General features: G+C 50.5%; 3 protein-coding genes and 1 long non-coding RNA gene across 8 annotated transcripts; 2 read left to right on the forward strand and 2 right to left on the reverse strand.

Moving 5' to 3' along the window:
* Positions 1–6,514: 6,514 nt before the first annotated feature.
* Grap (GRB2-related adaptor protein) lies at positions 6,515–59,616 on the forward strand. 3 transcript variants are annotated; one of them, XM_063269509.1, is made up of 7 exons: positions 6,515–6,659; positions 9,261–9,385; positions 40,424–40,616; positions 47,908–48,005; positions 50,917–51,039; positions 56,553–56,790; positions 58,613–59,616. In XM_063269509.1, the coding sequence occupies exons 3-7, from the start codon at positions 40,539–40,541 to the stop codon at positions 58,796–58,798; spliced, it is 723 nt and encodes a 240-aa protein (XP_063125579.1). In that variant the 5' UTR covers positions 6,515–6,659; positions 9,261–9,385; positions 40,424–40,538; the 3' UTR covers positions 58,799–59,616. The 3 variants fall into 3 exon arrangements, with proteins under 3 accessions (XP_063125579.1, XP_038942395.1, NP_001020920.1); XM_039086467.2 differs by having other exon boundaries at positions 6,518–6,659; positions 56,622–56,790; NM_001025749.1 differs by lacking the exons at positions 6,515–6,659; positions 9,261–9,385 and having other exon boundaries at positions 40,475–40,616; positions 56,622–56,790.
* Positions 13,427–18,155, reverse strand: LOC134480802 (uncharacterized). 3 transcript variants are annotated; one of them, XR_010055650.1, is made up of 3 exons: positions 17,440–18,146; positions 17,150–17,324; positions 13,427–13,631 (listed from the first exon to the last, which is right to left on the reverse strand). It is a non-coding gene; the product is annotated as an uncharacterized LOC134480802 (long non-coding RNA). The 3 variants fall into 3 exon arrangements; XR_010055648.1 differs by having other exon boundaries at positions 17,150–18,155; XR_010055649.1 differs by lacking the exon at positions 13,427–13,631 and adding an exon at positions 15,723–16,079 and having other exon boundaries at positions 17,150–18,155.
* A 2-nt stretch (positions 59,617–59,618) lies between the features above and the next one.
* Positions 59,619–106,552, reverse strand: Slc5a10 (solute carrier family 5 member 10). The gene is made up of 15 exons (NM_001107007.2): positions 106,409–106,552; positions 101,900–101,971; positions 101,416–101,520; positions 101,012–101,071; positions 100,769–100,873; positions 95,218–95,323; positions 94,899–94,979; positions 93,436–93,641; positions 90,735–90,870; positions 65,148–65,255; positions 62,991–63,141; positions 60,670–60,838; positions 60,368–60,583; positions 60,061–60,118; positions 59,619–59,949 (listed from the first exon to the last, which is right to left on the reverse strand). The coding sequence occupies exons 1-15, from the start codon at positions 106,517–106,519 to the stop codon at positions 59,843–59,845; spliced, it is 1,791 nt and encodes a 596-aa protein (NP_001100477.1). The 5' UTR covers positions 106,520–106,552; the 3' UTR covers positions 59,619–59,842.
* Fam83g (family with sequence similarity 83, member G) lies at positions 71,075–95,591 on the forward strand. The gene is made up of 5 exons (XM_039087606.2): positions 71,075–71,612; positions 81,914–82,081; positions 88,205–88,329; positions 88,955–90,218; positions 93,006–95,591. Exons 1-5 carry the CDS (start codon positions 71,088–71,090, stop codon positions 93,366–93,368), a joined length of 2,445 nt encoding a protein of 814 aa, XP_038943534.1. The 5' UTR covers positions 71,075–71,087; the 3' UTR covers positions 93,369–95,591.
* Positions 106,553–117,173: the final 10,621 nt, after the last annotated feature.

The following is a 117,173-nucleotide window of genomic DNA, read 5'->3' on the forward strand; positions in this document are numbered from 1 at the left end:
ATTGGACTTGAGGCCCACTCCACAAGGTGGAACCCGTAGGTGACATTGCTAAAGTAGCCAAGAACCTGAGATTAGATAAATCACAGGCCCAGAGGAAAACCCAATACAATAGGTTCCTGCTAAAGGATCTGTCTTAGTCAGGGTTTCTACTGCTGTGATGAAACACCATGACCAAAAGCAAGTTGGGGAGGAAAGGGTTTATTTGGCTTACACTTCACTGAAGGATGTCAGGACAGGAACTCACACAGGGCAGGCACCTGGAGGCAGGAGCTGATGCAGAGGCCATTCAGGAGTTCTGTTTACTGGCTTGCTTCTCATGGCTTGCTGAGCCTGCTCTCTTATAGAACTCAGAACCACCACCAGCCCAGGGATGACCCCACCTACAATGTACTGTGCCCTCCCTTCTTGATAACTAATTAAGAAAATGCCTTGCAGCTAGCTGGATCTTACAGAGGCATTTTCTCATTTGAAGTCCCCCCCCCTTTCAGATAACTCTAGCTTGTGTCAAGTCGAGGGAAAGGACAGGAACGGAGGAATACAATGGATCCTAATGACATACTCCTACACCTACAGTTCAGTTCCTCACCCAGCCCTCATCAGAGAAGCTTCTGGCAGTAGATGGGAACTAACACAGAGAGCCATGAGGAGACAGGATACAGAGACGGAGAGATTTTGGAGCATTCAGTCCTAAACGGGATGTGCTCTCAAACCTTTCCCCCGAGGCTTAAGGGACCTTGCAAAAGATGTGGGAAGATTCTAAGAGCCAGAAGAGGTAGAAGACCAAGGACACGGTGTTATCCAGATGTGACAGGACTGACACACTGGAGCTCACACAGAACTCTGACACAGGAAATCAAGAAGGAAGGGGAACTGCCCCAAGGAGGAAAAGGTCACCAGGCCATCAAATTCCTAGAATAGAGCAGTGGGCCTTTGTGTAAACACAGGGTGGTGTGATTGAAACAAAAAAGACGGAGAGAAAAAAAAATTCACATTCTTTGTTCTAAACACCAAGTTTTATAATACTTGACAGAAAAGACTCATATGTAATTTTTTTTCCTATAGGGATGCAAGATAGAGGTCATCTTGTCCACCAGGCTCGCTTGCTGCTTGCTAACCCAGATTAGGTCATGGCACACACACCCCCTTTTATTTATTTATTTATTTATTTTTTTGCAAAAAGAAATGCCTCATCAGGTTAATTTTGGGTGCTTCTTCGCATGACATCAAGAGCGTTCTTTTCCAACCATGAGATGGGAGAGCATCATGGGGGACAGCATGGGGACAGCATAGGGACAGCATGTCACAGCAGCAGCAGCAGCCTGACTGGGCCATGAGGTGGGGGAGCAGCATAGACACATAAGAAAGTCAGCTTAGAGGGGTTGGGGGTTTAGCTCAGTGGTAGAGCGCTTGCCTAGCCAGCGCAAGGCCCTGGGTTCGGTCCCCAGCTCGAAAAAAGAAAAAAAAAAAAGTCAGCTTAGGGTGGCCAGGTAGCAGTGGCCCGAGGCTCTTGCCACCAAGCTTGGTGACCTAAGTTTGAATTCAGGCATCCACATGGTGCAATGAGAACTGACTCCTTCGAGTGGTCCCTTGACCTCCACGCATGTCCCACGGTGTGGGCACATACATACCCAAACACATACATACCATTTACACACACACACACACACACACACACACACACGCACGCACGCACGCACGCACGCACGCATGCACGCACAAGTAAAATGTTAATTTAAAGGTAAGAATGCTAGCTTAAAATGAAAGGGTAAAAGAGCTGCCAGGATGCTGCAGAGGGAAGAGCTGAGGGGAGAGCGTGTGTGAGCGCGAGCCAGTCAGGGAGATAGAAGCTTCTAGACAGAGCGAGTGAGGAGCAGAATCTACCCGGGGCGAGGAGCCTGGTCCTAGCTCAAAACCAACGCTGGAGTGGGCAGTGGGCAGTAGAGATAAAGAAGCACGTTTGTTAACAAATTCTACTTGCATTCTTGGGAGGTGATCAGGACCAGAGCAGCAGCTTTGCCTAAAGGGACAGACTTATCTAGCCTTAAAGCACATCCCATAGACCTCCTGAGGTCTCCTCATCCTGTGCCCACTGCTCACCTACACCTTTCTCTCTGGGTTTCAGCCTGGCAGCCCCTAATTTCCCTGCCCAATTCCTCCCTTCTTTTTCTTGTGACCTGGGACAAGTCATTGCCTCTTTCTGAACTCATTTCTGCTCCTGTAAGTGGAGAATATCTGTCCGACAACTGTTTCCGGAGTGACTGCTATGAGCTGCTTTGTCCCCACCTAATATCTGACTCGGATGCTACAGGCCACAAGTAAGTGCGTAGGACCAGGTCATGGCCCCGGGCAAGCAGTGGGGGCGTGACAGACTGCAGGAGGGCTCTGGAGAGGTAAGGACATCAGCCTCCTGCCTATGGTGGGGACACCTTGTACAGTGCTGTGCAGAGCTACCCCCTTCCCCTGTGAGGCTTGGCTCCTTTGAGGTTTCCCTTCTTCCTTTGGCTTTGGAGGTCGGGTGTAACCAACCCTTTCAGGCTGCCTGTCCACACTAACTCTGGAGTGGCTTCAGCCACTCTTGAGGCTCTTAAAAGAATTGCTGAGATTCCTGCCACGTCATTCCCAGACCTCTTGTCCCCCATTCCACTCCTGCCATTGCCATTCTGGAAACTAGCTCCCTCCCTGCTTTCCTCTCACCCTTTAGAGAGTGTCACCACAGTAGGCTTGTCAGCACAAAACTCCACTAGCCAATCGCCATCACTGTTTCTGGGTGCAAAACCATTTCCCTCTGTAACTTCCCCAGCCGTACATCTGGCTACTGCAGACCGGAGCCTGGGTCCTGCTCCTTCTAGCTGCCTCCACCTTCACTCTGCTCTCCTGCCCTTCTCTGCCCACTAGAGGACCGTGACAGGAGCCTGGTTGTGAACCCTTTTCCTGCTCAGGACAAGGTCTCTGCCCACAGCCACAGCCACTTTTTTTTTTTTTCCTTTTTTTTCCCGGAGCTGGGGACCGAACCCAGGGCCTTGCGCTTACTAGGCAAGCGCTCTACCACTGAGCTAAATCCCCAACTCCCACAGCCACTTTTAGAGGTTGATCAGGTTTACCCAGCCTAATGCTTCTGGAATGTACAAGGTCTTTCTAATGTTGTTGTTGTTTTGATGTTGTTGTTGTTGTTTGTTGTTTTTCTGAGAAAGGGCCTTGCTATGCAGCCTCCTGCCTCAGTTTTCCTCTGTGCTGGGATTACAGGCATGTGGAGGCACACTTAGCAACCAGGCCCTGCTTTAAGCAAAAGAATACAACCGGAAGAATACAAAACAAGACAAGCTGCCAAGAAGGTGAGGTCAGAGGGGAAGCCAGAGGGGAAGACAATCTAAGCCACTGCAATGAAAAGAGTGTGTAGACATCAGCAGCCAGGCTCCATGGGACATTCCTGAAATCCTACACTCCTGTAGCCTGGAGGCCCAGATGAGGGTTACCAGTTCCAGGGCAGCATGGGCAGTCAGAACCTGCCCTTACCCCTCCTCAAAAGGCTCACAGGTATTCAGGATGTGCCACAAAAATAAAATGTAAGTCAAAACAGACTTGCCTGTCTTATGTAATCACTTGGCAAATGGCTTGGCAGTGGTGAGGGAAATCCACTCTTTAGGGCCTCATAGCCAGCCCACAGGAGTGTGTGAGCACGGGCATCAAGTGATTTGCTAGAACGTTCCCCACTGTTGATAATAGCTCCAAAGTGGTACATGATGAAAGAAAGCAGAGCCTCTGACCTATCCTCCTGTCTCCTACCTCCTCCTGGCTGAGAATGCTGCCCATGTGGAGTCAGCTGGCCTCTGTGCTTCAGTTTTTTCTGCTGTTGGTGAGGAATGAGTTACCAGGCCTGAAACATGCATCTAGAAGTTCTCAGTGAACCTGAGCTGTGATCACTGCCTCTAGATAGTTCCCTTCTCTCAAAGAAGGTTCATCACAAACAGACCTTGACACAGGAATTCGGGTGCAAGGAAGGTTTTTTTTTTTTCTTTTCTTTTCTTTTTTTTCGGAGTTGGGGACTGAACCCAGGGCCTTGCGCTTGCTAGGCAAGCGCTCTACCACTGAGCTAAATCCCCAACCCGCAAGGAAGGTTTTTTGTTTTTGTTTTTGTTTTTTGTGTTTTTGTTTTTTTTTTTCAGAAGTGACCCTAGGAAACCAGTGGAGACCAAGGAATGGGCTGCAGACAGGCAGAAGGGGGCTGAACACCCAGGAGGAACTAGTCTGCTATCAGCCTGGCATCGAAACACTGGAGATCAACACTCAGGAACTGCCCCTAGCACAAGAGTGTGTGACTCCCCCCAACCCCCAATTTTTGCTTTTTATCTGGGCTGAGTCCTACTACTCTGCAGAGGAAACTGTGTGCCAAATGTTACAAAGCAGAACCAAGCAGGACCGGGGAACTCAAGTTGAGTTAGGAAACCACGAATAGTTTGTTTTTGTTTGTTTAATGAGTAGGAACATTCCAGACATTTGCTACATAGTTACATTAAGGAACTATTCATTGTTAGTGTGAAAATAAGTTTAACCGAGTTCCTGTGCTTTTGAAGTGGGAGTGGATAAGAAACACTCGTTAGCTACTGGCTAGAAGCTCTGCTCTGGCTGGGATCTGGGAGCCTCAGACCCCACATGGGTGTTTCTGCCTTATACATTGGACGTGCTCCCAAAGTGGCATCTCTTTCCAGCAGCTGCTGATTCTCTTGGGGGTTTTTGTTTGTGGTTGTTTTGTTATTGTTTATTTTTAGATAGGTTTTCCTGTATCCCAGGCTGGTCTCACTATCACTATGTGGCCCAGGATGAAATCCTGGCCCACCTTGCCTCTACTGACCGGCTGTGAATGTGTCTGCTGACGTGCCTGACTCTCTTGAGGCACTGATAGGTTCTTATTGCTCTAAACAGCCACAAGTACAGCGGGCTGAGATTCTAGGAGCAGTATACTTAGTTTCCCTTCCTGTGGAATCTGGACCTGGAATGTCTCCCGAAGCCCATGTGTGAAAGGTCCCCAGACTATAGTGCTATTGGGAAGTTTGGAAGTGGGCCCATTAAAAGAAAGTTAGGTCATTGAGGCCACACCCTTGAAGAGAATATTAGAGCTGCAGTCCTCTCCTGGGGTGTTTCCTGGCTGCCACGAGATTAAGTTTTATCCACCACACCTTTGGCTGTGATGTACAATGCTAGTTACGACAGGTCCTTTGAGACTGTGAGTCAAAATTAACCTTTCCTCTTTTTAAGTTGATTTTCTCAGGTTATTTTGTCACAGTGACCAAAAGCTAACAGACTTACTAATGCAGGGATAGTGTTCATGTGTATGCATGGAGGGGGAGGGGATACTGATAGTGCCATCTTGAGAGTGGCTGGAGTATAATGAGAAAGCAGTTCTGTTTTATTTGAGGGGTCACTGGGGCACTGGGGATGAGGCCAAAGGTCCCATGTGGTACAAAGTACATGCTCTATCTACCACTTGGCATATGCTGACCTGGCATTTTCTTCCAAATGTTCCTTCAGTCTGTTAGTTACATCATGGTGTGAGGACAACTTTAATTTTCTCTCAAACCCTGCATTGTCTCCTACAGATTCTGTCCCCGTGAACTGTGAAACTAATGTACTGGAGAGAGAGACTCTCAGTATAGCCCTGGCTGACCTTGAACTTGCATCAGTCTTCCTGCCACGGCTGTCTAGGTGATGGGGTTACAGGTGTTCAAGACTAAATTTCATTAAATTAGCAATTTTTGAACATGTGCAGAAGTATAAAGTATGAGTTCCTACCATACAGCCACAAGCATGTTTATTACTTTGTTATAATTATGTCTTTTATCTATCCATCTATCCATCTATCTATCCATCCATCTACCTACCTACCTATCTATTTTTTTTTAATGTGGAACTCTGCATTTTATTTATTTTTTTTGTAGTTACATTTATTTATTTATTTATTTATTTTTAATTTATTTAATACTTAATAATAATTCTTTGGTTTCCGGGCAAACATCCCCCTCCCCCCTCCCCTTCCTTATGGGTGTTCCCCTCCCAACCCTCCCCCCATTGCCGCCCTCCCCACAACAGTCTAGTTCACTGGGGGTTCAGTCTTAGCAGGACCCAGGGCTTCCCCTTCCACTGGTGCTCTTACTAATATTCATTGCTACCTATGAGGTCAGAGTCCAGGGTCAGTCCATGCATAGTCTTTCTACCTATCTATTTTTAAGGCAGGGTCTCATTATGTAGCTCTGGCCTATAAATCACTTTGTGGAGCAGGCTGTCTGGGAGCTCAGAAAAAGCTGCCTCTAGTTTCCCAGCTCTGATATTAAAGCCACAGACCACCATGCACAACTACATCTGCTTACTTTTCAATGCTAGAATGGGGGGGGGGGAGAAGGAGAGGAGGGGGGAGGAGGAGGAGGGGGAGGAGAAGGAGAGGAGGGGGAGGAGGACAGGAGAGGGGTGGAGGAGGGGAGAGGAGGAGGAGAGGAGGAGGAGGAAGAGGAGGAAGAGGAGGAAGAGGAGGAGGAGGAGGAGGAGGAGAAGGAGAAGAAGAAGAAGAAGAAGAAGAAGAAGAAGAAGAAGAAGAAGAAGAAGAAGAAGAAGAAGAAGAAGAAGAAGAAGAAGAAGAAGAAGAAGAAGGTGGTATTGTAAAACTAAGGGTATGTAGGGTATATGGTCTGAGTTTTTGTTTCATTTTTTATGTATCTCTTGTTTTGTTCTGAACACAATCTCTCTCACTTTGGGGCCATTGGTTTCTTCATGAGCATCTAAATTAGAACCGATATGCTGAAAAACTGCCGTCTTTGGTTGGAGTGCAGTTCAGTGACAGAGGGTTGACCCCCAAATGAAATCAAACCTGCTGTCCGATTGTTTGCCCATCTCCTTTCTTCGACTCTGAGGCCGGGCTCCTCAGCCTTTGGCTTTGTTCTTGTTGGCAGTACTTATTTGTATTGTTACCTCAGTGAACCTGACCCTTCGGAGCTCTTTTTTAAAAATAGATACATACGCACTTTATTTTAAATCAGATAATGGAAGAACAATTTACGAGTTCCGGGGGTGGTAAATTCTCGAGCGCAGAAAAAGCAAGACAGAGGCGCCCCCAGCTGGCCGCTCCTGGCCAACTGCCTTCGCGACCGCGCCCTACGGTGCTGGGGGCTGAGATGGGGGAGGACTGGGGAGAGGTGGGGGCGTCTAGAGAGCTGTGAGGCTGAGATGCTGCGGGGACAGTGGCTAGGGGATTGGGGAACCGGGAACTGGGGAACTAGGGAGCAGAGGGACTAGGAGTGTTGGCCAACTGTAGGGCTGGGGAACTGGGGGGCTGGGGAGGCTGGGGCGGCAAACGCTGGGACCTGGGTCTGAGTGGGTGCTGGTTCCGCAGAGCTTGGGGGCTAGGTCTGAGAGGAAAACTGGGGAACTTGGAGACTGGGTCTCCGGGAGTTTGGGGTTTTGTGGACTGGAGAGCTGGGGTCTGCACCCTTCCCCACCCTGCCTACAGCTAGCACACACTACTGCACAAACTCTGCCTGGGTGGTCAGATGCCTGAGTTGGGCTGGGTTTTGGTTTGAGCATCCAGAACCGCGGCGGGAGGGAGGCCTGGAGTTGCCTAAGGTACCTGCCGCAAGAGGGCAGAAGGGCGGTGGTGCTGTGTGCACGTCGCTAGGAAAGTGCTCGTCCTCGCGCACGCTGCTTTCCTCTGCGCTCCTGCAGAGTCAGACAGTCCGCTGTGATAGAGTGAGGCGCACCCTGGCCGCCTAGTTCTTGAGCCTGTGAAAGGATCGGGCTCTCTACTTAGTGAAAGGAACTTAAGGAAGTTTTATTTAGCTGGTGCCTAATGAGGGTGGTATGATGCCTCATGAGGTGGTAGGATAGTAAGGAATAAACTGATTAGAAGAAGGGTTAGAAAGACAAGAAAATCAAAGGGCAAAGAGAAAGCGGTGTGTTGGAAGTTGTCTAACGTTTGTACAGTCTTGAGTTCCATTCCATAGACAGAATTAGAAAGAGCTTTTCTTTCTTTCTTTTAAGATTTATTTATTATATAAAAGTACACTGTAGCTGTTTTCAGACACACCAGAAGAGGGCATCAGATTCCATTACAGGTGGTTGTGAGCCACATTTGGTTGCTGGGATTTGAACTCAGGTCCTCTGGAAGAGCAGTCAATGCTCTTAACCGCTGAGCCATCTCTCTTTTCTTTTTTAAGTGCACTTAGATAAAAAAAATCTAGGCTAGAAAGATGACTTAGTGAGAGAATGGATTCTGGAATTGTCTTCTGACCTGCGTAAGTGCATTGTGGCAGAGAGGGTGCCCCTGCCCCCTCTCTCGCGCGCGCATGCACAGACAGACAGACAGACAGACAGACAGACAATAGATAGAATGGGAAAGCCAGGCATGGTGGTACATGTCTTCCATCCCAACATTCAGGGAACTGAGACAGTCAGAACTCGCCAGCCTGGCCTACATACAAAGAGTGACCCTGTCTCAAACAAACAAGCAAGCAAGCAAGCAAACAAACAAACAGAAATAATATGGAGAAAAAAAACCATCAGTCCTCACCCTCAACAAGAGGTTCTAGCTTCTGCACTTGCAGACTTTCTCAAAGCACATGCACACATGCACATATGCACAAATATTTGCTCTAAAAATTTAAGGGTGTAAGAATTGTCACATAACTTTATTAAAATTGTTTAATAAATGGTGTGTGTGTGTGTGTGTGTGTGTGTATGTGGAGGACAGAGGTCAAAGAGTGTTTTCCTTGGACACTCTCCACCTTATTGTTTTTTTCAAGATTTATTTTTAATTATGTGTGTTTTAGTTTGATTTCTGTCACTATGATGAAACACCAAGGCCAAAAGCAACTTGAGGAGGAAAGGGTTTATTTGACTCACACTTGAATGCATCATTAATTCAGAGCAGGCGTTTAAGGTGGAAACCAGGAGACAGGAGCTGAGGCAGAGACCAAGAAGGAGAGCTGCTTACTGGATTGTTCTCCATGGCTTTCTTTTGCCCCCTGTGACTACTAGCCTGGGGCTAGCACTGCTCATAGTGGCCTGGGCCCTCCCACATCAATCATTAATTAAGAATATGCCCCCACAGACATTCCTACAGGCCAGTCTGATAGACATATTTTCTCAGTTGGGGTTCCCTCTTCACAGATGACTCTAGCTTGTCACAGAAAAACTCAGCAGCACAATGTATGTGAGTGTGTGTCTGTATGTGGGTATGCAACTGATCTTTTAAAATAAGTTTGTTTGTTTTAAAACAGGGGCTGGAGATATGGCTAAGTGATTGAGAGGTCCTAAGTTCTTGCACCCACATCGTGGCTTATAACCACCTGTAACTCCAGTTTCAAGGGGACCAGTACCCTCTTCTGGCTTTTTTAAGCACCAGGTATGTTTGTGGCACACATATATACTTTCAAGCAAACACTTATATGCATAAAACAATCTAAGATCTAAAAAAAAGTAATAATAAGAACAATGACAAAATCTAAGACCTGGAAAGACAGTTGACTTGGTAAAGTGGTTGCTTCAGAAGTGTGAGGACATTGTGTGTGGACCCCAAGCAAAAGCCCAGGGTGCTGGAGGGATGGCTGAGCATTTGCTGTTCTTACAGAGGACCCAAGTTCAGCTCCCAGCATCCACACGGCAACTCCCAAGTGTTCATAACTCCATCCCTAGGGGATCCAATGCCTCTTCTGACCTGCATGGGCTCCTACATGCACATGGTGGACATACAGACACATAAAACAAAATAAATAAATGTATTTTTAAAAAAAATGTCCAGAGTGGTGGTTTGTGTCTGTAACCTCAGAGCTGGAAGGGGCAAAGAGCCCAAGTACTTGCTGGACGGCTGGTCTAGTGGAAACAGAAAGCCCCAGATTCAACAGGCAATCTTGTCTCACAAAATAAGGCAGAGAGTTACAGAGGAAGACACTGGGCTTTCACTTCTGGCTTCTGGGGGTGCGTGTTCTTCTATACATACATGTACACACACATATCACACACATACATACACACGTACGAGGAGTCTCTATGACCTTCGTGTGCAGCAAAGTGACAAGCTACAGGAGGTAAGAAGGCAGTCTGGCACCACATAACTCAGTAGCCAGTGTTGGCTCAAACTTCAGGAGTCTGACGCCGATTGTGTTGTTTTTTTTTTTTCTTTTTTCTTTTTTTTTGGAGCTGGGGACTGAACCCAGGGCCTTGTGCTTGCTAGGCAAGCGCTCTACCACTGAGCTAGATCCCCAACCCCGATTGTGTTGCTTTTAAAACAGAATCTCAAACATTCGACTTACAAATGGAAAACTCAGGAGCCAAATGCTGTGGTGAAAGCCTGCTAGCTCAGAGAGGCAGAGAAAGCATTGAGCTGACCTTCCTACTCCACTGCCGTCCCAGAAGGAAAAAACTCCTTCTCCTTCTCCACACTGTCTCAAATATTCTTCAACTCAGAGGCCCTCCTTTATACATAAGTTTATGTATAAACAAGAATAGAAAACTGTCCTTTTGAGGAACTCTTTCCTGGGTTTGCTTATGTTCACTCCCTGTCAACTGGTTGCTGCTTCTGCCTCTCGACCTATCCTTGTATTTAGTTAGCTCTTGTCTACAGAAAGGTCTTGGGTTAAAAGTGTGTGCTAGGGCTGAGCCGCACCACAACAAGAAACAGGTTTTTTCCAGCTCACAGTCTCCAGGTTCACAATGTGATTAAATATTCTGAAACAGAATAGTTTATTTTAGGCACATTTCAGCAGAGCACAATCTTGTGAAAACTATTCTTTTGATGATTAATTCAATTAGACCTGTCCAACAAAGTATCCCTAAGTTTCTCTGGGAAACAGGGTAAGCTAAATGTAGAGGGAACTACATTGAAACTCTTTGTAAAGTGTGTGTGGTACCTTTCATAAGTACAGGTTCTTTATATTGACTGAGAAAAGCAAGCTTATGAGGTGGGGGAGAGGGGTAAGTGGAGGATCTGGTACTGGAAAGTCTCCAGCTACATAGATCGAGTGCTCAAAAGTTATCAGGCTAAAAAGCATGTCCTCTCCAGCCTTCTGGGTGGAAAATGGGTTTTGTATCTCTTCCTTTGAAGGAGCAACCCTGTGTACTTAACACTCCAGGTTCCCCTAGTGTATGTCTATAAGCACAAAGACCTTTGTGCCCCTCTCCCCACAAAATCTAAAACTCTTAGAAAACAACAGAAAAAAAAACTCACAGAAATTTCCAAACCAGATTTTTTTTTCTTATTATATGGTAACAATTGATACTAGGGAAAGAGAGGCCTTGTGAGCCCTGCCTCCCAGGAGAGGCTGTCATTTGGCCTGATTTCCTGTTGGTCTCACAGCTGTTCTGCTTCAGTGTGGTGTTGTGATCCTGTCAAGCCTGGAGGAAAGAGCTCTAGTAAATGTTTATATGTGCTGTGAGTGACTGTCCTCTGAGCCAAGCAGCCACCATCCTGAGGTGCTCAGCTGTGTCCCTTTGGGAAAGGATTGTCTCAGCTGGGTTTGGTGACTACTACATCCTCTCTTGACGGGATGGAAGTGTCACAAACCCCTCACCTGAGTATCCAGCAACTCCCTAACACCTCTTGTATGTAACTCAATTGCACATCGCCTCAGGGAGGGGTTAGTGTATACAGGCTGTGGAAACTCTAGGAGAAGTGGGTCTCGTCTATGTAGATAAAGGGAGATCTCATCCCTGCTGAGTAAGGCTTCTCATGTGTGGCCTTTGCGGGGTGCAGCTCCCACACCCTTGTAAATAACCCTTCACCTATGCTCTGTAAGGGACCCCAATAATCTCATTGGTTCTCGAGAGTGAACTCTGATGGAATCAGTCGTCCCTCAGATTGTCTTAGGAGAAGGGGTTTATGTCTTCCACTGGAAAAGAATTTAGCAATAATCTGTAATTGTTAAATAAAGTTATGGTTTATAGTAGACTTCTTCCCTGCAGTACAGTCTGTGGGTGCAGAGGGACAGGTCTCCACCACTGCAATAGCCCACAGAGCAATTCTATTGCCTTAGAAGTCAATGCCTGCTCCTCCCTCCCTCTAGCTTCTGGTGATCACTGATCTTTTTAAAAAAATAGGCATATTCCTATTTTTATTTGAAACACAGAAATTGTGTATACTTCTGAGGAGTTGTGTGACATTTAATGCGTGTTCACATGTGAGTATGGATCAGACGATCGCTGATCTTGTTACCATCCGTGGATGCTCATCTTTTCCAGAATATTCTGTTGTTGGAATCATGTGTTAACAGCCTTTCAGGACCGTTTCTTTCATGTGTTGATACATGTATCGGTTTCCTTATGTCTGTCTCCTCCTGGTGGAGGACATGGCTGGCTCCCTTTCTCTTTCGCACTGAATAATTCCTATTGTTTGGCTGTACCAGATTTTTACTTGTGCTGTTCCCAAGGGACATCTTGGTCGTTTCCCCGTTTGGCAAATGTGGACATAGCTTCTGTAAACATCCATGTTGCAGGTTCTCATGTGGGCAAACATTTTCAGTGTGGACATACATTTTCAGCTCATTTGGGCGGATACCAAGGGCTGGGCTTGCTGGGCCATATGGTAAGGGTGTGTTGAGTTCTGTGAGGATCTGCCTGACTTAGTGTGGACTGCCATAGCAAACCCACTGGGCAGGTTAAACAACAGACACTGTTTTCTCACAGTTCTAGGTTCTAGCTTTCTAAAGCCAAGGGACTAGCAAAGCAGGTTTCATGCTAATTCTTTTCTTTCAGCTTAGAGATGACTGCCTGATCCACTCATCCTCCCATGGAAGAGAGAAAGGAAGGGAGGCACAGGGAAAGGGGTGGGAAGGGGAGGGAGGAGAGATGGTCTGATTGATCCTGTGACTTTGTTTTACCTTAACTGACCCCTTAAAGTCTCTCCAAAAGAGGGAGAGGGAAGAGCTTCAGCATGCTAATCTGAAGGACACAGAAACGTTCTGTCTAGCTGTGTGAAACTGTCCTCCAAAGTGGTTGCACCATCTCGCAGTCACAGCTCCAACAAAGACTTCTGGGGTCCTGGGGTTCCGTGCTCCATGTCCTCCTCAGCACTGGGGTCAGTGCTCTGTCTTGGGTTTCAGGTCTCCTCCATCTCCTCTTCTGTTTGTTTGTTTGCCTGAAATTCTAAGTTAATGCATTCTTATTTTCTTGTATCGTTTTTGCTAGGCTTAGCATTTTGCCCCAGGACCTCTGCAGTTGGGAGGGTTGGGAATAGAAGATAGCCCACAGGGGAGGGTGTGGAGTAGAAACTACGCAAAGCAGAGGTCACCCACTCAGGAATGCTTCTTTTTGCTGTTCTTGTTGTTTTGAGTTTCACATGGCTAGCATGGTACTTGTTATCTAGACCAGGCTAGCCCGGAACTCAGAGATCTACCTACCTCTACCTTCAGAAGGCTGGGATTGAAAGCAGATCCCAAGATAACCTGTTAATGTATTTTTTTAAAGATTTTTATTTATTTTACGTATGTGAATACACTGTAGAGTGAGTACGCTGTAGTTGTCTTCTTCACACACCAGAAGAGGGCATCAGATTCCATTATAGATGGTTGTGAGCCACCATGTGGTTGCTGGGAATTGAACTCAGGACCTCTGGAAGAGCAGTCGGAGGTCTTAACAACTGAGCCATCTCTCCAGCCCTGTTATTAATGTATTTTTTAAAGATATTTTGTTTTCAGTATGCATGTGTGTATATATACATATACACATACACATACATATACACATACACATCATATACATACACATATACATATACACACATACACACAGACATACATACACTACATATACATATACACATACACATATACACACACACATAGACATATACATACACTACATATACATATACATACACATACAAACACATATATGAATACACACACACACATATATGAATGCTGGTACCCACAGAGGCCAGTAGAGGGCACCAAATCCCCTGGATGGTTATGAGCCTGCCAGTATAGCGGCTTCGAACCCAACTCAGATTCTTTGCAAGAACTGCTGAGCCATGTCTCTAGCCCACAGTGAACCTTTTTAAATGACTGCAGTCCAGAACGTTTGTTTTACCTAGCTTCACTCAGCTGCTAACAGCTATGGATAGGGTGGTGGGGCTCAAACATAGGGGCGCTCACTCCTTCGCTTAGTTTAACTTGGGCTGGTCTGCACAGCCAGATTTGAATAGTCTCGCAGACTGGTGTAAGACAACAGGATCGTACTTTCCTGGTAGGTCATCTATGACCTTGCTCTGTCAAGTTTAAGAACATCACAACAGTGGACAAGCACTGTCTTAGTCAGGGTTTCTACTGCTGCGATAGAACACCATGACTGGAAAACAAGTTGGAGAGAAAAGGGTTTATTTGGCTTCCTCGTCGTCACTGTTCGTTACTGAAGGAAGTCAGGACAGGAACTCAAACATGGCAGGGACCCGGAGGCTGGAGCTGATGCAGAGGCCATGTAGAAGGGCTGCTTACTGACTTGCTCCTCGTGGCTTGCTCAGCCTGCTTTCTTACAGGACTCTCTCAGCCCAGAGATGCCATCAAAAGTGGCATTTTCTCTCTTTCTGTTTTAGAATTATTACTTATTTTATGTATATTGGTACACTATAGCTGTTTTTAGACACACCAGAAGAGGGCTTCGGATCCCATTACAGATGATTGTGAAACAGTATGTGGCTGCTGGGAATTGAACTCAGGACCTCTGGAACAAAGCAGTCAGTGTTCTTAACCACTTATCCATCTCTCTAGCTCCATGAAGACATTTTCTTCCTTTTTTTAAAAAAAAGTATTTATTTATTTATTTATTTATTTATTTACTTAATTATTATATATAAGTACACTGTAGCTGTCTTCTGACACAGCAGAAGAGGGCATCAGATCCCATTACAGATGGTTGCCAGCCACCATGTGGTTGCTGGGATTTGAACGCAGGACCTCTGGAAGAGCAATCAGTGCTCTCAGCCACTGAGCCACCTCTCCAACCTGACATTTTCTTAATTAAGGTTCCCTTGCTGGAGAGATGGCTTAGTGGTTAAGAGCACTGACTGCTCTTCCAGAGGTCCTGACCATCTATAATGAGATCTGATGCCTTCTGCTGGTGTCTCTGAAGGCAGCTACAGTGTACTTATATATAATAAATAAATAAATCTTTTTAAAAGAAATTAAGGTTCCCTCCTCTCAAGCGACTTTAGCTCATGTGAAGTTGACCTAAAACTAGCATGTACATCCATATGGCAGTGCCCAGCTCTGTTCCAGGTATCACTGAAGTCATGCTCCTGGCCTGGCCCATGTGAAGGGCTATATTTTTTGTATTATTTGAAGCTGCCCCTTGTGCCAGATGAACCCCCAAAAGCACCAGGCTTCCAGTGTGGAGCCCGGGATTAATGTGACTACCCCTGGCTTCTGCTGTACACCTCTATGTGGGCATCAGATTTCAGGATCAAGAGGTGTCTGTGGCATTGGAAAGGAAGCCACCCCAGCTGCCCTGACGCTACTGCAAAATTTAAATTAATACTTTCCCCTTTTTTGGACAGGGTCTGGTTATGTAGCCCAGGATGGTCTCAAACTCATGATTCCCCTGCCTCAGCCTTCCAGGTTCTATGACTCTAAGCACCCACCACCACAACTGGCTATTCGGCTGTCTTTAGCTTATGGGGTCCAGTGTGACACTAGTACTCACATTCTGGGCCACAAACAGTAATTCAGCCTACTGAGTTACCATTTCGCAAATAAAGGAATTAAAATGAATTTATTTCATGGAAATTAAGAAAATGAAAATAAAACAGAATAAATCCTAGGCTTTAGATTCCGTTTCACTGTGCCGCCATAAGATGTGGTCTGAGTGAGGACATTCTCCAGAGGCTCCTGTATCTAAGCACACGCTCCCCAGGCAGCGGAACTTTTGAGGGATGTGGCCCTGTTGGAGGAAGCGTGTCGCCAGAGGCACACCTTGCGAGTTTGAAGATCCCCACCATTTCTCGTTGCTCTAACTGCTTCATGCTTGTGGGTCAAGCTGTGAGCTCTCAGGATCCTTGCTCCAGTCCCCGTGCCTGCCTGCCACTGCGATGGTGATGGACACGTCTCTCTCTGGAACCAGAAGCCCCAACAAACCCTTCCTTTTATAAGATGCTTGGTCACAGTGCTTTATTACAACAATTGGAACATGGCCAACACAGGCAGCAGAGATGGCTCAGCGGTTAAGAGCACTGGCTGCCCTTCTAAAGGGACCTGAGTTCAATTCCCAGTACCCACATGGCAGCCCTCGTTTGTGACTCCAGTTCCAGAGGGTCTGGCATCCATGTACAGACATGCAGAACACCAGTACACACGACAGTAAATAAGTGTTTTAAAAAAGAAGAAAGAAAAGTAACTGATTCAATTCTTTAAGTGAAAAACATGTTTTGGATTTCTATTGTTTTAACCACAGGTAGCCTGCTAAGGACTTGTGTTTCCTGGGCCTCCCTCTTCTCCTCTGCTGGTTAGCCAATCATGTCAGATTATGAACTCCAGTTCCTGTCGATTCCATGAGTTACAGTCACCGCCTACCTCAGGAGTAAAAGAGCCATGTTGCCCCCCATTGCTGCTAAGCTGACTTAGGCCCTGACACACTCATTTTGCAAAAAGCACATTACCTTGCCAAGATATTTTTGCTGTTTTCATGTGTTCCTTTGTTTGGCATGGAGATTACTTCTAATACTTGGGAGCTGTGTGTTACAGCACAAGCTTGCACGTCTGGCCACGGAGAGGAAGAGCCAAGAGAATCAGTGGGCTCTGGGCCAGCTTGAACTGTATGAGACCCTGTTTCAAATAAACAGGCAAACGAAGCAGGCAGAATTGGGTGACTTTACAGAATCCCTGTCCGGCTGAGACACACTGAGGGGAAACTCAGCAACTCCTTGAAGTGTTTTGTTTTTTTGAAAACTGTTTCAAATTTAGATAATTATCATGACCACAAAGAATAACAAAACAACAACAACAAAACAAAAACAAAAACCAGGACTGGCTTTTTACACGGTCTTTACAAATTTAGAGGTCTTTCACTTTGGTAATACTACATAACGGCCCCACTGTGTTCTGTGTTGAGTTTTGGAGTGATTTTCCGTGAGTTCAGTACTCGCCCCCAGTCCTGTTAACACGTTTCTGACTTTATGGCTTACCTGCTTTTTCAAGGAGGTCTGGGGATAGACTTCATCCTGATGATGGCCCTCACAGGACAGCAGGGAAGTAGAAATAGTCGACTGTAGCAAAGGAGCGGCCATCAGCTTGGCCACCACTAGAGGGCGCGCTTGCATGAGACATAAGCTTCAATCGCCTGGGCACCCGCACGGACAGCTGTAATTCAAGAATAATAGCTGTAATACGTAAGGAAAGGCTCCGTGACACCTGCCATCACCGACTATGCTAAGAGAGAAGCTGGCTGTAAGATAAAAGGGAGGCTCTGTGGTACCCTCCGTTAGGAACCACGGTGAAGTGGACATTTCTGGTTTCTTTGGAGACTCAGTTGTGTCACGTGATGTTTTTCCCGGAAACTGTCTTAGGAGAGGATGTTTTGCCGACAGCAGACACATGGTGCTTTTCTGGAAGCGGCCTGGGAAAAGGGCATGGGATGCTTTGCTAGAGGGGATGCTTGAGAGAACACGTAATGTTTGGACAGGGTATAAGGATAACCCGACAGACAGTGGACGAGGCTGCAGCTCACCCTGCCACTCTTCGCTGGTCTTCAATAACAACACTGCGGTGTTGGTTCACCTTGCCTGCCTTCTTTGCTGATCATCACTAATCACAACTTCGTAGAGAGAACCTGCCAAAGAACTTCTTGTGATATTGCAGGGGCTTCTGACCTCTTCCAGGGACTCAGGCCGATTGGCAGAGCCCCGAGTTTTCTTCTGGATGAACTGCCATTCACTGTGACAGGTGTTTGAGAGTGGATTGAGCTGCTGCTGCTGATTCCTGTGAACTCAACTGCTGATATCCCGACAAAGAGATTGTAATCTCCCCCAAAGAACTATTTCTAAATAGGCCCACATTCCCCTTTGCCCTATAAACCTCTCCTTTCTACTAACTCTAGTGGGAGGTGGGCTAGAAGGGAGGTTAAAGCTTTTAAGAATCCTTATTAAAGTGGATTTTGAAAAATATCAGTTTATACCGTGATAAAAGATTAACTATAAGATGTTAGGGAAGCCTGTGTGATACACACTGATTACCAACTATGATAAAAGAGCAAAGAGCTGTAAGATATAAGGGGGCACACTATGGTACCCTCCCATGGTAAACTATGATAATATGGTAACTGAGAAGACCTGGGCAGGTGGTGTGCTCCTTTAATCCCAGCGCGGGCAGGCAGAGGCAGGTGGACCTCTGTGAGTTCAAGGCCAGCCTGACCTACACAGTGAATTCTAAGATAGCCAGGGCAACACAGAGAGAAAGAAAAAAAGCTGGGTGAGGGGTGCTTCCTGGAGGCCAAGGTAGAGGCAGGTGGATTTCTACAAGTTTGTGGCCAGTCAGGGATATTAGGGGTCTACATAGTGAGAGTCTGTCTAAGAAAGGGGGTAGGCTGGGCACAGTGGCACACATCTTTAACCTGAGAACTTAGAAGGCAGAGGCAGGTAGATCTCTGTGAGTTTGAGGTTAGCCTGGTCCATAAAAAGAAGAGCTTCAGGATAACCAGGGCTATGTAGAGAGACTGTGTCTCAAATCATCATCAACAACAAAATAATAATAATAATAATAATAATAATAATAATAATAATAATAATAATACAAAAATGTAAGCAAACTCTGTGGTAATTTCCCCCTCTTCCTGCCTCCTAGGCCCTGTGACCTTGTTCTATGTGAACAAACACATGTTCACACCAAACAACAACAGACGACCACACGTACAAACAACTCACCCAAGTGCAGCTTGGTGAATTATTGAATTTAATTGGGGCTGCTTCCAGTGGCGTGGGCAAGGAGTAACTCACAGAAGTGTAGGTGGCTTATGGGCAGCTACACCATTGAAGAAAAATCTCTCAACAACTGTTAACCACTTTTATAATCCTTGGGGAGGGTTGGAGTGGGACGTTACGAGCCCCTCCCACATCCATGATAGGAAATTAATGTGCCCAGTCTTGTGCAGGTCTGTGGGTAGTCACTACTGTTGACAGTCGCTGGGGATAAACACTGACTTCCGGTGATAAATGTTTGATGCCCGAGGGCTTAGATGGCTCCACCTTACAGCTCCACTGCCTGCAACGTGCTTTTTTCTTTTTGGCCTTTTCCGCTCCGCATATGAAGCTCTCTTCGGCAGGTATCTCACGACTCTGACGTCTTCAGTAACCCAGGGGGCTTCAGTGCAATTCAAACTTTACTTCTACGGCTTCTTGAAACGATCTCTCAGGGCCTCCATGCGCGTACTCCGTTGACACACGCTTGGCCTCTGAGGCTCCTCTGAAATTGTGGCAGCGGAAGATGCCTCAGCCAGTTTACTCCGGTATCCTTCGTGAAGCTAACACCGGAAGCGCATTGCCAAGTTCAGATGCGGGCTTAGTATAGAGCCCGCTTTCGGATCTTGCTCGTAGCAGCTTTCGTTTGTCGCTGCTTTTTAGAACCAGGAAATTCTTCCGTCTGAAACTCTCATGAGTTGGAAGCTTAGCTGGACGGAGTCCTCCCCAACAGCACCCTTCCTGTGTTTCTGTTGAAGACAGGTCATTTCTTAATCTTTTCATCTGTTCAGTGTATGCCATGATTCCAACATTCCATTTCCTGGTGCTCTTTTTACCCTTCAAACTGTACATTTTGTATTTCTTTCTGCCCCATTTGCCCTTTTTTTCCGTAAGAGTGCTCAAACTCCTCTCTGACTGATTCAACCTGGCTTCTCTCTCAGCCTCTGAATTGCTCTGCTTGGCCTCAGACTAACTCTGGAAATCTGTTCTAATCTTCTGGGTCCTTCTCTTTCTCTGGCTCGTTCTGTCTTCACCTGTGTCTAGCTTGTTCTCTCTTCAACCTGTCTCTGGACAACTCTCCTGATAAAACTTCCTCCTCTTTTCTTTCTCTCTGTGCCACTTTCCCTTTAGTAGCCTCTTCTTCCTCTCTCTCTTCTCCTAAGAGTTGGGCATATCCTATTCTGCCAAATTTTTCTCTGAGTCATCACTTTGTCTGACACTGAGACATCACTTTCAAACATGGGTGCTTCCTTCTACAAACTAACTTTACCTTCTTTGTTTGGAATGAAAGGTGTGTACTTAAGGGCATGTCTGTATTCCAGCCAGAGGGATTAAAGGTGTATACTAAGGGCTAAGCCATACCACACTAGAAACAGTTTTTTTTTTCAGTAAATAGCCTTTTCAGGGTTCACGGTGTGATCAGATATCCTGCAACACCCACCGCCACAGTGGGTATTATGCGATCTATTTGATGGCAGCAGGTTGGAGGGCATGGTGGGTATAAAGGAGGAAATTTGGAGAGAAAGAAACTCTGCCTGGCTCCAGCACTGGCCTCCCACTTAGCAGGTAAATTGGACACACAGAAATGGAGGCGTTGTTAGTCTGCTGGTTTTTACATCTAAGGGCCAAAAGGACAAGAAGACCCGGATTACACCAGCAATACAGAGCCATTTGTGGGACCCTGAAACCTGGAACCCATGGGAGGAGTCAGGTAGCAATGAGGGGGGTGGTGGAGAATGATCTAGAAGCAAAACAAGATACCCCATGAGTTCAACTTCAGATAGACAGAAGGAGAAGATCCAAGAACCAGCATGCAGACAGGGTCTTAGCACTGGTCTAGTGTGAGCGTCCATGGTAATCAGAGAACACTCAACACTGGGATTGCTGGAATTAGGGAAAGGCTTTAAACAATTGATGAAAGACTCTCTCACGGCCTGGCCTGTGAGGTTACGGGATGCAGGGACAGACAGGATCGGTATGAGAGCTGCAGAAGCAGAGGAACGGAAGGTCATAGCCTCACATCCCTCCTTGGGACCCATAAGAGGGAGCTGCATAGCCTGAGGCGTACAAGGAACCACTCCCTGATGGACTGTCTCTTACAGAGCCATTAGAGGTCGACAAGCAGCTAAGGTCCCCATAGGTATCAGGGGCTGGAGGGCAATGGCAGAGGGACAGGACTACAGAGGGAACGAGGTATGATGCCCTGTCACAGGGCCGAGAGGATGGCGCTCACCAGAGACTAAGGAAGACGTGATCAGCCAGGCCCTGGAGACAGGCGTGGAGTTTTAGGAGCTTTGTGGAGCCCTTTGGTGGAGCAGGAAAGGCTTTGGAGGGCTAAGTGGCCTAGAGCAGCATGGAAAGAGTGCAGGTAAAGCGTGAGAACCACCTAGAGACAGGAGAAATGAAAAGCAGAGAAAGAGGTTTGTTTGGATTATTCAAAGGCAGTGTGGCAAGATTTGTGTCAAGCCCAAATTCCTAAGGGGGGAAAAAGTGGCAGAAACCCAGAATCTGTGTTGATGAACTCCTGGAAGGTGTTCAAACCAGAAGAACACTTCACAGAAGGCATGCACAACAAACTAGCGTGGGTACAGAAGAGCAAGCCTGGCCCAGGAGCAGGCAATCACCCTCCAGCCAGAGAAGACTACCTTTCTCTCCTGTAAAAGGATATAGGAAATGGTTTGCCCAGCCAGGACCTCTCCTAGCAGCAAGGCGTGTGGGGTGGAGAGGGAACACCTGTATCGACAGCCAAGCCTGAGCCTCTCTGACCCAGGGAACCAGTCTGAGCAGCAGGTGTAGCAGGGGACAGCCAATCTCATTTGCCATTACCCCTGAGTCTGACTGAGCTCTCTGAGAGTCCCACCAAGTTCACAAGGGTGGAGAAAAAAAGGGAGGTCCACATGGGTGTGGAAGTGCAACCACTCAGAGAGCGTGCCTGAGGGTTGTGGAGGCTAAGCCAGTGCCTCCTGTCCATGCTATGGCACCCAACATGGCTCTGTGGAGGGCAGAGCTGATGCCAGTGGATAAAGTCTGCCTAGCTGTTAGACTTTGCTTATGTTTGATTTAGTGTCTCCTTAGTGAACGTCTGTGATCGCCTGACACGGCTTAAAGCAGGTGACAACCGACTTTCACGTGCTTCACCAGGGTTGTCTCCACAGTCTCACTACTCATTATGGGATGGTGGGTCGGGATCGGATCACTGGTCTGCCCATCCTGTGTAGAAAGGTTTTATTGCATAAAGACAGCACAAGGCTAACCTTGAGTGTTTTGCAGATTTGTAGACTCATTTAAGAGGCATGTGAGTGTACCTGAAGAAGCCAGCATGGGACATTAGTTCACAATGGGAGTAAAGACCAGGTGCTCCTGTGGAATTCTCGGGAGCTTTATGGTTGGGTAAGGCACAGTGATAGGGGTAAGTTTGCAAAGCTCCATGCCTGTAAATGCTAAAGAATACACACCCAGAAGTCGCAAGGTGGTCAATTGGGAATGCCGGTGTTAAGAACAGGTAACCTCTCTAGGAGTTGTTGGCCACAGAGGCCCTAGGAGCCCTAAAACACAAAGGCTATCGCCACAGTGGGCTCCATTCCAGATGTGAATGGTAACATCCTATTGCTGAAAAGGCTTTACATTTTGGCTGCTGACTTGGAGAGATAAAGCTAGGCCTGGGTCCAAAGTCTCCCCTCCCTGAAGTGCCAGAAGTTGCAGCTAAGAATGTTCGGGAGAATTAAGCCCCAAAGTCCTACTCAGCAGTGGATCCCACATGCTTCACGATGGAAACGTCAGACAAGATGGGTCGGCTAGTGCAACAGCAGACACGTGGTTATAGACAGACCCAACGTTCTGAATAGACTGGGAACTTGGACAACCGTGGGCTCCAGTGTTTTGTAGTAGGAGAAATACCAATGATTCCCCCAACCACCATGGTCTGGAGACAGGGGAGTGGATAGAAAGGCAAAGGGGAAATCTTGTCAGTCATCTATGTCCCCCCATCCATGGCTTAGGGACCCCTGTAGAAGATGGGGCTAGAAAGAACGTGGCAGCTGTGAGTGGCTGACCTCCAAGTCAAGAAACGATCATTTGGATGAGTTCGGCTATGACCTCTTGCAAAGGTCATTCCATCGGGTCTGGTTGACTGCTTACACTCTCTCATGGAGGGATGGGGGGGTCCCAAGACCCTCATCTGAGTATCCAGCAGTCACTTATCACCTGTTGTATATTATTCTGTCTCAATTTCAAGTGGCCTGGGGCTGGGAGGTGGGGACAAGGACCGATGGGAGCAGGGCTCTATCTATGTGACTATGGGGAAGCCTTCATCCTGGAAGGTAAAAGCTTTCCAGATGTGGCCTTGGGAGAGAGAAATTCTCACATCTGGTAGGTAAACCCTCACCTGTGTTCTATAAGGAAGCCCAATAATCCCATTGGTTCCCCAGAGTGAACCTTGGGGAACTCCTGTTTGCCTTGGACCTCGGGAGGAGGTGGAGGTGGCCCGCAGCCCCTGGGAAGGAACTGAAGTGACAGCCGCTGGCTTGGAGGTTCCCACTCATACTCAGCTGGGCCCATTGCTCTCAGGTCTCTGGTAAGGGGCTGCAAGGTAATGGCAGGTGCCCTCGGTGAAGCAAACTGCTCACCTCATGACCAGAGACAAACAGGCAAGAAGACACAAGAATCCTATTACTACCTTGACAACATGTTCCAAACATTCCCCCAGGCCCCACCCCTAAAGATGCCATCGCCTCTTAGTAATGCCTTAAGTGGGTTAAGGTTTTTAACCACAGGGCCTTTGGAGACCCCCACCCCCATGCCCCTCTCCCCAGGGTTTCTCTGTATATTTCTGGCTTATCTCGAACTCAGAGATCTACCTGCTTCTACCTCCTGAGTGCCGGAGTTAAAGGTGTGTGACACCACTGACTAGCTCCCTTGGGGATCTTCCTACTACCAGATTCTAGGAGGTTCCTTCATGGTCAGGAACCTGTGTGCTACTGTGGTACTTGGGTGGCATTCTGGTTACAACTAAGGCTCCTGGCTCCAATCTTACAAGCCAGACAGTGACAATCGCACAGGCTTACCTGGGCATGACTTGAGGGCAGCTGCCCTCGGCACATGGCCCCACAAGTCGGGGCTTTGTGTGTCCTTTCCCCGGGCCAATGTCAAAGACCTTGTGGCCACACAGCCGCTTCTATGTCCTTTGCATGAGAGCAGCAGTTTCCTTTGTCTTTCTCTTCTTCAGGCACCTCCACTGGTGGTATCTTGTTACGAAGGAGGGGAAAAACCCTATAAACACATTCTCGACTCTGACTCAGAACCCAGGGTGTTGCCAGTCTGAGTGCCCTACCTATATCTGCGTGCATAAAGACAGTAGGGATGGGTCGCTTTGCCAACTTGACACAACCTAGAATCACCTGGGAAGAGTCTCAGTGTGGGATTGTTTATGTCGGGTTGGTTTGTGGTCAAGTCTTAAATGAGGTGGGAAGAGCCAGCCCATTGTCGGTGGCACCATTCTCTAGGCAGGGAGTCTCACAAAAGTGTAAAACCGAGCTTGTCATAAGAAAGCCTGAAAACAAGCATTCATAAGTTACTTTTCTCTGTGCTCTTGACCGTGGATGTGATATGGTGGCTATCTCAAGCAACGATTAAGCTGCAAACCATTGGTTGTTGGTTTTGTTTTGTTTTGTTTTGTTTTCTTTTTTCTTTTTTTTTCCGGAGCTGGGGACCGAACCCAGGGCCTTGCGCTTGCTAGGCAAGCGCTCTACCACTGAGCTAAATCCCCAGCCCCTGTTTTGTTTTTGAGGACTGGGTTTCTCTGTAGCTGTGGCTGTCCTGGAACTTGTTCTGTAGACCTGGTTGACCTTGAATTTATGGAGATCTGTCTCTCCACTGCTGGAATTAAAGGTGTGCATCATAACTGCCTGGGTGTAAACTGGAATTGTGAGTTACAACAACAACCCCCTTCTCCACTCAGCTGGTTTTTGTCAGGGTATTTTTTTTTTTAATCACAGCAAGAGAAATAGAACTACGATACTTTCTAATTAGCCTTTAATGGGGCTCCTCCCACTGTGACATACCCTTGGGACTGCTGTTTCTCTCTCTTTTTTTTTTTTTTTTTTTTTGAGCTGAGGACCAAACCCAGGGCCTTGTGCTTGCTAGGTAAGCGCTCTACCACTGAGCTAAATCCCCAACCTGCTGTTTCTCTTGACTCTCCACATGCCCCATTGCATGAAGGAAACAGGAAGGGGGCAGTGACACTTTCTCTAGTTTTAGCTTCTTGCCTATGCTGTGGCTGGAGTGACTGGAGGCTTTACTACTTGTGGCTCATTGCTTTGATTGGCTATTCCAGTACCTGTGCTCTCCAAGCTCATATGAGTTCCTGACCCTAACATTCCAGGTCCACTAACTGGGGCCCAACTATTCAAATATATGAGCCTAGAAGGTTCATTCTGGTTCAAACTACCACATGGACATTAGGTGTGGGGCTAGATTCTCAGCTCACTTCCTGACCCAGACTTGGAATATTCTCTAACCATGGATGGTGACTGGTATTTGACCCGAAAATCTCAGTGAGTTCTCTGCTTCGGGTGATGGCTGGATGGAGCTGCCCTTTAAACTTTTTCACTTTTAATCATGTATGTGCACACATGTGCATGCATGTGCATGTGTGGAGGCCTGAGGACAACCACCTCTGCCTCCTGAATGTTAGGATTAAAGGAGTGCACCAAATTTAATAATTTATTTTATTTGAGATAAGATCCCACCATGTAACTCAGGCTGGCCTGGAGCTTACTCTGTAGACTAAGTTAAGAGAAATCAAGCTGGAACTGGTACTGTATGTCTAGCAGAGTCAACCCTGCCTCCTCCTCCAGCCTCTAGTCATTCCTGAATTCCTCCACTCTCCCACTGCCTCTGGCTTCCAGGCAGAGCATCTGGCTCTAGTCATCTCTGTTTTTGTCCTGAGTCCTGTATCTTACAGAGGTCTTCCTGTCTCTCTGTCCCCAGTGCTGGGATTAAAGGCATTAGTCATCATACCCAGCTGTTTAGAGAGTTTGTAAGAATCAATCTCTCTCTCTCTCTCTCTCTCTCTCTCTCTCTCTCTCTCTCTCGCTCTCTCTCTCTCTCTCTCTCTCTTCCCTTTCACCCTCCCTCTCCCCCTCTCCCTCTCTCCCTCCCTCCCTCCCCCCTCCCTTTCTCCCTCCCTCCCTCCCTCCTTTTCTCCCTTCCTCCTTCTAATAAATGAGATCCTAGGTGGTTTCAGAGTTGCACTGAACAGAAACGCAGGCTGATAAAAATCAAACCACAGGCATAAGAACTAAAGGACTGCTTAGCGAACTAGTTCCAAGGGAGTGAAGATGTGTGTTTGACTATAAACAAAGTTTGTAATTTCATTTGCAAAAGTTTCAGAAAGCTACAGGCTTCCCAATTAAGAAAAGAATGAAGTTTCGGTCCCCAGCTCCGAAAAAAAGAACCAAAAAAAAAAAAAAAAAAAAAAAAAAAAAAGAAAGAAAAGAATGAAGTTAACTCAAAGATCTAACACGCTTTCGCTGAATTATGTTTCATTGCTATTCAAGATACTTATTTGAATATCTCTATAATAAGAGAATATTGTTTCTCTGGGCAATCTTCATGCCAAATTTTGTCAATGGCGATAAATTTTTGATTCTCAGAGGCAAGAGTCACAGGTGAGAAGCTCCTTTTCCTTCCATTTTCTCTTTGGTTTTTGTCGGGCTAGAGGTCTGTTGGTTTCCTCTGAGACTTCCTAGCCTTGGCCTTCTGGTGCCGGGCGTCACTCTAGGAGGAAGCTCTGACACAGGACAGACAGGAGCCAGATGCTCTGGTTGGAGGCCGGAGGTGGTGGGAGAGCTGAGGAATTCAGGAGTGGCCAGGGACTGGAGAAGGAAGCAGGGCTGAATCTGTTAGACAGATCAACATCACCACTACCTTGACTTTCCAGAGAGACAACCTGGGCTCCAGAGCGCAGAGCACAGCTTGTGCTGTGGTAAGTCACTGTGCTATTGCAAAAATCAGAGGAAGCCAGACGCCCTGAGTCAGCACTGGCTGTGTGAGAAGAGCATCATGAGGATGAAGTCAGACCAAGAAAACTCACCCACCTTCCATTCCAGTAGAAGCCCGGCTGGCCCACGGGGAAGCAGGCTGTGATTTCAATGAGGTCGGAAGCTCTACAGTCACTAGACTAAACGATGACCTGTGTAGAGGCCATGCTATGAGCTTTCAGCATCCAGATTGGCAAAAGCATGGGATCATTCTGCAGAGTCCCTCCCAAGAACCACAAAGGAGATCAGGGATAAGTCAGAGGTGGTGGTGGGGTGGTGACAGAGAGACACAAACATTTTTTTATTGTATGTATACATGACAGGTGTGTGAGTGGAGGTGCATGAGTGTCATAGCGTGTATGTGGAGATCAGAGGACAATATCAGAGGACAATGCCCATGGGGTCTGTGGATGGAGCTCAGCTTACCCAGACTTATGCAGCAATAGCTTTTACTGCCGAGCCATCTTACCAGACCAGAGGTTTGTATGTGTGTGAGTGTATGTGAGTGTGTGTGTGTGTGTGTGTGTGTGTGTACACGTGCATGCACACATTTGAGTGTGGGTGTGCATATTCGTATATACGTGTTTGTGCATGCAAGTATTCATGAGCATACACGTGGAGGCTAGAGGTGGAAGCCTGGTGTTTTCCTCAATGTCTTTCATCTTGCTTCTGGAGGAAAGTAGATAATTACTTGTCTCACTGAGGCAATAAACTACCAATAAAATCGACGAGTGGAGGGTTGAATTTTGCTCAGTTCCAGAGAATACTGTCCATCATGCTGGGATGGTTTGGCAGCTGGAAGGGAGGGAGCTGATCATGTCCCATCCACGGTGAGGAAGTGGAGCATGTGGAATGCTGGGCTGGGTGTCAGCTCCCTTTTCTGTTTCATTTGGCTCAGCAGTTATGGTGAATTTCCCCATCTGTTGGAAGTTAAATCTTGGGATCCAAGGACTCCACTGATGCCGCAACATGTGGGCAAAGTGAGAGCAAGATGATGAGTTAGCTTTTATGATTAAAAAAGAAAAAAAGGTGCGCTGCTTTGTTAAGTAGCAAGGACACCAGACAGGAAATGTGTTAGCTTTTTCTTTCTTTCTTTCTTTCTTTCTTTCTTTCTTTCTTTCTTTCTTTCTTTTTTTTCGGAGCTGGGGACCGAACCCAGGGCCTTGCCCTTGCTAGGCAAGCGCTCTACCACTGAGCTAAATCCCCAACCCCAATGTGCTAGATTTTTATCCTTGAGAATACAGTGTCTTCCTCACTGGCTGGGGTCTGACCTCATGGTGTTTGGAGGTTGGGTAATTTTAAAAAAGTGGTGCTAAGAAAATGAAGGAACTTGGGGAAAGGGTCCCCCATCCTGGCCTATCAAGTTTTCAGAATGCCATAAGACTTTCATGTAAACAAGGTTTTACAAGAAGGAGGAGTCATATTGTGAAGCTTCCATTCCAGATCAATCCTTTGATAGAAAAAGACTTGGACTCCTTCCAGCTATTTCCCTAACTACCTCAATAAACCCAACCTAGAAAATCCCTCACCGTAGCCTACAGACTATCACAAAGGTTACTGGACATCTTGTCTAGTAGACAGTATAGCTAGCTATCACAACCTGAGTTCAACGGTTCATTTAGACTGACTAGCCAGCAGCTCCTCCTGTCTCTCCCTCCTGGGCACTGGGACTACAGGTGTGTGCCTCTTTGTCCAATGTTTCTATGTGGGCTCTGGGAGTAGATCTTGGGTCCTCTTGCTTGTGCAGTAAGCACTTTAGTGATTGGACCATCTCACAGCCCAGAGACTTCTTAGCCTGAGTTATATGTGCTAAACTCTGTGTGAACTGTTCTGTATAAGCAGTAAACAAACAAACAAAAGACTAAACCTTGCATCACCCGAGGTCCACTTCTGGCAGGCAACGTGAGGCCCTCTGTGGATCTGCTCCCCACCGAAACTGGGGAGAAGCAGAGAAAACCTTTAAAGTTTTAGGGAGCTGTCATCATCGTGAATGGAGAAATGAAGACCCCAGGACATTCCAACCAGACCAACTCACGGCATGTTTACAATGGCTTAAGGAAAAGAAAAGCATTGACACTTAAATCACCTTAAACATTTACATTAGTGGACAGTTAGGCAAAACCCTCCAACTCATTCTATCACTCTTTTGTAATGGAGTGACTCTGTTGAGACACTGACAACAAAGCACACTGTGGAGTGGGCAGTCTCACCTTCCTGACTGTGGGCTGACTGGGAGCAGCTCCCAATGCTCTTTGGGCATCAAGTCTCCAGCCCAGAAAGAACCCAAAGCTAAAACTCAAAGTGCAGTTTCTACTGCAAAGGTGTCCTCTCACATAGTGTAAAGTTGAAAAACCCATGAAAATCATTCTAAGTCCAGAACCATCTGCATTCAAGGGGCTGGGGATGTGCTCAACAATAGAGCACTTGCCTAGCCTGTATGAAGTGAGGAGGAGGAGGAGGAAGAGGGAGAGGAGGAAGAGGAGGAAGAGGAGGAGGAGGAAGAGGAGGAAGAGGAGGAGGAGGAGGAGGAGGAGGAGCAGCCAAGCATGGACCTCAGACACTCTTCCTTCAGAGAAGGCAGGTTTTTCTGACTCATTTGTAGAGTAGCTTATGACTCAGAGCATTCTAGAAATGGCAGTTAGTGGGGGCTTAACAGCTGCTCGTAGTCAGGGAAAGAGACAGGGAACCCTGCCAAAATCACCTTCATCCGGGGCCTCTGTGAGTCTAGCCAAAGCTGTGCCTGCTGAGGAATTAATAATCCGCTCCGTAAATAAGAAAACAATAATAGCAAGTACCGGGGGAGACAAAGCAAGCCTAGAATTATTGTTCCCAACTAAAATGCTCTAAAGCACAGAACCCAACACAACAGGAAAGCCTGGGCCAAACACAGACAGCAGGAACTGTCCACGACGTGGATCAAATGCTGGACTTTTCAGGGACAGAGCCTTAAGTAGCCATTGCCCTGTGCATGTCACCAGAACGAAAGGGTTCTTTAACAAAGCATACATAAGTAAAGGAGCATTTGAAGACAGCATCGGGTCACGTGGAGAACATCAGTAAATGGGGAGAAAAGAACCAAGCGGAGATGAAAGAGAAAGTGCAACTGAAATGAAAACTTGACTTGGGGCTTGTGAGTAGGCTTGGATAAGCAGAAGGGAGAGCGTGTGAGTCTAAGCACAGAGAGTCAAAAGCAGTGGTGCATGCTGGGAGTCCTATAGACAGGACAACTGTCATGTATGTGTGTGTGTGTGTGTGTGTGTGTGTGTGTGTGTATATATATATATATATATATGCACATATATGTATACACACACATATGGAGAGAGACAGAGACAGACAGAGACAGAGAGACAGAGAGTCAGAGACCAATAGGGAGACACATACAGAGAGAATACAAGCTAAGAACAGACAATGAATGAGCAGAAATGCAGACAGCTTCAGACAAACATGGGCACCATTTAAGGTGCCATCTATTATCCCATCCCTAATTAGCTTATCAGATGAAAGGGTGGAGAAAGGAGAAGGGGAAGTAATCAATAAGTAATGACAGCAAACGTCTCGAATGTACTGGAGGAGCAGTAACCTCTACATTCAGGTGAGGACAGAGTCTGAGAGCAACGCAAACTACAAAGAGAGGGGTTGGGGATTTAGCTCAGTGGTAGAGCGCTTGCCTAGGAAGCGCAAGGCCCTGGGTTCGGTCCCCAGCTCTGAAAAAAAGAAAAAAGAAAAAAGAGAGAGAAAAAAAACTACAAAGAGAGGGGATGGCCAAAATGCTGAAAGTCAGAGGAGAAAGAGAGAGAGAGAGAGAGAGAGAGAGAGAGAGAGAGAGAGAGAGAGAGAGTCCTTACTTACAGGGAGCCCCGTAGACTCATCCCTGACTGTCAGCACCAATCCAGGGGACAGAAAGATGGCACGGGTGAGTGCTCAGTGGGGACAGCTGGGAACCCTACATCTAGCACAACTGTCGCTCCAAAATGAAGGTGAAATAAAGATGTGCCCAGATGAATGTTTGTACTGAGTACAGCTGGTCTGTAGGGAACATTGGAGAAGTGCTTCAGGAGAGAAGCCAGTGACCCCGGATAGCAATCTTAACTCAGGCAGACAGATACTGATAGAGATAGAGAGACACAAAGCTGAAAGACACTGGTATGGGTAATTATAAACGATGGTCGATGTGGTAGTTTGAATGAGAATGGCCCCCGAAGGCTCATATATTTGAATGCTCGTTCTCAGTTGATGTTTGGGAAGGTGTGGTTTTATTGGAGGTGAGTCACTGAGGGTGGGCTTTGAGGTTTCAAAAGACCATTTCCAGTGTCTGTCTGTCTGTCTGTCTGTCTGTCTCTCTCTTTCTCTCTCTCTCTCTCTCTCACACACACACACACACACACACACACACACGTGGATCATGATGTGAGCTTCCAGCTGTCCCTGCCCCCATGCCTTTGCTCCACCATCATGGACTCTAACCCTCTAAAACCATAAGCCCAAATCAAATGCTTTCTTTTATAAGTTATCTTGCTGATGGTGTTTTATCACAGGAATAGAAAAGTAACTAATACAGAAGTACATTTTTTTCTCCTGTCCTTTACTCACATATATTCACACACACATGGTTGGACCTTAAACATACGGAACCCTAATACATTTGTCAATGTCAGCACCAAGGGGGCTGGTAGGAGGAAGTCCACATAGAGCTAAAGCAATAAGGAGAGGTGAGCTGCATAGCACTGTAGCTGTGGTGTGACATTAGTAGAAATAATACGCACAAAACACCCACACAAAGGAAAGGGAGTGTTATTAAATATTTATATCTATTGGTTTCACTGGTTGCAAAGAAACAAATCAGAAGCCCATTCAGGTAAGTTAAAGTGTAGGAGCAAGTCCAGTATGGTGGTGCGCTCCTTCAGTCCCAGCCCTTCGGAGGCAGAGGCAGGCAGATCTCTGTGAGTTCCAGGCCAGCCTGGTCTACATAGTGAATTCCAGACTAGCCAGGGATGCAGAGTGAAACCCTGTCAGGCGGTGGTGCATGCCTGAGGTTAGGTCCCAGCTACTCGGGAGGCTGAGACAGGAGGATCACCTGAGTTTAGGAGTTCTGGGCCATAGTATGCTATGCCTCTCAGGTGTCCTCACTAAGTTTGGCATTAATATGGTGACCTCCTGGGAGTGGGGGACCACCAGGCTGCCTAAGGAGGGGTGAACCGGCCCAGGCCGGAAATGGAGCAGGTCAAAAAAAAAAAAAAGAAAGAAAGAAAGGAAAAAAGAAAAAGAAAAAGAAAAAGAAAAAAGAAAAGAAAGAAAAACCAGAAGGAGAGGCAGTGAGATGGCTCAACAGGTTAAGGTGGCTTGCTGTCAAGTCTGACAACCTGAGACCAATGTAGTGAAAGGAGAAAACCAACTTGTCCTCTGACTCTGTATATGTGTGTGTGTGTGTGTGTGTGTGTGTGTGTGTGTGTGTGTGTAGATTTATGTATGTGTCTTTGTGTGAATGTGTGTGTATGTGCATGTGTGTGTGACTTCTGCATGTGTGTATGTGTATGTGTGTGTGTATGACTTATGCATGTGTCTTTGTGTGAATGTGTGTTATGTGCATGTGGGTGTGTGATTTATGTGTGCATGTGTGTCTGTGTATGTGTGTATGTCTGTGTGTACGAATTAAAATCTTACATTGTTTACATTAGTCAAAAGGAAGCCATAAAGAATAGTGGAGAGGCAAACATTGAGCCATCTTGGAGACCAAGTAAAGTTATTTGATATAACTCAGTTATATCAAATATGTGAGTGGTCGTTTGGTGTGGGTCTCACGCTGCAGTTCAGGCTTATCTGGAACACATGATCCTCCTGCCTCAGTATTCTGAGGGCTGCACAGCACCACACCCAGTTGTATAACATTAAATGTTAATGGACCAAGTATTGTATTCCATCAAAAAGATACAAACAAAACCCAGCAGCATATGAAAAAGGCTTTTACAGTATCAACAAGAAGGTTTTCTCCCAGGAACGCAAGGTTGGTTCATCATATGAAGTTCATTTAACAGATTGTATCAGTACAGTATAAAGGGAAGGTTGGCTGAGTCACAGAGACACTGTAAACTAGGGAAGCCTATATTCTTTGAGAAAGGTTTTTTCAAACGATGAAAAGGGCTGGTGGGATGGTTCAGCAGGGGAAGACATCAGCTGTCAGGCATGATGGTCAGAGCATTTACAGAAAGCCCAGAGCTAGCATCCTGTGTAGTAAAAGAAGGGATCTTTTTCTACAAGTCCAGGAACAAAGTCTCTTCTTACCATTTCAACTCAGCTTTGTGCTGGAGGGTCTAGCCAGGGCAATCAAACATGAGAAATAAATAATTTCAGGAACACCTAAGAAAAGGTAAAATTATCTCTATTCATAGAGGTTATTCTCTTATATCTAGAAAACCCTGGGAAGTTCGGCACATATATGGGGACTGAAGAGTGCAAGGCCATTCGGCAAGGTCACAGGTTGCGGGATCAACGTACAGAAGCCAAACTTATTTCTACACACCGACAATGAGTAATCTGAACGGCCCAGTAAGAGCATTCTATTTGTAATGGTGAGGATAAAATATTTATGAATACATCTAGCAAGCGAAACACAAAAATTAAACTCTAAGACCTACAAAAAGTGTTAAAATTCAAGAAGGCTGTTACGGGGCAAACATCCCGCAGACAAGAAGACTTTCGGGGAGGTGAGCGCCTCACAGGATGGTGTGCTCCCCAGACTCATGTCCGTCTTTGAGGAAGTTGGCAGTTGGTTTTAAAACCCTAATGAATTAGGGGCCAGAGAGAGAGCCCAGTCAGTGATATGTTCATAGCACAGGCAGGGGACCCATGTAAAGAGCTGGGCATGGGTAGGGTGTGCTTGTAAGCCCAGTGCTGGGGAAGTGGAGACGGGAAGACGTCAGTCAGAATAGCCACAACAGTGAGGTGCAATTTAGGAAGACATTCCTTTCCTGGGTTTTAAAAGTAACTCCAAAACCACTGAGATACCAGCACAGAACACACATGGATCAATACGGAGCAAAGTGGGAGTTGCTATGGCTGGACTTAGAGCATCTCCTAAGGTCTTGTGTCTTGAAGACTTTGATGTAGCCCACAGTATTATATGAGGTAGAAGGAAATTATGTTAATGGAGACATCCCCCATTCTTAAATCCACTTTAAAACCTTTGGGGGGTGGCTCAAAAGATGGTTAAGAACTGGACAGTGCTCTTTTTTTTTTTTTTCTCTTTTCTTTTTTTTGGAGCTGGGGACCGAACCCAGGGCCTTGTGCTTGCTAGGCAAGTGCTCTACCACTGAGCTAAATCCCCAACCCCTGGACAGTGCTCTTGAAGAGAAACTCAGTTCTGTTCCTAGCATCTATAATTCCAGCTCCAGGAGATCCAACTCATTCTTTTGCATTCCAAGGGCACCTGCATTCATGTATACACACACACACACACACACACACACACTTACACACACACATACACACACACTTTAAAAATACATAAACAATTAAAATGGAACAAAATCCTTTTCCTGGGCCAGGGAGATGAGATGGCTCAGTGGTAAAAGGGCTTGCAGCACAAGTCTGATGACCTGAACTTGTGTAAAAGTCAGGTATGGTTTTCTGTGTCTATAAATCCTGCATTCCTGTGGAGATAAGAAGCAGAGTTAGACACCCTTAACCCCTAATACCTGCAGGGGTTGGTGGGCCAGCCAGTCTGGAACACATAGAGCATCCAACTGCAAAAGACAAGAGAGATTGCACTTCAAACTAGGTAGGTCAACACCTGAGATTGTTCTTTGATCTCCACATGTGTGCTGTGGCACATCTGTGCCCTCACACATGAGGACACACACACACACACACACGTAAAACACCAACAAACCCTTTTTTTATTTTTTTTCTTTTATTTTTTTTCTTTTTTTTTTTTTTTTCGGAGCTGGGGACCGAACCCAGGGCCTTGTGCTTGCTAGGCAAGCGCTCTACCACTGAGCTAAATCCCCAACCCCAAACCCTTTTTTTAAAAAAAAAAAGATTTATTTTATATATATGAGTACACTGCAGCTGTCTTCAGACACACCAGAAGAGGACATCAGATCCCATTAGAGACGGTTGTGAACCATCATGTGGTTGCTGGGATTTGAACTCAGCATCTTCGGAAGAGCAGTCAGTGCTCTTACCCACTGAGCCATTGCTCCAACCCCCAACAAACCCTTCTTGAACCATGGCTCTGCTTCACACTGGCTGGTCCTGAAACCCTTTCTGGTGTGCAGTTGAACTCCAGCTCCCCTTGAGGGGAGGCCTCTGACAGGCTCCTCAGGCTGCCGAGGTAGCCATGTGGAACTGTGTCTCTGACTCCAGCTGTTGCCGACATGCCTGACTTCTTGCCTCAGTCAATGAATTCAGAGGTGCGGGCGCACACCTCTGGTCCCAGCACTTGGGAGGTGGATCTTTGTGAGTTTGAGGCTACAAAGGCAGAGCATGTTCCAGGGTGGCCAAAGCTACACAGAGAATCCCCTACAGTGGGTGGGGGGCACTTCAGAGACAAGCAAAGTAGAAGCTTATCACAGATAAGGTATATGCCCAAAGCGGGTGTGCAGTCTTTCCAGGATCAAGAGGCCTCGGAATTCTAGATAGCTCACATGATAGATAAACTTACATGGAAGGAGGGGTATGTGTGATTTAAGGTGGGGAACTCCAAGAATTGGTAGGGTTTTCCCCCAATGGGGTTTACTTTCTATTTCTATTCCTACATGGGGTTTTCCAGATGCTTCATGGGTAAGATGTGTGCTGGGAGCAGGGGGTTTTTGTTGTTTTACTGTGATCTTTTGGAGACAGGGTTTCAAATAGTCTAGGCTGACCTTGAACTTGCTGCATAGTTAAGATTGGCCTCGAATTTCTGGTCCCCATGCAGCCGCCACCTCCTATTCCCGGGATTACAGGCTTGTACTGTGATGCCTGCTTCTTTTGTTTAGTTTTTTTTTTTTTTTTTTTTTTTTTTTTTTTTTTTTTTTTTTGTTGAGACACTCTGTAGTCTCAGCCAGCCCTTGAACTCAACAGTGACGATCCTCTTGCTTCAGCCTCCTGAGTGCTTACCACAGGGTGTGGCGAGGGTGGGCAGGAGATTTTGCAAGGCTAAAGACAGGGATGGTATTAAAATGAGGCAAAGCGCAGTCAGTTGCCAGAGGCCATGTGCGCCTGAGCCGGCTCCGTGGTTACATCACCGTGGTAGCTCCCTTTCTGTCTGTGGACTTGTCTAGCCAAGCTTGTGCGTCACAAGTGCCTTATTTCATGGTTCCAGTAAGGAAGCTGGTAGTTCTGGCCCCCTTCTTCTGCCTCTCGGTGGTGGTCGTGGGGAGCAGGGTGGGTCAGGGGGCGGTGCTACTTGCTAAGTTGCCTGGCAAGCAGAGGGTAGATTTAGGGCTCTCTCGTGCAGGTACACAGGTGTTTTGGGCCTCCTCATGGTCATGCATCCTTTTGTTATATTCTGGAAAGAACATTTTGAGTTGTGACATCACAGGGCCACTGGCTGGACTAGTCGGCTTCTGCATATATCCATTCTCAATAAGGTGGTGCCAAACTGTCCTGGAGTAGATACTGGGGTATTTTCTGATGGATACGTTAAACAGTTTGCCTTTAAGGAACTGATGCACAGGCCCCAGTCAATTTCATGAAGATCTGAATCGTCCTAGCGGTAGGGGGCAAAACTTAAACCCAGTATGTCACAGAAAGGTGCTAACCTGAGGTTTCAGGGCAAAAACCTGGACTTCAGGCAGCCTCAACAAATCAGGCTTGGCCACCTGGTACTAATATGACAAGGGGGGGGCACAGTGAAAAATAGAGACTTTTCACACTGTAGTCACTTTTGAAAGAGGAGATAAAGAGTCCAGTGGCCTTGTCTGTTTTCAGGAGGCTAAACAGAGGAAGCAAGGGGGTAGGAAACAAAACCCATGCTTCCTCATGCAGTCCTGGCAAGGTGTGCTTTGTCTGACCGTACGTGTAGCTCTGGTTCTGCCAAGCAGTCCAAGAAGTCTTTATTATTGTTCAAGGGGATGGTCATGCATGGTGGATAACTACCCTCCCTTAGGGTCTGTCCTATGGACTTATGGGAGGATATTCATTAATCAGTCCAGATGCTCGAGGAATCCAAGATGACTGTGAGGAAGAGGCTCAGGAGGAATTGAGAGACAGTAGGAAACAGAGCTCAGGGCTGGTGAGTGGATCGGGCCGGTAGCTACTTCTTCACCAGCTGCTGATGGCCATCCCTTTTCAAGGCTGTGCAAATCAAAGGGTTCTACAGGATCTCTGAGAGTTGAGCCAGCATTCCCCCTCTCGGGAAGAGCCGATGCTATGCTCACACGTTGCCTTAGCCAAGTGCAGTTAGTAGCCTAGGGTCCCCCGACTTCTGCAGGAGACGCATTCTCCATATCAGATTGGGGCGGTGAGTGTCAACCCCCAGCTATTTTGTTCGGAGGCTAGAAAGCCACGGCTGACAGTGAAGCAGAAAGAGGCAGGTTAACTTCCTGTCGCCATGAGTCTGTGGCTTGTGGGCAAGGGCATCGGTCCTGAGGAGGCTGGATGGGTCACTTGGGCCTCAAGAAGCAGACCATCACTCCATGCTGTCCCCATCGTGTGTGTGTGTGTGTGTGTGTGTGTGTGTATGTGTGTGTGTGTGAGAGAGAGAGAGAGAGAGAGAGGGGGAGAGAGAGAGAGAGGGAGAGAGAGAGAGAGAGAGAGAGAGAGAGAGAGAGAGAGAGAGAGTAGGTTGTTATTCTCACATTTTCATAAACCCTCAGAATATGAGCTGTAAGAATGAGCCAGGCCATGCTCACCTGCTCGCCTGTGCCCACTGGTCCCATTTGTGGCTTTCCAGTTGTCACCTGCAGCTATGCTGTTAGACACAGAAATGTATACAGGAGCCATGTGTAAAACGGCTTGTTCAACAAATGTCACTGGCAAAACTAGATGTCTACCTTTATTAAACAAAATCAGATCCATATATTCCACCCCACATAAGATCAATTTAACCTGGATCAAAGACCTTGATTTAAAACCAAAACCACTGAAACTTCTGCGAAAAAACGTCAAGGTCTACATGTAAGTAAGAACTGGATGAGGGGCAGGATGGCGTGGTGCACACCTTCAATCCCAGCACTCAAGGGAGGCAGAGGCAAGGGAATCTCTGAGTTCAAGGCCAGCCTGGTCTACATAGTGAGTTCCAGGACAGTCAGGGCTACACAGAGAAATCCTGTCTAGAAAAGAACAAACAAATAAAAAATTGTTCAACATCTGTAACTATCAGAGAAATGAATCCTGAAACTACTTTGCTATCTTACCTTACCCTATTCAGAGTGGTCATCACTGAGGAAGCAGACAGCACATGCTGGCAAGATGTGGATGAAAAGGGACTGCTTATTCACTGCTGGTGGGAGAATGAACTGGGGCTGTCACTAAAGAAACCAACACGGTGGTTTCACAGTGAAGATCAGAACCACTGTATGATGCAGCCGTAATGCCCTAGGGCACGTACCCAAAGGACTGTAGCCTACCTCAGAGATGTCGTCCATCCACGCTCATTGCTGCTTTAGCACAATGGCTGGGAAACAAAGTCTGCCTAGATGTTCATATCGAATCAGTCTAAATGTCCGACAAATGTCAAATGATGCCCAGGTCATGACAGTGTGGCACATACGCAGTGGAAATCTGTTCATCTTCAAAGAAAACTGAAAACATCAAATGAGGTGGCCCAAGCTTGGAAAGGAGAAGCTTCATGTTCTCTCTCGTATGTGGATTATAGTTTATAAAGAATGCATGTACCAAATGAGGGGAAATTTAGGTAAAGCCTAAAACACTACAAAGGAGGCTGAGAGAGAGTGAAAAGAGGTTCTGAGGAAGAGAGGGGTTCACATGTAACATGAAATCAGGAAGGAGGGGTTGGGGAGGGGGTGGAAATAAAGGGGGAGGAGAATTATTAATAATGCATTTATTCAACAATGTCAGTCTGATATACCTAGTTGTTCGTATTCTAATTTTTTTAAATTAATTAAATTTTAGACTGGAATGCTCTTTAAAAATATAAAAGCATGGCTGGGCATAATGGAACACAGCTTTAATCCCAGCACTCTAGAGGCAGAGGCAGGTGGATCTCTGTGAGACTAGCCTGGTCTACACAGCGGGTTCTAAGACAGTCAGGGACACACAGAGAAATGCCTTTAAAAATCACATGCAGACAGACAGACACACACACAAACAAACATACATATGTGTATTTATATATACATGTTTGTTTTTATTTATATATATTATGTATTAAAAGTCTGCCTTTCCTCTCTTAAGATTTATGTGTGTGTTTATGAATGTTTTGACTACATGTATGTCTGTGCACATACATGTGTTTTTGATGCTCACAGGAGCCAAAAGAGGGGGACAGAGCCTCTAAAACTGGAGTTTACAGATGACTGCTGTCTGCACCAATGTCACAGCCCTTAACGATCCCATGATTTAGTTGTGATTCCATCAGACCATAAACTACAGATAGCTCAGGTGGTTCCCAATGTTTAAAGCAGAACTGGGGCCTTACAAGTGAGGTTTTGATAGGTGAGTAGGAGCTTCCTGGGCAAGCAGGAAAGGGTGGTGTGCCCACCACAGGGGGCAGAGCCTGGTGAAGTACCCAAGAGGGTACTTGAGGGAGCTGTGTGGAGCAGGTGAGAGGAGATGGTTGGAAGGGTCTTGAACGTGGGCTGGAATTTGGGTTTGAGGTGGTGGGTGCTTAGGAATCTCTATAAGTGCCAGTAGTGTCCTGGTTAGATTTTTTTTTCAACTTGACACAAGCCAGGATCATCTGGAAGGAGGCAACTTCAGTTAAGAATTGGCCTGTAGGGCTGGGGATTTAGCTCAGTGGTAGAGCGCTTACCTAGGAAGCGCAAGGCCCTGGGTTCGGTCCCCAGCTCCGGAAAAAAAAAAAAAAAAAAAAAAAAAAAAGAAAGAATTGGCCTGTAGACAAGCTTGGTGGGGGGGGGGGCGTTTTCCTGATTAATGATTGGTAAGGTGTGGAAGAGTCTAGTTCTCCATGGGTAGTTCCACCCTTGGGCAGGTGGTTCTGGGTGTATAAGAGAGTAGGCTGAGTAAGCCATGGAAGCAAGCCAGTAAACTGTTTCTCTGTGGTCTCTGCTTCAGCCCCTGCCTCCAGGTTTTTACCTTGGCTTTCCTGATAGACTATACCCTACTTTCCTCCCAAGTTGCTGTTGGTCTTGGTGTTTTTCACAGCAATAGAAACCCTATTTAAGACAAATAAGAAATGTAGAGGCCGAGAGACAGAGGCCAAGCACGAGCCGGCTCTGCATCATCCAGTAATGGGGGCACTGGGACTCCCCCACAGCCAAAGTGGGTTTGTGAGCACACCGCTCTCTGAGCTAAGACAAGAGTGACATGTCTTTGCTTCCTGTTTCTCCCCCATCACGGGCAGTTTCCGGCTGCAGCTTCAAAAGAACAAATACTCAAAACAAAGGAAGTGGTCCTCAACTGCAGGAAGCAGGAAGCTGTAGCTGCTGGGTCCTCGGCTGAAGCCCAGGGGCAGTGGGATGGAGTCCGTGGCCCTCTACAACTTCCAGGCCACCGAGAGTGATGAGCTGGCCTTCAACAAGGGGGACACGCTTAAGGTATAGAGGGCTGGAGCTGGGCTGAGTGGGCCAACGGGGTTGGCAAGGTTGGTACCAGTGCCCCAGATAGTCCTGGTGGCTCGGGCTGTGAGGGACAGGCTCAGGCTAGCTGCCTCTGCCCTCTTCACTTTCCTCATATAGGAAATTGGAATAGTGTTTATTAGTGATCCTTCCTCTGGGGTCACTGTGAGAGTTTGAGGCAGCCGCCACAGGGCCTGGCGGGAGTTGCTTCAGTCCCACACTTTTCTAGTTTTGTTTTTTCAATAAGAAGTTTAAAAGACAAATTTTGAGATTAGTAATAGAATGAGAGCTAAGGGGAGGGGGAGAGAAAGAGAGGGGAAGTCTTAAATAAGCAGACATCCTAATCTAATTGGGCTGAAATAGCTGGGATTAAGCAATATGGAGGGGAAGGGGAAATAGAACGATACACTTCATTGGCTCTCACCTGGGCCACTCTGAATCACGGTGGTGGCCTTCCAAGTCATTAGATACACAGAATGTGGGAAACTTAAAGTTTGCATATGACAAGAGAACCCAGGGGCCGCAGTAAAGGTTTGGAGAGTGGCCATGCTGAATCATGGGCACTGGGATGCTAATAGCTCATCCTGTGCCTTCCACTGCCCTTCTAATGACCCCCCTCCCCTGGAGCAATAGGCACAGGGCTAGGTGTCGACTACCCTGAGCCCTGGCCCCAAGACTCAAGCATGGAGACAGACTCTTTAGAGCCATCCTGTGCATGGGTCCCAGGCTCAGAGTGGAGTTCTTGGGTGTGGAAGACCACTACCTGGTTGAGGGAGGCTCAGGAAGGTGTCTGTCTGTGTGTAGTGTAGCGTGAGCCAACCTCCATTGCTTTAACTCTTGGGCCTGTCTTTGTTCAGTCCCTTGGGTGTCTAAAGCTCTAAGCTGGGGTTCAAAGGTTGGTATGGATCTAAAGCAGTCGCATACCTTTGTATACTCCTTTCTCTGAGCTAAGGTGCTGGTACTTATGTTTACCTAAGCTGTTGGCTCTGGGTCCTGTGCACACTCAATCAGTTTGTCTTCAGAAAGGCCTGGGGTGGGAGACTCTGTCCAGATCCAAGTTTAGTTCGGAGGCCTCAGCTACTCTGGAGATCGGTATGGGGTATATGTTTCACACACACTTGAGGTCAGAGGGTAGCTAGCCCACAAGAAGTAGGGATGCCGTGTGGAAGATTCTGGCCTGAGCTCATAGGGACCAGTGAGGTCCCTGGGGTACCTAGCGTGCAGAGTGATAGTGTCCCCCTTCACAACCTCCCAACAAGCAGGGAATCACTTTGCCAAGAGTCTACTGAGAAAGAGGTCCATCTGCGCATCAGAAATTGTGACAGTGGGGACTTGAAAGCACAAGGTAGGAGCAGCTTGCATAGTCGGCTTCCAGCGAGGGAGTGGAAGGAACGAAAAAGAGGCTCATGTCAGGCTCAGGGGGTTATGGGTAGTTGGCAGACCTTGGGAAGCAGCTTCCCCCTTCATTCCTTTGATAGGCACCAGGCTTAGCCAAGCTTCATACCAGAGCATGGGTAGCGAGGCAGGAGGCAGAGGGTTGGGAGGGCTGCTTGTAGGTGAGGAAGTCGGGGCACTTCTCAAAAGAGGTGTGGAAACCTGGGGACTGAAAGAGCAGCTTGTGCAGCCTGTGCAAAGAACCTAGGGGAGAGGGAGCCCAGAGTCTGGGGGAGAGGGCTGGGGGAGAGGGAACACTGAGTCCACAGCCTGGGGGAAAGGGAGCACTGATCCCAGAGCCTCGGGGAGAGGGAACACTGAGCCCAGAGCCTCGGGGAGAGGGAACACCAAGCCCAGAGCCTGGGGGAGAAGGAGCACTGAGTCCAGAAACAGATCTCCCAAACGCTTCTCAAAGCAGGACCTTGACCTGTTTGAAGAGTTTGACTAAAGTGTGCGAGGAAAGAGAGGAGTCTGGGCCTATTGGATGAGCAGAAGAGACCTGAAAGTAACTCAGACTAAGAAAAACTTCCTAACCTAAATGACAATAATATGAAAAGAACTCTTTTTGTCTTGTTTTGTTTTGTTTGGCTTGGTTTTTTGACACAGGGTTTCTCCACGTAGCCCTGGCTGTCCTGGAACTCACTATGTTTAGACCAAGCTGGCCTTGAACTCAGAGATCTTCCTGCCTCTGCCTCCCAAATGCTGGGATTAAAGGCACTTGCCACTATTCCTGGCTTTAAATGGCTTCTAGATTACACACACACACACACACACACACACACACACACACACACACACACGGAAAAACAGACAAGAGACATAAACAGAAACTTGCTAGAGACAATGTGAATGGGTCCCTGCCCAGATGTATCAACAACAGTGTGAGACTGATGTCTGCTGCCCACGCTGTGTGATTTCATTGCATTTTATTTTAAATAATTTATTATTTTGAGGTGGAAATTGCACAATGTAGCCCTGGCTGGCTCTCCCTCTCTCACGCTGTACCCAACTGTGTTCACCACTGTATCCAGCGCTACTTTACTTTAAAAACAACTTGCTTTTGAGAACAACAACAAAACCTCCAAGGTTACTGAGTGTGGAGAGGTTTGTGCCTTCTTGTTTGGGTGGCAGGCGGGTGAAGTGCCATAATGATCTAGGTCAGTGGCTCTCAGCCTTCCTGATGCTGCGACCCTTTATACAGTTTCTCACGTTGTGGTAACCCCCAACCATAGAATTATTTTCATAATTGCTACTTCATAACAGTAATTTTGCTACTGTTGAAAATTGTAATATAAATATCTGTTTTCCAATGGTCTTTGGTGAACTTGTAAAAGGGTCGTTGGGCCCCCAAAGGGGTTGCAGGTTGTGAACCATTGCTCTAGATGAATATCTTTTTTTTTTGGTTCTTTTTTTTTTTTTTTTTTTTTTTTGGTTCTTTTTTTCGGAGCTGGGGACTGAACCCAGGGCCTGGCGCTTCCTAGGCAAGCGCTCTACCACTGAGCTAAATCCCCAATCCCTCTAGATGAATATCTTAAAAACATAAAAAGCTTTAAATATTTGCAGTAGGAGCCAAGTGGTGGTGGCATGTGTCTTGAATTCCAGCACTTGAGAGGCAGGGGCAGGCAGAACTCTGTGAGTTTGAGGCCAGCCCGGTCTACATCGCAAGTTCCATGATAGTCAGGACTACACATAGAGAAATTGTGTCTTGAAGAAAAACAATTTTAATTTTTGCATTAGGCCGGATAACATGTCCCTGTAGCCCCAGAACTCCTGATGTTGAAGCGATTGCCTGGATAGCATTGGAAAGTGAATGAATGAAAAACAATCGGTTGTATGAAACTCCCTTTATAACCAGACAGACTTTCTTCCACCAGCCAGGACTCCGAAGCATCTAACAGCAGGTCCCAGGTCCAGGTCTAGACTCCAGCTAACCCTGAGAAAGCAAACAGCCAGGCAGACGGATTGCCACCTCTATGCAGCTGGCGTTCTGGCGGTGCACACAGCACAAATTAGGTACAGAAGTGAACCTGAGTGGGCGTGGTGGGACAGCCATGATCACCGTACCGAGGAGGCTGAGTATGCAGACCTACTACTCTGTGGAGGGACTCAGCACCAGCTGGGTGGGGGTGGGGCTGAAGCCCATTGTCCCCATCCCAGAGCACCTGAAATCGCATACAAAACTGTCAGGGCTGTCCACACAAAAATCACATTCTTTTTATTTGCATGTTTCTTTCTCTTTGTAAAATTATACTTTGTGGTGTGTGTGTGTGTGTGTGTGTGTGTGTGTGTGTGTGTGTGTGTGTGCACTTGTAGAGGTCAGAGAACGACTTGTAGAACTTAGTTCTCCCCTGCCACCATGTGGGTCCCAGGAATTAAACCCAGGCCATCAGGCATTGCAGGAAGTGCCTTTATCTGCTGAGCCATCTCCCTGGCCCTCTCTCTTGTTTTTGAGACAAGGTCTCCTTGTAAAGTCCAGGCTTAACCTTGAATTCACTAGCCCAGGCTAGCTTCAAACCTGTAGAGATCCTCCTGCCTTACCTCTTCAGTGCTGGAGCCCGGCCCTTTTTTCTTTCGGTGTTAGGGATGAACTCAGGACCTTGTGCATCCTGGGCAAACACTCCCTCTAGGTCTAGCTTCAAGGTCTTTGCACTGGCTGCTTCTGCAACCCCTTTTGGGTTGATTTTAACTGGCTATGCTTTAGACCTGTGCAGACTGGCAGGAAAAATGCCCAGATTAAAGCGGATGTCCCCGCTGTTGCAGCCAGCTGCCAGCTGCCAGCCACGGTCACGATGAACTGGACTGATTCATTATTACTGACCACCACCCAACCACACTTCCTATGCATTTCAGTTTGTTAACACATTGTGACAATTACGACTCAGTATCGTCATTCTGAGACTTTTGGCATCGTTTTGAATTTGACCCCAGAGTGTTTCCGTTCCTCACTTTAGTCTCTCCCTGCTGTTGTTAGCTTAGAAACGTTACAGCCCTGTGTACTGCAGCTCTCTTCCTCTCTGGCCAGGGCTACACTGTGTGCTGGTGTCCAGCCCCTGCCCTATTGGGCTGCGGTGGGTGTTACTATGTGACACCAAGTGGTGCCAGCTTGCAGGTGGGATACAACTTCCTCTCCAGGTGCTGCTCAGAAAATGTAGGTGGAAACCCCCTAGACCATAGGCTTTCTCAGGACGTGTGGCCCTGAGTGACTCTTAACAGGGATGAAGGTCCTCTTTGGCAGGCATGTCCTTCTAGGAAACATGGTGCTGTGCTCCCTCCCCCTCCCCTCCCCCTTTCCCTTCCCTTCTCCTCCCTTCCTCTGTCCCTCTCTTCCTCCCTTCCCTCCCCCTCTTCTCTCTCTCTTACACACATACATACACATACACACACACACACACGCACACACACACACACATACACATACACACACACACACACCCCTCCATGAATAGCTTGTCCCAGGGACTCAGACTGCTATCTCCCTGGGAAGCTGATGGCACTGTGCACCCTAGGAGCCTCCCTGGATCCCTCCAGCTCTGGACTTCTGCCTGGACTCTGAGCATATCTCCCCGCCCCTCCCCTCTGTCATGGAGCTAGTGCAATGCTCCTCAAACCCATGTCCTCTTTTCAAGGAGTCATAGATGGGTCCATCTCAAAGTCTCTGCCCTGGCTGTCCTCCTATTCTCTCTACCTTGGACACTGCCCCTCTATCTTTTCATCATTGATTTCTTTTTCTTTTCCTTTTGCTGTTGAAGGGTGGAGAACTACAAACAGGGGCTAACCATGTAGTCCAAACAGACCTGGAACTCTGAAATCCTCCTGCCCTGGCCTTCTAAGTGCTGGAGAGACAGGCATGGGTCACTAAACTAGCTGTTCTTTTTCTGTAAATCAGGCATCTCCCGTGTGTGTGTGTGTGTGTGTATGTGTGTGTGTGTGTGTGTGAGAGAGAGAGAGTGTGTGAGAGAGAGTGTGTGTGTGTATCTGTGTGTGTGTGTGAGAGAGAGTGTGTGTGTGTATCTGTGTGTGTGTGAGAGAGAGTGTGTGTGTGTATCTGTGTGTGTGTGAGAGAGTGTGTGTATCTGTGTATGTGTGTGAGAGAGAGTGTGTGTGTGTGTGAGAGAGAGTGTTGTGTGTATCTGTGTGTGTGTGAGAGAGTGTGTGTGTATCTGTGTGTGTGTGAGAGAGAGTGTGTGTGTATCTGTGTGTGTGTGAGAGAGAGAGAGTGTGTGTGTATCTGTGTGTATGTGTGTGTGAGAGAGAGTGTGTGTGTGTGTGAGAGTGAGAGAGAGTGTGTGTGTGTATCTGTGTGTGTGTGTGTGTGTGTGTGAGAGAGAGAGAGAGAGAGAGAGAGAGAGAAAGAGAGAGAGAGTGTGTGTGTGTGTGTCCCACATCTCCAAAGGTCCAGGGCTCCACCAACAGTAAGAGTTCAGCAGGGTAGCATAGACGCATCCCTGGTCTGCACAAAGAGGTGGATGGAGGCAGAACAGCACATGGCCGGGTTAGGGACACAGTGGTCACGTGGGAACTATAGTATGAGACCTGCATAGTTGGCCACAGCTATGCCCATTAACAGACAAGTTAATGTCTGGAGTTAGTGCTGGAGCCAAATCCCTGGAGACAATGGAGGTAGCCAGAGTTCAAGTGCACTGGCTAGGATTTCTTTCTTGAGCGCTGGCACACTGGGGAACTTTTGTTTCATTTAGAGTGAAAGTGTTCCTGAGCCAGCTACCCACTTCCATCTGTCCAGCTATCTGCTTCCTTCTGTCCAGCCCTGCTGACCTTCTTCAGGCCAGGAAGGAAGGAAGGGCTCAGCCTGGCTTCAGTGCTTCCCTGGGAGTGGGAGCTCAGGACTGGACTGAGGAACAAGTCCATCCTTTTACTGCTTCTCACTTGCAGATCATACAGACATATAGACATATCAGTTTCCCCGTTTCTATTGCCCTGGTGCAGAGACAAGTCAGCTCTGCAAGCTGTTCCTAACCAGAGAAGGGCCTCAGGCCTGGTTCTAGGGACAAGGCAGAGTCCAGTAGGGTGAAAGCCAGTGTGCCAAGGCCCCCAAGACCAGCATTGCCAAAGCACCATACTAACTGTAGGGTCCGTGTATGCTGTGCTGCCCTGACCAGGTTCACTCCTTCTCTAAGCCTGTGTGGGAAACAGTGCTTGGTGATATCAGCCTCTTCAGTTTGCTTGAGAACAGGAGTGACACAGGGCAAACATACCCATGGAATGGAGGGTACTGCCCCCTCCCTAGACCTGCTTTCTACCCTTCAGTGGCTCACGCAGTGACTCTCCACCCAGTTCCAGCTACTTCACCTGGGGTGACAGGGCCACAGACTTGGAGGAGATCTGTGGGGCCCAAGCATTTGGGCCTGACTCTGGGAATTGGCTTCATCTGAACATGGGATCTTTTGTTTGTCCCACTGTTCCTGATCCTCACTGTCATCCCAAACACTAAATACATGTGACCCAAGGTAGCCACCTATTGGAGCTCTCTGATGCATCATATCATATCATACCTCAGTGGCCATTGATTAGCTGCTCTGGGCTCCTACAAACACAGGTCAGTCAAGAACCAAGGAGCACAAGTCTGCTCCCTTTCCCTGAGGCCCAGAGGAGTCTGGATGGAAGAGTACAAAGGCCACAGTGCCCATACACTAACCCCAGACCTGCCCAGATTCAGCTGTCTCACCAGGAGGCACAGGCCTCCTGTAGATGTCTACTTGGCCTGTGAGATGAAATAGGTCCTCATCCAGGGCTCTGTCCTCTGGGAAAGGCCTGGGAGCTGCTGCAGACAGCATGGCCTCAGCAGGCAGCCAAGTAAACATATTGCTCCTCTCTGCAGATCCTAAACATGGACGATGATCAGAATTGGTACAAGGCCGAGCTCCGAGGAGCCGAGGGTTTTGTTCCCAAGAACTACATCCGTGTAAAGCCACACCCGTGAGTAGTCACCACTGCCACCATCCACCTGGAGGCTATGCAACCCCACCTTGCCTTGCCAGAGCCAAGCTGCTTGGGATGGCCTTGGGTACAACACACCCCAAGAAGATGGATACTGGCTGACTGCTCTGGGACTTGGATAGGCTAGAAGTACAGTTTGGGGTCAGATGTCTCAGGCCTGGGACCTAGGTCAAGCTCTTAGCAGATGGCATCCAGTATTGCTCTCAGAAAGTCTGGGCAGCTAAACGATCCTTGAACACCAACTGGATAGACCTTAAATGGCATCTGGGTTATTGGTCTGGTTCCAGGGAGCCAGACACAAGGACAGGGGATCAGAACTGTGGGATACGCAGGGCACAGAAAGTATACGTAGAAAGGCAGACAGCATCAAGGTGCCTCTCAGAAAAGGTGGCAATAAGTGAGATGCTGAGGGATGTATAGGAGATGGTTGCATTTGGGGGGGAAGGTGGAAAGAGGGAGGAAGCCAGAAGCCAGAAGGAGGCAAGGAAAGTGATGTGCAGAACCTTTAGTACAGGGGAGAAGCAGAGAGCCATGGGGGTGCTGGGCCAGGGGTGGAGCTCAGTCCGAAGGTGGGAGCTGTGCTGTGTGGCTGGGTGGAAGGGAAGGAGGTACAGGATGGGCAGGGAGGGGGAACCCAAAGGGTATTTCCTCTTTGTCATTTTTCTGCTTGTTTCCAAACCCACTACCACCTCATTACCACCTCTGGCTTCCTCTGCTGTGTATAGCCCTGTTCTGGGTCCCCATCCCTAACCACTCTGCTGGCTTTCCTGCCTGGCAAACCCCCCCCCCCCCCATACACACATGCGCGCGCGCTCGCGCGCGCGCACACACACACACACACACACACACACACACACACACACCCCACCACTACCACCACCCAGAGGTAGGAGGAGGAGGAGGACACAGATGAAGAGACAAAACATAGCATGCTTCCTGTGAGCCAGCCAGGCGAGGTCTGGGGCATGCAGGAGCTCAGGCCTGGGTGGCCATAGGGAGGGCTTAAGGCAGAGGTTGGAAGGCAGTAGAGGTTGAATTGCTAAACAGACCTGACCCAGGGCCTCCTCAGTCAGGCTGTCATGGGGCCAGGACAGAGGAGGGTTCATCAGGATTCTCAAGAGTCAAGGAACCCAAGCCCCTGGTGTCTGGAAGGCAGTCTAACCACCTGACTGTGCTTGGTCCTCACCAGATCCTAAGGGGCCTGCTGAGTACTGGCCCAGTTTGGTCATCTTAGGCCCTTCCCTCGCCCAAAACAGCTGTGAGGGCCACCCCCTCTTGGGCGTGAAGGCTCTGAATGTGGTGGTGGGGAGAGAGGGGGCTATAGTCTTAGAAGGCTTCTGCCTATGTCAGGCCTACTCTTCCCCTGAGTCCCAGGATGCCCTCTGCCCCTGGACCTAGAGATGCAGACCCAATATTCTCCGTGAAGTTGGAGGGCAGTGAGGTGATTGTAGGGGCAGGGAGGGCTCCTCAGCAACAGCCAAAGCCCCTGGGTCTGGAGGGTCAAAGAGAAGTTTGCCAGGGATGACAGAATAAGCCCAGGGGTGTGTGGGAGGTGGGGTATGAAGCATGTTGTGAAAGCGGCAAGAAGAAACACCTTCAGCTGTTCCTATAACTGCCCACTGTCTGCCTAGGGGGAACTATTAACATCATCTTATAGTCTGGGTGGTGGTGGCACACGCCTTTAATCCCAACACTTGGTAGGTAGAGGCAGATGATGGAGCTCTGAGTTTGAGGGCAGCCCAGTATACAGAGCGAGTTCCAGGACAGTCAAGGCTACACAGAGAAATCCTGTCTCAGAAGCAAACAGCAATAAAACCCATCACCTTATAGACCAGCAGAGAGACTGGGCGGCTTGTCCAGGACCACTGAAGAAGTAGACTGGGATTATAGCTGCTGGTGGAGGCCCTTCACGAGCCTCCTGAGAGGGACAGAAAGCCTGCCAGGGCAGCTGTGTGTGGGTAAACCTCACACTCATTAAGCAGCCTCACAGGAGACCCCAGTCTTCCCTGGGTTTCAGTTTCTACCCCAGTCCAAGAAGCAACATGGTAGAGTCAAAAAGGTGGAGTGGTGAGAACTGAGATTTAGAACTTCCCTCAACTGTCTGTCCTTCAAGCAAGTGAACCCTTCCTCTATGGAGCCTCGCACATGCCAGGCTAGCACTCCACTGACTCACACCCTAGCACAATTTTACGGTTTTTAACTTTTAAAACTCTGTACTGGGCCAGCGAGATGGCTCAGTGATTAGAGGCGCTTTTTTTTTTTTTTTTTTTTTTTTTTTTTTTTGACAAGCCCAGTGACTGGATTTCAGCCCCCGGGACTCGAACGGTGGAAGGGGAGAACTGACATGTTGTCCTCTAACCTACATATATGTACTATGTACATTCCTGAACATGTATGTGCCCACAAGTAAATAAATAAGTTTGAGAGTGCGCGCTGCTCTTGCAGGAGACCCGTGTTTGGTTTCCAGCACTCACATTAGACAGCTCACGACCCCCTGGAACTACAACTCTAGGAGACCACACGCCCTCTCTGGGTTCACGTGCATATACCCCACCCCCTATATATAATACATGTAATTTAAAAAGTAATAAAAAATAAATCTTAAAAAGGAAAGATAATCTCCTCTGCAAGTCAGACTGAGGCGTGCCTGCTGTCAGAGCGCCTGACTCTAGTTTTTCTATCTTGGGTGTGGGTTTGCCTGGCCTGGTAGGAAACAGCAGGGGCAGGTTGCCTCAGCTCTGGTTTGCCTCTCCTAGGTGACCTTGATTTTCTTCCCCATTTCTCAATTTCCTCACGGGTAAAATGGCCACAGCGATACCACTGAGGAGGGAATGAGGCCCACCAACCGGACCTAACGGATACCTGCTGACATTGTCCCTTCTCCCCACAGGTGGTACTCAGGCAGGATTTCCCGACAGCTGGCTGAAGAGACTCTGATGAAACGCAACCACCTAGGAGCCTTCCTGATCCGGGAAAGCGAGAGTTCCCCTGGCGAGTTCTCAGTTTCTGTGAAGTGAGCTCCAGGGCAGAGTGGGCGGAGGTGGGGAGGAGGCCTGGCAGGGCCACTGATTGGGTAAAGGGCTCAGCAAACAGTGGTCTCAGCACAGGGACCCTCTGAGAGCAGCCTGGGTGCAGCCTCGGGTGGCAGTCAGAGGGCCAGACCTCTTTGCTTGATCAGCAGTGGAGCTTGGAGGCTTCTCGGTTGATGGAGCAGGATGCCCGATGGGGGGTTGGGGATTTAGCTCAGTGGTAGGGCGCTTGCCTAGCAAGCACAAGGCCCTGGGTTCGGTCCCCAGCTCCAAAAAAAAAAAAAAAAAGAGGATGCCCGATGGGTCCCTAGAAAGTGCTGCTGACAGGGTCCCACTTGATGACAGTGTTGTTGATGGTGCTGTTGAGAGGACAGACTCTGAGGCCAGGTACTTCTAATTCTGATGTTGTCACTTTGTGGCCCTGTGGCACAGGACCAGTTACTTAACCCTGCCGAGCCTGTTTCCTCGTAGATAAAATAGGTCATTGTAAGAATGAGTCAGTAGACCTAAAGCAGAATGCTGTATTTACTCCATAGGGAGGAACTCAGACCGTATAAGACAGTGCCTGGCCAAAAAAAAAAAAAAAAAAAAAAAAAAGTGCCAAAGCATTTTGGGTGCTGGTGTTGGTGGCTTAGGGCAGCAGGGTCAGCCCCTGGCTGCCAACCCTGGCAGGTTATTGACTTCTAAGTTGGGCCAGGCTGGCTTGTAGCTGGGGAAACAACACTAGAGGGGACAAAAATGGCTGTGCTGTGGGGACAGAAAACAAGGAAACACATTATTGGGGGAGGGGTTATCAGAGAAGGGTCTCTGAGCTGGGAGGGAATCTTCTGCCTGGTGCCCAGGGGAGACTTCTAGGCAGAGGGAGCTGTGGGGCAAAGCCCCAAGGTGGGATGTTCTGGATGTTTTGTGCAAGGACCCCAAAGCCACATGGCGGGAGCAGCAGGGACAAGGTGTGGAGCCCGCCTGGCTCACACTCAGAGGGAGGAGGGCCACACGGACTGGTAGCAGCCTGGGTTTTCTCTCAGAGCAGTAGGGAACCATGAGGGGCTTTGAGGGGGGAAGGGAATGAAGAAGTTCCATCCATAGCAGCACCCCCCCCTCCCGATGGCTGTGAGAAGGAGGGACTTTCGGAGGGAGAGAGTGAGGTCAGGGCCTAATGACATGGTTCAGGACTCTGTGCCTGACTGTGCCTGGAGGAGTGGAATGGAACATGCTACTGTGCTAAAGGGAGAGAGGAAGGTGTGCCCTATCGATGACTCCAAGAATGCTTGCTCCCAGGCCAGGCTTGACCTCTGGCTTGACTTCTGGCCAGTGGCTTTCCATAACAGACATACCTCGGCTAAGAGCAGTGTGTGAAGACCCTGCCGTTCCTCTCTTCTGCTTCGATTGCCCGTGGAGCTGCAAGGCTGACCCCAGGGTGGGCTACTGCTCTAAGGCCACACATCACATGTTCTGTCTCCTGCAGTTGCTCAGCGGCCACTGTAACCATGCAGCAGCCGCTGGCTACTCCAGGAGGGCCCCCCCAACACCTTCTCCAGCTTTCTTGCCGGAAAGCATGGGAGAAGCCAGGAAGCATGGTGAGATAGACATAGACCCAGAAGCTCCACCATGAGCAGGTGCAGAAGGAAGTCCACAGAGGACATACTCCAGGAGGAGAAGGGGCAGCAGGGCCAGGCCTTAAGCATGCGTGAGAGCTCTGCCGAGGTCTGAAGGTGCCAGACACAGGAAACAGTATGTGTGAAGATCCAATCAGGTTGTACAGTGAGGTCTGTTTAGATGTTAACAGAAGGGGAAGTGGCAGTGTTCTGGGAGAGTTTTACAGTAGGCCAGCTCAGCCAACGCACGGTGAGCAAAGAAACCCTGGCACGCACCCACCAGTCTCTTCTCAAGAAGTCATGGGGCACCCACCCACGTTAGACCTGGCTGGCCAGAGCTTCCACAGCTCGGCCCTGAGATTGCACTTAGGGCCACCAGGTGGCCATCTCCACCCTTGCTTCCTCCAAGGCTGGGCCAGGAATCTTGACACTGACTCCTAGAACAGGAGTGAGTCCCAGCTCGGATATTCCCTAGCCCTGAAATCCGGGCAGGTTATCCTGGGAACCTCAGCTTAAGGTTCATAAGGTAGGCATTGGTGTGAACAGAGCTTTTTACACTGTATAGCTGTGGCCCAAGGTGGACTTGAAGAGGAGCTCCCTATTCAGAGACCACTTGCAGCCCCATTGCTCTTGCCCAGGGCTCTCTGAAAGACAAACTGGTTGGAGATACTGGGAGCCCTGGTCTCTCGCTGGTTTTGCTTGGGACTGATGTATGACTTCATTCAGGCTCTGGTCCTCTCTTGGTGGTCATACCTTACCTGTGATCCCGAGGTCAACCTGACAACATAGAGTATAGGAATCCTCCACCCTCCCTGGCATGGGCCTCCCACGAGTTCATGCCAAGGCACATGAAGTTGTCACAGGTGGTTTTATGGGCCTTGGGTGCTGAACCATGCCAATAGTCACATCCAGTTCATCCAGCAGGTTTCAGAGAGTTGACCCCTTGAGCCCATTGGCTGGCACCTGTCTGCCTAACTTTCCCTTCATAATCCCATCTAGGCCTCTAAGACTCTTCTGTCATGGCTGATGGGAGATTGATTCCAATTAAAGTGTCCTGCTTCCTTTCTGGCCCTGGGTGGCTTGGGGTTAGTACACACTTGTCTATACCATCAGACACAGAGCACCCATTGTGAACTGGGTCCTATTTCTGGGGCCATCACAAAATAGGATAAAGGTCCTTGTTCACTGAGTGCTGCTCCAGTGATGAAGAGCACAGGATTGGACCTAGTGGGGGCTGGGGAAAATGATCAAGGCTGTGGCTGCCCCAGCCCAGTGTTCAGGTAAGGAAGCTGACACGTGAAAGGGTGAGAAACTTGCTACTGAGCTTTGTGTCTTGGCGGACCATTTTCTGAAACGCAGAGACCTTCCCAGGTCCTCCCTGTCCTCCCTGTGTGTGCTGCTTGCCTTTGTTCCCCGATGGGCAGAGCAGTGAGTGCCCAGACCTGGCCCAGTGTGAGCCTTGGCTGGGAAAATGGGAGCATGGGTTCCTGCCCACCTAACCTTGGCTCCCCTCTTAGCTGCTGCTGCTAGAACTAGGCAGGAAAAACTTGCTGAGCGAGACTGGCCTGACTAAGACCTTGAGTTTTCTGATGCAGGGACCAGGCACAGCACAGTCGAAGTGGGGGTTGGGGTCAGGGTCACAAAGTGCTGCCCAGCAAGGGGCAGACAGTCACCTCCACAGAGGGGGAATAGGTAAAGACAGTGTACTAGGATATACTGCAGACACCAGGAGTCCAGTGCTGCCGCTTCTCCAGAACTCAGCTCTGGGATTGGGGGGGGGGGGAGGATAGGGGGGTCCTGATGAGCAGTGTGGGATGGTGACATAGAGGGACTGACACCCCCCCACACACACACACACAGACAGCCCTCCTTAGCTGGGAAACAGGGGCAGCTCTGGGCAGAAAGAACAAGACAAGTCACATATAGCTTTGACTGTGACACTGCCCAGCCCTGAAGATGTCCCAGCTGACAGGTTGTAAAGTTCTAGAACTCCTGGCCCCACGCCCTGTCCCCCTGTTCTCCCATGGGATCCAAGAGCATTCCTCTGCAAAATTCTCCAAGCCTCAGGCTCTGGGCTGTTTATGGAGGAACAGGTATTTAGGAGTCCAGAACCTGCCCTGCCCCACCCTATCTTGCCGTTCTGGGTCTCTGCACTCTTAGCCACAATCACCCTGCTGCTCATAATGACCCCTCCCTGTGCAGCTACAGCTGAGGCCAGAGAGGGGGACCTACTGTCCCTTGCCAACCCTCAGCCTCTGTAGCTTAGTCACTGCAAGCACTGTTCTGTCAGCTCATAGCAGTTTTGCTTGAGTCTCAGGGTTGGTGGAGCCTCTGGCCGAAGCCTCCTTTGGGGGAAACTGGCCCTTCCAAAGGAGCACAGCTAGGCTGTAGCTGCTGGTAGGACTGGCTCAAGGCCAGCCCCCATGGAAAAGCCCTCAGCAAAGTCTGTGGTGAGCGGCCCTCAGGGTGGCTCTTTGATCCAGGTTGTGAAGGCATAGAGAGCTGTTTGGACCCTCAGGGGAGCTCCGTCCCTCCATTCTGGTGCCTGTATGCAAGCCTTTATGAATTTTGTGAGCAATAAGTCTCATCAGTGAGGATGCAGGGATCCAAGTTGAACCCTGACCCTGACGAGGATTGTGATACTGGCTCTCCAGAACGGGGCAGTTTATCAGGGACTTGAGCATGAGTAGGAATGCAAGAATTCTTTCCTACTGGAAGGCCAAGGCCAAGAGAGAGATGCTTGTTTATGTAGTCCAGGCTGGCCTCAAACTGGACTTACAAACCCTGCTGGGGTTACAGGTGTGAGCTGATGCCCTCTCCAGACTTTAGACTGGGCTGGGCAGGGAGTGTCCTCGGATTCCAAGTGCTGCCTTCATCCTAAATCCCCACTGTTAACTCCATGAAGCAGCCCGGCCCTGGGGCTGGTGAGAGACCGAGGGCCTTGGGGTGGGGCTACAGAATTCAGGAGGGGGTTGGTCTCTCCGGAGGACACAGCCCTGGGAGCAGGCCGCATTTGGAGTATCTGGGACATATTGTCCCAATGGGAGTGACAATTGCCATTGTCACCTCCAGTAATCAATCAGAGAGCTTCTGTGAGCATTTTTTGATGAGAGGCAGCCCCACCCATCCTTCCTGTGGATTTCTGAACAGGTTGCGGCTGCACTCAGGTCTCAGTTTCCCTACTGTGCACTGGGCCAGGAGGCAGGACCAGCCACCCTGTGACAGGAAAGGGGTCCCAGAGCTCATAGCTGCCATTCTGTTCACTCGTGCTAGCAGGCTGTCCTGGTGTGCAACAGGTCGTTAACTAGGCCCAGACAGGTCCATAACAGGGTGGTTTAGAGGGACTGGGACTTGGTAGAGTTTGGTGGCATTGGCTGGAAAGGCTGAGCAAAGAAAGGGGCTATTGGTGTCAGAGAGGCCAGCAAAGACAAGAAGCCAGCCCTTGAATCTAAGGATTTATCATGGGTTTATCATGAAGGCAATGGCAGCCGTAGAGGTCTCTTGAGGACATGGAATATTCAGAAGATCTGAGTGTCTCTCATAGGTACAGTCTGGTGGGAGTCAGGATGGTCTTGGGACTCAATCCCAAGAGTACTGTGAGGACTGAGGGGGGAAGGGGAAGGGAGGCGGGGAAGAGGGAGGACGTCAACACTCTGAGGGGATGCTGAAGAGGTGAGAGAGGACTCAGAGGTGCCCAGTGATGCCAATAAGCCAGCCAACATTTTTTCAGCTTTCTTATCTGAATGAACTGTTACCTCTACACGGAAGCAGAGATTCAGAGAAGTTAAATGACTTGCTTGAAGCCACACAGCTAGGAAGGGGCCTTGTCTAGCACCCGTACCCTGAGTCCCACATCCCGATGCCAGGATGGCTCCTGCTATCTTTGCCTCCTCTGACTCCAGATCTTCCCAGAACGGGGCCTGCTCCAAAGGTGGGGGCAGGTCTGAGGTGTTGGGTCCCCCTCCCCGCAGCTATGGCGACCAGGTGCAGCACTTCAAAGTGCTTCGAGAGGCCTCGGGGAAGTACTTCCTGTGGGAGGAGAAGTTCAACTCCCTCAACGAGCTGGTTGACTTCTACCGAACCACCACCATCGCTAAGAGGCGGCAGATCTTCCTGTGTGATGAGCAGCCGCTGATCAAGGTAAAGACAGGACTAGACGTCCTGGGTCTGCGGGGCACCTCCTTCCATTTCCCCAGGAGCCCAGGTCGCCAAAGTGACATGAGTGTGGTCCCTACAGGAGTCAAGGACAGGGCAGGCCAAGGGGGAAGGACAGGGTAGAAGGTGGGGACGGTGCAGAGGCTCCACTTGGCCAACACAGAGTGAAGTCATCTGGGGTGTGCAGTAGGTGCTCAGTGATGCTTGTTACTGAATGCATGTATGGACACCTGCTGAGTCCCGCACACTGAGCCGCTCTATGCACCCTGACTTGGGTTTTGGCTTCAGGATTTTTGTTTTGAGGCACGGTCTTTCTCTGTATCTCTAGCTGGCCTGGGATGCACCATGTAGAACAGATGGGCCTTGAGATCTCATAGTGACCCTCCTACTTGAGCCTCCCAACTGCTGGGATGAACCTGGTACTCTGAAGTAGGAGCACCTCGCTCCTCCCGTTATACAGATGAGGAAACTAAGACTGAGAGCGAGCCAGCTCATGGGAACTCCTGGTCTCTGTTCCCCGAGGAGGAGCTGAACTTGTACAGGATCTGGGCAGTGTGACCCACAGGGACAAGGCTGGGTTGGGCCTGGCATGTAGGGAGATCCATCCACCCCTGCCCTTTCATCAAGGAGCCAGCAGCCTGCCCTTTCATCAAGGAGCCAGCAGCCTGCCCTTTCATCAAGGAGCCAGCAGCAGCTCTCACTCTCATTAGCATGATGACACCGGCTGGCCAGGTTATTAACCCAGCGCTGTGTTTTGCTTAGAGGCTCGGGCAAATCAAGATCTGGACATATTTGAACTCTAGCGCTGTGGAGAGGGAGGGGAGTGCGACTCCAGCCAAGGCTTGAGGAGGGCTGTCCAACTTCGTACAACCAGGCCTTGTGTTTTTCTCCTCTTTCCTGATAGCCTGCTATGTGGCTTGGGTGTGTGTGTGTGTGTGTGTGTGTGTGTGTGTGTGTGTGTGTGTGTGTGTGTGTGTGTGAGTCATTTCAACCCTTAGCTGGGTCTTAGTTTCCTTCGGTTCAGTAGGACGGCTTTGCTTTACCAGGAGAGATACACTGTGATTTCAGAGACCCCAAGCCCCTAATAGTGCCTACATGGCTCCAATGCCCAGCCTGGTGAGCTAAGGTCAGCTGGAAGCTCTTGGTTTCTGAGACTCAGTGTCCCAAACCTCGACTCCTCCTGCTTACCACCTAGGCCAGCCTGGTAGAAGGGAAAGGCTGACCCATACCGCCCTGTACTAGCTCTGCCAGAGCCCTGGGGTCACCTATTGGCAGGGGCCAGGGTGAGCTTCTTCCTTCCTGGGCAGAGCCCAGTGATGCTATCAGGTTTTGAAGTTCTGCAGGCTCAGCAGAGGCAGAGAGGCTGTGCAGGGCACAGCAGGTGCCTGGCAAGGACAGTAGGGGAGACACTGGGGCCGAAGAGGTAGAGATGAGCCGATGCCACGTCCAAGACCCAGACCCGAGAGCAGAGAGCAGGAGCAGGGTTCCCACTCTCAAAAGCCTGAGGGGGCTGTGGCAGAAACTTCTCCTTAGCAATTTCTAAGCCATGAAGCACCTCCATGTCTGGCATCAGTTACCACGTGCATGTGGGCCCAAAGGTAGGAAGCAGGACCCAGAGAGAATCAGGAGCCTAACCAAGTCCCACCTGAGGCCTAGGACTTAAGTTCCACACAGCTACCTGAGCAGCAGAGGGTCCATGGCCTCCACTCCTCCCTGTAGGAGCTCACTCCTCCTGTGGGGCTTCTAGGGACAGACAGCTTGCTGCTTCCAAAGGCCACTGACTAGTCTGCCCCCTATTTCTCCACAGCCGCCCCGGGCTTGCTTTGCCCAGGCTCAGTTTGACTTCTCGGCACAGGACCCATCTCAGCTCAGCCTCCGCCGAGGTGACATTGTCGAAATTGTGGAGTGTGAGGACCCACACTGGTGGCGGGGCCGGGCAGGCGGGCGCCTGGGCTTCTTCCCACGGAGCTATGTGCAACCGGTACACTTGTGACCCCACAAGACCAGAGGAGCGATGCTCTGGGCTCAGATTCTTCACACTAACCAGGACCGATGTTGGTCACCACCAGGCTGGGAGCAGAGGCTTCTGGCCTGACTGCTTCCCATTGGTCTCTGGGTTTGTGCTATCACCTGCCATTGACAAGGCCCATCCTCTCCAGACTTGAGGACCAACTGCTAATGGCTTGGGCCCAGCTCAGAAAGTGCTTCCCTTGAGCAGCCATCTGCTGCCCATCTTCCAAAGGCCTTTCAGGTTGTGCAAGTTACTGGGAACTGGCTTAGCCCTGAGCAATGTCAACTTCCATAAGAGTACAAAGTTCCTCCCACTCCAACAGCTTGGGGCCTCCTGGCCTTGCCCACCAGCATTGGAATGAGGTTATATAGAGGTGAATCCTGTTGGAAGAGGCCTGATAGGCATGGAAGCAATGCAGTGGGTCCCTTCCTGTTGGCTACAGGCAGAGCCCAGCTTGGAGGCCTTGGCTATGCAGGTTCAGGAGGAACAGCCAGACAGCTGGCATCAAGTGAATGTACAGTGCAAGGGGGTGGTGCCTGGCCATGGAGGAATCCTGAGCTGCTGCTACCCAGAGTCAGAGCACCTTCAGATTGGGAATACTGAGTCAGACTTGGCAAGGCCTGGTGGGCTTTGGGGAAGACAGACAGACAGACAGACAGACAGAGAAAGAAAGAGAGACAGAGAGAGAACTTCTGTGGTGAGTCCAGGGCTGTTCTAAGACCCTCCAAGCTATGAGCCTGGCATACCCTAAGCTCCCAACCTGTACCTGCCATATTCAAAATAAAACATTTACCAGTGGATGTCACTCTTTCTCCCTCATATTTGACTTTTTTCGTGCTGTTTTTGAAATGATTCTCCACCATATTTTCAGAGCTCCATGTCTGCTGGATTAGTCAGACACTTGGTATTGGCCCACTGTATATCTGTGGGCACATTCTGCTTCCTGGGGCCTCCATGTCCAACCAAGGAAGGAAGGTGGTCCTGAGGACTTGAAGCTCCCTCCTTTCCATTGGTGTGATGGCGGCATCAGGCAAAATAAGCATAGAAGAAAATGTTGACACACATGAGGAAGATGGCATTGACATTACACACGCGGGTCCAGAAAGCACGTTTCTGGGGTGTTTGGCCATCACCTAGAGGAGGTTAAGGTAGGCCAGTGAGGGATGAAGACTATACTTCAGTGTCCATACTTCAAGCCCCAGCCTGGGGTGGGGTGAGGAATAATGCCAGGGTTACCCACTTACCTGTTTTAGTTCTTAAGGACCAGTTCGGATCCAGAGTCCACCAGGTGAGGTTTTCAATCTGCAGTGAAAGAGGCACAAGAGATGTGTAAGGACAGAGCAGCCCTAGAGAAGATGCTGGCCAGTTAAAGAAGGAAACTTAGTTCAAACAAAGACAAAGGTCTGGGCCAGGAAGGGTTAGGAGTCAACCGTGGGACTATCTGGAGTCAGAAAGGGGCAGAGAGCCGGATGTAAGCAGTCAGGAATCCAACAGAGACAGGTCAGGAACTAGGCCTGTGGTAACTGGGATCAGGAGACAGAACTGCCTCACCTGTCTTTGCTGAGGGGGCGGGCTCAGTAGGCTCCCGGCGGCCATTACAGCACAGGTGAGGAAGAAGAGGGCGATAGCAAAGTGCAAATAATGTATGCTTCCGAGGGGGAATGGCCGGGTATCTATTTGGCCGCAGTGGGGCTCCGGGTACAGGAATTCCAGGACCAGCCTCAGGGCGCCCACCAGCAGCCCGGCCATCAGGCCCCAGAAGGCCCCCTGGGAAAAGGAGAGACAGAGGAAGATCTCAAAGGACTTGCAGGGTACCCTTAAGGGAATCCTATGAATTTGTCTGTGCCACCCACCTGCTCATTGGCCCTCCTCCAGAAGATGCCCAGGAGGAAGATGGCGGTGACAGGGGGCGCCAGCGAGCTGGTCACTGACTGCATGTAGATGAAAAGCTGACCGCTGTTGGAGCCCTGCAGGACCGGGATCCAGGCTACGCTCACACCGACGAGCACCACGATGACCAGCCTGCAGGCAGCAGAGCCAGCCCTGCCTCAGCTCTGCACCCCACCCCCAGTCCCCGCCGCTGCCCTGCTCCCCAAGACCTGCCTCTGGATCCCTCTGAGAACTAGTAGCTCTTGCTCCTTTTCCTGTCATGGTTCCCTGCTAGTCACTCAGCTCTGCTCCTGTCTTCTCCACTCTATGTGCCACATCTACAGGCATGCGCATACTTGGGTCCCGCACAGTTTTCCTGAGCTCATCAGGCATTTGGGGACAGTGAATGACACAGTGGCCCTCCCATCTGAGCCAGCCTGGAGGGACTTAGAACACTCATGGATCTTTTGACTTCTTGGCGGAAACAGCACCATCCCAGCCCTTGGCTCTCTGCCCTCAGTCCTTCCTTGGCGGGTGACCCCAATCACTAGTGGTCTGCGGGCACTTCGCTCCTCCAAAGGCCTTGCTGGAGGGTTGTGGTACTTTGGAGTTGGCTTTGCAAGCAGCTACTCACCCCCTCCCATTCACCCCACGCCTGAGAGAACCCAGGGGCAGTGTGGGTCTGGGAGCCTTGGCGGGGGTGAGTCCTCGAAGGTTGAACCACCCTACTAGTGCTGGAATCATTCCCACCTGGCTGAATTCTCTCCCCCCTCACCCAGAAGTATGGTGGGTGAAGCCTGCACCATGCAGGACTGAGAATTGTGTGCAGGTGGGTGGGTCTGCATCTAGCCAGGCGGGGTGGGGGGGGGGTTGGGGGGAGAGAGGGTGGCAGAAGGAGGAGGTGCCGCTTTGATTGAGGCTAATTAACCCTTAGACTGGCGCACGGCTGGGCGTGGCCTCTTCAAAGCCAGGGGCCTCCACCACACTCCCTCCACCCTCCAGCCCGAGGGCCTAGCAGCTCCTGGGCCTTGTGTTCTCACTACGGACTCAAGGCTGCTGCCTCTTCCTAAAACAGCCTCCAGGGGCACGTTCTTCAATCCCTCCTAGGTTAGCGCAGTATGTGTTGGGGCGGAGGGGGACCTGAGTCCTCCATATTGCCCAGCTAGACACAAAACTAAGGGAAGAGACAGAATGGGGCAGCAGGGAAGTAAGTAAAGAAGAGGGCATCGCTGTCCGTCCACAACACCCCAACTCAGCTACCTGCGACAGCTCTCCGAGGGCTTACAGTAAGAACAACTATGAAGAGCCAGCCTCGGGGAGACCGGGGAGACAGGAGGTGTGAGGGCCACTGGCCAGGCTGCTAGGGCCACTACGGTCCCAAACCAGAGAATGGGGTGCCCACTGTGGGACAGGGAGATGTCCAGATTGAGTGCCCAGGAGATGGGAATCTGAAGGGGTTTCTTTCGAGGAAAGAGCTGTCTCTGAGGGACTAGCCTCTGGTCACACAGCAGCTGCAGAGAGGCCCGAGTAAACAGGTGGCCAGAAGTCATGTGACCAGATCTGGTAGATAAGAACCTGAGCTGCTACAAAAGCCAGAGGCCTTCTGCCTGCAGATGAGCTCATGACACCCGGGCTCCCAGGCTCTCAGGCGTGCCCCAACAGGGCTCTTCTCACAGAAGCTGACTGCCTTGCATCACAGGGCAACTACTGGGAGAGCCCCTGCCCCAGGCCTGGCAGCCAGGCTCCAAGAGGAAGGCTTCATTAGTGGGAAAGGAGCAGGCACACTGGGTGACCACTGCCCTGGCCTGTCCCACCACACACCGGGCCAAGCACAGGGGTAGGGCCGCAGCGTCCTGAAGGGAGGCTCCTTTGGACATATCATGGTCCTTCATTTGAGGGAGGTATCTGGCGGTGATCTGGAGCACAGTGAGGAGTGCTCTTTCTAAAGAGGATAGGACTCTTAGCAGAGGCCATAGAAGTTAAAACTGAGTGGCAGGAGGAAAGAGCAGGTCGGCAGAGGCCTGAGGCAGGGGCACCCTTGTGGCCTGGGTGTGACCAGTTTGAGGATTAGCTCTGGGATTCATTTAGGGTAGCTTGAGCAAACCAGAAGGCTCAGGAAGATCTCTGGTGTAGTTGGGGAAGCTGACTCCTATAACTGGGGGTCAGCTCAGGATAACAAATGTACCCCAGATACTTTGGCCTCTTTCTTTCCCTGCATAGCAAATTCCTATGAATCCTTCAAAACCCAAATCTGGTGAGGACCCCAGAGGCAGTAGTGTGGAAGTCCCTGCCTGCCTTCCCATACCGTCCCACCAGCAGCAGTTCCCGCTCTCCTGCACCGGGCCGAAACTGCCTCCAGATGTCCATGGTGAAGAGTGTGCTGCTGCTGTTAAAGATGGAGGTCAGGGACGACAGGAGTGCAGCCATCATTACGGCTATCATCAGGCCTCGAAGACCTGAGGACAGAACAGAGCCCCCACTGTGAACCCCGCACTGCTGGGAGGGGGCAAGCAGAGGATAGTGGGAGTGAGCAGGACTCAAGGTGCAGCCATGGCAGGGGTGGGAGGCTTCTGAAAGGGCAGTGGAGCCTGAAGCCCGGAAGTAATTGCTCAGTGCTTGGGCTGTTCTCAGTTCTGGTGTCTACCTTTTGCAGATCCTGAACTGACAAACCGCTTTTCTTGTCCCAACTTCACTGGAGGGAGGATCTGACCTGCCTGAGAGTGGGGAGCCTAAGAGTTTCAGTGACAGGGGCAGAATGGTGGGCCAGGGGAAGTAAGCATGGGACCCTGTGTTGGAAGGCCACACCTGGACGGACAGTGACCTACTCTCTGGAACTCCCTGCTACACCACTTCCTGTACACAGCAAGTTCCAGCAGGCATGGTGGATTACTTCTTGTCTCTGGGAAAGAGCCTTGGTGGAGGGGCATAAGAAATCCACCCTACTATTTCCTGGGAGTGAGAGGTCCCTGGCTAGGCAAGGCACCATTTTGTGATTTATGGGCTCCACCAGGCTCAGAACACTCAGTGCTGAGGTGCTCAGTCTGGTCGCCTCCTATGTGTTCCCTCCTTTTCAGCAGACAGAAGCCTTGCCTCTACCTTCCACTCCTAGAAAGGGGTGGTGGAGGTGCAGCCTGACCTCAGTTCTGCAGTATGACTTCCAGGTATCCTATGACCTACTGTGTTCACTACTCAGGCAGGCTAGGATGGGACCCAAAGGAAAGTGAGCTAAGTATGTTTTCCCCAGCATTTACCTGCCCTGTCCTCCTTGGTATTTAGGAAGTGGATGGACTTGGTGTTTATTGTACCCATTTCTCAGACAGGGAGCTCAAGGCCTAGAAAGGACTAGAGACCCAACAAGTTTATGTCAGTGCTAGGCTGAGTCCTTGGCTCAGTATGGGAGGGGAAGTGGGAAGCCTGAGGTGGGAGTCCACAGTATGGTCAGGCCCTGTGCCAGGCAATGTCCCTGTGTCATTAGACTTAATCCTGGCAGCAACCTTTTAGGTGGGTAGACTCATTATCCCATGTGAGGACATCAGGCGCCAAGCAGAGAAGTGACATGCTCTACATAACTCCTCTGGCACATAGCAGAGCCAAGGTCTATTCCTAGGTGTGTGTATCCACCACATCTGGGGTTGGCCCTATGGGAAGGAAGAAGGGAGGAAGGAAGGACCTCAGCATCCAGATAGGGCTCATAGATCTGGGCTTACGGTGAAACTGCCCCCAACCCTAGGCTATTGCTCTGCTTGCACACCTCCTAGGCTGGGGAGCTCACTGCCCAATGCTTGATTAGCATGGCTACCACAAAGAACTATGGGAAAAGCCAAAGCCTGCTCATGGCTCTTCTTACTGGAACAGGAATCTTTGGGGGCGCTCATTCTTGTAAATATGGGTGCTCAGGGTCCTGGACTCCTGATCTCAAAGGAGTAAGCAGGGCAGTTCCATTTGCATGTCATCCTGGGCCCAAGTTTAAGGTCATGAGAAGGCAATAGGCATTTTTTCTGCAGAAGGGACACATATGCTCTCTGTCACCTCACCTAGCCAGCCTTCCTATTTTAAGACTGATTTCTTTTATGTGTAGACATACTTTCTTGCCTAGGTTTATGTCTATCATATGCATGTGCAGGGGCTCTCAGAAGCCAGTAGAGAAGGTCTGACCCACTGGAACTGGAGTTAACGGGTAAGTCTCCATATAGGTGCTGGAGACCAAACCCAGATCCTCTGCAAGAGGATCTTCTCAACCAACAAACCATCTCTCCAGCCCCAAGTTCCCCACCTTTAGAAGATGGGCCCAGCCAAGGGGTCTGAAGAAGGAGGAAGAGTGGAAGTGGGAAGCTTGGGCTTTTAGGCGCTTCTGTCTGGTGGATTGGATGGCACAGGGACTCGTGCAGGATACGGAGTGAACCCCACAACTCCAACCCCCACTCACTGGGACCTTTCCTCTGTACACGATGTAGACACTCACCTATCGGCATCAGCTCCATGACCAGCTTTGGGTAGGCAATGTTGGAGCAGCCGATCTCAGCCCCACAGGCTCGTAGACACTCGGATGGTACAACACAGCCCACATCATCTGTGAGAAATAATCCCTGTATCACACACACCACACACACACACACACACACACCACACCAGCCTGAGCTGGCTTGGTGGCCCCTCTGACTCTTTGCCTCAGTTTCCCAGAGCCAGTACCCAGGGCTCTGGCCCCTGGTTATCGTCCCTGCTGCTGCCTCCGTTACTGGCCCTCACCTTGCTTCCTGTTCCCAAGCCTGGTGCTATGCCTTACCTATGGCCCCGTGCTAGTGCTTGGGGCCTCTACACCCACCCATCCACTGCCAGTCTCTTAAAGTGGGAAGTAGAGGTAGAAGGAGCACCTGCATATCATGGGGCAGCGCACCACCCATAGCCTCTGCCTAGCACCCCAGCTCCCAGGGCCACGTCTTCCTGTTTATGCTTTTTTGGTACACACCCTGCTCTTGAATGCTTCCACATCTCTACAGACACAGGCTCTCCTCTCTGTGTGCCATTGTCCTATTAACACCCATGGCCACCTTCGTTTATCTCCTGCTCCTCCTCTGAGGCTCCTGACTGCCCCCACCTGTCCACCTGCCTAGAGCTCCTGATACCCAACATCAGTTCCTCGTTTGTTTGCTATGCCTCCCTCACCAGGGTGGGAGCACCCCAAGGGCAGACACCAGTTTGAATCATCTCAAGTTCCGGGCATTGCCCAGCCCAGGGCTGGGCACAGAGGAGGCAGTCTGAACTTTTGCTGAATGAAAGAGTGAGTAAGTGAGAGGAGGAAGGAGGGAGGAGGGAGGAGGGAGGAAGGACTAAGGCGGAAAAGGGAGAAAAACGTTCTCAGGACATCAGGTACTCTCTCCCACCTCCTAACCTGGGGAGTTTTATAGCACTGAGGAAAAAAAAATAGATGCCCGAGACACATACAGTCCCAGAAGAGAGCTTGGGACTCTGTGGAAGATCCTGAGACCTCATGGGCCTGGGACTCACCTCATAGACAGATTTGCATCCTGGCCCAACCCTGCTGGTTCTGCCACTGGAGAACCCAACCCTCTTGGGAGGAAGAAACAGCATCCCAGCACATAATGACTCTTAAAGCCAGGTAAGGGGATCCCCCAAGCTCACTGTGCCTGACTCCGACTCCTCACAAGGAGCTCTTCCTCTGGATACTTGGGGCTGGACAGCAGCAGAGGCTGATAGAGTCCCAGAGTGCCACCTCTAGGGCAGTTGAAGCCAGCAAGAGTTCTGGTTTCTGCAGCCAGGGGGTTCCTGCAGACTGTTGCTTTACCAGGTCATCTGTCCATCCTGCAAGGTGCCATACCAGAGCCAGGAACTCCCTCCCCCAATCCTCCTTCCCTGTGGCCAGTGCCAAGTCCAACTTGGTTCTGGGAGACAGGATGTTATCTCTTCTCCCCATAGCTTGTCCTGAGCATCATCCTGAGAGGTGTCCCTGTAAGCTTTAATTTTTCTCAACTCTAATTTTAATAACGGCTCTTACATATTTTAACCTCCTTTCTAACCCACCACCCCCCAGAGGTAGTGGAAAGGAAAGGTTATTAGGGTACAGGCCAGTGGACCTGTTTAGAAATGGTTCTTTGGAACCAATCCCATCTGCATTGTCAGGAAACGGGCAGTACAGTTCACTGGACTCATCAGCGGTAGCGTGATCCACTCACAAACACTTCACACATATACCAGCAGTCCAGTTTGATAGTGTCGGGATAGCAAACAGGAATCAACACCGAATCACTACCTTGCAGAGACAGCCAGGCCTCAGCAGAATCGGCCTGAAGCAGCAGGAGGAACCAGGACCACCAAGGATAGCAGGAGCGTTCTTTACTGTGCCTCTCTCAAAGAAGTGAAGATCAGCAAAGGCTCAAGACCAAGAAGAATTGCAAAGCTAGCTACGCAAGCAAGCCAAGCCCCTCATCGTCATCTGTTGGGTCCTATTTATACATCCTTCAAACATCACGTGTCCTCCATGGGTCTTGCCTCAGCACGTGAGTCTTTCTTAGCAAAACCGTGAGTCTGTGTCAGTTTACACCACTCTGCCAATCAGTCCAAGTCCTTGGAAGCAGCAAGAAGCCACCAGCACACCACTGGAAGTGTTTTGATCTATTCCTCTCTATGGAGTCCCAACAGACAATGACCAATAAACAATGGTAAGGCATGCCAATACCATCCAGCGCCATCCACGGTCTGCTGGGTCCTTCTTAACATCATGTGTCCTTCCCCATGTTTGCTTTAACAAAACATTCTTCCACCTGTGTCTTCTTCATGAAAACACTCTTTCATGTGTCTGCCTCAGCAAAACACCATCCAACACAACTGACAAGTTTCCACTTCATTTCCCCATACTCCACAGGGGGTCACAAGGATGGAGCTATGACCCTTGGCCCTTTGACCACCTTCATTCTCCAACAGCAGCCAGCACCCAGGCTTTTAGGGACATCTCTGAACTTCTTGTTCCTTGGATCACCCTTCCCTCCTCATAAACCTAAAGAATTTAAACTCACTCCTTTGAACTCACAGATGTTTGGCTTCTCCCCTCCTCAGCACCAACAACCTTACAACTTACTTACAAGTCTTACTCCCCATCACACTGAGGCTATGAGGTCCTGAGAGAATCCTGGGCTTCAGACATGCCTAGCACAGCCAACACATGGCAAATGTTGCCCAAGTTTGTTGACCAACTGAATGACCCTTTCCTAAGGGAGCTGCCAGATACACAGCCTTAAAGGGTCATCAAGATAGTACATTCCACCTTGTACCTCCTAGCCCATCTCCAGGAGCCTGCTCAGATGCCGTTTGGCTAGTAGGTGCTGGAAAAAGGCACACGGGCTCCAGCTGGAAACTGGTTTTCCCAGACCCTTGCTATATGGTGCCGAGTAATTCTTTAATGTCTCCAAGGCTGTTTCCTCCCGGATATGACAAAACCTTGACCTCAACTCTCAAATCTTCTGTAAACTCGGCTCAAAACTGGTCACAGGTTGGAATATTAACAACAGATCAAACTCTTGGGGCTAGATCAAAAGTTCTTTGACACTATACCAAAAGCATGATGGGTGACAGGAGAAACTGTCGAAGTGACATCAGAATGCACAGCCTTTGCTCGGTGCCATGAGACGAGCTGCAGACTGGGAGAGACCACACACCCTCCACATGGCAAACAAGGACTCTGCATCTACACTACACTAAGGGTGCTGGAGACTCAGCAACAGAAAGGAAGTCATCAAGAAATGGGCAAAGCTACAGACAGACCCTCACGGAAGAGGACACGTAGAAGGCAGGCAGACACCTGAGATGCTAGAATCAGGTGAGAAGAGGGAACCTTAACTGAGAAAATACCTCCATAAGATCAGGCAGCCTGCAGGGCATTTTCTTAAATAGTGATTAAGATGGGAGGGCCCAGCCCATTGTGGGTGGTGCCACCCCTGGGCTGGTGGTCTTGAGTTCTCTAAGAGAGTAGACTGAGAAAGCCACATGGAGTAAGCCAGTAAGTAGTACCCCCACGGTCTCTGCTTCAATCCTGGCTTCTGGGTTCTTGCCCCGAGTTCCTACCTTGACTTTCCTGGAGGAGGGACTGTTAACTGGAAGTATAAGGAAAATAAACCTTCCAAGTTGCTATTGGCCATGGTGTTTCAGTCAGCACAATAGAAACCCTAACTAGGACAACAAAAGCTGTCAGGAGTACAGTTTATAGCACAATAAAACCACTGGAGTATAGAGTGCTTGTCTACCATATGAAAGGCTAGGCTCCTTCCCTCAAACTGCAAAATAAATAAGTAAACAACTGTGATAATATCCTATAAAATATGTAAGTGGCAATGAGCATGTGTTAGCCACATGGAAGACATTCCCATTGTTGGTGGGGCTAGAAGATGGCCCAGAGCTCTAGATTGCGCTCTGGAAATTTGCAAATGATACTGTCATTTTCACAGGATTAGGAGATAGAAAATGGCTGCCAGGGTTGGGGTGGGAACCTAGCTGCTTAGTTCTAATAAGTAAGGGCTCTACAGTGTCACAATTCTGCTAGCTCTGGTTGGCCTCAAGCCTGCAATTCTGTAATCCTGCCAAGAATTCCACGTCCTGGGATTACAGGTGCGCACATCTTGATGGTAATGGTTGATAAACAAATCTATACTTAGTGACAAGGCTGTATACCCCCTCCCCAGCACACACACACACACACACACACACACACACACACACACACACACACACAATGGTGAGATCTGATGCAGCTCTGTGGATGGCCTAAACAATTTTTGATGGCAAAGACAGTCACATCAGATGAAACTGGGAGAACTGGCCAAAGGCACTAATAGCCTCCCCATTCACTCTTTACAGCTTCTTGTGTCTTGACCAAGAGTGGGCCAGATAAAAAGTCTCATAGCCAGAGTGCCAGGTTCCTTAACAAAGCCAGGAACTCTGCAGTGGTAAGAACAAGAGGATGAACTGAGGGCCAGCTCATTTTTGCTGGGGGTCGAAGACTCACATCACTGCTTCACTCTGCTCCTTGGAAATGGAGGGGGAGGCGGGTAAGGAGGTGATTCATGTGCCTGAGTCAGGCAAGTGTGCCAAGCAAGAAGAGCAGGTATGAAACCACAGTGTTCACATGGCTTAGGGCATGTTGTGAATGAGGACTTAGGGGTGAAGAGTTTGGGCCTCGGATTAATGATGAGGACTCCAAGGGTGCTAACTAGGCTTCGAAGGCAGTGGCTGCTTGGCAAGGAGGCCACACAGGAAAATGGCCAATGAGGACATGTCTTGTGGGGAGGGGATATATACAATGATGCCATAAGCCAGCCCTCAGTAGGTCAAGGCCAAGGTCCACTGGGACTCAAACACAGCTCTATCCTGGCCCAGAGATGGTAGGTGGGTTAGAAAGGGCAGTGTTGGCCTGGTGTCCTGAAACAAGAAGCTTCAGGAAGGAGCCCTCTCTCTGCAGGGCTTAATGGGCTTTGCCAACCTGCACCTGACACCCTGCCCTCAGATGTGGACCCAACGCTCTCCATTACTGGGGGACAGCCAAGAGCCGGTCTGAGCACAGCTTGGTCCTTTCAGGGTTCGGGCATGTGAGGTGCGCCAGGTTATGACAGGTGGGATCCCACCAGGCAGCTGTGCTCAGGACTAATCTGTATCGGCTCAGTGCACAGGGCGGAGGGCAAGAGTTGGAAGCAGCTGGGGTGGAGTCGGGCCTTAGCCCATGACCCAACCTAACTTTCCGTCTACAACTGGACAGCTGAGCATCCCACCTGCAAGACAGAACTGGGTTAGAGATGGGCCAGGATCGCCAGCAAGACTGGGGGCGGAGGAAGGCTTCTGTGCGGCTTGAGGCAGCAAATTGTCTAGCCTTGCGCCGTCTGAGGGAGATGAATCAGCTTCCGGCCCCGCCCCCGGGGCCGCACGTGACCCCAGGTGAAGGTAGAGGGGTGGGCAGGACCGCCCTTAGTCACCGGCGGTCCAGCCCGCTGCCACCAACGCCTGTGGTTCCTCAGGTCGTCCGGTCTGCAAGGCGCCACCGGCTCGGTAAGCAAGTCCCTCCTCCGGGTTTGCGAGCCCAACTTGGGCTTGCGTCCCGGCTCTCACTTCTGACTAGGGCGAGGTTCCCTGTGAACCCCAGCTTATTCCCAGGACTCCGCGAACCTCAGGCGGATCCCGAGACGCCTAGGCGAACCGCTGCCCTGGACGGCTCCGGCTCCTTCCCCACGGCTCGCTCCGCCCACATCACACGTCACGCCCCTTTCCTCGCCACGCCCCCGCCCTCTGACCCTCGACCGCAGTCTTCTGCTGAATCCTTCAGGTGCGGTTCGCAGAGGCGCCGAGGCCCCGGAGCCTGAGAGCGCGGTGCCCGTCGGGCCGCGTTCCCACAGCGAGGGCCGCCATGGCCTTCTCCCAGGTGCAGTGTCTGGACGACAACCACGTGAACTGGCGTTCCAGCGAGTCGAAGCCCGAGTTCTTCTACAGCGAGGAGCAGCGGCTGGCCCTGGAGGCCCTGGTGGCCCAGGGTCGCGACGCCTTCTACGAGGTGCTGAAGCGCGAAAACATCCGCGACTTTCTTTCGGAGCTGGAGCTTTCGCGTATTGTGGAGGCCATCGAGGTGTACGATCCGGGCTCTGAGGACCCGCGGGTCTCGGGCCGCCGCTCCGAACTCCAGGACAACGGAGGCGTGGATGCCAGCGAGGATACCAGTGCGGCAGGCGGGCCCCCAGCTACGGCCGAACCGCTGCCCTCGCTGGAGTACTGGCCCCAGAAGTCGGACCGCTCCATCCCGCAGCTAGACCTAGGCTGGCCTGACACCATTGCCTACCGAGGTGTGACCCGGGCCAGCGTCTACATGCAGCCACCCATTGACGGGCAGCCGCACATCAAGGAGGTGGTGCGCAAGATGGTCAGCCAGGCGCAGAAGGTGAGGCTCCACGGCGAGACCCCATTCACCCAGCACGCATGGAGACCGAGACAGCCCCAGGACCTCTGACTGGCCTCTTGGTTTCCTCCTTCAGCCATCAACAGCTGAATATCCACCTCCTCTGTCAGGTGGCACTGGGCTTCCAGGCTCAATGGGCTTCTGTGTCCTGAAGTGTTTCTGAGGTCCCCGAATGCAATGCATGACCTGTGTGGGAGGAATCCGGGCTTTCTCTCACCCACTCTCCCTTGTCTCATCTCAGATCCACTAGCAGATAGAATCTTGCACACATAGATGAGCTTGCTGGCAGGGGTCTCGGGGAGAGACACAGAAGCTGGTCTGGAGCCCTGAGAAAATCTGCCTGCTTCCTAGCTGTGCTGAGTGGCTGGTGTGTTGCTCCAAGCTTTTCTCTGAGTGCTGCAGTAGCAGCAGCTGTCCAGGCCAGAGAGTCTGGGTGAACCCGGTGTTACCTGTTGAAGGTTCTCACCCATTGGAAGAGTGAGGGTGTCTAGTTAGGTTGTAGTTTCCCATCAAGAGGCTTTTCAGGCCTTGTGCTGATTCCCTTAGCCGACAGCCACTGACTGGACTGTACAGTGCCCTGGCTTTGGGTGACTGCTCCACACTGACACACTGACGCACATCTTGAGAAGCAGTAGACACTGCTTGTACAGACAACCGAGCCATAAACTGGGTGGCCATGACTGTGAGTGGACGGATGCCTGATTTGACAGGCAAGGTAGCCCAGCAGTCTGTGATGTATCCGGAACAGGTCTGTCTTCAGGTGATAGTGAGAGTATTCCTAGCTGGGTCTGACCCTTTCACTGTCCGGGCCCAGAATGAGGCAGTCAGTATACAAGGCCAGATGTTCACCCTGGGGACTGATCTGGCTGACAGGGTCTGGGGAGCTCTTGGGCAGAGAGACCAAAAGTGGGTCAGTAGCTGAGGTGGCGCGGAAACCTGGCTCAGCTTTCCAGCAGAGGGGAGGCTCTGTCCACAGGGCCACTAGCTGAGGGTTTCTAGTCTGTAGGTACGAATTGTGTCTCTAACCATTGTGGTGGTGGAGTATTGGGTGGCAGGGAGGAGGAAGGACTGAGTAATCCTCTGGACACCTGAGAACAGTTGGGAATCGGTTGCCCCTAAAAGGGCCTGGGGTGACTCCCACTTGTGGCAGAGCCCAGTCCCTTGAGAGGAGGGAGGAAGACTCTGAATGAGGAACCTGATGTGTTAGTGCTTTCCCAGCAGGGAGGAGGCAGCCTCCACTTCCCAGATCGGCCTGGGAACAGCTGCAGGCTCTAATTTTCTGCAGACATAGGGCCAGCCAGTGATAAGGACAGATAGGGGTGCCTGGGACCAAGCTGTACACTTAGGGCTTCCTGGCCACATCCTTGTGCCCACAGCTGAGTCGTACCCACTCCCTGCAGACCCATAGCTTCATTTGCGCTCAATTTCATTCCTCCAAGGTTATTGATGGCACCTGTCTATGGTGACAGGAGACACTGATCTTAGCATGAGCCCCATTGGCACCATAGTGGGTGACTTCCTACTGCCTACCATGGAGAGGTATTGCCCTCTGCTTCCTACACCTGGAGCCTGTTCCCCACAGCAGGGAGTCCCATAGGATCCTCAATTGACAGAGGACATGTCCATTTACAGGATGTTGGTTCACATCCTCACTGTGCTGTCTTGGTCCAGGCCCCTCCCCTGTGGACCTGTGTGAGTCCCTGTTCCCCGATCTTTGTCTTAGGGCCCACACAATACGTAGGTAGGCTGTAACAATAGCTTCCGTGGAGTGTGAGCACTTTATAATCTCAGGTAGTGTTATCTGCCTCTTTTTTCACACGGAGAAACTGAGGCCAGACTCATTTAGCCATCCCTGCCCAAGGTCAGTTAGGCCTGTTGCACTCTGGGACCTTCCTTACCCAGGAGTGTGGTAGCAGGGCAGTGACAAGCAGGACCTGGGAGGAGCAGCTGACCTAGGTGGCCTGAGTCTTCACCTCCTTACCACTGCTTCCCAGCCTCCTGGGGCAGGCCCAGACGCCACTGGATGCTGACAGAGCGCTTTGCCTGCCCTCCCCTTGCTCCTCAGACTCTTCTGTCTTATCTCTCATCACAGTCCCCTCTCACCCACCTCCCCTTTTCACCCTACGCAAATGTTAGGGGAACCCCAGCATCCAAGAGTTGGGATGGGGGTTTTGCTGACTAGCCCTTTTCTGTGGGGGCTTCTGCAGCATGGCTGCTGGCATTGAGTCACTCTTCCAGTAGTCAGCACAACTGACAGACCCTGGGGCAAGGAAATGACACAGCACACACTCAGCTCACTGCCACCTCAGCTACCCCTGGTGGCCGTGTTCCTGTCAGGATTATTCTGCTGCATCCTCCCTCCCCTGAAGATGGAAAGGATCTGACTAGAAAGAGACAGGAGTGTGAGAATAGGCCCTGGTGCTGCCTCCGCTGTAGGATTGGACTGTCCTGGCTCCTCCCTAGGCCCTGGCCATTCTGTCTGTGAGGTGGGAACAGGCATGGAGGACTGCAAAGGGTCCCCTTTGTCCTGCCACCTGCTGTTTAGATCCTAGATTCACCTGGACAAGGGAAAAGTGGGGTCTCATCATACTCTCTTGGTTGTGTGACCCTGAGCTTATGCTCTCTGCACTGCTGTCCAGTCTTAGTGAGCTCCCCTCTGAGGCAGCCCCTGCTTGCCCTCTCCTAACCCTCCCCCAACCTTAGGCTGGGAGGAACCTCCCCTGGGCTCCAGCTGCATACCAGAGGCCTGTAGCATCACGCCTGGGAGGGATGAGAGCAAGTGGCCTCCAGAGAGTGAGGCTGGGTGGGGTTGGGCCTCAGTCAGAGGACCTTCCAGCAGGTCCCAGTGCCCACCCTGACAGGGACTAACCCCTACCAGTCCCTGGGCATCATGTGTCATACCTTCCCAAGTTACTATGGAAGACACAGAAGGAAGCTAAGGTGTCAGGTGATGGCCCTGCACTAGATCCAGATTTATGTCTTCCAGCCAGGGCTTATGAATGGAGACCCAGAGAAGTTATATTTCTTGCCCAGGGCCACACAGCAAGAAGAAAGAGGAGCTAAGTTTCATGATGCCCGATTGACCTCACATCTTTCTTGTCAGATCCCTGCCTTCACACTCAGGAGTCCAGGCCTGCCACTTGGCTCCTGGAGAATAAAGGCAGCTTAATGAGGCATTTATTAAATAGCAACTATATGCCAAGTGCTGAACAGGCACTTTACCTGCTCTGTGTAATCCTTGCTATAGCTCCATAAAGTAGGTGTTGCCTCCATTGTCCGCAGAAGGAATTCAAGGTTTGGTGGGGCTCAGAGAGGGTGAGCAACTTGCCCAAAGCTTCAGAACTGAGAGCTGGAGGATCTGGACTGCAGGCTCTGTGTGACTACATCCCATAGGGAATCCATTAGGCCGTGCTCCCTGCTTGCTTAGCTCAGGGCAGTGAAAGCATGTTCACAGGCTCCTGGGGCCCTAGACATTGGGCTGCCAGAGGTGGAGAAGAGCTGGTCACGCTGGGCCTGGAACGGGGAACCAGATCTATGTCCAGTCCTAGGGACCATGTCTCTCACCACTGCAGGCTAGCCACACACCACATTGTAAAGGCTCAGTCATTACTGGCCTGAATGCCTTCCACAGTATTGTAAGGGCATGTATGCTGTCTAATGGTGTTGCTGTCCAAGTCGTGAGCACAATGGTGTCTACAGACAACATCTAGCAGTGTGTGCCTCAGGGTGTGTCCTTTTTATTTGGAGGCACATGACTGCACCAAAATAGCCCCCAACACAAGTTCCTATGGGCCAGGAGCTGCCTTCTGCCTGCTGGGGCAGCTCCTGCCCTGGGCCAGGCCACACCTGTCGGGGTGGGAGCCATCAGATAGCATAATCCCAGGTGTTGGCTCCAGACTTCTCCAAGGTTCCCCACCCCATGGCAAGCGCCTGCATCTTAATGGCGATGTGCCCTGCCTGGAAGGAGCCTTTCTGCTATTCCAGGAGAGGAGCCTGCCACCTGCTCATATCATAGATGAGAGCAAGGCACAGAATGGGATAGAACTTTGGGTTTTTGGTGTGGCAGGGCCTGGACTATGTTCTGTGGAGCTCATGGGCATGGTAGTCTGGAAAGTTAACCCTGAAACCGAAGGGCATCCTCTGGATTGAGAGAAGGCCTAGATTGCCTGCCACTTGTCTACTACTAGGGTTCATGGCTGACCTCCATTGGACAAGCCCCCAGACAGGCTGGCAACTTTCAGGGTACACTCGATGTGGGTGTGGGAAGGACCAGCTTTAGTGTCAGGCAGACTCCGGTCCAGTTCTATCCTCTCTCTGGCAAAGCCTGAGAGTTCTTCACCACTGTACTGGGCCGACCTCAGTAAGACACATACCTGCTTGTCAAAGTCCAGGTGAGATTTAAATGACCATAAGAGAGCATGAGTTGTCCCTCAGCGTGTTATGTGGTCTCGTGGTATGTGGTGCCAAGCTGCGTCCAGTTGATGCCAGGCCTCTGCCCTCACTCTCTCCATCTTTATCACCAGGAGCCACACAGAGCAGTCCTGTCACTGTCACCAACACTCTCCATGGCTACAACACTGTTTTCAGCTTCACCAAGCCTCAGGAAAGGAGAGAAGGCTTGTCTTCCTGGGGTGCAGGGAGTCTCAGAACAGCACTCACACCCCTGGGCTCTGTTCAGGGCCTGTGGAGTGACCAGCATGGCTTCTTGTCTATGACTTGCTGGCTGAAGCCATCCCCTAATTGGTTTAACGAGGCTTCCTTCTAATAGGTAGCATGGCCCCAAGAGCAGCTGGGTTTCAGACTGGAAAAAGAAGTACTTGGAGATCCACCCTATCTTAATAGCACCATAGCAAGTAGAGAAACTGAGTCTTTTTTTTTTTTTTTTTTTTTTTGGTTCTTTTTTTCGGAGCTGGGGACCGAACCCAGGGCCTTGCGCTTCCTAGGTAAGCGCTCTACCACTGAGCTAAATCCCCAGCCCCGAGAAACTGAGTCTTGGAGTGAGAAAGTGACCCAGAAAGGCAGGGCAGAGTTGGGCAGGCTGAGGCTGGTCTGTTTCAGGATAGAGTGGGCTCTGGAAGATGGCGGCATGGAGTCAGAGGTAGGAAAGATACAAGATCCTGATAATGGGAGAATGTGGCCCTGGACTGTGACTATGTCTTTAGGAAGTATGACACTCTGGTTTCCTACATGTGAATATTGGTGGCCTGCTATTCTTTCTGTGGTTTGGATCAGACCCCTTCATCCCAAGAAGATTCCCTGCCCCACTACTAGAATACGAGATAGATGGGAAAGTCATTCTTCTGGCTCCATTTTATGCCTTGACTGAGAGAGGGAAGCATTGGGCCCCCACCATGGAGTTGGCTACAGTCCCCTAGCCTCAACTTTAACATACACAGGGGTGATTGCTGCCATGCATAGCCTGTCAGGAATGAATTCTTTTTTTTTTTTTTTCTTTTGTTTTTTTCGGAGCTGGGGACTGAACCCAGGGCCTTGCGCTTGCTAGGCAAGCGCTCTACCACTGAGCTAAATCCCCAACCCCAGAATGAATTCTTTTACCTTTGGTTTTGAAAGTCATTTTCCCTTGCCATCTACTTCTAGGTGGACAGTTTGTTTTCATGCAGTGCTTGAAAGATGTTGCTGACTGTCTCTTCTCTCACCGGCTCTGGTGAGCTGTCAGCTGGGCTCGGTCCCTCCATAGGCAGTGGTCTTTTCCTCCTGGCTGTTCGTAAGAGCCTAACTTGCTGCTTTTTGAGTGATTTGGTTCTATGCGCTTCAGCTTCCCATCTCTTCTGGGTGCGTCAATGAGTCTGTGGACCTCCATTCTTATGAAGTGAAGAAGTTTAGTCAGGGATGTTTCTAATCTCTCTCTCTGAGATGACAGCTTCCCTCTGTTAGACTTCTTGGAGCTTACCACAGGTGCTGATGGGTTGCTGTTTCTTCAGTCTCCTTCTATGTGACATTTGGATACTTGGTGCTGCCGTGCCTACAACTTACTATTCTTCCATGATATCTAGCCTACTATGAATGCATCCAGCTGTATAAGCTGGCTGGAGCATCCCGCCATGCCTGTAGAGTCTGAAAGGACATATTTTCATTGCATGTTAGATTTTTTTTTCTTCCATACTTGTACTTATTTATTGAAGCAGAGTCACTCTGTAGACCAGGCTGTCCTCAAACTCACAGAGCTCTGCCTGCCTCTGCCTCTGCCTCTTGAGTGCTTGAATCAAAGGTGTGTGCCACCTTGCCCTGCCCCTTCAGTGAGTCTTATTTCCCCATTTCTTTGTACAGTAATCCTCTAGTAAGTATAGATACAGTGGACTTTGTGCTGTAGGCTGCTGGTGTATATATGTTCCTTTAAATATTTTAGAACTTTGCTGTAAAATGCAGTGAAATTTCTTGGAAATTTTGGGGGGGGGTGTAGGCTATGCATGGAACCCAGGTCCTCAGCATGCCAGACAAACCTCTCTCTGTCACTCTTTCTGTAGCAGGCCCAGCTGAACACAGTGAAGTCTTGCTCTTACCCTTGTTAGGAAGGAGCAGCTCAGTGACCACAGCAAACCTTCCACCCCCAACTGTGCCACTTCTGGAATACAGATGCATTTCCTGCCATAGTGCCACTGTCTGCCACATGGACAGATCCAAGCATTTGGGATAGGGAGCCTAGGCTGTTTACATGTGGCTCTTTAGAAGTTTGCCTAAACTTGGTTCAGGACCTCCTTGCCTACTACCTAGGCATGTCCTTTTGCAGATTACCCACAGGCCTCATGTGTCAGTATGGCTTCTGTCTTATCTAGGATGGCATGAGCCTCCCATAGTCCTGTATGAGGACCACATGCTGCTTTAGCTGTCCCTTTGGGGCTTCTCCCAGCCTTACATGCTTCTTTCCACCATGAGCTACCCAGCTGCCAGCTGTGAACAGCTCTCCGAAGATGGGCAGAATCATCAAATGACTTTGGAGACAGCCTGGATGGAAGGCTTAAGACAGGGTGTTTTGAGGGAAAGGAACCAGTGGGGTCAGAATTCTCAGGAGAGGTGTGTTAGAGGCTTGGCCAGTACCCCAGTAGTTTTCAACTATATGTGGATCAGCTGGCTGCCTTACCCATCCCTCCTCTCTGGCACTTGTGGGAAAACCTGCCCATCTACTGTCCCATGAGGACACTTTGCTCTAAGTGAAGTTTGGAGGCACAAGGAGCCTAGAAGAAGCTACTGTGGGTGTTGGGAACCATGGGCTGGTGTCAACACTTGGTAAGGCTGGAGACTACAGCTTCTTTGAAGAGCAGCTACCAAACTGTCCTTTCAGACTCTATAGACATGGCGGAATGCTCCAGCCAGCTTATATAGACCCCACTGGACTGTGAGCAGAGTTCTGGGATGCAGCTGCTTCAGCAAGGACTGAGCAAGGACAGGGTTTTTTGTTTTTTTTTTTTGTTTTGTTTTGTTTTTTGTTTTTTTGGAGCTGGGGATCGAACCCAGGGCCTTGCGCTTCCTAGGCAAGCGCTCTACCACTGAGCTAAATCCCCAACCCTAAGGACAGGTTTTGATAGCTTATCCACCATCCTGTTTCACAGATGTGGAAAGGAAGGGGCCTAAGATGGCAGGTGGCTAGTACCAGGCCTTGAACACCGCAGGAGTTCCAGGGCCACACCTCCTGTCTAACTGATAGATGAAAGTTCCTGAGAACTGCACAGTCTCGAGACCCCTTGATGAACTCTCAGTGTCACAAATGAGCCAGGCCATCCGAACAGGGAATTAATTAGTTGATTGTGAGGTGTGGTGCTTCAGGGTCCTCTCTTGTGCTGATTGCAGCATTTGTGAGGATCTAGGGGTAATGGCGTTGATGTTAGGAGTTGTGAACCCTAGACATTCTAGGCTGTGAAGAGTGAGCAAGGCAGGGGCAGGCCTGTTTTGGCCTCTGTCACTGCCTGCCTCCACATTCCCATCTACAAAGCCAATATAACCTAGCATGTCTCAGGAACTCTCAAGGAACTTTTGTGAGCTGACCATGGATAGGCCAAGATGTGAGGTGCCAGGTAGTGGTGGGGAATCTCCCAGCATTGCCCCACGTACCAAAGCACTGTGCGCACCTCCATTTCCAGTGTCATCTCAGACTCCAGGAGTACCAGGCAGCTCTGCCCTCTGACATTAGCTGAGAGCTGCTTAGTCTTCCTCCCACCAGCCTAGGGTCAGAGCCCAACACCAATAGAGAGCCAGAGTCAGCCAGGGGGCCCTCTCAGGGATCCGCCTCAGGGCACGGGTCCCAACAAGTCCATCTTGGCAGCCTGTGACTTCTGGTCCAGGTCCCTGTCTTGCTGGGGCACATCTTACTCTGCCATGGTGCCCACAGCTTGGAACCAGCTATGACTGATCCGGGGTGCAATGGGCTGGAGAACCTCCAGAGATCAGTGTGCCAGCCAGCCAGGTCAGGCTTCTTTCCAGGGCAGTACATGAGACTGTTTGCCTGCCTAGGAGTGGCCTAACCAAGGGGACACTGTGGGATCCCAAGCATGGAGATCCCTGGAACATCTCCCTCCAGCTACCCTCCCCAACACTACCACCCAGAGTCATCAGGAGGGGTCACTACCCGCCAGGGTCATCAGGAGCCCACCTGCCCGTGGTCTTCCCCAGAAATCTCTGGCTGTTGCTGAGCAGGACACTCTTAGGTCCTCCTCCTTCACACCTCACCCCTCCCACTCCGCAGTGAAAAGCATTTCCTCATCTAATGCTGACATCACCCTCTAACTTACCCCTGCCAGTATCATCCCTATGCCCACTCTGCCACCAGACAGCCCCTAAGAGATGGAAAGTAGCTGTCCTCTGAAGACTAGGATCCCTAGGGCTCAGCCTCCTGACTCCCTTTATTCCAAGCAGATTAGTACCACCAGGCCCTGAAGACCACGGGTCAAAGGAGGGCCAGACAACACAGCTGGGAGCAGGGAGTAGTCACTGTGCTTCAACTTGCCTCAGTGTGCCCAGCTGTGCTGGGATCTCACCTTGTTGTTTGTTGGAGTCAGGCATCAGAGGCAAGGCTGCCTGGGAGGAAGGCAGCACGTAGGGGTCCCTGAGGACCCCCTTGGATTAGGGTCTTTGATGTGCATTGCCCTGAGTGTGCTTGCTTCCCATGAATGGAGTCATGTTTTGCTGATGAGAAAACAAGAGCCTATAGTTATTTAAGGGTTTAACTTAGGTTCACGCAGCAAGTTCACTGCAGGACAGAGTTTGCACTTTCATGGCAGATGAGCAGCAGGTATCAGCAGGAGCCAGAGGCTCAGGAGGAGACCAGATGGGCCTGTAGGGGCTAGCCTAGTGAGCTCACTGCTAGTGAGCGTGTAGACATGTCCCCAGAAGGCTCCAGGTAGCCTCTTGTTACCTTGCATATACAGATCTCACTGAAGGAAGATGCTGAGTACTCTCTGAGCTCAGCTCTGTGGTAGGCCACTGTCACGGCTCTCCAAGGACTTGTGGGACTTCTCTCTGTAAAGCTCCTTAGGCACTGTCTGCTAGTGTGAAGGAAGAGGTAGTGTAGGGAGCTGTCACCTGAGCTGGGAGCATCCCTGGTCTGTTACTATGTTCTACTGGGGGCCAGGTCCACAATGTGAGTGCTACACCAGTCCTCTGGTTGGTGGGGAACTGAGACAGTTGGTTCTCTGGGTGGGCTAGGTGTGGATAGATACACTTTGACCTCTGGAGCCCCACCCTTAGGTGTGGGAGAGTGGAAGTTACCTGTGGTGGGCCTAGGAGTTGTCAAATGACAGGTAGAGCCCATGCTGATGTGGGTGCAGTCTGGTCCAGATAGGCATCCTGCTGTGGTCTACAGCAGCCCAGGACTAAAACAAGGTATTGAGTTGGTGGCCATGCCATCTGCTGGCCTCTTCCTAATGTGACCACGTCTGGCTTGTCTCAGCATCTCCAGGAGTGGGGAAGGGCCGCATGTGTAGCTGTTCTTGAATCTGACCCAGGAGGGTACCAATGCAGGTTCCTGGACTGAACCCCTGGCTGTGCTCAGGGCCACACCGGACCTTCCTGGTGGCAGCACCAGTCTGTGAATCCCAACCTGTCTGAGGAAGGAGGCCTTGAGGACCAGCTGAACATGTGGAACTGTGACATAGACCTTGCCCCGATCTTGGTTCACCCTTGCACCCTCCTGTCATGTCTGCATTCCTCCCCACTCCTTCCACCTGGAGGACTCTGGAACTAGGTTTTTCATAGGCTTGTGGCTTGGGAGGAGTAAGGGTGCTGTCCTCATTGCTGTGCTGGTAAACTATCCAGTCTTTTCCTGTTTCCAGGTGATAGCTGTGGTCATGGACATGTTCACTGACGTGGACATCTTCAAGGACCTGCTGGATGCCGGCTTCAAGAGGAAGGTGGCTGTGTACATCATTGTGGATGAGAGTAACGTGAAGTATTTCCTGCACATGTGTGAGCGGGCCCGCATGCACCTGGGGCACCTCAAGGTGAGCTGTCAGCCCTTGCTTGGGCAGCTGGAGGGCAGGTAGTCATTTAGTCAGTCAATAAACATTGCTTTGTAGACAGTGCCTTATACCAAACAGAGTTCAGTCATCCTGGAGCTTTCTGCCAGGTGGTCACACAACTTGAATGCCCTGAGGGATAAGATACTTACTACCTAACAGGCAGATAAGATAAACACAGATCTAATGCTTTCAACCAGGTGCCAGAGCGCCTGCCAGGTACTGTGTTACCCATGCCACATAGGTTTCCTGTCTGCCTGCATACCTCTGGTGACAGATGTGTGCTCCCTGCCTCCACAGGCAGCTCAGACCATATCACCTGCTGAGCTCTGATCCCCAGGAAGTCCTTCCTGGGCTAAGCCCCAGTTCATCCCATCAGTTCTGCTGACTGGCTTTAGGGTCTGGCTCAGACACGGAAACACCTTTATCCAAGGTCAGGGTTGAAATGGACTTGCCGTGTGTAAGCAGAGTGGGTAGATCTTTGGAGCAAGAAGGCACAGTGGAAAGGAGATGGGGAAGAGAAAGCCAACGCCTGGTACCCCAGCTTTGCTTTGCTGTGTCTGAAGTCTTGTTGCCTACCATGCTGGGCTCCGAGATTTCATCAGTCTGATGGCTAGGTAAATCCGCCAGTATGACTAGCTCTTCCACTAAGATCCCCTGTCAGCTCTGTACAGCACATGTCCCTGAGTATAGAGAAGTCTGCAGAACCAGCTGGTCTCTCACAGCTTGTGACTACTCAAGCCATTTTCCATAGTTTAACTCATTAAAACCGACAACCTGAGTGGCAAGAGCTGTCATTCCCATTTTGCAGATGAAACAGTAGAAATGTGCTGGGTCTCACTGCCAATAAACTAGAAATGAGGGCCAAGTGCCCCAGGCTGGAGGCCTGTGGTTGGAACAGACTCCAGATGGTCAGCACACAAGGCTGGTGACAGTGGCAGGGCTTGGAACCTGTAATTTGTCAGCATTTGTCAAGGCCCCCTGCGGAGCCTTTCAAGTGGGTGTGAGATCTCTGCTGTGCTACCCAGTCTCTAATTTCAGGCACTTCTTCATGTGGTCTTCAGGTAGGTTGACCCTAAGCCTCATACCTGCTGGAATGTAATTAGCACCTGGAAATGGCTCTGGGGTGGCAGACAGCTCATGCCAGAAAGAGCCATTGTGTACAAGTTCAAAAAAGATGACTTGGGGACTTGGCTGTTCTGTGGACCAGTGGCATCTCCAGGAGCTCCAGGAAGGTGCCCACTCCATGCATTTGCCACACACTGGTGGTGATTAACACATATGTCACTTAACACATCACCCTCTTAAGAGAGGCAGACAAGAGATGGGACCTGTAGGTGCCAAGGTTGGCTGCTAGGAGGCCCTGGCCCAGAGTGTCAGTAGAGACTTCTTAGTGCCTCCTCTTCTGGAGTCTTCTGAGCTTTAGGACTTAGGAAGCAGTGGGACTCTGCTCTGTGGTTGTAAGGCTCTCTGCCTATGGCTTTGTGGGGGTGTCTGAGCCAAGACACTTGTAACTGCTCAGACTAGGCTCTCACAGAAAGATAAGTAAGAGATTGGCGCGACAAGGAGATTACAGACTGTCTTTCAGAATTCTCTGGTGCCGTTCACATGGGCCCCCTGCCCACTGACCACTGTGGGACTTGGCACCTAGAGTTGCTTGTGAGTGACAATTCAGGATAGTAAGACTGAGGAGGTGTGCAGCTGACAGCCTGGTGTTAAGACGGGCTATGGGAGGCTTGCCCTACCCTATTAGCCTTCAACTGTCGCAGGAGGGCAGCTTGCTGGATTCAGTAGCCTGTCCAGTCCCACCCTATTGCCTTCCTTTCTGGTAAGGTGACCATGTCTAAAAGACATGATCCTAGGAGCCGGACACCTTCATGGGCGAGTGACCCCAGCTTCCTAATTCTTGTCTATACCAGCCTCACCATAGTTTTAGGTAAGTGGTCAGAGGTTCTTGTGAGCACAGCCCTGCCAGGTGTCACTGCCCTCCTCATCAACTTCCCTGCCATAGGCTGGCTGGGTCTGGGCCTGTTTCAGTGTTTCAGGATCATTTCCTATGCTGGTAACCATGGGCTGCTCTCAGCCACCCACTGCCCTATCCCAGCCTTGTTCCAACCTGCCCCAGAGCCTGGAGGCCCAAGATACAGGTAGCTGTAGCAGGGTCACATTTGTGACAATGGGGTATCAGGCATCAAGTGCCCTGTCATCACACCATAGGTAGTTAATGGCTCTGAGCTTCCATTGTTCATGTGTGAAATGGGCCTATCTCCATGCCTTCACTCTGGGAGGGCTATTTTTTTTTAATTTACTTATTTTTATTTTATGTACATTGGTGTTTTGCCAGTGGGTATGTCTATATGAGGGCATCAGGTACCCTGGAACTGGAGTTACAGATGGTTGTAAGCTACCATGTGGGTGCTAGGAATTGAACCCGGGTCTTCTGGAAGAGCAGTCGATACTCTTAACTGCTGAGCCATCTCCCCAGCCCCTGACTGGGCTGTTGGGCAGAGCACAGGGGACTGTGGTGGGCATGAGGGAGATAGAGGTTCCTTTGACCCTGTGTGGTTAGGGACAATGCTTCTAACACTCCCCAGCTGTGTTTTGAGTGCCAGGTGGCTTCCAGTTTTTTCACAGTAGTAGTCTGGTGGGAGCAGTCCTATCTTGCCAGCAGTTATGTTAGTACCAGGACTGACCCTGTTCCCTGTCCCCACATGAAGGGGACTGACATGCATTGCCTCTTCCAATGTGTGGGCTGCTATCTACTGGCCCTGAAGGCAGTAAGGACATGAATCCCCCACATACAAATGGACAGTAGGCTTTGAAAAGAGTACCTAGCCTTTTGACCTTATCCTTTCCCAGGATCATAGGGCCAGGGCAGTGACAAGGTCTTACACTGGGGTGACCCTGATGCTAAGAGGTCCCCATGAGCCAGTGGGAGGCAGGCCACAGCTGTGAAAGACCTGTCAGTGGGCAAAGCTCCTTGGCTTGTGTAGGCAGACTGGAAAAACCAGCAGCCACCTGAGCTGCCTACACAGCCAGCAAGGAAACACAAGCCATCTGACAGCCGTGGGAAGACACATGCTAGGGATACCCGACCGGGCCCAAGACAACGCTGTGTCCTGCCAGGCTCTAACTGGGGTTGCTGAGGAGGGTAGAGGGGAAGGGGGGCTAGACCCTAGCCCCTGTCCCTTCCTGAGTAAACCATGTCCTTCCTTCTATGACTGGGGCCATGATGGGTAAGGATATATGGCAGGGGCTTATATCTGGGCTGGCCCTGAGTGAGGGTAGAGTACTATTGGCATTGAGTAGGTAGAGACAGGACTGTTATTAAGCATCGTAGTGTCAGTTCAGCCCGACAGTGACCCAGCACACCATGTCAGTCATCCTAGGGAAAGGCTTGGAGCACTAACATCAAGGCACAGAGTTGGGTAAGTCTCAGCTCACAAGGCACTTCCCACTGATTACCATGCCTGTTCATGAGTCAGGGTGAGAGGCACAGGGTGAGCTATTGCTCTGCTTCCTACCTTAGCTCATCTCCTGGCACTTCCGGTGGTCCAGGCATGGCTGACTACTTTGATCCTGCTAAGGTCAGGAGTGTCATATGCTACATCACACTGAGAGACAAAATCTCATCGCCTCCCTTGCTGGCCACCAGGTTTGGCTAATAGTTCTGCTTTCCCTGAACAGTCCAGGCTGTCCTAGATGTGCTACAAAGTTTGTATCCTGGTGTGTCCCCACTGAGAACTCAATCCTTTCTATAACTCCCTACAGGTCCCTAAGCCCTCAAGCTGTGGGTGTCCCAGGTAGACAGGCACATACTGAAGTGAGGAAGCTGAGGTGTGGAGAGGCTCAGCCAGTGTATGGTGCCTGAGTCACATAGTCCAGAGTTCCAGAGTGCCCTGGTTAGAGTGATGGAGACAGCACAATGGACCCCAGCTCTGTGTCCACCACAAGCTTTGGGCCAGAGCAGCCTGACTAACCTCCACTTTCTGCCTTGCCCCACCTAACTCCACTGTGCCTCATGGAGGTCTGAAAGAGTCTAAGGACCCTTCACTGGCATGCCCATCCCCAACTAGGGGCACCCCAGGACATGAGACAATGTAGCTTTGTAGGATCCTCCACCTTTGCTCACACGAGCCCAGACACCTGAGACATTACCTCATCTGGGCCAGGCCCATGGGGTGAGGCTACCAGGAACCAGGAGGCAGAGGGTGGGGGGTCTGATGCAAGCCCCTGCCTGCTACCCAGCCCCAGTGGTGGAAAAGCTGATGGGTTCAGTGCCAATCCCCCTCTACAGACAGAGAAACTAAAGCCTAGAGAGGGCCATGGGCTTATTTAGTATCCACAGTAGGTCACAGGCCTGCCTCTCACATGGCTGAGTTACTCTGAGATGAAAGCTACGGCTTTCTGAGCCCTTCATAATAACAAAAGTTTGGGGTGAGTAGACAGACAGCAGCAAAAGAAGTATGCAGGCTAGTTGCCTAGTTGAGGTGCATGGCCCCAGCACACAGTGTTGGATGGTGAGACCACAGGACGCCACAGAGCTGGGTTGTGGTTGGCACAGGTGACAGGGAAAGCCTCTAAGATCTTTGTTCTAACCTCTGGTCCCTGAGCATGCAGTGTGTTAGGTACAAAGTCACGAGTGCTAATTGTCCTGGGCCCTGGCCAGCTTCCTGCTGAGCTGGCTGTGGGCAGGCCTGGGACAGGTGGGGCCAGAGTAAGCTGGGCCCTGGAAACAGCTTATCTGCCCTCTAGGACGGCCCAACAAGACAAGTAATTGTTCACCCCACAGCTGGGTGGACATCATGTGGGCACCCACCCAGAGCCACCCCTGTCTACTTCTGTGGATAGTACTTGTAGCCACCAGAGGAGTCTGGGAATAGGAAGCCCTAGATAGGAGACTGTAGTGGGTGGCATGCCACTCAGGCCACCGCCCTGTGTGTGCCAGCTTCCCTGTTCTCTGCCCCTGTATGCGCATTCACGTGTGCATCCTCCCCACATGCTAGCACTGCTTTTGATACACAGGTCTAGCGTATACTCTCTCGAGCCCTCCATCGCTCCTGCTGCCCGCAGACAAAGCAAGCAGGGCCTCTTTCATTAGAGTCAGGCCCAGCAGTGCAGACAGCCTGCTCTTCCGCTGCCTGCCCTCTGCATCCCTCCCTTGGGGCGTTTGCCCTCCTACCTTGTCCACGTCATACTTTTCTGGGAGCCTCCCAGCCCATACCTTCATTCACTCCTGTGCTTCTGGGCATTTCAGGTTGTTGTTTTGACTCACTGCCTCACTGCCACCTCCACAGTAGCACCCTTGTCACTGCCATCTTTGTCTGCCACTGGGGGCCTCAGCAGGGGTCAGTGAACAAAAGAGCACATGGGCAGTTAGTGACTTAAACCACTGAGTGGGATAGAGAGCAGACAGGCAAGTCACAGCTCAGTCTGACAAAGACTGTGTCACCAGCCCATGTCTGAATCCAGAGCTCCCAACCATGTGAGCTTCAGGTCAGTAGACCAGTCAGGAAGCAGTGCTCCTTAAGCCAGATGGACCGTAGGTCCCATGCTGTTGTTCTTGGGGAGCCTTAGCAGTCCCTCGATGCTTACATTTCAGTCAGCCTTCCCTTGTTCCTGTGTTCCCCTCACTCAGCAATGGGTCCTGGAGCACCCAGGCTCTGGACGGCTCTGGAGGTGCGCACTGAAGAAAAAGGCCAGCAGTTTGTGACTCTACTTTCTCTCTGGACCTATGAGCTCTCTGGGCTCTGAGGGCTTTCCCCTGCTGGCTCAAAGCCTGGTTGTGTGATAGAGACTGAAGTTGACCGTTTATAAGACTGACCCTGGAGCCAGTCCTGCCCCATCTCCAGAGAAAGAGTTTTCCCTGAGTGCCTAGGACTGTTGTCAGTCATCCTGGAAGACCCTGGATGTGTTAAAGTGTAAGACCCAGGTTCCATCCCCCTTGGGTGGCCCACAATCCAGGTACACTACCCTTCTCCACCTCACACCTCATTCCCCATCCTCATTCCCTACAGACTGACTCCAGGCTCTGGACAGTTTGCTGTCCCTGCCTGTGAAACCAGTGCCTGCCATTGTCTAATTCTGCCTCCCTGTCTCCCAACACAGAATCTTAGGGTACGCAGCAGCGGGGGAACCGAGTTCTTCACACGATCAGCCACCAAGTTCAAGGGCGTCCTGGCCCAGAAGTTCATGTTTGTGGATGGAGATCGGGCTGTGTGTGGTTCCTACAGGTGATTCTCCTCTGTGACTGGGCAGGAGTTGGCCTCTGGTTTGCAGCTGGTTTCTGCCCTTAATCCCTGCATGTGACATGCTGGTTATTCCAGTTCATTGCTCCCAAAACTGCTGAGCTGTGTGCAGGGCTGGGTCCACCCACTGTCTCTGGAGGCAGGCAGGAAAGCCTTTCTAAGCAGGCTGTTCTATCCCATACAGTCACTGGCCCAGGGGTAGGGTGGGCTAGGTCACAGTGAATTTGCTCAAGACCTCTACAAAGTCACTCTAAGAGCCATCTCCAGGGCCAGAGCCAGCTTGGCACCATCACAAGACAGGGCAGATTTGCCACAGTCACTCTTGGATTGATGACAGCAAAGACACCAGTGACAGCCACTGTGTTGGGTAGTCCTGGTGCCCAAGGCTGCAGTGGGCATTGTCATGCTGCCTTCAGTAGTCCAGAAGAGCCCCAGGGGTTTGCTGGGGAAAAGCTAGGCATAGGCTCCCAAACTTAGGTTTGACCCCTGCCCTACCCCAGGCCACCTGCATTTTTATCCTCGGGCCCAGTGACCAGTCTGACAAACCCTAGCTAAATCAGGAGGCACATATGCCCTGTACCTGACCACCTATCCTGCCTTTATATTGTAGCTTCACATGGTCAGCTGCAAGGACCGATCGGAATGTGATCTCTGTGCTGTCTGGTCAGGTGGTCGAGATGTTTGATCGGCAGTTCCAGGAGCTGTACCTTATGTCCCAGAGTGTCAGCCTCAAGGACATCCCCATGGAGAAGGAGCCAGAGCCAGAGCCCATTGTGCTACCGTCTGTGGTGCCCCTGGTACCCACAGGTACCATGGCCAAGAAGCTCGTCAACCCCAAGTATGCACTTGTCAAGGCCAAGAGCGTGGACGAGATTGCCAAGACTTCCTCTGACAAACAGGAAGTTACGAGACCCCCTGGGCTGCGGGGCCCTGCAGTGGCTGAGCGCCCAGGGGATCTCTCTGAGCTGCTACCGCCTGTCCACCCAGGGCTGCTCAACCTGGAGAGGGCCAACATGTTTGAGTACTTGCCCACATGGGTGGAGCCAGATCCAGAGCCCGGCAGTGACATCCTGGGCTACATCAACATCATTGATCCCAAAATCTGGAACCCTCAGCCCAACCAGATGAACCGCATCAAGATCCGGGACACGGCCCATGCCAGCACCCAGCACCAGCTATGGAAGCAGAGCCAGGGGGCTCGTCCCTGCCCAGAACCCTGCCTTCCCCCAGCACCCAGGGACTCACAGGATATAGTCCCAGCTGAGAATGGCTTCTCCCAGGGGAACTCTGAACCGCAGGCTCCTGTACCTAAGCCCCGGACAGTCCCTGTGGCAAGTGTACTTGCCCAGGATGGTAGTGATATTGGCTGGGCCCTGGATACCCCAGAAAAGGAGACACCCCAAAACGGGATAGACCCCAAGCTACCAAGCACAACCAGCGAGAGCCAGGTCCCACAGCAGCAGCAGTTACCTGTGACCCAGGATGACCCTGATGACCTGGAGACAGGACTCCCCAATGGGCTGTATGAGGATGAGGATGAGGATGACGACGATTATGTGACCCTCAGTGACCAGGACAGCCTCTCGGGTAGCTCTGGCCCTGGCCCTGGCCACCGGCGACCCTCAGTGGCCTCATCTATGTCAGATGAGTACTTTGAGGTGAGGGAGCGGTCAGTACCTCTTCAAAGGCGCCACTCAGAGCAGGTGGCCAATGGACCAAGCCACCCACCCCGACGACAGCTGAGTGCCCCTCATGTAACCAGAGGAACCTTTGGTGGACCCCTGAGTGGCCCCCTGTGGGCTCAGGGTCGGGGCAGAGAAGACATAGATGCATCAAGGATACAGGCACAACGCCCCGTGGACAGGCAGGCTCAGGTGGGTCTCTTCCCTCTTCCCCAGGTGTTGTGTAGTTACCCCAAGAGCCCAAATGCCCATGTCCCGGGACGTTGTATCCTTGGGTCCAGTGACACCCTCGTTACATCAGGTGATGAATGGGGAAGAGTGGAAATACACAGGGCCATGTGGCTGGACACTAGTAGGTTAGGGACTCTCAGTCCTAGAGTCTCCCAAACAACCTAAAAACACATGTCCACAGCTCCCACATACCCAGAGCTACGGGGTCTGATACGTCCCACCAGGTAGAGGTATAGATCCTGTTTTGCAGATTAGGCTTAATGCCTCGTCACAGAGATGTGAGTCCTCCTTGTCTGGACTCTATGCTAAGCCACCTCCCTATAGATTTCTTTGTGCTCCTAAGGACACAAAGAATCCCTTTCTCCTCCATGTTGGGCAAGAGGAAATCCCTCCTTTGTCACCGTGGCTTTTGTAGACTAAATCCTTAAAGCCTTGGGTGTCCTGCCACCGCAGGCATGGCCACAGAGCCCATCCTACCTGGGAACAGTACTCGGCTGATCATGCCTGGCATGATCATCAGGCCCATGGGAAGCATCTTCAGGTAGCTGGCTAGAATGGAGCCCGCCTTGGCATGGTTCAGGTTCCGGGCAGACAGGGACCGCTGCACAATAACCTTTGGTACAGGGAAAAGAGATGAAGACTCTCAGCCTTGGGCATACCTGTATCAGCATCTCCTTTGTGGGTCTCACGAGGTAACACAGGCAGATGCAGTGTTATCCCTAGACCACCTAAGATGACCAGCCAGTGTGCCAGCACAGCTGACACCCCACCAGAGCGCCCATCTGCTCCCCTCATCCCGGGGACGCAGTCTCCTACTACATGTGCTGTGTGTCAGAGCCAAGGGAGGCCTGGGTGTGGTAGACACACACACACACACACACACACACACACACACACACACACACACACACACACACACCCCTGACCCTCCTAAACACAGACACTGACATAAATCCTGGGAGCAGAAGTTGATACTGACTGTATGACAGGCAGAGCCCTAAACCCTAGGCCTCTTGTACTTCAGTAGTAGTGAGGGTTGCTAGATGCTGCCCGAGAGCACCGTCTCCTCTGAGGACCTTAGGTAGATCCTGATGGCCTCAGTTTCCAGATCTGCAGGATGGCCATGGGTACATGAATAGGACAATTGAGTCCCCTCTCAGATCTGGTATTTGATTTTGCTGCTACTTTGGATTTGGTTCTGGAGAAGGTGTGAGGTTGTATCTGTGATATACCTTGCTTCACAAAGGTTCCCTGCAGCCTTGTGGGGCCAGCACCTGCAGAATGTCTGGGTCACTGGGTAGAGCAGATGTTCTGATGGCAGTTTCTTCCCTGGGTTATACAGGTGTAACTGGAATGTGTTGTTTTCCTGTGCTATTCTGTCCACTGTCAACAGCTGACACACAGATAGGAAGTAGCTGTCCTGTTCTCTTCCTTCACATGTGGCTACTAACCCCGACCCTGAACAGTGGCTGGCCCTGTGACAGACGCTGTTGTCCCAGGTGTCTCAGAGTGTGAGTGAAATGAGAACAGTACAGGGTTCCCTGACTCCCCATCTTGCTTGTCCCTCCTGGGGAAGCGTGCACTCCCATCCCTGGCTTGGCCATTTCACCTTTCAGGCCTGCGTCCCCTGATCTGAACATGGGTTACCGCCACCATCTTCTGTGTTCCTTGTTGACCTTTGCTAAACCTCTTGGGGTCCTTATGTGCACTCACTCAGCCAAGAGGGCAGGATAGTTGCTGACTCATTGGCCTTCATGGGGAACGATTCTGAATGGCATTCTTCTACCCAGAGATGTGGGGCTAGGCTGGGCCTGCCCAGTGGAAGGAAGCAAGAGGAAGCAGGGATCAGGGGCTCATGTAATCTAGCAGGCCCTCCAGACTGCCTTTCATCCTCCTGGGTTGGCCCACAGAGCTCAAAGAAAAGGGTAGAGCCTGCTACAAGGTACCTGAAAGGCCTGGGCAGGAGGTAAAGGCCAGATGGGAGCCTCAGGATCTGGGGTCCCAGAGGAGAGCAGCCCTGCTTGAGAGCAACAGGTTACCATGTGGAAATGAAGGCTCCCCAGTGCTCTGTCACCTCCCAGCCCATATAGATTCCCACCTTTGGAAATCCATTTGGTACACTTCAAGACTGTTTCTGGGCCTAGATGTTCAGCCTGTGAGTGGAGCTGACCCTGCTGGACTCAGGGAGGCAGGTGTGTGTGCACAAGACACTTTATAAACTGTCACAGTCCTCACTAGCTGCTGGCCATGGCTTGGTTGACTTATCCTATGATGGGCTAAGCGTGACTGGTGATCTAGTGACCAGTGATCATCAGTGGACCTGTGCCCATCACAGGGCCCTTCCCTGTTCCATGTCTCTGGGCTGCCTACAGGCTGGGCAGCATTGATCCCTTATGCCCAGAGAAGGGAAGTGGGTATCTGAGGTCATCTGGAGGTTCATGATGAGGAGAAGTCAGAATTACCTCAGTCCTCATTGGACATCCAGGCTCAGATGGAAACACTGCCACCAACAACCTGCTCTGGTCCTCTATCCATATCTAACCATGTTTGCTGATAGATAGAATGGAGCACAAACCACACAGGGAAGAACCAGTCCATATTACAGATGAGAAGACTGAGGCACTTGAGTGGTTAAACCCTCTGATGAGTGTCAGAGGCAAACCAGGCTCTGTCTGGTTTATGCAGCAAGAGTCCTGTTAGCCCCTCCCACCACGCCATTCAGGACCTCACTTTCCTTTTTCTCTCCAGGGCCAGCATTTCCACCGACATGGAAGCACTACCTCAAGGACCCCAGGGCCTCCCCGTTACCGGCCTGCTGCTGATGGTACCCAGAGCTCTTCCAAGAAAGCAAGCCCAGCAACAGCAGGCCCCAACCACTGGCAGCCCAAGGGTAGCCCAACACCCAGAATGCTACCAGATCCTGGGAGCCCAAGGCCAACCAGAAACACTCGCCTCCGAGCAGAGCTCAGGGCCACTGAGGAACATCCCAGTCCCTTTGGAATCCCCTACTCCAAATTGTCCCAATCGAAGCACCTAAAGGCCAGGGCAGGTGGCAGCCAGTGGGTCCCATCCGACTCTAAGCGCAGGGCCCGAGACCACAAGGAACCCTAGCAGCCAAGATGGACCCCAACCCCGCTCCAGGGGGCAGCAGGTGGGGGCGGGCAATGCTGGTGCTCACCTGGTCAGTGCACCAGTACCAGGTGGCCATGATGGTCAGACCGAAGGTCATCCCAGTCCATGGGAGGTCTCCTGTGGAGGGGTCCCGGAACATATGCATGGCGTCTGCTCGAGGCAGGTGGCAGGTGGTGTTGGGGATGGTCCTGGACGGGGTGGCCTGGGCATATGCCGCCTCCAGCTGCTCATAGCCACCAATCTGGTTGAAAGCTGGAGGGTTGGGTACAGGGTTGGTTTTGGGTGGCCCTGACTCCCAGGCTCCTCCCATCCTCACCTCACAGATAACTTCATGCATCAAACTGGAACCCCTACCTCATCTTTCCTGCTCCAGGGAGGGTTGAGGTTATAAAAAAGAAAGAAAGTGAAATAGAGTATTTTATTTGTATTTAAAATAACTATTAAATGAGCATTTTGCACATGGGCCCACAGTGTCCTGTTGGCCAGCAGGATTCATGGCTAGTCTCTGGAAGCCTGCTGGCCTCGGGTATGGGGTTCTCTGCCAGTCTTTGGACTGGCCCTTCAAGGAGGTAGAAGTGGTTTTCTTGTGTTTGAGCATTGAATCCATGACCTGGACTTCTGAAGGCTGTGACTTCACTATCCTCACGTTGGCATTCACGAGGCATTGTGGTCCCATCCTTCCAAGACACAGGAAGGAAGGCAGAGGCTCCTCAGAGCCTTACGGCAGGCCTAGCAGGTAGGGCTCAGACCAGGGGTCTTTCCTCTGAGTCCAGAACGTGTCCTATCTACCTCAGGGTTGGGTGGTGCGAGGCCCAGCCCTGGCCTGGCTGTGTCTGTAGTCATTGCCCTCTCATCCAGCCTGTGTCTGACCATTAGGTCCCTTCATCTCTAGTAGGCCCTAGACACACAGGAGTTGCTACCCAGGGAGGAACACACCTGGGAGTAGGGCAGCTCTGGCATCTTCCCAGGCCCCCTTTCCCTGCAGGGTGTGGAGCTAGGAGTCTCAGTAGGCCAGGGTCTATTTTACCAGGAATCTCAGTGGAGGTCCAGAGGCAGACTCTGCCACAGAGGCCCAGAGTCTGAGCTGAGGCCTCACTTTTAAAGCCACCTACCTACCTTGAGACCTATTTTGCTCCCTCCCTTACCTGCTGTCTCCCTCCTAGGGCATGAGTAGAACTCCCTTGTCTGTTTCTAAACTAGTGTTACCTGTCCAGCACACCTCCCTCCCTGCAGGCTTTTGTCTGGCAGGAGACAGCAACACCTCCTGGGACTCTGTACATGATTTTAAGCACTGGAGGAAACACCTCAGCAGTTTTGTGGTCTGCTAATTGTGTGCTGCACAGCTGCCTGCTGTGGGGCCTGCCCAGCCCTGAGGGAGGCTAGTCAGCGCCTCCCCACTGCACCCCTGTAGGCAGGAGGGAGCAGCCCATCAGCCTAGGAAGCCAGCAGCCAACCTTTAGAGCTCAAGGTGCAGGGACAGCTCACCCGCGCCCAGTCCCCAGACCTCACCTTTGACTGCCAGAATGACAGCACCCACCACCATGATGGCCGTCTGCAGGGCATCTGTGTATATCACGGTGGCCAGGCCCCCTGCAAGAAACAAGGTTGCTGGCTTGAGTGTCCCAGGAGAGTTTGACCTCATCACAGGAGCTGCTGGTGGGGCCTGTCCTTGCGGATGGGCAAGCTGCACCAAAGTACCAGAGCTGTTAGCCAGGCCCCCGATCCCCACCCGACCACCTGTGAACTGGTCACCATCGGGCTCCCCATGCTGTGAGGTTTCTCCTGCACACATCCCTGCTGGCTCCCCATGGGTCCTCAGGACCCGTACCTGCAATGGTGTACAGGGCTGTAATTGCCAACGTGAGGATGGTGGACAGGTAGAAGTTCCAGCCCAGACAGATATGGACAAACAGGGCTCCTGCGTACAGGTCAATCTGGGGGAAGCAGAGTTGAGCACAAGACAGACATTACAGTGAGCTACAGGGCTCAGAGTCGGGGTGCTGTACTCACTGGCTTTGTGATCTGGCTTAGGTGTTCCAGGGAAGAGAAACGAGACCCCTCTCCCAGCTGTTCACTACCTGGTGGGGTGGTTGAGGGTGGGAAAGAGAACTGGCTGTGGGCAGTTGTGTGTCATGTTCAGATGTATGGCGGATGTTATTGTCACAATAAAATTCAAAGTGGCCAGTGCCCATCAGAGAGCAATGTTGTCATTGAATTTGGCCTCTACCTGGGGGACCATATGGGACCGTGACAAGTGACAAGGATTCATCCAAGAGGAACTCAGAGACTCATAGAGATATATGCCCATCTCTCTTCACACCTTTCCCTGCTTGCTCAAGGATTCAGAAACGTCCAAGAAACCTAGCCATCTGGAAATTCTAACCTGGTCTCTGCTTTCATTTGGACCCTTGGCTTTGAGTATGTGTTCTGGGGAACAGAGTGATATAGGTAAAGAGAGGAGAGGTCAGCCTTCAGCTTGAGCAGAAATGTTACACCTTGGAGGAGAAAGGACTCTTCAAGACCCTACTTAGTGTGACCGAAGAGGGGGAGGCTTGGGGCAGGGAGAGACTTCCTCAAAGCCAGATATGTAGTACACCTGGTGTTTCCAGGTGAGACTTGGCCAGGAGTAAGGGTGGATACAGGAGACCGCTGGAGAGCCAGCTATTCCAAAAGTCCCCTTCCCCACCACTGCCTAGCCACTCACTTCCAGCACTGTGCTACCTACCCCTGAGCCTCAGCTTCTAGTCCCCTGGGCCTCGAGCTGTCTGCTCTCTGCTTCCCGTCTCCCAGGTTCCCCGCAGTGAGCCACTATACCACGTCACACTCATAGCTAGCCTCCCTGCCTTCTATAGGATCAGATGAAAGGGATTAGCACAGAGGTATAGGGTAGGGCCCTGCTCATCATCCAGAAAGGACTGTTGTCCTAGGGGAGACCCAGGGCACTGGTAAGGCCTATCTGAACACCATCTAGCCTAAGCTTCAACCTTGTACTAATAGCTACGGGGACCTAGGTCTGTCCTACGTGGCCCCACCTTGAACTTTTTGAGCAGGCTACCTCCCTCCTGGGACACCACTGTCCTTATTTGTTAAGCAGGATACCAGTGGGTATAGTCTAGGATGAGTGGAGCAAACTTGCTTCCAACAGTCAGTCAGAAGCACTCAGCCTTTCATCCTGCAGCCCCTCCCTCCAACAACCTGTCACCCATTAGCTTGGCATTAAAGGTCCAGAAGATGAGGACCCTCCCTGGGACTTACTATCCTTTGTGCCGACTTTCCTTAGTAGTCTGGGGGAAGCCGCAGAGTCTAACCTCATTCCCCAAAATACAGGTGGGAAGGTGGAGGCCAAGAGAGTGGAGGAACTTGCCCATCACAGCAAAACTCAGAGACACAGCCCAAAGGACAGGACTGGGCATCCATGTGCCGAAGAAAGGGCCATTCTGAGGTTTGAGGCAAGTCAGGCCTCTGCTCCTGCTGCAGTGGGCTCTGACTGACCCACACTCACCCAATCACAACCCCCTTCTCCAGCAACACTGCGGTGCCTTGCCAAATTCAACAAGGGTTCCTTGCCTAGCCTTGTACGCACCTGATTCTCAAAGACCAGATGTCCCCAGGAAGCTCTTCCTATATTGCCTGCCTTGATAGTGGGGACACATTTGTGTGCCAGGCACCATCCTGAGGGTCACATGTTCGGTGGCTCCTCTAATGCTCACAGCCTCTAGCAGATGACTGTCAATGCGGAACAGCAGTCGCCTCGCTTAGGAAGCAGATGAGGCCAACCTTCTCTGCTGCAGGACCCTGGACCTTCGAGCTTCTTGGGGAGGAACCCATTGGCTGGGCTGCCCCTGAAGAGCACAGTGTTGAGCTCAGCCCCACTCTGCTTTGTGACACACCCTGCACTTACTGCACAGGAGGGGTGGGAAGAGGGAGGGAGACCCCCATGGGGAGGGCAGCTCCACTGGGCTCACAGCGCTGAGCTGAAGTGCTCATGGAGACACTGCACCTCCATCTAAAGGAAATGGGCCCTCATGCTGTGTCACAGGAGGTGAGGGAGGCTGGGCCATCCCAGGCTCAGGCCCTAGTCTGCGTCCTCTTCTTGCCAACCTATTCCTTTTCTCTCTTGTGCTCCTCTGTGGAACTGCGCAGAACTTCTGTGACCCCCTCTGGTGGTCACGTGTTCCCTGTCTGAGACCTTGAGTAAGGCAGCACAGAGGAGAGAGGATCTGCTTGGATTTGCTGTACTCTGCCTCTCACCTGCTGCTGCCACTGGGGACTCTTTCCAAATACCCATCTGGTTCTCCCTTCCTGTCCCTTGTGAGCCCTGCTGCCCTGCCTGTGCTTGCCTGTGCAAGGAGAGAGTGGGTGCCTGCACCTGCTGGGCAGAAGTCTAGGCTTCCAGACCCAGGCTGACTGGCTCTTCTGTTTCTACCTCTATGATTGCTTCCTCACGAGGATCCTGTGTGCAGGGTCTGTCTGCAAAGTGCATTCAGGGCTGGCCTGGTCACCCACACCCAAGCACATGGTAGGCACATGGCAAGTGGCATGTTCCCCTAGATTAGAGAATGGAGCAGAAGCCTATAGGCTGAACCTATCCCATCCCATGGCACTGCTGTCCACCATTGGCAGGACAGAGGCTGTGGTGCTCAGTGCTGAAGTAATTTACTCTCTAGACCTCCACAGGGGAAAACAAAGGAGGGGTGGAGGTGGGAGCCAATTCCTGGCTGTTTTCTCCATCCATCCTAAGGGCAGGATGGACACACAATAACACTCACTGGGAGAGAGGGGGAGAGAGAGGGGGGGGGAGGGAGAGGGAGAGAGAGAGAACATATCCTTTCTGGTTTTTTTGTTTTTTTTGTTTTTGTTTTTTTTTTTTTTGTTTGTTTGTTTTTTTTTTTTTTTTTTTGGTTCTTTTTTTCGGAGCTGGGGACCGAACCCAAGGCCTTGCACTTCCTAGGTAAGCGCTTTACCACTGAGCTAAATCCCCAGCCCCCCTTTCTGTTTGACTTATTGAGACAGGGTCTTACTCTGTAACCCAGGCTGGCCTTGAATTCACAGCAATCCTCCTGCCTCAGCCTCTCAGATGCTGGGATTGTAGGAATGAATCACTACATTCATCTATGACTTTCTAAGCCAACTTTCATAATCCCAAAAAAATGTCAAGGGAAGGAAGAAAGAGGGAGAGAAAGTAAGGGAGTTAGACCTGTGGAGAAAGAGGCAACCAGAGAGATGTGAGGATCCAGAGAGGTGATGGTAGGGCATGCATAACCAGAGAAGAGCGACTGGGGGAGACAAGTGCAGAGCCCTGAGGTGTTTATGGAAGAGTATGGAGGCCAATATGGCTGATGTGCGGTGTGCAGTTCTTGGGGAGAGGGAGAGGTAAGGTCAGTGAGGTAGCAGGAGCGGTGTGATGGATCACCTTGGGGGCCGTGGTTAGCCTTTGCTGAGGGGCAAGTAGTGTCATGCTTCACCTCCCCATCTTCCAGAGGTTAAATGACTTGCCCAGAGCCCCACAGTGATGGAGCGGCATTCAGACTCTTGGCTCCAAGCTCGGGCTGTGATTTTCCATACTTGCCATGTCGATCTGCGTGCTGGTGCCCAAGTTTGAACAACAGCAGCAGGAGGGCCCGTGACCTCTGCCTGGACAGGCTGTACAGACAGGCAGGGCGTTCCTGGGCTCTGTGTCTGGGCCTAGTGTGGCCCACGCACTTCAAATAGCTCCACTCTGAAGCCAAGACCCAGGGCGGGCCCAGCCTCTCCCAAACCAAGCACAGCAATTAGTGCCTCCTCCCGCTTCCTCTCAGTCTCCACGGGCAGCGCCTGGTGCTGAGGCAGGACCTTGACGTGACTGCTCCCCATTTACAGCTGGTAACTCGGAGTCACCCACAAGACAGAGTCTGAAGCCACATCCTGGTTGTTGTGGTTCTGACAGAGACCTGGATCTTAGCTAACCTTGGCCTGGTCACCATAACCTTGGTGGAGGACTCAGCAGCTGGTAGATGAGCTTGTCTCTAAGGCCCCTCCTACGCACTGAGCGTCCCTCTGCCCTCTGAAGTCCTGCCCAATGTAAGGTCTTAGATGGGAAAGGAACCACCCTGCTTCAGCCCACTTCCTTTTCTCCTTCTGAGAAAGACTCTGCAGAGTTGGCCCTGGCCACCCCCAGCTGATAACCCACCAATTCTGGGTCTCGTTGACCTCTCCCAGCCTAAGGCTGCAGTCTCCTGTCCCACCGCTGCCCTTCAGAGCAGTTTGTCTGTCCCAGAGGCATATGTGGCACTTGACTGGTTTTATGAATGTTAGTACGTGCCTGCAGGTGTGCCCCAGTCACCATCACCTCTCAAGGCTGACCTAGCTTCTCCTCAGAGGTTCCCACCCTGAAAATGTCCTTAGCGATGGCCCCCAGACACCTCTTCTGTGGCCCCGTCTCTTTCCTTGGCATCCCCTGTGACTGTCACGTCCTTTTTTCCATTGAAGTTCAGTCCCATCTCATTCTCATCTGAGCCCCGGCTTTGCCTGTCTTCTGTATACATCCATCCACCCCCCGCTGGAGGGTGGGCCCTGGGCAGGCCAGAAGCAGGCTTTCTTCACTCTGCCTGGCTTCTAGGAGGTGGGTTTGGGGAGAAAGGGGGTGGAGGTAAGAGGGATGGTTCAACTCAAACCCCAGATTGGAGAGGAATCAATCCCCACAGAGAGGAAGCTCATGTTGTCTGAGAACATCTAGGAAATGCTGTGCTCTGCTATGGCTGATGCTGTGGGAAACAGTCAGCATCCACCTCCCCAGGTCCCGACCTCCACAGGAGGCAGAGCATAAGGCCAGGCAGGCGCCCTCAGTGGATGACTCAGTTCTATCTCCTCTCAGGAGCCTGCCGATGGAGGTTAGGCAACCCTGAGGAATCGTACTGGGCCTACCACAACTACGGGGCCTCCCCTGAAGCCCACTGACCTTCCCCACAGCCTCAGGTTCCCTGTCTGTAAAACCAGGTGCTTGCACCAGTCAGGCCTTGAGCTTCTACTTTAAGATTGGAAGTGAGCGTCCTGCTTCTGATACTTCAGGGCCAGGTCCTAAGAGAAAGCTGTAGGCAGGCAGGAGACCCAGATAGACTTAGAGCATGGAACTAACAGGCACCATGAGGTCTTTGGCTCCCTCTAGCGGTCAGGCCTTGCTCTCTTTGAAGAATAGCGCCGCTCTCATCCCCCTACCCCTCCTGCCCAGCTGGGCGTCAGGAGATTGTGCCCAAGTGACCATCTCTCCCTGGTCCTCGGTTTCCCTAGCTGGTGTACTCACAAGTTGCCAGATGAGCTAGTCTCTAAGGTCCCTCCCAAACTCTTTACCCACCCCCCAATCCTAACAGTTTCCATGCAGGAGCAGGCTGGGGGCAGCTCACCGATATCTTGGTGAAGACAGACAGCAACAGTGATAGGACAGATAAGTACATGCGGATGCGCTGGCCACCGAAGCGCTTCTGAATGTATTCAGGCAAGGTGACAATCTGAGGAGGCAGACGAGATGAGGGCTAAGTGCTCTCAAAGGTGAGTGTCGGGGAAGGCTAGCCCCATCCAGAGTCCTGCCTCTCCCTCCCAACTTGGTGAGAGTCCAGCCTCTGGCATAGCCCCAAGAAGAGACTCACCTCTGAAGATACGTAGATGGGTACAAATACCCATGCCAGCGCCAAAAGCACATATGTGGCCTGTGAGGACAGAGGCATGGGAGGTCTGTGGGCACAATTCTCCTAGCCCTGCCCTGGTGCACAGCAAGATGTGGCAGAGACTAGTAGTGCAGAGGCTACCCCCAGCCCCTCCTGCTTTTCTGTGAGAAGCTGGAAACTTCTCCCTCTTATAGATGTCTCTGGACTGACGGGCTGCCCAGCCTTTGGTATCTGCAGACCAGCTTGCTGTGGAATGTTACCTGTCACAGTCCGGCAGACCCTGACTGATACACATTCTGGGAGTCACACTATCCAGGGGTCAGTCAATGTGGCTGCACCCTCTACCCCAGCCCTCCCACGGGCTATGCCCATTCTCTGAGGCTCACATTCCACTCAAAGCCTGCCACAGCCAGGCCTCCAGCGGCGCCCGAGCCTGCCAATCCTATGAAGAGGCCAGAGCCCTCACTGCTTGCGAAGAGTGAGGCTCCAATCTGCAGGAGGAAGAAAGATCATGGTGAGTCCATTAGAGCAGCTCCACCTGGACCAGAAACACCTCCTCCAGGTGTTTAGCCTGGCAGGTCTAAAGGGGAAGCATACCCTGTCCACCTATCCCAGGCTCAGGTGTACCCATAGGTAGACCACAAGGCCAAAAACAAAAACAAACAAACAAAACCCAGAGTTTTTCAGACTCCAAAGCCCTTTACAGAACGTAGACACAGCCAACTTGGGGGTCTCCTCCAGCCCAGGCATATTCCATTGAGCTGGTATTGGACAGGGACCTTGACCGAGGCACATAGAGTCCCAGGGATGCAGATCCCAATGACGTCAGCCCTGTGGACAATGGAGAGGCGAGAACGTGGGCGAACTCACCGGCCACCAAGCCATGTCCCGGCCTGCTAGGAAGTAGCCGCTCACTGTGTTCTTGTTGGCCCGACAAGCCGTCTGCAAGCAAAGCAAAGGCAGAAACTGCAGAGAATGTAGGATGCTGCTGCCTCTGGCAAATGCTTGGCAGCCCCTCCACGGTCTGAGTATCGCAATGCATGTGACCCGCAAAGAGAGAACACGTCCACACACAAACACACGCACACGCACACGCCATACACACACACACACACACACACACACACACACACACACACACACACACACACGGAATGTTCACAGTAGCATTATCCAAAATGCCCAAAGCGGTAACAACTCAAAGCCTAGCAACCAATGAAGTAACAAAGTCCACACAGTGGAATATTACTCAGACAGGAAAAGATACACAGTTAACCTGCTTCCAGTTTATTTCCTGTTTCAGAGTTGGGCTGCCTCGCTTTCTTATGGCAGAATGGCCATTCCTATTGGTCAAGAAAGAGGGGTTGTTTTTACAGATGGTTAAAAAAAAAGGCAACAAAACCTCTAAACTGTCAACTCTGAAGTGACTGACTGCCCCTTCGAGGCAGGGCAAGAGTGGGGAACTTGGGTTACTTTAGGTTTTTGGTGCAAGGAACAAGGCGGCGGGGACTGTATTTAGCATTCAGATGGAAACTAGCCTATTTGGCGGGCGGCAGTACCTCTTCCTTCTGATGTCTTGGAGGCTGAGGGAAGAAGCTGCTTTCACACTGGGGAAGCGGGACTTCAGGGTGACCATCTCCACTCTGTTTTGGAATTTCTATTTTTATTTTATGTGTATGGGTGTTTTGCCTGTATGTATGTCTTGTATGTGCATGTCTGGGGCCTTCAGAAGCCAGGAGATGGCATTGGATCCTCTGGAACTGGAGTTACAGATGGCTGTGATCCACCATGTGGCTGACCCAAGGAAGAGCAGCAAGTGCTCTTAACTGCTGGGCCATCTTTCCAGCCCTCTGACTGACTCCATTTTGACTCAGCCTGGCCTGTTGGGACCCCAAAGCAGTCACTTTGTCCCTTGTTTCTTTAACAGCTCCCCCTTGCGTCAAACCTTCAGCATGAGAATTGCGTGCAGCTATTGTCACTTGAAACATCTGGTCCAAACTCTCCATTCAGATCTGCTGCTGCGTCTTCCTGGGCACGTGCATCTCGTTTTTAAATCAATGTGTGTGCATGTGCACACGCATGTGTGTAGGTCAGAGGACAAGGCCCAGTGTCAGTCCTCATCTCCCACTTTGTTTGAGACAAGATCGCTTGTGGTGCAGCGTTGCAGACACCAGTAGCTGGACTGTGAACTTTTGGGATTCTCCTCCTTGCCTCCCATCTCCTTGTCTCCCATCTCCTTGCCACGGGAGCACTGGTCTCATGGGTACATGGTTTGAACAGGGTCTGTTTTTGTTATTTGTTTGTTTTGTTTTGAGACAGGATTTCTCTGGGTAGCCCTGGCTGTCCTGGAACTTACTCTATAGACCAGGCTGGCCTCAAACTCAAGAGTTCTGTCTGCCTCCACCTCCCGAGGGCTGAGATCAAAGGTGTGCACTACCACCACCAGGCTGGTTTCTGGGCTTTTGAGCCCAGGCCCTCCCGCTCGCACAGTGCCTCTTTACCTACCTGTCCCTGGAAGGCTGCCGGGGGTGGCTGCTAGGGGCTGTAGGTGTTCTGCAGAAGGTGGGCTTTGCTGACTCAAGGCAAGGCTGTACTGGTTTGATCTGGCCAGAAAGAAGCTGTTTTTCTTGCATCCCTCAGCTCACTGGAGTCACTCAGTCAGGAGCCTTTCCTCATATCTATAGTCTTTTCCTATGGAGCTTAATCATTCCTAGCTTTTGATTTGGAGTGAGAATCAGCAACTCTTGTGTTCACTCGAACACTAACAGGCCATGACAGGTTACTAATCAGCCTCATTTCAGTCCCGTGTCTTGGGAAATAGGGAGGTCTGACAGGAGGAGGGGCACCAGGAATGTCCCAGGAGTGGACAGAGGGAGCACAAGCTCCCTGTCACATATGGACATGGCCTGTCCATATAATTTATTATATCAATAATATCGAAGGTTACAGAAGGTATGTTATTGATCAGGAAATTAGAGGTATTATGAGAATTAGTAAAACTTGACAGAGGGTTGGAGCATGTGGTTGGTAAATGCCACCAAAGACAGGGCTGCTAAGACATCACCTTGCAAAACACACACACACACACACACGCGCGCGCGCGCGTGCACACACACACCACATACCACACACTACACACCACACTTACTACACACTATACACACACACCACATACCACACACTGCACACCACACACACACACACCACACACACACACCACATACCACACACTGCATACCACACACACACACACCACACACACACACCACACACACACACCACACACTACACACCACACTTACTACACACTATACACACACACCACATACCACACACTGCACACCACACACACACACACCACACACACACACCACATACCACACACTGCACACCACACACACACACACCACACACACACACCACACACACACACCACACACTACACACCACACTTACTACACACTATACACACACACCACATACCACACACTGCACACCACACACACACACACCACACACACACACCACATACCACACACTGCACACCACACACACACACACCACACACACACACCACACACACACACCACACACACACACCACATACCACACACTGCACACCACACACACACACACCACACACACACACCACATACCACACACTGCACACCACACACACACACACCACACACACACACCACATACCACACACTGCACACCACACACACATACTCATACACACACACACACCACATACCACACACTATACACCACACACACCACACACACACACCACACACACACCACATACCACACACTATACACCACACACACCACACACACACACACCACACACACACCACATACCACACACACCACACACACACACACCACACACACACACCACATACCACACACTGCACACCACACACACACACTCATGCACACACACACACTCACACACACACATACACACACACACACACACACACACACACACACACACACACACATGGGCTTCAGTGGTTAAGAGCATTGACTGCTCCTCCCAAAGCTCTGGATTCAATTCCTAGCATCTACGTATTGGCTCACGAGCATCTATAACTCCAGTTCCAGAGGATCTGACACTTCTTCTGGCCTCTATGGACACCAAGCAGGTGGTGCATAGACATACACGCAGACGCAACACCCATTCATATAAAACCAAATAAAAATTAAAACAAAACAAAACCAAAGCAGGATCTGAAAAGTACAAAAAAAGAGCAGAGCTGGGATAAGAGATGAACCCAACTGTGATAATGGCCATAACGAGCCATTAGTCATTTAGCATCTGATCACATAATAAATTGTATTCGTGCTGCCACTCACACCACTCTGACCGTACCACCACCACCACCACCACCACACTATCACTATCACCATCGTCACCACCACCATCCACACCACCACCACCATCCACACCACCACCATCACCACCACCACCATCACCACCACCACCATCACCACCACCACCATGTCCATATCACTAACCACTACAGTCCTATTGGTGCTACCACTACTATAGGTCAAATGGACTTCACCAGGCCTCTTGGGTAGATCTCACGCTGTGGCGTAGGTGCTGTCTCTGCCTGTGACACTGAGTGAACATGTCTGCTCCCTCATTTCCCAGGCTCTAATCTTGGGACAGTAGTTATAGGAAGAAAGAAAGGGATGACGGTCTCCTACAGAGAACCTCAGATTCCAAGGCTGAGGCAAGGAACTGACCTGAACATGGTGCGGTGGGGTGGACAGGGCTGGTTTGCTTCACCGACTCCCATTTAGGAGCGCCCTAAGGACTGGCATCAAGATGACACCAAGAGGGGTTGGGGATTTAGCTCAGCGGTAGAGCGCTTGCCTAGCGAGCTCAAGGCCCTAGGTTCTGTCCCCAGCTCCGGAAAAAAAAGAAAAGAAAAAAAAAAAAAAGATGACACCAAGAAGGGCCCACTCCCAGTCTACGGACCCTGAGTAAGTCGAACCCCCATTGCTTTGGCTTCTTATCTATGGGCAAGCCTGGGCTTCCCAGAGGTTGTGGGTAGGGTAGATGGTACACAGGGAATGGCCTGACTAGGACACAGCAGGGTGTCTGCTGTCAATGGATCTCCTGCTGGCTTGATCGCCTGTCTGAGAAACTGAGCTCCGGAGTTCCTGAGCAGGGCAGGGCTATCAGGAGTTTCCAAGCCTCGAACACCCTCCCACTTCTGGATTCTGGGCACAGCTAGGGAATCACCATAATTCTAGTGTTCCGGTAGCAGGCTACCAAATAAGTCCCACACACACCCAGGGATGCGCTGGTGGCCCCAGTTCTGCCTGAGAGCCCAGTGGGCCACCACAGGTTCTTACCCATACGCCCACGGCCACATTCAAGGCAAAATATAGAGAGATGACAATAATGTCACTGGTGCTCAGCTGGGATCCTGGAGCATGGATGTCCCCAGTGGAGTTGTCAGCCATCCTGCAGCAAGTACCACACCCAGCCCAGGGAGTGAGGAGAAGGGAGGCTGCAAAGGGCTTTCTGAGCAGAATTAATTGATCATTAAACCAAGTGAGAAAGTGACAACTGCAGCCCACAGGGAGGGACTGCTTCAAAAAGCAGATAGATCCCCCTTTGCTCTGCAGTGACAGGTGAATCCCAGGGGGCAGGAACTCGGGTGATCTGGGAGGAGTGCGGGCAGAGGAAAGGAACCTTCTTAAGCTCTGAGGGGGTTGGGAGAGAAAAGGAGCGGCTCTGGGTGAAATGCCAGTTTAGCACCACCTAGATTTACTTTACTTGAATATGGAGCAGTAGGATGGCTGCCTCACCTCTGGGGACACTTCCCTGAGGGACACGTTTGTCTCTGGAGTCAGTGGGCTGATGGTGGCTCCTGACAATGCCAGGAGAATCCTCATGCCAGGCCCTAAGTCCTGTCACCATTATTTACCATTTTTCTAGACAGCAAGATAGGCCTGACCTTTAGAGTCGGCCATCCATTTATCCACCACTCCAGCTTGGGCCAATACCTGTCAAATGCCAAGGACCCCTTCCCATTCTGTAGCTGCTCCCATGTCACGATCCAAGCCACCACACAGTGTCGATGATATCTGTCTAGTCAAGGAAACAGAGACTGAAGGCTAAGTTGTCTGTCCCCACCATTCAAGGGTCAGAGCTAAGTTCCCTGTAGACGTAGAACTGGGTCTCAGTATGATGGCTGTGGTGGCTCTGGTTTTACTGGAACTCCACCAAGGCCTGCCATGTGGTCACCAGGGACATTAGTGCTCAGCAACTGCCTCATGCTCTGCCCAGTCGCTTGGCTCGTGCTCTGTGAAGTATTTGGAGTTTAACTATACGAAACCCTTCCAGAAGTGTTAATGAGTGAGCTGCTGTCACCAGGAACACGCGGCCTGCAATCTCACCCAGCCCACTACTTGGCAACTCTGAGCAGAGAGACTAAAGGTTAACTGTTCTGTATAGGAGAAGACCAGGACAGGACATTTGAGTTTCCACTGAGCGCAGGCTTCAGCAGACTTAAATGGTTCTGTCTCCACTCTACTGCAAGTTGGCCTCAGAGCAAGTGATTGCCTGCAGTGTCTGTGAACCAAATACCCACTCGTACCAATCTGAAAGACTTGCTGGGCGACATCCAGATTTATTGAGTGTGGCGATTTGAATAAGAATGTCCCTCAAAGGCTCATATATCTGAAGGTCCAGTCAGTAGGGAGCAGCACTGTTGGAAAAGCTTAGGATTAGAGGTGGCCTTATTGGGGGAAATACGTCATTGAGGTTTCAAAAGCCCGTGCTAGGCCCAGTCTCTCTCCTACTTTTAGATCAGGATGTAGCTCTCAATTACTGCTCCACTGCTGTGTTTGCTGCCATATTTCCCGCCACAATGATAATGGACTGACTCTGAAACTCCAAGCCAGCCCCGGTTAAATGTATTCCTGTATAAGAGTTGCTTTGGTCAAACAGTGACTGAGATACTGCGTCTGCTTCGTCTACATGAGTGGCTGGACCAACAGCCATTGGCACCTCTCCTCAGCACAACTAAGGCACTGATAGATAATCTTGACTGTCTCCAGTCAAAGAAAACTTCCAAAAAGAAAACAGATTTGCTTGTTCTGCCCTGAAGGATTTGAACACTCAAGAAATGACACCCTTGCTCCTGTTGTTAGGGTTTAATGTTGTGGTAGAAGTCTTGGCCCATGCCCGGACAGAACACACCAAGCCAACATGGTTCCCTGTGGAGAGGTTTAATGAGAAAAGAAGAGGAGAGGAGAGGAAAGGCCATCCATGAGCACGTGGAGGGAAGAGGGCAGGTAGAGAGAAGGGTCAGGGACAGAGGGGAAGAGCAGGGAAGAGACAAGAACAAAGAGAAGAGTAAGAGAGAAGAAAGAGAGAAGTAAGAGAGCAAGAGGAAGAGGAGGTGTCAAGCAGCCTCCTTTATAGTCAGGCACAGCTGGCTGTTGCCAGGCAACTACGGGGCAGAGCTTAGACAGAATACCAACACCTGTACCCAGCCATACCCACACTGACACACATGAAACAGGACACAGCCCTTCTGGTCAACTCAGTCCAAGAAAGACAAGGACTTCCCCACCTCACTGAGAAGCTATGTGCTTCTCAGTCTATTTTCTGTCACTAAAACTGAATACCACAGACTAGGAAGTTGATAAAGAAAGAATGAAGATACATGCAGCCCATTGCTCTGGAAGCTGGTTAGAGGGACACATCTAGAATGGCCCTTCTTTTTGGTGGGCAACCCTAAAACTCCAGAAGTAGGGCAAAGGCATGTATCCAAGAGGTAACAGCCAGCCTTTGAAAACAGACCCACTCTTGAGTAACCTGTTGATCAGACAATCATACCCTAATCACCCCTTAAATTCTCCACCTGACTCTGTAGTTTTAGTTCCAACAAGTGAGGTTTGGGGATGTGGTCAAACCAAAGAACCATCTATCTGTTCTCTGAACTCATGAGAACCACTTTCTGAATGAGTCAGTCATCAGCATGGGGGCCGAGACCAGAGCAAGACGAATGTATAACTGGCACCCACCCAGGGTGCAGCTGACAAGCACGACCATGTCAAAGGCTGTGGTGGCAGGCCAGGTGTGGCTTCTAGACCTCACCGCCAAGGGGAGCATATTCACATGGGAGGGAGGGTGCGTGATCACTTTGAGGTTGATCGGCATGGAGGCGAGGAGGAAGAACCCCTCCACTAGAGAATTCAGACCCGAGAGAACTTCTTCTGGTCATCTCAGAGAGGGGCTGGGGAGTTTTGGCCTTGTTAACCAGTCTTCTTCTCAAGAGGGCCTCACCTGAAGTGAACGAGGGAGTTCTAGTCAGTTTCCTCCAAGCTGGAAACAGCTACAGCTTTGGTGGGGAGACATCTGAAGGATTTTTCTCTCCTAAGTGTCCTGGAACTGTGGCACAGGTCTGACTGTACACAGTGTAGATGAGTGGGAAAGAGCTGGAAGCCCTGTGCTAACAAGTCCGCGATGTTCTGTAAGCTAAGCACAAGGCCAGACTGTGCTTCATCTATGGATGTATTGTTTGCTCCTGCTACAGTCAACCGCCTCTCTGTACCTACAGGGAATAGTCACAAAGAGTTGAGCAAGACCGAGCACAACAGGGCTCTGGAAATACTCCCTCCACAGCTTCCCAGACAAGGAAATGTGGGCATAATGGGGCCTGTAGGCTGGGGATATCACGTCCAGGGAAAAGGGCAGGTGGCTTCATGCAGTGGAATGGAAAACTCGCTCTGCAGGCTAAAAAGTAAGTGACAGAGCTAAATGATAAAAGGCAGGCAGACAGACAGACAATGGAAAGAGGCTTGGGCTCCAGGGGGACACTGAGGTGGACTATCTTTTTGGGTAAGAGGTTTATCAGAAACATTACCATCAGCACATTAACACAGGCCAGTGGGCAGCTGCATGGCATGAGCTCTGAGGACATTTCAGACTCACAACGCAGAGGAGAGGCCGCTCCTTACAGGTCCCGGAAGAAGGGCGAGGTTCCCTGGAGTCAGGGTGCTTCTGATTCCCTTGTGGGTGACAGAGAAGAGGAGAGGTAGGTGGTGAATTGCCAAGAGAGAATGTGAACTCTGCCTGCAGAGAATGAAGAAGAGGGGCACATCTAGCTGAGGTGTGCCCATTATACTAGTGAGAGATGTGCTTGCTGCCTCTTGTTGCTCTCTGACGTCATCCCAAAGCCTGGCAACTTGAGGTCTGCACACTTCCTTTGGGTAAGTGAGGCCGACACCTGTTATTCTCCTGACATCACAGAACCTGAGGTGTCTGTTAGGGAGTTAAAGCCACCAACAGGCTCTGAAGATGGGGACTGACATTTCCAGAGCAAACAGGCTGCTGCAGGTGAGCTTGGCCTCAGCAGAAGGCTGGTCTGGATTCTAACAGACAGACAACAAGTGATGTCAGATGGCTAGACAGATGATACATAGACAGAGAGACAGACAGAGGATTGATAATGAATAGATGATGGGATGATAGATAGAGATAGATTAGATGGATGGATGGATGAATGGGTGGGTGGATGGGTGGATGGATGGATAGGTAGGTAGATGGATGGATAGATAGATATAGACAATTGATAGATAGATGATGGATGGGTAGATTAGTAATTAATAGGTTATAGATAGGGAGCTGATAGATAATGGGTGAATAGATGACAGACAGATGATGGATAGATTAATGGTAGGTTATAGATAGGTAGATAATAGGTGATAGGAGACAACAGATAAATGGTAGGAAGATCCTCTCATTACACACAAGCCACATATCTGAACTGCTGGAATGTTTAGGACTCAAAGCAGGCTTGCACAGAGGGAAGAGGACAAAGGGTAAGACCGTCATCACCTCTCATGCTCCGACACAGCCTGAGCATTCTGTAAGACTGCAGTCTTTGCCTTGGCTCAGGTGAGCAACCCTCAATCATGCTGGAGCTCCTCTGGGCCAGTTCAGGCTGGTTCTAACTTCTGCTTAGAGAATCCCAAGGAGAGTCTTGATGAAAGGCAGCGAAGATAAACCCGCCCCTTTCATTCACTCATCAAACCCGGACAGGTGACACTTGCTAAATGCCACTCTTCACCTGTGTGCAGTACCTGCATTTGCTGGGCTGTAACCTCCTGGCGGCCCTTCCGGCCTGGCTTACCTTCTCATTGCTGATGCAGTGGCTGAGATTTTGGGTGCTCAAGTCCAGGTGGCCACAATTCAGCCCTCATCATCTCTGCCTCTTCTTTAAAGCTTCAAGGGCTCAGTAGGGACCCTGGGGGCCAGCCCAGGTCCACGATCATCATCACTGAGTGTTCACTGTATACCAGGTCCTATCCACCCCAACACTCCCAACTCTCTGGTAAATGTCACTGTAACCCAATACCTGACGAGAAGCACCATAGAGAAAAGCTTTTATTTCAGCCTAGACTCATAATGGAGGAGGCATGGTGCCTGTAGCTTTGGCATGGCAGTTTGAGGCTGGTCCCATTGTAATGTTAGATGGAAAGTTAGATGGAGTGTCCTCTAAGCCTATCCCTTTGTCCGTCAGACAGGCTTCAGCCTTTCAAGGCTCTGCAACCTCCCGATGTGGTACCACCAGCTAACACATGAGCCTATGGGGCAAACTGCACATTCAAACCACATCATCGATTACCCAAGGCATAGAGACAGTAAGGAACCCAATGAGGGTCACACAGTAACTAAGAGGAGGATCCAACTGTTTACCCACCCAGGTTTCTCCTACTTCCTGCTTGGGACCATCACAGGCTTTCAGTGAAGGTGTGAACAAAGGATTCTGTTGCAATGTTACGCCCTGGAATTTCCCAAGAAGTCTCATGCAGAGAAAAGGAAGAAGCTGAAGCCTGGAACCAAATAGGAGAGGAGAGATAGCCTACCATTCTGACAACGTAGCCCAGACAATGGGTCAGCGATGGATGGGACCACACCCTGAGCAGGATTATTTAGTTATGCATTATTTCTTGTTTTCTCTTTAAACCTAAACCTGTCAGGCCCCCTGGAAGATGGACTTGGGCCAGGAAGTATCACAGCTCCTTTTGTTTCTCTTCCCAGGTGGCCACAGTAAACACATTTTCTCTGCTTTTTGGCTGTTTAATTGGCCCACTGAAGATAAGCATCCAAGCCTAGCTCGCTAGGCCTGCCCAGACTCAACACAGCTAACATTTACTCATGGTGGTGCCTGCCTTGAATTCAGCACCTGCAAGTTGGAAGGCAGAGGGGTGTGGTGTGTGTGTGTGTGTGTGTGTGTGTGTGTGTGTGTGTGTGTGTGTGTGTGTGTGTGTTGGAAGGCAGAGGGGTGTGGTGTGTGTGTGTGTGTGTGTGTGTGTGTGTGTGTGTGTGTGTGTGTACGCGCGTGCGTGAGGGGGGGGAGGGAGGGAGGAGAGAATTTGAGGCTAGTTAGTCTACAAAGTAAACTCCAGGCCAGCAAGGGACCCTGTGAAGACCGTTTTTTTTTTTTTCATGGAGATGTTTCAAATTAAGAATGTTACAACCTGGGGGCTGGGGATTTAGCTCAGTGGTAGAGCGCTTACCTAGGAAGCACAAGGCCCTGGGTTCGGTCCCCAGCTCCGGAAAAAAAGAACCAAAAAAAAAAAAAAAAAAAATGTTACAACCTCAAGGGCCAAGAGGGCACAGGACCAGGTTGGTGATGATGTGCACAGAGCTAAGTGAATTTATCAGGAAAGCAGAAAAAGGCAGAGGAGGGTTTATTAAATACATTGGTCTAGGTGAGGTGGGACGAGCTGTGTACTGGAGAGGAGCTGAGGTGGATCACCTATAGCAGCTGAGGGGCTGTTACTTAGAGTTATCTCACAGGCCATTTGTGTGGGACCCATAGCTGAGTGGATAAGCTAGTCTTGTCAGTTAGAATTTTTTTTTTTTTTTTGGTTCTTTTTTTTTCCGGAGCTGGGGACCGAACCCAGGGCCTTGTGCTTCCTAGGTAAGCGCTCTACCACTGAGCTAAATCCCCAGCCCCGTCAGTTAGAATTTTATTATTATTGTGTGTGTATAAGATGAGCGGGGTGGGCATGTCACAGCACACACGTGGAGGTCAGAGGACAACTTGTGGAGTTGATTCTGTTTTTCCAGCTTCACACGAGTTCTCGGGACCAAGTTCAGGTGCCAGGCTTGCGTGACAAGTGTTTTATCCACTGAGCCATCTCACCAGCCCTCACTAATTCTGTTAATACTTTCTTTTAGGTTATTGAGTTACTGGCAACTATTTATGTGGGTTGTTTTTTTTTTTTTTTTCATCTAATCATTTTTTTTTTTTTTTCCGGAGCTGGGGACCAAACCCAGGGCCTTGCGTTTGCTAGGCAAGTGCTCTACCACTGAGCTAAATCCCCAAACTCGTTTTTTTTTTTTTTTTTTTTTTTTTTTTTTGTTTTTGTTACTGTTTCATACATGTTGCCTTGGTTTTTGTACGGCCATGAAAACACCTGTGACACACGTCCTCCAACAAGGCCATTCCTGAACAGTTCCACTAACTGGAGACCAAGCATTTAGACCCATGAGTCTACGATAGGGTCCTTCTCATTCATAGGACCACGCACGGATGGTGGTTAGTCATTCCCATCTCCACCACCCTCCAATGTCCACGGCAGGAAGGAGTGTGGGTGGCAGGTCATTCACTGAAGCACGGGTAACTCAACGAGGGAGTGGGAACTTCAATGAGAATGACCCACCTCCCTGGGGGCCATTACCTTATCTTCCTCAGCGGCACCTTCTGCCACTAGAGCTAGCTGGCAGGGAAGGAGCATCCAGCTTGGTTCCAGCTTGATTTCTGCGTTCCGTAACCATAGGGTCACAGCCTCAGTATCTCACCATCACATTCAGGTGGGCAACTAAGAACTTCCTGACCAATCTGGCATCCCATCCTATCAGACTATTGAGACAATGGGCCCCAAAAAACTGGAATTTCCCCCAGGGATCTCATCCTGAGAGAAGGAAAAGGCTGAAGCCTGCACTGGAGAAGTTGTCCTCCAAAGAGATCACTTGTGAGATCACTTGTGAGACCCCTCGATCAGGACTGCTGATCTAAGCAAGCTTACTAAATCTGAACAGACTCCAATGTTGGATCCTGAAGATGGACTGGAGTGTGTGTAGCGGGTGCTACTGGACCTCTTCCCGAAGTGGCCATGTTGAATGTATCTCCTCCTTCTGGTTTTCTAATTGTCTGATTGCCGGTGTGGGGGACAGGAGCTGTAAGCACCCTGCTTTGGCCCTAAGGGCCTTTAGTACAACTTGCATGCAGATGCAGGCACCATGGATGTTTGGTTAATACTTGGTGTCAAAGTCCTTCACTTCTCTGAGCCAGCTTCCTTGTATTTCAAACATGGAGCAGTGATAAAGTTAATGAGTTGGGACAACCCCTGGCATACAGTGGTGTTCAATTAAGTGTAGCAGTTTTCGTTACAGTTGTCACAGAACTTGGCAACTTTTTTTTTTAACTTTTAAGTATAAATATTAATTACCATCCAAAGGTTAGATACGCAGCCTGCCACTCGACAAAGTTCAGGTTTAGATCAAAGCAGACAAGCAGGTAAAACGAGGCCATGAGGGACTGCTGGGTATGCTCCAGCTCGGCTGCGTGCATGGTCAAAGCAGGCTGACCCGTGCTGTGTTCTGTTCATTTGGGACCTAAAGTGTTAGATAATTAACATTCAGAGCCAGTGGCATTTTACAGATCTCATGGTGGGAATTAGAAACTGAGGTTGTTTAGAAAACGCTTACATTCACGTATGTATTTATTTATATAGTATATACACACACCCATGCACCATCTATGCGTGTATGCCATGGCATGTATGCAGAGGTTAAAGGATGATTTGTGGAAATTGGCTCTGTCATGTGGGGGCCAGGGATCAAACCTGCACCCACTAGCCATCTTGCTGCCCAAGACTGATCTTTTTTTTTTTTTTTTTCTTTTCTTTTTTTCGGAGCTGGGGACCGAACCCAGGGCCTTGTGCTTCCTAGGCAAGCACTCAACCACTGAGCTAAATCCCCAACCCCAAGACTGATCATTTTTAAGTACGCAGTGGACCAACCCAGTAAGGAAACCACTTGTCTTATACATTCTTTTTTTTTTTTTTTTTTTTTCCGGAGCTGGGGACCGAACCCAGGGCCTTGAGCTTGCTAGGCAAGCGCTCTACCACTGAGCTAAATCCCCAACCCCGTCTTATACATTCTTAGTCCAGCATTACTTGTCCATTCAAGGGACATTTGCCTGTCAATGACCAGTTCCCAACCACGATGAGAGCCACCCTTAGTGCCTAAGGATCCCTTAACTACTGCCTCATTCCTCCTACAGAAGAGTCTTTAACTGCCATTAGGGAGCAGGGATAGCCAGGGTGACAGAAAGGGCTGGCAGCTGGTAAGACCCTCTAGGTCCTGGAGACTAGGGGATTGAACTTGGGGTCCACATAGAATTTGGGAGGTATTATCATAGTGGGTTCCTTTTCTAAAACAATCTGGAGTTAATTTGTTCAAATTGAGAAAAAGTGAACTGTCAGGTTGCTCAGTGTGAAACAGGAGCAATAGAACAGGAGTCAGTCAGAGCCTAGGAAAGGGAGGAGCTGTGAGAAATCTGGCCAGAGGCTTTTTTCCTGGTCAAACTTGGGCCTGTAGCTGTAATGTGAGAACAGTTGACTAGGAAGTCATTATCCTATTTTTAGGAAGGAAGAAATCCCAGTACTGGAAGGAGCTAGAAGGAGCCAGCAGGTCATAGAAGACAGAGTGAGTCAACTAGAAAACCCACAGGCTAAAAATTAACCTCAAACCACACATCAAAATCCCCAGGCCGAGGAGGTAAAAGTCTGAGATGAAGCAGGTGAGCAGGCCAGGAACCAAACCACAACTGCATGTCCTCCTCACAGGCCACTCCTTCACCCACCAACAGCTGTGCTGCTCCATGAGAGTTCTAGAGGGCCCAGCCAGGGCAGAGGGAGAGAGCAGGGTACCACTGGCAAGCAGGTGCCCTGGGAAGAGGCTGCAGTCACCTCTCTGCAGGGACGAGCGGGTCTGGCCATGGGCTGAGAGGGCGAGGTGCTTAGAAACCATTTTGGAGACAAAGTGTAGCTTAGAGCAGAAGTGGACCCAGCACACCCTCAGCAGTCTCTGTGGGGTTCTTAAAGAATGGTGAAATGGAGAGCTAAGCTGTTGATGGTCACCAAAACCACCTGAGTCTTACATCCAAGAATAACGGAATTCAGATGTATAAACAGACAATGTAAGAAAACAAGAGTGGGAGATACTTCAGGGGATAGAGCCCAGAGGCCTTTCACTGAGATCTTCAATGAAATTGGCCACTCTGAGCAAATGGAGGGGCAAGCTAGAAGTCAACATACCTTATGCTATTTCCTGGCTCAAACAGCCCACGGGAGGTAGAGTTACTTCTACATCCAGTGGACTAACTCGAGATTCATTAGGGGTCCCCACTCTCACACCTACTTGGCTGGGCATGGGGGTGGGGACTTGGAGCAAAGAAGAGATTGAAAGCCAAGTGGCGATGGCTGAACTGTTTTACCTCTACAGTCACTCATGGTGCTCGGTAACACCCTGTGTTCTTGATGACGCAAACGCATCATTTATAACACGTTTGTCAAAGGATGCCACCAGTCACTATAAATTAAAAACTCCCACTTCTCCCACCACCATGACCACCCCCTACCCTTGGCCCATCCTGGGCAAGTCTGGATCCCACTATGTAGTCCAGACTGGCCTTTAACTCTTAACACACCTGCCTCAAACTCTTGGGTGATAAAATTACAATATGTGCCACCATGTCCAACCTGTCTTTTCTGTTACAGAATTTCAGAGTTCAAATTCACACCACCTCTGGCTGCCAAGCTTACTCTGGGAAACTCTGAAATGAGAAAATTAGTCGCAGAGGTTTACTGTGAGAGGGGAAGTAAGTGGGCGAGATCGGTCTTCCTTGCTCGTCGTCCCATGGCTCTCAGCACCATGGCACTTTAACCATAAACACAGGCCACCTCTAGGACCTGTCTGCTCTAGCACAATGCTCTAGACATTGTGTGTCCGAGTGTGAACCTGCATGCCCTTCCTATTCTGATACCTCTGGGATAGCTTCTCCATGCTCTTGGCTCTCTGATA

The sequence above is a fragment of the Rattus norvegicus genome, chromosome 10 (assembly GCF_036323735.1).
Source record: "Rattus norvegicus strain BN/NHsdMcwi chromosome 10, GRCr8, whole genome shotgun sequence".
Taxonomy (NCBI): Eukaryota; Metazoa; Chordata; class Mammalia; order Rodentia; family Muridae; genus Rattus; species Rattus norvegicus.

Coding starts and splice junctions, on each gene's coding strand:
- Grap (XM_063269509.1), top strand. CDS start 40,539: ATGGAGTCCGTGGCCCTCTACAACTTCCAGGCCACCGAGAGTGATGAG. Junction 48,006..50,916: donor ATCCGTGTAAAGCCACACCC/GTGAGTAGTCAC, acceptor TTCTCCCCACAG/GTGGTACTCAGGCAGGATTT. Junction 51,040..56,552: donor GAGTTCTCAGTTTCTGTGAA/GTGAGCTCCAGG, acceptor CTCTGACTCCAG/ATCTTCCCAGAACGGGGCCT.
- Fam83g (XM_039087606.2), top strand. CDS start 71,088: ATGGCCTTCTCCCAGGTGCAGTGTCTGGACGACAACCACGTGAACTGG. Junction 82,082..88,204: donor TGCACCTGGGGCACCTCAAG/GTGAGCTGTCAG, acceptor CTCCCAACACAG/AATCTTAGGGTACGCAGCAG. Junction 88,330..88,954: donor GCTGTGTGTGGTTCCTACAG/GTGATTCTCCTC, acceptor TTTATATTGTAG/CTTCACATGGTCAGCTGCAA.
- Slc5a10 (NM_001107007.2), bottom strand. CDS start 106,519: ATGGCTGACAACTCCACTGGGGACATCCATGCTCCAGGATCCCAGCTG. Junction 65,256..90,734: donor CAGCCGAGTACTGTTCCCAG/GTAGGATGGGCT, acceptor TATTTCTCACAG/ATGATGTGGGCTGTGTTGTA. Junction 60,839..62,990: donor GAACTGCTGCTGGTGGGACG/GTATGGGAAGGC, acceptor TGCTGCCTGCAG/GCTGGTCATCGTGGTGCTCG.